General features: G+C 36.4%; 5 protein-coding genes across 7 annotated transcripts; 3 read left to right on the top strand and 2 right to left on the bottom strand.

The window, feature by feature from the left end:
- Nucleotides 1–5,390: 5,390 nt before the first annotated feature.
- LOC117330553 (RNA polymerase II-associated protein 3-like) lies at nucleotides 5,391–16,895 on the bottom strand. The gene is made up of 10 exons (XM_033888947.1): nucleotides 16,644–16,895; nucleotides 14,479–14,613; nucleotides 13,863–13,982; nucleotides 13,433–13,560; nucleotides 11,905–12,097; nucleotides 11,173–11,274; nucleotides 10,247–10,717; nucleotides 9,516–9,613; nucleotides 6,955–7,049; nucleotides 5,391–6,390 (listed from the first exon to the last, which is right to left on the bottom strand). Exons 1-10 carry the CDS (start codon nucleotides 16,803–16,805, stop codon nucleotides 6,299–6,301), a joined length of 1,596 nt encoding a protein of 531 aa, XP_033744838.1. The 5' UTR covers nucleotides 16,806–16,895; the 3' UTR covers nucleotides 5,391–6,298.
- Nucleotides 16,896–16,954: 59 nt separating this feature from the next.
- Nucleotides 16,955–23,974, top strand: LOC117330554 (transmembrane protein 229A-like). Its single transcript, XM_033888949.1, has 2 exons — nucleotides 16,955–17,064; nucleotides 22,734–23,974. The coding sequence occupies exon 2, from the start codon at nucleotides 22,737–22,739 to the stop codon at nucleotides 23,232–23,234; it is 498 nt and encodes a 165-aa protein (XP_033744840.1). The 5' UTR covers nucleotides 16,955–17,064; nucleotides 22,734–22,736; the 3' UTR covers nucleotides 23,235–23,974.
- Nucleotides 23,975–35,525: 11,551 nt separating this feature from the next.
- Nucleotides 35,526–50,157, bottom strand: LOC117330552 (adiponectin receptor protein-like). Of its 2 annotated transcripts, none has more exons than XM_033888945.1 (7): nucleotides 50,058–50,157; nucleotides 43,040–43,336; nucleotides 42,397–42,712; nucleotides 39,610–39,790; nucleotides 38,950–39,137; nucleotides 37,614–37,807; nucleotides 35,526–37,431 (listed from the first exon to the last, which is right to left on the bottom strand). In XM_033888945.1, exons 2-7 carry the CDS (start codon nucleotides 43,235–43,237, stop codon nucleotides 37,306–37,308), a joined length of 1,203 nt encoding a protein of 400 aa, XP_033744836.1. In that variant the 5' UTR covers nucleotides 43,238–43,336; nucleotides 50,058–50,157; the 3' UTR covers nucleotides 35,526–37,305. The 2 variants fall into 2 exon arrangements, with proteins under 2 accessions (XP_033744836.1, XP_033744837.1); XM_033888946.1 differs by lacking the exon at nucleotides 50,058–50,157 and adding an exon at nucleotides 44,956–44,986.
- A 66-nt stretch (nucleotides 50,158–50,223) lies between these two features.
- LOC117331166 (leucine-rich repeat-containing protein 74A-like) lies at nucleotides 50,224–85,658 on the top strand. The gene is made up of 10 exons (XM_033889764.1): nucleotides 50,224–50,362; nucleotides 72,400–72,459; nucleotides 72,685–73,114; nucleotides 73,709–73,888; nucleotides 79,776–79,838; nucleotides 80,418–80,527; nucleotides 82,407–82,514; nucleotides 84,337–84,430; nucleotides 84,656–84,786; nucleotides 85,638–85,658. The coding sequence occupies exons 3-10, from the start codon at nucleotides 72,904–72,906 to the stop codon at nucleotides 85,656–85,658; spliced, it is 918 nt and encodes a 305-aa protein (XP_033745655.1). The 5' UTR covers nucleotides 50,224–50,362; nucleotides 72,400–72,459; nucleotides 72,685–72,903.
- Nucleotides 85,659–87,443: 1,785 nt separating this feature from the next.
- On the top strand, nucleotides 87,444–106,283 carry LOC117330551 (leucine-rich repeat-containing protein 74A-like). Of its 2 annotated transcripts, XM_033888943.1 has the most exons (11): nucleotides 87,444–87,541; nucleotides 87,765–87,895; nucleotides 90,123–90,209; nucleotides 90,505–90,620; nucleotides 92,392–92,470; nucleotides 92,888–92,977; nucleotides 94,275–94,283; nucleotides 97,238–97,342; nucleotides 97,492–97,650; nucleotides 99,695–99,756; nucleotides 100,556–106,283. In XM_033888943.1, exons 1-11 carry the CDS (start codon nucleotides 87,499–87,501, stop codon nucleotides 100,689–100,691), a joined length of 1,017 nt encoding a protein of 338 aa, XP_033744834.1. In that variant the 5' UTR covers nucleotides 87,444–87,498; the 3' UTR covers nucleotides 100,692–106,283. The 2 variants fall into 2 exon arrangements, with proteins under 2 accessions (XP_033744834.1, XP_033744835.1); XM_033888944.1 differs by lacking the exon at nucleotides 94,275–94,283.
- The last annotated feature ends 3,056 nt before the right edge of the window (nucleotides 106,284–109,339 follow it).

Below are 109,339 nucleotides of genomic sequence, written 5' to 3'. Positions count from 1 at the left end.
CACAACACATCAACAATTTCACAACATCGTCAAATATGGGGAGATTAATAAAATCGTCATGTGGGGAGATAAACAACATCGTCATGGGGGGAGATAAACAACATCGCCATATGGGGATAAACAACATCGTCATGTGGGGAGATTAATAACATCGGCATGTTGGGAGATAAACAACAACGCCATATGGGGATAAACAACATCGTCATGTGGGGGATAAACAACATCGTCATGTGGGGAGATAAACAACATCGTCATGTGGGGATAAACAACATTGTCATGTGGGGATAAACAACATTGTCATGTGGGGGATAAACAACATCGTCATATGGGGATAAACAATTACAACATCGTCATGTGGGGATAAACAACATCGTCATATTGGGATAAACAATATCGTCATGTGGGGGATAAACAACATCGTCATATGGGGATAAACAACATCGTCATATGGGGATAAACAACATCGTCATGTGGGGATAAACAACATCGTCATGTGGGGATAAACAACATCGTCATGTGGGGATAAACAATATCGTCATGTGGGGGATAAACAACATCGTCATATGGGGATAAACAACATCGTCATGTGGGGATAAACAACATTGTCATGTGGGGATAAACAACATCGTCATGTGGGGACAAACAACATCGTCATATGGGGATAAACAACATCGTGATGTGGGATAAACAACATCGTCATGTGGGGGATAAACAACATCGTCATGTGGGGAGATAAACAACATCGTCATGTGGAGAGATAAACAACATCGTCATGTGAGGATAAACAACATCGTCATGTGGGGATAAACAACATTGTCATGTGGGGGATAAACAACATCGTCATGTGGGGGGATAAACAACATCGTCATGTGGGGGATAAACAACATCGTCATGTGAGGATAAACAACATCGTCGTGTGGGGAGATAAACAACATCGTCATATGGGGATAAACAACATCGTCATGTGTGGGATAAACAACATCGTCATATGAGGATAAACAACATCGTCATTTGGGGATAAACAACACCGTCACGTTGGGATAAACAACATCGTCATGTGGGGAGATAAACAACATCGCCATGTGGGGAGATAAACAACACCGTCACGTGGGGATAAACAACATCGTCATGTGGGGATAAACAACATCGTCATGTGGGGAGATAAACAACATCGTCATGTGGGGATAAACAACATCGTCATGTGGGGATAAACAACATCGTCATGTGGGGATAAACAACATCGTCATGTGGGGATAAACAACATCGCCATATGGGGAGATAAACAACATCGTCATGTGGGGATAAACAACATCGTCATGTGGGGATAAACAACATCGTCATGTGGGGATAAATAACATCGTCATGTAGGGAGATACACAATATCGGCATGTGGGACACGGTAAGTGAGATAAACAACATCGCAATGTGGGACACGGTAAGTGAGATAAACAACACCATCGTGTGAGATAAACAACACCATCATGTGGGGAGATAAACAACATCGTTATGTGGGGATAAACAACATCGTCATGTGGGGATAAACAACATCGTCATGTGGGGAGATAAACAACATCGCCATATGGGGATAAACAACATCGTCATGTGGGGATAAACAACATCGTCATGTGAGACACGGTAAGATAAGCAACATTGTTGTGTGGGACACGGTGCTGTTTTATAGAGCCCGATGTCACCCTGTTATACCCAACAAAGGGGGGGGGGGGGGGGGGGGGGGGGTGATGCTAAGTGGGGCTAGGAGTTTCAATTTTGAAGCGGGAAAGTTGTAACACGGTAAGTTAAACTCATCTCTCATCTGTCCGAAGGTTTTTCGAAACTATTTGGTCACTTCGTTACACCCTATGGAAATGTCCAACAGATTTTGAGGTTATCTCTGTAATGTTAAGATTTTTCTTGGTATTTTGTCGGCTTCGAGTGTTTATATCGCGTTTTCTCCAAAATTAGAAGCTACCTTCAACATCGATTACAAAAATTGAGTTATCAGAAATGTTGCAAATAGTTTTAAACGGCAAAAACCACGTTCGTAAAAACCACGTCCGTTCTATCAAAGAAGCCAATTTTACTGTCGTTGTCTCAATGCACGGGGTTTCAATTCAAATTTTCAGGGTCTAGGGGTTTACCCTTTGTTAAAAGGGATTAATCTTACAGCCAAATTAACGAAATGAATGTCCTGTAAGTGCTTTTATATACAAAACGTTCTTTAGGAAAAGTAAACAATCCAACAAAGATATATTCTTCCGCAAAGTTAATTCAATTCAAACACAAATATCCGATTTCGGGTCAAAGTTCATTCACGCTTATATTGTACATCGTTCATAATCTAATTTTGCTTTAAGAAAATATTTTTGTAGCGAGAAATAATATCTTCTGTCATTACGTACGTGGGCCTATAATTTTCTCCAATTTCTACAGTTCTATTTCACTGTGGGTGCAATCACATGCTACAGACTATACGGCGTACATTAGGCCTAGTGATGAGTTTTTTTTATTTCCTCTAGACGTATTGTTTGGTTTTAGTGTTTTTTGAGGCATTTAGATGTTTTACTGGTGTTGTGAATTTCGGAATATGAGCAGCTGAGCAAACTGGTTACGTTTTGGCTTTGGGATCCATTACTTTGTTTGTTTTTCTTCTTTTGCCCATGTAGCATCTGAAACTAAACCAATCAGTATTTTCCTTGATATCGCAGTAAAAATAAAATAATCTAGGAGCAGAAACCCCGTGCTTCACATTCACCGTATGGAGCCTCACGATTGGGGGGTGCGGTATTGTGGGATATGTGGATTCGGCACCGAAGCGGCAAGGTGACCAACAAGGCAGCAAAATTACTCTTTTTCTAAACGTATCTATTTTACTTAAAATGATGTGCACGGTTTGAGTTAATGTTTCGTTTAAAATATTTAGTACAATTCTCTGCTGAATGTGTAAACACTTGAGGACAGTGTCCATACCGATGCTGAATTCGCTATGCATAGATTGTTTTCTTCAAAATATCTGTATTACATGTTTGTAGAACAGGATGTATCGTATCTTTGGAAGTAATTAAGAGATATTGCAATCGACTATTAGTCCTCCACCACACTAAATTTGGCACTAGCTATTAATTACTTTTGAATTATTAATGTGATATTGCATTAGGAGCAATCTACAATTAGTTATAGACTGACAGGGCTGTTTAGATACCCAAAACATAACAATCAGCTGATTATTTAAACAATAAATACAAATGTTTCGCTCCTAAAAGTATCGCTATACTTTACACAAGGTGGCAAAGTTCTACAAGATAGGCACTGCACGTAAGGTACTCCACAACACCGGTCTACTGCAGCCATGTCTATCCTGAAACTGTCCAGTTGTCCGGGGACGAGTCATGATCCGAGCTCGAGCTGGCAATGAGGAATATAATCAAAAGTTCATCGAATCAAAAGTCAATGTTCAATGTTCACGATCAAACGAAGTTACTTTTATCTTATGCTTTAATATACACAGACTATGATCTGAATATAGAGGCAGATAGTATCTGCGTTACGAATAAAATAAATCTAACTACCTGGTAAGTTCAATTAAAACACACCTCCCGGTCCTGGTCAAAATATTAAAGAGGCTTACCCGCAGACGGACCGGTAAACGGCACATCTCCGATCACTAAATAAACTTCAGTACACGTTTCTATGTGACAAAATTAGAGGCTTTTCGACTTTATTTCTTGAAAACAATTACAGAATGTGTATTTAAAAGACGTTTTAAAACTCAACCTGAGAGGGAAATGTATGGAATATAACGGCAAATCTTCTTTGTAAATCGCCGCTGCCTTTGAGGTTATCACTGTGCACGTGCTTGTTTCGTTGATGTGTCAATCAAATTAGACTCCACTTTATAGCGGGGACTTATTGCGGGTTGCGGTTAAATAAATAATATTTAAAAAATGAGGTTTTCATATCACTTTTCAGCGTTTTATAAGGAAAATAAAATGAAAAACTCAACAATTCCAACAATCTGTCATGTGTAAAAAATCTTTTTCTATTAGCCAATTGTTCTGATCTCTCTGCGGGCAAGCTTCTTTAAGTTACTAACTCAAGTTGCTTATTTTTCTAGAGTATTCATCCGTTACCTTGGAGCTTTCTCGAAAAGAAAAAAAAAAAAACAAGTGAAAAACTGGCAGTAGCTTCAGTTCAACAGTCAAATAAAGCGAGAGACATTCTAATTCGGCTCCTCTCGCAACAAAGTCGGGTAAATTTAGTTACGTTGGTCATCATTCTAGCGACTTTATGTAGAAATGTTATCTCATGGAACTTCATATTGCTGTCAAGTATGTGAATACTTGGAACCAGTTCTTCTTTATGGTACTAATGTCAGTCAGTTATAGAAACCCATTTTCCCGGCTCTATAGCGACTTCATTTTAAACGGAATTGATCCAATTTTATATACTTGTCAAGTACATGTATATGAATACCTTTAATATTACAGTCACTCCGAGACTATTCATAGAAAATCTTTGTCGTCACTCTAACAACTTCATTACTAAATCAATTTTGAGCAAACTTCATACATTGTATATTGGTCAAATATGATACTACCTCGCACAACTTTATTTTAGGGTGCTAAGGTCAAGGTCACAGTTACTATTCATAGAAATCTATGTCTTGGTCCTAAGGACTACATTTTTAAAAGAATTTTGATCGAACTTCACTTATTTGTCAAGTATGAGAATACCTCGAACAACTTTGTTAGGGTACTAATGTCAAGGTCACAAAATACCTCAAACAACTTTGTTAGGTTACTTATATCAAGGTCACAGGATACCTCGAACAAAGTTTATTTTTTGGGTATCAAGGTCAAGGTCACAGCAGAAAATCTTCCTCATTGCTCTAGCGACTTCATATTTAAACTGATTTTGATTGAACTTCATATAATCGGACAATTATGTAAATAAGTTTTTCTGTAAACCAAATCAAGGCCAAGGTCACTGTTAATATTTCTTTATAGCAAATATTTGTCAGTACTCTGTACTTTACCAAAAAAAAAATGTGTTAGAGTATATAAGAATATTCCGAACAAGTTTGTGTTCCAGGGTACCTATGATGTCAAATTAAGGATTCAACCCTACCTCTAGTAATATAAAAGAGCTTCCAGCAAAAGATGCTTGTTCATTGTACCTTATCTAAATATGCAAAAGATTTTTATATCACTTTTTACTTCAATTTTGAATGCAACTGTCTTGAAAGAAATTGAAAGATATTGGCACAGTAGCTTAACAGAGACCTGAAACATGTCAATCACTTGATCCAACTTCAAATCTCGGACAACAAATAGTTATATTGTGTTTAATGTGCAGCAAACAAGTTTAGGGTAAACACAATGAGAAAGACAACATTCCAATAAATGTAAGTATCTTTTATTATGACAAAATACAAGTTGCATAATATCCTGTTGTCAATCAAAATGAACTTGAGAAAATCACACTGTCAAATGTAAATCTATAAATACTCACTCCGAACATATCGGAGCTGTATAATGCTTATTTAATGAGAAACTCCAGAGCTCAATTTTATGTCACCTTCCTTGTTTAAAACATAATAATTTCAATGTACCCCACCTACATGTTCAAATATCCATACATGCTTTATAAAAAGACTTTCAGTCACAAAACAAGGCAACTGCAAGTAAATCATAGTCCCAATCCATGAAAATCTATTATTTCAAAAGTGAATAAAGGGCTATAACTCTGTATGTAAATGAATTGGTGCACATGGAACTCGATGAGAATATCAGTACTGCTAGATAACTTTCCACCATCCCCAAAAATTGGCATTTGAAGGTAGTTACCTAAAATGTTATCAACATAATTAGTCTTTAGTGGTAATGATAGTGTTCTGGGGGTATCATTGAGCAAGGAAGAAGGGGCCGTAACTCTGTATATGGTGGGTCACAAGACTAGATTTCAGTACAGCAATTTACAGGTTTTCTCAAGATTTGGCAGTCTAGTTTACAGTATATATGACATATGTCCCACTAGTCCTGAAGAAAGTGGCAAAGTGACAAACAGACAAATTGACAAATGGACACAAGTGATGGAGTGCAAACCTATAGTCCCTCCTGACTGGTCGTACCAGTGAGACACTTACAACCACTGAACTGAATGTTTAAAGAACAAATTGAAACACACAATATAATGTAACACAATATAAACTGATCTGTTCTCTCTCTTGAAACATAAACAATTCCAGTTATCACAGAACGTTCCGCTGATGACGTAGATCACTATGTTGATAGCTAGCGGGTCAGCTCACTTGGTACTTCTTCCTCAGTTTTTCTATGTCAGCATCAGCAGCATGTCCTTCCTTCCTGATATTCTCCAGTAAGTCTTTTATAACTGTGGAAAAAACACAATTAAGTCTTAATAACAGTGGGAAAACATAATTAAGTCTTAATAACTGTGGAAAAAACACAATTAAGTCTTAATAACAGTGGGAAAACATAATTAAGTCTTAATAACTGTGGAGAATACACACAGTTTAACTTCATTATATGAGAACAGTGGTGGAAAAAAAACAAAAAACAAAAACAAAACAAAAAACTTGCAGAACCAATACATGTAGTATAAAGATAATAATTCAAGAAAGTAAAACAATTATGAATGTATTGAAGAGACATAACAAGAGATCATGTAATGATAGGATATGATGTAAAACAGACAAACTGAAGGTAAAAACAGATAGAATATGGGTGTATACAGCCTAGGTGTACAAAACTCACATAAACAAGCTCGTTATTAAAGTTTCTAGCATCAGTCACAGTACAATCCTAGTTATCTATTAAATGTACTCATCTAGTGGTCCAGCAAATTAAATCTGACTCAAAGATGGGCTTACTTAAAAAAATTATTATAATAAGAGCCCAGGGCTTATAACCAGGTTAATATGGACAGTTTACTGACCTTGTTGTTCCTTCCGAGAGAAGAACATGACTGTCATATCAAATCTCTTAACGCCCGACAGCTGACACAAGTGAGGATACACATTGAGACCATCTCTGCAAGTAAACAACAACAAAGATTGTAACATACAGGACTTTGTCAACAGTTTCAATCTATACTTTATTAATGGAGCTGTTATATAGACCATGGAAACAATAGTCAAGAGCTTGTCTTGAAAGGAGCAAATCAATTTTTTCAAGTAAATTTTCCTACAGAATTAAAGACATTTTACATAAACAATTTTCATACAGCCTGATGTTTCAAACATTTCATGATTCAGGTGTCAATTCAGCCAATGACACACAATGTGCCATTCACTTTTATGCACAGGGGCTTGTCATATTCCTATGACCCAAAATGAAAAATAACTCTAGGGTCCGACCCCTTGATCACTTATGCTCATAATAACATCCATTACAAATTAATGCCACAAAATATATAAACAATGAGTTTCTCTTTTAATTTTGATCCAAAGTACATTTCCCAATAGTGAATACTCGTATCTCTATTTAATACATCAAATGGAACACTTGTGTATTCAAGGACATTTCAAGACCACATGTACAGGTCAAGACTTATTCTAAGGCTTTTCAATTTCACAATTAAATTCAAAAGTATGCTAGAATAGTCTGTTCACAAGTCAGTATTATTTTCAAATGAAGGAGAAGTTTATAAATCCTATAAACAAGCTGTAGTTTAAGAGTCGGTATCTAATTTTTCTTACCGGAGAAAATACTGTTTGAATACCATCAACATCTTCAGCAAAATTTCAGCGTCTAGGGCTTCTCCAAACAATTTAATGTAACTGTTTGGATCAATTCCCTGAAAGAGAAAAACATGCGTAAACAAATGTGTAATGGGCAGTGTTGGATATGATGTTGTTTTTCATTTTTTCACTAAAGGTTCAATGTACAACTCCTAGAAATACAGATGAACTGTTATATCTTTGGAACAAAACGAAAATAGTCAGGTCATTGAAAATGTAAGAACTGTATAGTTGCTAAATATCACGGATCTGATATTCCACGATCGTCCCAGTCTGACCTCATTTGTGGGTATAAAATTTCCTGCAACCACACAATATTAATATTCTGCAGTAAATACTTTTGTTTATAGATGTAAGTATTAATCAAGTATTCATATACAGCAAAATTAAATATCCCACACATATTACCAACTAAACAGTGTTATTAAAACCCAAATTCTTTAGTCTATCTCAAACAGGGATGTCCCTGTATGCTGAGAGCATTAAAGGGGAGATAATACATTTTTTTCCCCATCAAAGAGTGTCACAGCATTTTCATTATATTATAACCTAGCTATAATTTAGGTTACAGAGTCTATATGCTCTATTTGAATAATAACCTCTACTGAGCCTCTATATAAACCTTTGTAAATTAATCCTGTATTCACGAAGTCGCTATGTACGAACTATCGCTTTGTGCGATATGGTCTGGGGGTCCCCACAGGATAATTTACCTGTATGTACGAACTGTGAAAACAACTCATTAACCCTACCCGATATAAATCGCTGTAAAAACAAGTCACTGTTCATTTGTTTGTCACTTTATACACGAAGGAAGGTGTCAAAATGGCTACTCCGAAAGTGTGACGATCAACAAGGATATTGTCACCACTGAACAAACAACACAGAGTGATGTTATTGAGGAAATAAAAAACAAAATGGATAACAAATCGGAAGACTCTGAGTCGGACAGCGATAGTGATACCGGGGTTGAATTGAAAATTCCTACTCTTTTAGAGTTCGTGGACAGTGTTGACAAAATAAAAATGTTCGTAGAGTCACGCGAGAATGTCGATGAAACAATGTTTGCGTGTATCACCAAACTTTCTGACTTTGCTGACAAGTGTCATTATTCTTCAAAACAGAAACAAATGACTGACTTTTTTACGAAAGTATGAAAAAAATGTTCGATGATCGCTCGCCGGTATATTTTCCTGTGTAACTGATACGTACACGTGTACTGTATATAGGCTAATGTACACATGATTCAATGTATGCGTTTAGCTTACGTTGTGCTAATAACAATTTGTAAATAATAATTAAAATGTAACACAAGTTTAACAAAATGTCCAGTGATTGTTGTTTTTAAATACTGATCATACAGTTAGTGTTTACACATTTACGCTAGGTCTAGCTAGCCAGCTGGTGAACGGTATATATATCGAGACTAATTTTAGACAGGGAGGACTAGTCGTGTTTCACGAAGTCCGGTTTCTACGAAGTTGTTTTCATGGTCCGACTGACTTCTTGAAAACCGGAGTTTACTGTAGTTGTATCTCTATTTAATACATCAAATGGAACACTTGCGTATTCAAGGACGTTTCAAGACCACATGTACAGGTCAAGACTTATTCCAAGGCTTTTCAATGTCACAATTAAATTCAAAAGTATGCTAGAATAGTCTGTTCACAAGTCAGTATTATTTTCAAATGAAGGAGAAGTTTATAAATCCTTTAAACAAGCTGTAGTTTAAGAGTCGGTATCTAATTTTTCTTACCGGAGAAAATACTGTTTGAATACCATCAACATCTTCAGCAAAATTTCAGCGTCTAGGGCTTCTCCAAACAATTTAATGTAACTGTTTGGATCAATTCCCTGAAAGAGAAAAACATGCTTAAACAAATTTGTAATGGGCAGGGTTGGATATGATGTTGTTTTTCATTTTTTTCACTAAAGGTTCAATGTACAACTCCTAGAAATACAGATGAACTGTTATATCTCTGGAACAAAGCGAAAATAGTCAGGTCATTGAAAATGTAAGAACTGTATAGTTGTTCAATATCACGGAACTGATATTCCACGATTGGCCCAGTCGGACCTCATTTGTGGGTATAAAATTTCCTGCAACCACACAATATTAATATTCTGCAGTAAATACTTTTGTTTATAGATGTAAGTATTAATCAAGTATTCATATACAGCGAAATTAAATATCCTACACATATTACCAACTATACAGTGTATTAAAACCCAAATTCTTTAGTCTATCTCAAACAGGGATGTCCCTGTATGCTGAGAGAATTAAAGGGGAGATAATACATTTTTTTCCCATCAAAGAGTGTCACAGCATTTTCATTATATTATAACCTAGCTATAATTTGGGTTACAGAGTCTATATGCTCTATTTGAATAATAACCTCTGTACAAAAACATTTGTTTATATAACTTAAAGTATTCTCACTTCTACATAAACTAAAATCTAACAATGAATGTTAACGGCTTACTGACCTTGATATACATGTAAAACTGTTCAAGGTCATTTTTCACCACTTTGTATCCGGACTGGAACTGGAATGAAGTTTGTGGAGTTTGTAAGCCTCTTGGTGACACAGACTCACTCCCACCATCAGATGGACTATCAACAGAGTTACTTTTCTGAGATGTACTACAAGTAATTTTCTCCTTTTGCACTTTTTCTGATAAGTCAATAGAAAGTTCACTAGTGGATTCTGCTAACTCTTCAATCATAACAGTTTTACTGACTTTGTCAGAACTGGTCGACACAGGTTTAGTGAAACTAGACTGTTCATTGTTAGAAGATGGGTCACTTGTGGTAAATTTTTCGAACATGACCTCATCCCTAGCTGTGATTGTTTTCTTGACTTCACTCTGCCCTTCTTTGACTTTGTGAATGGCAGACTGCCTCTCCAAATCCTCTTCGATTCCGACCTCCTCAATGTGGATTCTCCTCATCTGCTTCTGTTGATAAAAGGGTAAAAATGTGTTATAAATCTTCTAGATACTGATTTACATTACAGTTGTGGTAGTTATTTGTTGTTGTTGTTTTGAAGTGACATTAAAATAACTATCTAAACATAGAAAGGTCTCTTCTACATACAAATATAACAGCTAAGAATTTGCCAACATAATATCATACATGTACAAAAATACTTTTATAACTGCAGTAAACCATCTAAACATGGTCTTACTTTAAAGATGAACAGATAAAGATCTGGGTCTGAAGAACAAGATTCAAGAATTCATTCTATCATTTCTGGGTCTAAAGAAGAAGATTGTCAAAATTTAGCAAATCTGACCCCTTTTGGCCCTGTAGGACATGGCCCATCAAAATTATGGTTTATCTTTGGCCATAAATTGTTCCAAAAATATATCAAATTAGTTTTTTTGAGAAATCAGAACAAGACATTGCATACCATAGATCGTTCATGTGGTGCTTTGGAGATGGGCATGACCAGTCCTGCATCAGGAGTGGCTACTGGCTGGACCTGGCTAACCATCTTCTCCTTCAGTATCTCCTGTCAAACATTGGTGAAGTAGATATAGAGGACAGGGATATTCTTATCCGAATTTAATCATTATGCTAGGATTTTTCAAAATATCAATTTACTGGAAGAGGAAGGGACTGGAATACATATATCCCCAATTCATACATACAAAATGTATATGTTTTTCCCCAAAATCTTTCAGTTCAACTCTAGGATGTGATAGTCTAACCCCACAGGGACCCTTATGTCAAATATCAGTACCCTAGTACAATCATAAATTGATGTATTAATGCCTTTTAACACTTCTACCAAAATCTTTAAGTTTTTGTCCCCATAAAAAGTCCAAAATATATCAAAAAGCAGGTTTCCCCCCAAATGTTTTTTAGTTTGACTCCAGGAGAGGATAGCATAACCCTTCAGGGACCCTGATACCACATACCAATATGCCTTTCAACACTCGAACCAAAATGTTGATACTAGAAAACCAACCCCAACGCTGACGCTAGGGTGACAACATTCGCTCTCCTTCTTCTTCGAAAAGATGAGCTAAAAACTACATACCACACTTTTTTCAAACAAATAACAAAAATTACATTTTTATTATTTTTTAGCCAGACAAGTTCACCATACATTAATTTAACATGAACTCTACAAATGTACCTTATCTATCTTCTCAATTTCTAGCTTGGCCTTCTTGTTCTCTGGTTCCAACAGCAGAACCTTTTGAAATGTTTCCTTGGCTTCGTGATATTTTTTGAGGCCGACCCTAGCGGAGCCGAGTCTGAGGTGAGCCTTGGTATACAGCGGGTCTAGTGCTAGTGCCGTCAGACAATCAGTCTCTGCCGCAGCAAACCTGCAAATTATCCACAGTAGAATGTAAGGGTTGTTTGTCTGATGAAGGTGACAAGGATGTTGTCACAAAGCATTACAAAAGAAAAAATAATAATAAAATGGGTTGTGATAAACAACAGGTTACTCATATATTTTGTGAAAGTACCATATTCATCTTGCAAACAAGAGGCCCAGAGGGCCTGAATTGCTCACATGGCCAATTAAGAATTAAGGCAAAATTACTATTTCCAATTTTCATGTTGACTACAATATGTTTGTGATGTTTTAGGAAATGGCTTTCAATATTTCTAACAGAGTTAATATAATTCTCTGATGGTTTGGTGAATCATAATGTAGGGTTTGGCATGGATGTATTGTCCAATCATCTAATGGTAATGAAATACCAAAAATTACCTGTTGGTGTTTTTGTTAAATCAAACACAACTAATACGAAACCCATTACCTGTAGCAATGTGAATCGTGATGCTAAGCATTTTGTTCGTTATTACATATTTCATATTTCACAATAGTGACAGAACCTTGAAAATAGAACAAGGTCACTTGCATGCATCTTTAAAGAATTATATCCTTGTTAATTGCTAGCAAAATATTACACATATGGGTCTTCTGGAACTTGAAAAGATGATCATGGATGTTTTGAAAATATCTTAATCCTGTAACTTTGAAAACAGGTCAAGGTCATTGATGTGAGGAAATTCCATATCAGCCAATAGCAGGAACCTATTGGCCAAAGATTAGTACATTGTGCCATTAAGAACATAAGAAGTAGATTATTTAAGTTTTTAACATATTTGACTACAATGACCTTGAAAATAAGTCTAGGTCATTTTTATGAGTAAAGTTTAATGTATGCTTCTACATGTATCTCCTGGCCAAATATGAGTAGTTAGTTGCTTGTATTTTTCTAGAAGGATTTAAAAGTTGGACAGATGATGGACAACCAATAATGCACCATAGCCTTTAAGCTCACTGGTACTTTGTGCCATGTGAGCTAAAAACCCAACACATGATCTTTGACTCAAAATGTTTCTTTTTGCAGAATAAATATGGTAATTGTGTCAATTTGCATTCCTAATGCACTGCAATATGCAGTGGGTGGTCTTATTACCAGACATGGCATGGTCTTAATGCAGCATAGCATAAAACATGTATTAATCCCTTAAAATATTACCTCACCATTACGAAGATTAAACAATTGGCCAACACGCCATTCTTAACTAAACGATACAAATATACATCTGGCCTATTGATAGGTTGGACTTAAGTAGTCCTAACATTAGCAGGCAGATCCTGTATCAAACAGTACACACCTGGTAAATAAGAGACACTGACTTACTTGTCCTGTTTCAGAAGTGCCATGGCCCTGTTAGCTGGAAGGAGGGGGTTGCAGGCATCCAGGAGCATCCCTCGGCTGTAGGCCTCTATTGCATTTGTATATTCTTCCTTTTTGAAGAACTCATTACCCTAGAAATGCAATTATGCAGGTTCTTGTAAACATATTGTCAACTGAAAACATGAATACAGGTGTGGACTACTCAATCCTAAATCAGCTACCGTATATGACAAGTTACTATCAATCAATTATTTAATGTGATAACCAGTTTACACAAATATGAATATGTTTGCTTCCTTTTTCCCTACCACCCCAATTCTCTAATTATTCTACACAAATAACATTAAAGACCTATATATTTTGGTTGTTTTGCCTTTGTGGACCAATCCAACTGTTCCATCAATCATAATTAAAGATATCACACCAAGCATACCCTGTCCTTCTCAAGAAGAGCTTGTTGCTTTTTCCTTTCAACCTCCCATTCTTCGTCTGTCTCGTACTCAGAGGATTCTGCGGATTGTTTTTCGTCATCAGCTTCATCACAAAGTTTGTCCTGCAGGTAAAATTTAGGGACACTTTACAAATATTTGTATTTGATTCTTTCAGTAATTTTCCTAGTTTTACCTGTAACACAGCAATAGTTTGATGATAATCTAGTCAAATTCAAAAGTTGTTTCAGCATAAAAAATATCTCCTCGCACAGTAGTGATAAAATTGGTGAAAATGACATACTGTATTGAACCTAATAAGTGCACCCCACCTTTTGTCAGGACAATAGGATGGGTGTGCTATTATGGGGCTATATTTACCTAACTGATTTGATAATATAGTCTTCAGTCTTTTCACCAAAGACTTTGAATTATTTTTGCTACATATAGATATGAAAATGAAAAAGTTATTTCCCCCCCCCAGATTTCACATGGAAACTTTCCCCTGTGCATGGTTTTATTAATTGCAAAGTGCAGTATGCTTATAAGGTCGAATAATGTTGATACATGTCTAAATTTAGACATGATTTGACAATAAATTATCTGAGTTTGAAGTATTACATAGTCAAGCTTGTCCCAGGCCCTGAAGTCGTAACCACTGAGCTTTTTCTTCTCTTTCTTTTTCTTCTGGTCTTCAGGTTTTACTTTCTTTTTTCGTTTTTTCTTGTCCAGACTATTTCTCACAGGCGGGAGTCTCTGTAAAAAGAAAACAGTGATATGTAATATCGTAACCATGTACATGTATATCTAAGTTTGTGATTGTGACAAGACTGTTTTCAATTTGATATAACCTATGTTGCAGCATGTGCAATGACCAGCAGAGAAGGCTCATACCAGAAATATAATTTTTGTCTTTCAGAAGTTCAAATGTTTCTAAACCAGGAGTAGGGAACAAAGATAGACTGTCCTATTGTCCTATCACCAGCTGGTATATAGTAGCATATGATAGAGTTAATTTCTGCAAGGCTATAATTATCTTTTTTCTCTAGAATATTTCAGTATGGCATAAATACCATGTACTCTTGTATCTGATATCAATAATTTTCAATTTTCAATAATATTAATTAGAGTAATTAAGAAGACAGGATAAAAGTTCACAAAAAATAGTGACGATAAAGAGAAAGTAAGCATGATAGGCATGCTTTTTTCAAAGTGTCTTTGTGGAAGAGAAGGTAGGCTATGTATCTGAATTAGAGCAAAAGGAGGTGAAAATGGAGATGATCAAGTTAGAGATAAAAGAAGAACAAGTGACTAAATTACTGAACAAGAGGCCCATGGGCCTTAACGGTCACCTGAGATTTGAAATATTTCAGTTAATTTAATTGGCCCTTCTTGGCCCCGCCCATCAGTCCCTAGGGGTCAGTCAGGACCAACATGTGTATACCATTAAGCTGTCATCCCATGCTGATAATGTTAACAAAGTTAAAATGAATTCCAATAGAAATCAAACAAATCATAGTCAAAAATGTGATTTCCCTATATAAACTATAGTAAAATTTACCCCCCTCCCCAGGGGCAAACTTGTGACCCGAGGATCATGAAATTCACAAATTTAGTAAAGCACCATAAGACTCTTCCATCTATGAAAAGTATTTGATTCTACCTTATTTGGGTCTTGAGAAGAGGATTTTTGAAATATCAATCAATTTGACCCTTTTAAGTTCCGTCCATCAGCTCCTGGGGTCAGTCAGGACCAATATATATGTGCATACCATCAACTGCCATCCCAAGCTGATAATGTTAACCAAATTAGAATGAATTCCAATAGAAATCAAACAAATCATAGTCAAAAATGTGATTTCCCTATATAAACTATAGTAAAATTTACCCCCTTCCCAGGGGCAAAACGTGAGACCCCAGGGTCATGAAATTCACAATTTTGGTAAAGCACCTTAAGACCCTTCATTCTATGAAGAGTATTTAATTCAATCATATCTGAGAGTAGAGAAGAAGATTTTTGAAATTTCAGTCAATTTGACCCTTTTTAGCCCCGCCCATCAGCCCCTGGTGGTCAGTCAGGACCAATATGTGCATGCCATCAAACTGTCATCCCATGCTGATAATTCTAACCAAATTAGAATGAATTCAATTACAAATCCAACAAACTAAAGTCAAAAATGTGATTTCCCTATATAAACTATAGTAAAGTTTACCCCCTCCCCTGGGGCAAACGTGAGACCACTGGGTCATGAAATTCACAATTTTGGTAAAGTACCTTAAGACCCTTCCATCTATGAAGAGTGTTTGATTCCAACATATCTGAGGGTAGAGAAGAAGATTTTTGAAGTTTTAGTCAATTTGACCCTTTTTAGCTCCACCCCTCAGGCCCCTGGGGGGTGGGACCATATACTTCACAATTTTGTTTGACCTTTAGCAAAAGAAGCTTCCTGCCAAATTTCATTGAATTTGGTTAAAGGGTTTTGGAGAAGAAGTCAAAAATGTAAATTGTTTACGGACGCACGACGGACGACGCACGACGACGGACAAAAGGCGATTAGAATATGTCACTTGAATATCTGTGTTCGGTGTTTCTCCTCTCCTGTTACACTTTCATCATATAAAGACGATATAGAAAAAACCCGAAAAATGCTATTTTCTTTGACAGATAGGCCTACCCGGGAACTGTTGGGGTCATGACATTTAGATTAACTATTTTTAACAATATTTGTTTTTGTAAGTAACGTGATGTTTTAAAAATAAGTAAATCAATTGGAATAATAGCTTACAGGTTGTTCTTCAATCTTCCCTTTCTTTAGCATTTCATCCTTTTTCTTTACGTCACTTTCCCATTTGTCCAGATCATGAAGAAAATCACCTAGATCAGCCTGACTCTCCCTCATTTGTTTTTGGAGGGTTATCATTTTTTCCTCACCCGCAGAAATATTCATGTTGCTATTTAACGTGTCTAATCTGTCAGAAAATTAAGTTTTCGAAAACGCACATCTATCTAATGGGCGCAGACATGTTGGATTTGGAATCCGGAAGCGGTTATGCGCATGTCAGTTAACCCTTGACCGAATCCAATGTAAATATCAGAATATTTCCAAAACTAAATCAAGGTCTCGACCTGCACGATATCATACATATTGACAGCTTGATACGTCCAGGCCTTTGGGGATATCGAAGACATTGAACGTAAGGACTAAGGTATGTTGATATGTGTAGCTTTGGAAATGGATGCTGTTTAGTTTTTTTTATTTTAGAATAATCCTTTGTTTCAGAACGTAATTGCCTTGTGGTTTACGTGTGTCACACATGTGCATGGAGCCAAATTCTGTATACTGATGCCCCAGGCCCTATTTCACATAAGACACGTTGAGCTACCGGTCGCCTAGTAGATGGCGATGTCTTTGTCACTGCATGTCTGGCTCCAATGTTAGCGCTTACAAGTGCGCGCAGTGCAATATATACCTGTATAAAATGTGTAGTCATGCACAGGTACATTATATAATCATCGGTAATTAGCATATCTCGTCGATATGACCGACACCCAATAGGTCAATTATGAACAAATGTAATTTTGTAACATAACATAACAGCACATGGACTTTTGTTCAACTTCTGATCAACACAATGATCAAGCGTAATTTTTAAAACGATTACGAAGATAGAAATATTTTACTGTACAATTGTAATATACGTCCCTGTGGGATGTCTACACATGCGATTTAGGAAAAGAAAAGGACATCCTTATGGTATTGATATGGCAGAAAATATTTGAAAAAAGTTATACAAATTGTTTTAAGCTGGAAATGATGTTAATTGAATTTCAGTTGAACTAAAACCATGCGAAATGCTGTCATGACGACACATATTGGATAATATTTTTAATTACAAGAGATGTGTGGTCTCCAGAATCTATCATTCATCATGGCCACGCCCACGCCCCTGCTACAAATGATTATCGTACAGAAAACGGCCATTTCCTACATTGAAGTTGATTTGATGTATAACACTGTTGATTTTATAATTACAGGAACAAAAGTTACAAATTGAATCCTTTAATTTTAAGATTATTTGGTCTCATAATTTAGCAAAGCTACATTAAATCGTCTAATATTTTTAATTATGTCCTAGTTTCCAGACATTGTCCCAGTTTTCAGACATACATAGGCCTATCTATGTGGGAGTTATTAGCATATTTGGAGCATATTTTTAGCGCCTAACGTGTTTTGTTCATTCCACCTACCCCCTTCGAATTCAACATGTCATTCTCCTGAACCTAAAATTTATGATATGGTACTTTAGGCACAGAGCTTGGCACATTCGTGACATAGAATGAATTAAAAATATTTATGTGATCTAGGGGGTCGGACCTTGGTGTTAAGTATTTCATTCTGGGTCGTAGGAACGGGTCAAGTCCCTGTGACTTTAGACACAAATACCAAACAAGCGATCCATATAAACTTGAGCATTTTTACAGACGTGGATGGATTTTTGTCCCTGTGATGTACGCGTTGACCCAGAATGACCTTATCACTTGTCCACAGGACCTGATACGGCTGAAGCGGGGAAGGGGGCAGCAGATCTAGAGTTACATTTATCATATTAAATAGCACAGTCATCAACCATTGATTCCTTACAGAATGACAACATACATATTAAAGGCAGATAGCTCCATAGAACGCGCATCAAATTTTAATGAGATGGTCTAGAAACGAACTTTATGTGCACTATGCCAAATGTACGGTTTCATTTCTCATATTACCAGATCATATCGTATAACAGAGGAAGCTTACACGTGAACATTGGGATTTTTCCACGAGGGATTTTTAAACTTACATTTGAAATCGACCTAACCTTTTATGAAGAACTTGACGGATATGTGATATTTGATCAATGTCAAATTTCCCCGTGGAAGTTGACAAAGCTTTCAAAGTTACACACGAACTCTCTAATCATGTATACAAAGCATTGGCAGATAAGATCAGGTCAAACAGTTACGAACGGCATCTTTAACTGTGCCCGCTGTAGAGACCCAAACCTCCAAATCGGGGATTTTCTTCTTTCCCAGGAGAAGTTTGTGAACTCAATTATTCAGTTGCTTTAAAATCAATATTGACAATCAAATACCTATATATAGACACCATTTTCTTTGGGAAAGTTGTCAGTCAGTAACTAACGACATCGGCTTTCTGAATTCTCCACTGAAGTTAGAAACCGGTCAGTTTACAAACTTCACTTATAATAACGGCAGCATTTCATGAGAAGGTTTGTAACTGCAAATATAAATTTTCATAACAAAATGGGAAAAGTGTCGTTTACACGACTGTAAATGATATCAACTGCCGAAATAAATGATATATATTATTTTTCTTAATTGCGATATAAACACAAACCACCAAAAGGTATTAAATGATACGCATTGTACTGTCATGATGTTTTAGTCGTCATAAATGACGGAGCTTAGCGACTGTAAATACCATATCAAGGTCGTTCTTTGCTTAACTGACGTCATTAAAAGTCCGTCTATGTTCATATATTTTTGCCTTGCAGATGCGAGCACAATTCAAGTTGACAAAACATGAAAAACTATTGCACGAGATATAATTGATCTAAAATGTACGATAATGACATAAAGAAATTAACATACATGTATAAAACGATTCCTATATACGTGTACATGTGTAGCCATTCTCACTATTGGAAAATAAATGATGAAAAAAATAGCCAAATACTACACGGCCCGATTTATCCAGTTACGGGCCTAGTTATTTTCATGTAACGTAATTCTAGTTTGACCCTGAAAAAGCAGTATTATAATTTATTGTAAGCATGTATTTTAGCCCAATCGTGCATTATTAGACTTAACTTGAGGCAAATAATAATTATTCCGTGAGGTCGATAGTAATAAGCACTGCTGTAAAGATTCGTTCGCTAGAAAAACACAGGCGCTTGCATAGAAAATATGACTTTCAATTTTTTTTTGATATGACAGTGGTATGTGTAATCTGTTAAGCTAATAGCTTAACAGATTACACATACCACTGTCATATGACTTTCAATTTTTTTTTATATGACAGTGGTATGTGTAATCTGTTAAGCTAATAGCTTAACAGATTACACATACCACTGTCATATGACTTTCAATTTTTTTTATATGACAGTGGTATGTGTAATCTGTTAAGCTAATAGCTTAACAGATTACACATACCACTGTCATATAAAAAAAAACTGAAAGTCATATTTTCTATGCAAGCGCCTGTGCTAGAAAACAGGTGTGGTAAGCAGGCGTTATACTGATGTGTTGTAGTAAGGCCGTTTCCTGTGTATTGACGTAATAGTTGTGTAATATATCGATCACGGGACATAATTTTACATCATCACCGGAACCTTCGATTTATCCCGATATTTAGAAAGATTAACGATACGTTCTGTTTAAAAAAAAATCCATTGCTGTTATAACAATGTCATTTAAACAACGTCTACCTGAGTCCGACTTGATTTGGACAAGGGTTCGTCTGAATAATAAGCTTTTGTGCATGCTTTTTGTGGGAATTATCCTGCACGAATGTATCTGTGGTGTTGCACAATGGTTTATAGCCGGTACACGTGTCGATTGCTTTTGGAATCGATGTGTACATGTAGGGGTTATTGAATTTCTGACAATGATATCAAGACGAAATCTGGCCGTACAAGTTGATTATAATAGAGATTTAGGTCCCCACACTCAGAAAGAACGTATGTGCCTACCAAATAATGAACCCGTCAAACACTTGCAGGCGTAGGCTATTTTGAGACTAGAAAACCACGTACAAAGATATAAGATACTCATGTATGAAGTGAATACCAATCTTTATGAAGTGAATACCAATCTTTATGTAGTGAATACCAATCTTTATGAAGTGAATACCAATCTTTATGAAGTGAATACCAATCTTTATGAATTGAATACCAATCTTTATGAAGTGAATACCAATCTTTATGAAGTGAATACTAATCTTTATGAAGTGAATACCAATCTTTATGAAGTGAATACCAATCTTTATGAAGTGAATACCAATCTTTATGTAGTGAATACCAATCTTTATGAAGTGAATACCAATCTTTATGAAGTGAATACCAATCTTTATGAAGTGAATACAAATCTATATGAAGTGAATACCAATCTTTATGAAGAAAATATACCAATCTTTATAAAGAAAATATACCAATCTATATGAAGTGAATACCAATCTTTATGAAATGATTACCAATCTTTATGAAGTGATTACCAATCTTTATGAAGTGATTACCAATCTTTCAAACTTGACAGTCAGATCCAAACTCATCAACATTGTTTATGGTCAAAACGGATAGTTTGCTGTAAGAAGATTATCCAAATAAAAACCTAGACTCGATAAGTTTGTCTTCAAATTACGCTATATGTAGAACGGATGCCTTTAATTCAGAAGACATTGTTTGTGGTATTGCTAATATTGATTCTCTGCATGTGTCTTGTGTGAACCTCATACCTTCGGCCATATTGCCAAATGAGATTGGTTAAGTGTATTGGTAGCCAACGAATCGTTTCCATACGCCACACGCCGCTAGTAGCCGTTCTCCTTCGCATTCTTCTTATCAATTACAAAAAGCAGTTAAATGAGTAATTTACATCCCTGAATAAATAAATCTACCCTAAGGAATCGTAGATGTAGGCATTGGATATGCCGCACCTACTCTCTAGATCGTTTTTGTTTCCCACATTTTGTCACTTTAACCTTAGGCTTCAGATTACCCAGACTTACACATATGTATATCTCTTTTCGTGCTTTTACCATTGGCTCATTTTACAGTGACTTCCAGTTGATGTTTTTTTCTTTTGTGTTCTCGTATTAATAAAGAATATGCATGTCACCTTGGCGCGGGGTGAACGTATACGATTTTAAGAAACACACTTCCCTCGCAATACGACTTTTAAATCTTTATTTTCCAACAAGATAAACAAATATACTTTTTAATTTAATTTTTTTTTTACATTTCGAGTCGAGATGCATCCAAATTAGCAGTGGTAATATGAGTAATTAGGGCCATGCATCGTGAGATGGGTGTCGGACAGTCCTATAGTTATCCAGTAGTCCGTCCGTCCCTCCGTCCGTCCGTACTCATTCAGCATCCTTGTGGGTTGCGTTCACCGATAATTGCGTGGAAATCTCTTCGTCGCCAATAGCAGGCGAATTTTAAAGTAATTTTCTTCTTTATCAGTAATTCAACATTAAATATCATTGCCCATGTGCTTTTTTAGCGATGGATTGAACGGAAATAAAAACAGATTTTTACATTCTGATTGACTTGCGGCGTGCACCCCACAAGTCAACCTTGGCCGTTCGTCCGTCAGATTTTTGTTTGTGCACAATATCTTGACTACTGTATGGTCGATTGCACTTTGACCTTTTCCATTACGTCCCCTAAGAAAGTACTTGCTGGGAAGCTATTCAGACTCTGAGGTTAAAGGTCAAGGTCACTGTTAGTCTGTTACAATTAATAGAATATCAGTATATGCACACTATCCTATCTGGAGTTCTGTTGGGCCGATTACATTAAGACCTTACTCAGTGCTCTTTCTCGAAGAAAGTGCTTGCTTGGGATAGCTAGCTTTCCAGGTTCGAATATCAAATGTTAAACTTGTTACTATAAATAGAAAAAAATCAGTTTCTCCAATTGAACACCGAAAAGAAATGTCTCATGATACCTTTTACGAATCGAAGATCAAAGTTCAATTTATCACCTAGTTTAAACTTAAGTTTAGAGGCACATACAATTCAGGACCCTTTTAGTCTTGTCATTATTCTTGTAATTGATTACAGCTTCATAATTGCATTGTTCTATCCTTTCAGGAGATGACCACCGTCCAGAACCGACAGAAAGCTGTGCCCGCATGGGCCCGTTTCTATTTCTATGGGATGCATGGCCTTCTGGATGAAATCGTGTTCACAGCTCTCTTCGATATGGTGTTCGAACCCAGCGGGAACAGGTCATTAAAAGGTCATTCCAGCATATTCTCATTCTTCATCTACGGTAGCTGTTCATTCCTTGTTGAGCAGTTGTACGTGTTTTTGTACCTGAAGCATGGCGTGCCAAGGTACATCCGGTTGGTCCTTTACCTTTGTATACTTTACACCTGGGAGTTTTCTACGGGTCTCCTACTCCGACAGTTCGGAGCTTGTTCCTGGGACTACAGTCACTACACGTATAACCTTATGGGACTTATTACATTGGAGTATGCTCCAGGCTGGCTAATTCTATGCTTCTTGCAGGACGTGTTTGCCGACTTTTTGCTCTGTCTATCCATTAACATCAAGGCAGACGCCGACAATAAGGGAAAGAAGAGCAGTTGATGGTACCGACCGAGTTTGCTATCATTTTTGTGGTCGAAACGACGGAAACAGATTTGTATTTTACATTGTATCATTAATTTGTACGTTACGGGGAATAATAATTCTTTTTTTTATTGGCAATGATTTATGTTGAAGTGGATTTTTCGAAAATTATGCTTGTCTCTAAAAAACAATTATGTGGTTTGCACCTGTCAAAGGTACAGCTCAAAGTTTTTCTTTCGGATGGTTATTATAAAGCAACCATTTCATACGAAAATAAACTGTTGGTTTTTACACAGAAAGACCCAATATTTCAAACTGGTCCGATGCCTTTACATGTGTGTTGGTTGAACCGTTCCAATCACGAAAATGAAAGCATCACGTGAACCTTAGATTAGTGAACGTGTGCGACGGTTTGGTTGTGCAGTAGATATAATAGTTGTGTGAATTGTAAGCAATATATTCTTTTATAAGTGATATTTATAGTAAATGATTGATAAAAACTACGTCACTATACCCCGCAGATTGAGTGTATACTGCACGTGTAAAATATGCAAATCATTTTATGCAATAATTGTTTGTGATATATTTAGATTCGATACCGACGTCATGCTATATTTTTTTGTTTACTTATGTATGTCACATAGACGCGCTGTATATTGTTTTGTTTATGTATGTCACATAGACGCGCTGTATATTGTTTTGTTTATGTATGTCACATAGACGCGCTGTATATTGTTTTGTTTATGTATGTCACATAGACGCGCTGTATATTGTTTTGTTTATGTACGTCACATAGACGCGCTGTATATTGTTTTGTTTATGTACGTCACATAGACGCGCTGTATATTGTTTTGTTTATGTACGTCACATAGACGCGCTGTATATTGTTTTGTTTATGTATGTCACATAGACGCGCTGTATATTGTTTTGTTTATGTATGTCACTTAGACGCGCTGTATATTGTTTTGTTTATGTATGTCACATAGACGAACTGTATATTGTTTTGTTTATGTATGTCACATAGACGCGCTGTATATTGTTTTGTGTATGTATGTCACATAGACGCGCTGTATATTGTTTTGTTTATGTATGTCACATAGACACGTTGTATATTGTTGTTTATGTATGTCACATAGACGCGCTGTATATTGTTTTGTTTATTAATGTCACATAGACACGCTATATATTGCTTTGTTTATGTATGTCACATAGACGCGCTGTATATTGTTTTGTTTATGTATTTATATATGTCACAGAGATGCAATTACGGACAATCAGTTAACTGACATGAATTTGTTTTATATTTAATATAGCTACATTGTTTTTTGTGGAATTTTATACACTTTAACCATGAATAGATTATTTTCTATTTCAAATTGAAACAGCTCTTGTACCCTTGTCAAACTCGAGGCAGGTTTCAAAAACCTTTTATTAACTAGAGAACAATTAAAATCTTTGTGTACTATGTAACTAGTCTTTCAAGTCGATGACATAATCTCCGTTGTTGTGTTGCTGTTTGGTTGTGTGTTTTTTTCATTAAAGAATTTGTTATTGTTATAGAGAAAAAAATTAAAAATTAACATCACAGAAACTAAATGTTCAAGTTTTAACAAGTAATAAGTTAGGATAACAGTCGAGATATTTCGCGTTGTTCCGCATCTACACACGTGTATTGTGGGGAATTTAAATCAAGGTTGTTATACACATTCCCAACCAATTATCATTGTTTATGTGGAGTGCCCGGATTCTGTGAGTTGATGTTATTGGATATGTACATGTAACAATGTCGATGCAGTAATTAACAAATGAAATTTACGGCATCTTCATATTTGGTGAAATACTGAATCAGAATGGCTCCAGACAACTTCGCTAGCCAACGTTGTTCAATTAGATATTCTCGTTTTCGAGTATCGTATTGAACACTATTGCCTAGCGAAGTTTTGCTCAAGATTGTTTGTTTGTTGGGTTTATTGCCCCATGAACAGCCAGGGTTACTTTGAGGCAGGGTCTGCTTGTTGTTGTTCGATGACTACCTCTCTGAGCAACATACGATCCAGATCAGTTAGTGTAGAGTGTCTCGCCCAGGGACACTACCACGACAGCACAGACAGGCTCGTTTCTCAGCTTCCCAAGACACGGTTAAGGAGTGACGAACCATTCACCTCGGATCTTCTCGGCCTGAGGTTACATGGCCGACGCTCTAACCTACTGAGCTAACGTGGCCGACGCTCTGACTGACTGAGCTAACGTGGCCGACGCTCTGACTGAATGAGCTAACGTGGCCGACGCTCTGACTGACTGAGCTAACGTGGCCGACGCTCTGACTGACTGAGCTAACGTGGCCGACGCTCTGACTGAATGAGCTAACGTGGCCGACGCTCTGAATGAGCTAACGTGGCCGACGCTCTGACTGACTGAGCTAACGTGACTGACGCTTTGACTGACTGAGCTAACGTGGCCGACGCTCTGACTGACTAAGCTAACGTGGCCGACGATCTAACCTACTGAGCTAACGTGGCCGACGCTCTGACTGACTGAGCTAACGTGGCCGACGCTCTGACTGACTGAGCTAACGTGGCCGACGCTCTGACTGACTAAGCTAACGTGACCGACGCTCTGACCCACTGAGCTAACGTGGCCGACGCTCTGACTGACTGAGCTAACGTGGCCGACGCTCTGACTGACTGAGCTAACGTGGCCGACGCTCTGACTGACTGAGCTAACGTGGCCGACGCTCTGACTGACTGAGCTAACGTGGCCGACGCTCTGACTGACTGAGCTAACGTGGCCGACGCTCTAACCTACTGAGCTAACGTGGCCGACGCTCTTGACTGACTAAGCTAACGTGGCCGACGCTCTAACCTACTGAGCTAACGTGGCCGACGCTCTGACTGACTGAGCTAACGTGGCCGATGCTCTGACTGACTGAGCTAACGTGGCCGACGCTCTAACTGACTGAGCTAACGTGGCCGACGCTCTGACTGACTGAGCTAACGTGGCCGACGCTCTGACTGACTGAGCTAACGTGGCCGACGCTCTGACCTACTGAGCTAACGTGGCCGACGCTCTGACTGACTGAGCTAACGTGGCCGACGCTCTAACCTACTGAGCTAACGTGGCCGACGCTCTGACTGACTGAGCTAACGTGGCCGACGCTCTGACTGACTGAGCTAACGTGGCCGACGCTCTGACTGACTGAGCTAACGTGGCCGACGCTCTGACCTACTGAGCTTACGTGGCAGACGCTCTAACTGACTGAGCTAACGTGGCCGATGCTCTGACTGACCGAGCTAACGTGGCCGACGCTCTAAGCGACTAAGCTATGGCGGTACCTTTCAAATTGTACAGAGCAATTGGTCTTGTCATTGTGAATCGTATTACAGACGTAGCATTCGCACGTACACATATTTATTGAGTTGTTTGCTTGAACAAGTAATGTTCATGTAGATGTAATGTAATCACAGGTGTCGATGACGTCACTATATACGACAGATACAGCTTGTCTTTGGATTTACTGTGACATCGTCCTGTTGGTATATTGTGACGTCAATCTTCCATGTTTGGTACAAAAGCTTTATCACGTGACATCAAGGCATGCCGTTATTTGCAGTAGATAGAACACATGGTATGGAACTAACGGTTTTTACCTGTGTGTTTTGTAGAATTATGGTTTTGTTTCATTGTATTTTGAGTAGATTCTGGTACTATAGGAAATGATTTTTTTTTCAAATGCGACATTTATCACATTTTCATTGGTTTTTAAAAGTATTTTGTCAATTGTTGCATTCCATTTTATCAACGACTGACACGAGTTTTCTAGCTCTACGGAAGAGACCGCAATACACCCTAGGAGAGACTGACGCTCAATGCAATATTCTCTCCCAGAATGCATTGCGGCTGCTCGTGCAAGGAACTCTGGATCATGTGAAAACTGGTAGAGTGTTACAATACTCACATGTAACATGATGTTAACTCATTTTTCATTTTTGTTCTAAACATACTCTTTACTTGATATGATTTCTTTCCAGTCTGTGGATCTCGCGTTGCTTTTCGTTACCACAAAAAGTGCTTTATTAAATTTGTTTTGACCTCTATCTGGACAGCGTTGTTTCATTTTTTAACAAGAGTTCAGTAGTAGTTTTGGTACTCCGCTGTAGGTTAACTCCACCTTCTGGGGTTGTGTTTTTGGTACTCCGCTGTAGGTTAGCTCTATCGTCTGGGGTTGTGTTTTTGGTACTCCGCTGTAGGTTAGCTCTATCGTCTGGGGTTGTGTTTTTGGTACTCCGCTGTAGGTAAGCTGTATCGTCTGGGGTTGTGTTTTTGACATACAAGTTTGCATCATCAGCAAAGAGTTTTGCAGTACATGTTAACATGTCTGGTAGATCGTTTATATAGATCAGGAACAGTATGGGCCCGAGTACCTTTCCTTGGGGCACTCCACTGGTGACGGGTAGACTGTGAGATGCTGTTCCATTTATAACGACTTGTTGTGTTAGTCCCGGTAGATATTTGATCCATCCCAGTACATTGTCTTTCACGCCATAGCAATCAAGTTTATGGACAAAAAAGTGGCAAACTTTATCGAAAGCTTTGCTGAAGTCCATGTATATAACATCTAGGTTGTTTCCTTCATCCAGAAGTCTTGTCTATTCCTCAATTGTTTCCAGGAGTTGAGTAGTACGTTTTTTTGCCTAAATCCATATGGATCTTTTGAGAAGAAGTTGTTAGTTTCCATATGACCCAGCAGTTTATCTTTGATGGTCCTTTGCATGAGTTAACACGGCACTGAAGTTAGACTAATTGGCCTGTAGTTGCCAGGGTCATTGGGCTGTCCTTTTTTTGTAGATAGGAGTAACGTCACTAACGTGGGCATGTTTCCAATCTTCTGGTAGTTTGCACTGGTCGAAGCACTTGTTGACTATTATGGAAAATGGTTCCTTTAGTTCTTTTCCTGTTTTTATAATGAGTTTAGGATGTAGATTATCCGGACGTGCAGCTTTATGTGGTTTTGAACACTTGATTGCCTTTTCTACAACTTCAGCAGTTATTTCAACAGTTCCCAGAGGTTCGTTGTACATGCCTTTCGGGATGTGGTGGAGTAGCAACGTTGGGGTCCTTTATGAAACGCTTGAGACAAATAGTACCATGGCATCAGCTGTGTCTTTGTTATGGACTGCGAGTTGGTTTTAGTTTTTGATCGCACATGTTTCCAGAACAGTTTAGGGTCAGTTTTAATTTTGTCTGCAAGATCTTTTTCAAAATTGTATTCAGAAGGCAGTCGAGTGCTTATTGTTACGTGCTTTCAAACTGAATTCAATTTCGAATTTCTTTGGAACCAGAAAGCTAAATGTTATCTTAAGAGAAGTGTCCACTGCAATACCTGACTGTTACTGAGGGGAAGTCACAAATTGCGAGAAAAATATGATGAAACTTTAGAGTTTTTTGCTATACTCACTGAAATATCCAGGCGAACTATGTAGGCCCCATGAACCTCTTGTTCAGGAAGCTATAAATAGATAAAGTACCATCCTATGTTGGCATCTAACCAAAATGCTCTTGATAGCATAAAGCATCCAACACAGGTACAGAAACTGTTCCGGCTGCTACAGGAAGATTGCACCCCAAAACTTGCAACAAAAAATAACAACAACAAAATTGCACACGTGAAAGAGATATTGTACCGCTATGATGGATTTGGGGTTCTGTTCAATGGCCGAGACATATCAGAGTCTATAAAACTTGCCCTCAGAAATTTTAGGAGTTGGTCAACTTGGTCGCCTGTTGTCAGTATAACGTGGCCAGGTTGAGTGCCCTGATGAGTGTCTTCGGCAGTATTCTTCAGTGAGGTAGCACTGCAAAGTCGACGTCAGTTCCGCGCTATCACAAGTACACTAGTCCACAGGGGCTTGGCACGATTTTCCAAATGATGGTCCATCTATATATGTATTATAGTGTCCTTGACACTATAATACATATACTTGACACTATAATACATATATATATGGACCATCATTTGGAAAATCGTGCCAAGCCCCTGTGCACTAATAATTTCCACCATATGCAATTGCCAATGTGTGACCTTACCAAATATAGGTGGTTGTTACAAATTCATAACTGCCAACTGGGATACATGTAACAGTAACGCATCCGCAGCCTCGTCAAATTGAAAGAACGAAAAATAAACCTGCCGTATAAAATCAAATTTAACAAGTGTTATATGTATTATCCTCTTGTGTATATATATCAAATATGAGTACTACATTTATTATTACCTGATTTCTTTTGTCTTGCACACTATCTTTTTTACGCGGAACTACAGCCGCTAATGGCGGGTAAACTTGAATTCCGTAAATTATAGTGATTTTTTTAAATTGCAAGTGGTAAATATAATTATTGAACTTCAGTTGGCAGTTATAGGCTGATAATGACAACTGGAAAAGGCAAATTTAGGATGGATTGCCAGCACACTTCATTAAATTTGCCTTTTTGCAGTTGGTAATGGTGAACAATTTAAACTTTTTTGTAAATTACATTTCGGGGGTTGATAATACATGTAGTCACCATGAAGAAAAAACATTATTTATATATATATACATTAAGGCATCTTCGCTAGCCAAGGTTTCTGATTACGTTACACTCCACCAGAAACCTTGGCTAGCTAGCGAAGATGATATTCAGGTGGTCGACAAAAATTATGAAAATCAAATTTGTCCAGAAGTAAGACACTAATCTGTTGGGCCGTTTCATCATGTAAGTGACCAAATACTTTCAAAAATGTTCAACCGATGAGCAAAATAGTAATTAAAATAATTAGTGTTACCATGGCACCGGTTTTTCTCGTTATTTTTCGCTTTGGAATGGAAACCGCTGTTTCTACTCAACAGATACATTTAACAGGATAATCTTCCTATAGATCAAACATCATTAGCCTAGTCTGCTTATGATTCCCCAGAAAGTGTTTTAATGACAAACTTTCTCATCTGACCTTAAGAAGGTTCAAAGTCACTTATTTAAACATGATATTCCTCCTTCCCAGATCCCTACTTTGCAAGTATCATATTTCTACATATTTGACCCCTGTGAGGCTGTGACCTTTGAAATAGGTAAAGGTAATTTATACCAGGAAATTTTAGAACGTCCTAAGTATCTTCTGACAACATATTGTGCCTTGGTCATCTAGAACTTGCAGAAAGTAACTTTCTAGCCTATCAATTCTGCACCATTCCATAAGCTAACTGGAACTTTGTGCCATGTAAGCTAAAGATATATGACTTTTCCTGATGTCTGTTCCCAGGGACACAGCACACAGTATACATGTACTTGAAAAATTTGAAAGATATCAGGTTATAAATAATGCTGTGACATTATCCTCGACAACTTCACAAATTATGAAGTACCAGCACGAGATTGTTGCTAGCATGTAGCTGACAATCACAATGTATACAATGTACATGTATATTGCCTCCAGGGACCACGATTCCTGTAGGATACCTATCATTGTTATAGATGACATCTTAGTTAGAAGCCTTTCCCATTCGTTTGTTTACATATTTATAATCGCTATTGCCTTGCTATATCGGGGTTCATAACAAACCAAATTCAAGGCCTTTTCAAGGCTTTTTCAATGTCATAATTAAATATTCAAGGCCCATTTTACCTGTCATCTAAGTCAGCTTGAGAGGGAACAAGAGAACAAAAAAGCAACTTGTAACTATCCACTTGATCAAAATACAACTTGATATGGTGATTATTCTTATATTAAACATTTATTAAAACAGTAACGTTTTTAGGGAAGGTGTCATAGACAAAGTTAAATCCAAAGGATAAGTGGCCAGGGTTTCACTTATCCTAATGAAACCTTAATATTCAAGGATTTTTCAAGGCTGTAAACCTATTTTCAAGGCTTTTCAAGGCCCAGATTGAAATTCAAGGCTTTTCAAGGCCTAAAGTGAAATTTAAGGCTTTCTTAAGGCCCGTGCTAACCCTGTATATACTAGCTACTATCAATTAGAGTTGTTTATTTCACCCGTATATCAATAAAGGACAATGCTTAACAAGTATGACATGTCAGATTTTTTTTTTATTTGTAATAACATTATCGGAATGGGTACACATCAGATCATCTCCCACATTTCACATTTCCAGTATTTTTTCTTAGACTATAGAACTTTCAAACTCATGCATTTACCGCAAATATTGGCAACATGTATATAAACATAGAAAAAACAAACAAAAGTGATAAACTTCAACAAAGGAAAAACACTGAAATCAACTTGGTCAATCATACTGATACAAAAAATATAATTTTCTAAGGATTTTTTTTCTCTCCAAAATTGAACTCTCAGGAAATAAAAGTTTAACAAAACAGCACTATAATGCTGAGCTTTGATATTCAAGAAAAATATTTTGATATTTCATTGACTGAGTCGAGAGCACTCATGTCCACTTATTTTTCTGCATAGATTTTAAACCTAAAATCACAGGGGCTCGATACAAATATCTTAATCACATGGGGCCCAAATTTAATAAATGTACAAATACAAGTAGGTTTTATAGCTTTATCTTATCACACAGGGACATGTTGTTTATAAATACGCAAATTATGATAATTATTTTACCTAAGCATTAAGAAGCCTGACAGTTTACCCAAGCATCAAAGGGTCTGATGCCAAAAGAACAAGAAACATATAGGGGCCTGACACGTTAGTGATAAAAGCGCATACTCAAAAACAAAAAATTAATGATTTTCTATAAATATTACAAACTATATCATAATCAAGAATAAAATTCAAGGTTTGGATATAAATCATGTTAAATTCCAAAATTATACTTAATTTCCATTACCTTCCCAACCTAATAAGTGCACCTGTGCCTATAAGAACACCCTTACCTTTTTCAGTAAAAAAAAAGAATGGGCGTGTTAATTAAAACATAAAAAAAAGATAGTTTTTTGCTACATAAATATATGTAAATGCTATTTTGTACACCCAGATTTCACAAGCAAACTTCCCACTATATGAATTTATTTAACCCACCTGTTTTGTGGTTTTGTAATTGCACAGTGCACTTATTAGGTTGACTATGGTATTTGGATATAATAACCAGATGCTAAATTCCTAAATTATACCTAATTTCCACTATTTGGATATCCTGTTCCTCCCGTTAGACATTAAATTCAAGAAAATTGGAAAAACCAGGATTCCATTTTGAAAGAAACTATAAAAAAAAAAAATATATCAAAAAGAGCAAATTCAGATTTATCGAAAATTGAGTGTTTTTCCTGTTCTTTGAATTTTAGACGATTCAAACCATTTTAACATCCAATGAGATCGGCAAAACAATTCTGAAAAAGGTCTTAATCAAAACTTGATTCAGAAGTGTTTCGTCAAAACAGGCCAATAGTTTGTAAAACACTGTACTAAAACATACGGTGCATTTGATCTGTATCAACGTGAAATTTTACATACATTTCATAAAACTTAAATATCACAAGATAGACAGGACATAATTGTGAATGGAAATTAAATTAAAAAACCACCTACCAGAAATAATTATGAAAGCCATGACCGTTTCACATGTATGTGAGCAACTTTTACTTTTTTCAAAATAGTAATGTACATGATGATATACATAAAACAAATCAACAAGCATACAATACAATTCAACAAAACGTGCTTAAATCATCACCAACAATAGGAGTATAAAGCATGACAATCACCAATAGGTTTATACTGTATAGTGTTTTAAAATCAGGGTTTTATGTGGTTTTATTCTTGGAACATTTATGGAGTTTAAAATTCTGACCAATACTGTTAATGGACAGTATCACTGAAGAAGGGAAACAAATCTTGGCAGTGGGACGTAACAGTGTAGTGAGTCACCTACCCGGCCATGTGGGTTGTCTGTGGGGACACCTGTTTCCTCCAACAGTACATCACCTGGTGTGTTTCAATCCTTGCCAACTGAAGTGATTAATTTCAAAATTTGATAAACGAGAAAATTTTTTAAACAAGTTTCTCATTTTGTTTATTTCTTTTTCTTTGCAGAAATTTGATACAAATCCAAACATAAATTTGCTATACAAAATGAGTCCACATGTACATAATACCAGTGCTAGTTCATTTTACACCAGTCAGCGATCTATCTGGGATTTATCAGTCAAGTGGATGAAAATGGCCATGTAATATCAACAATATTCTTTTTATATGACCTAGATTAGAAGAAGTGATTTTAGATACAATGTAACTTCAACATCCTGCTTCACCACCTAAATCTGACTTCAGCATGCTAGCATATTGTATTATAAGAACAGATAATTCTACTTTTTTTAATGCAAAGGTCACATTTCATATCTGGAGTTCCTTGCCTAAAACAAATATTCATTCCCTTCCTAAACTACTCGACCATCTGTCATAAATCGACTGCCGGTCGTCGAGAGCTACATTATCACAGCTAATCAATGACATGACCAGGTACATGGTCCTGTTGTATTGGTATGTGTCTTATTGCAGTAGAAATGCTTCAGACATAAACATACTGTTATTTGTTTAGTTGCCATGGTTATTGAAAGATTATCAGTAAAAAAGAATTTCATGTTCCTAGAAATAAAAGAACTTAAAATGATACCAAACTTATCATACAGATGAAAATTAAATGTCATTTATGGTATATGTACATGTCGGCCTACTCCAAACAACACTATCATAGACTTTCACAACAAGATACGTTTGAAACAGAAGACAAAATGTCTGGTAATAAACTGACTGATCAGCAGACTTTAATGTTTAAGTATGATATTCCTATCATTATACTGTACATCTAAAGAGTCAGAGCCTCTGTGTAATAAGTTAAAAGGGACATTTACTTCAAACTTCAAAGTGTTCACAGGATGACTGAAAAATTAGAGGAAAATTTCCAAAACATGGAACTTTTTCCACTCTCTGGTGTTCATAGGGGCATGCAAAACTAAGGAAAAACTCTTCAGTGTGAATATTTTCAGGAAATGCATTCGATCATGAAAATATCGAATAACTAGCACTGGTATACAAAGTGTGTTATATTTATAGAGCATCAAAGTGGTAATTGGTGATTGGTTTACAGTAACACTGGGGCATGAAAGACACAAATCTGACCAATGTATGGTCACAAAAGACAATCATTTCTACAAGGTATGTATTGTGAAGTGCTTAAAATTCACAGTGTCAATTGCTCACATTTTTATCCAAACTATTTTTTTTTTCAGCTATCTGAACTCCTTCTGTCCTACACAGAAGAAGTTTACCTGTTCTTATGAAATCTCTTATCTCGCCAACAAATTACATTTCAGGTTGGTAACTTTTGACCATATTACAAAAAAGTCATGTAATGCCACTGCTACTGATGGAACATATCTCTGGTTTACTTGTGTGGCTCTCTGAAAGAAATTATCTCTAGCCGGGCTGGTGGAATATAATGTTACCAGATAGACACATGTGAATTTCAAGTATTGCACAAAACAATTCACCTAAAGTACATAATATACTGCACCAATGATCATCACTTAATTATCTATCGTCTCAAAAACAATATAAATAAATATTTCTGTACACATGGTACCAGTGTACCTGTAAATCATTCACTAAAACATGTTTTACAGCAGCATACAAACTCGGGACATTTACAAATTCATCAAAACTTTCTCTCGTATTACTGTACAGTTCATACATATCTGTCAATCAAATTAAAACCAGATTTTAATTAACAACTAGAACTGTCGCAAGGATGGCTCACTAATACCCCCGCAATCTGCACGGGTCAATGGTGAATTGGAACTGTTAATTAGAGGCTAACTAAGATAACCGAGTAATATAGTGACCAGTTGCCATAACAACCATAATTTTGAGAAAAAGAAAGTGGCATGCACATCTACACATGGTCCTCTATATTTGTGTGAAGTTTCATTGAAATTGGCCCTTCGGTTTAGGAGGAGTTGTCTGGACAAGCATAAAGTTATGGTTCTTATCGGAAAACCTGTTTATAGTGACCAGTTGCTTATAGTGACCAGTTGCCATAGCAACCATAATTTTGAAAAAAAAGAAAGTGGCATGCACATCTACACATGGTCCTCTATATTTGTGTGAAGTTTCATTGAAATCGGCCCTTTAGTTTAGGAGGAGTTGTCTGGACAATCTTAAAGTTATGGTTCTTATCGGAAAACCTGTTTATAGTGACCAATTGCCATAGCAACCATAATTTTGAGAAAAATAAAGTGGCATGCACATCTACACATGATCATTAATATTTGTGTTTAGTTTCATCGGAATTGGCCCATCGGTTTAGGAGGAGTTGTCCGGACAAAATGTGTCTACAGACAGACGGACGGACGGACGGACAGACAACCTGATTCCAGTATACCCCCCTAACTTCGTTGCAGAGGTATAGTAATACATAAAGCAGTATACCATATTTATCCTGTAATAAGCCAAAGGTGGCCACCACAGAAAAAATGTTAACTCATTAGTAGGGTGGACAAATGTATTTCTTACTGGACCACAACAGATGTGGCTGGACTACCATGGTCTTATTGCCTGATAAATATGGCAGCGGTAAATTCTGGTGTTAATCAGATTGACAACAAATTAATTAGACAAGGTTCAGTTTTGGCTACTTCTATCCCCACAAACATGTGTACTTTCCTCAGAACAATTTCCTTATAATGTATTGACTGGATCTATATGTACAATGTTTGTAGAAATAAACTCTTTTATATATATACTAATTTTATCAATATATATCACGTTTATTTGAATAATGTTTCGCAATATCACAGAAATTAATATGTTTTTGATGGTCATCACCAAATCCAATCATTTCCACATCACATTAAATGGTTAAAATCCACATTTGTCAGAATACACAGATGACATCAATGGTGTTTGACCATTCACACATTGTTTTTGATATGTTAAAATCATCTTCTCGCTTCACACTGATCATTTCTCTAAATCAATAGTCCAATCAGTGTATCTCTTACATTATCATACCAGCGACCAGCGGCTCTTCAGTCTGATAAGTTGATACAATATACATGACACAGAGTCTTGTAATCCAATTGTCTATACAATCTGGTAGCTACATTCTGTCCTATACACAAGTGTATGGTTACTTGCTACATATCCCTCATACACAGACTAAAAACCTAAACCTGTACATCAGTCATGGCTACAGTGTTCTCTGGTTTACATACTGATACATGTATTATATTAATATATTTACAGGTCCCTGTGCTTAATATACACACCAGTGATGTCTCAAAATAAAATCTTAATTAACCAGTCCACACAGGTAATAATAGCTTATATACAAATATTATTCCAAAATTCTTTTGTCTAATTTCATCAGTTTGCAATATTTTTCAATACTTGTCGCCCCATTCCCCCATTTTTCTTCAAAATACATACAAATCACATTTACATCCCGTTTCAAAATGGAGAAATTTATGGTAATACGTATTGGGGTAAATTTGAAAAATAATATCTCTTTGTAAAAGAAACACTGGTTTGAAGTTACAGGGAAAACATTCTTCAATTAAATATAAAACCCCTGTTGTTAAGCTGAGTATTAGGGATGACAAAGACAGTCTAGTGTAGGCACAAGACCTTGGTCCTAGGTCATCATTCAAATATCTTTATACAAATCCCCTAATAGTAACAAATATCGTGAAGTTTCACATTCCTTTAAGAAGTACATATAACAATATGAACGTTTATTTTAAGTGTATCTCTGACAAGATGACAAATAGGAACAAACTTAACAGTATAAACTCTCAAACATTTTGTGTACAACAAACTTCGGTGAACAGTCCGTTACCTTCCAACAGAGAAAATGACCAGCTTCCCGGAAGATGAAAAAAGCTCCTGACTTCTCCAGTCAACAACTAGTCTGAACAAATAACCTACTCCGAAGTGATTGGTGCAAATATTACAGTTGCTCCAAACCAACCAATCATAATGTTCGACTACCCAATGTGCTCCATGGTGCTGTAGACAGTGTACACTCCTAGAGATAGTATAGGATAGTGTGAGATGATCGAGAGCCGACAGGTGAGTCTTCACTGTAACTCTGTAGCCAGACAGTCACCAAGGGTCAGTCTATATGTGGCTATCTTAGATATTCCGTGGAAATGTACGAAGGCTGCTGCCAGGACGAAGACATGGAAGATTTGATGGCTCTGGAACTGCGGATAAAAGTATCGCATTAGTCTTATTCTGACTGCTAATTTATTACTAAGAACACATTTTCCCCCAGAAGTACATGGTACCATTATGTTTGTCTCAAAGTAAAACATGTTTTTTTTTTGGTCAAAATCCATAGAGCGGATCTGAGGAAGTAATTGTTTAAATGTTTCATGCTACTTACCCAAATATCAAATTTTCCCGGGAAAAGTCTTTCTGGGATTCTTACAGCATATATGACTGCACCCACAATGTACAACACAGCCATGAGCACTAGCCATCCAAGGGCCGCAAAGTTGATGGCATTGTAAAATCCTTCGTTGATGACATAGTGTAGGGCAGGGATGACACCACTTAAACCAAGGGCTATAAAAACACCTACAGAACAAAACATAGATATTCATCTACGGTCTTTCTTTCTTTCTTTCTAATTATAATTTGCCTTACCCTTATATACAAGTAAAGTATATAATGCTTAGAATATATAATAACAGATAATCTGTATATTAATAACCTTTAATTGTTTACATGTTTATTGACCAGATTTTTAATTCTTGTTCCATACTTGTAACAAAAGGGCTATGGTAATGGCTAAATAAAACACTCTGGGATCCCATCCTCAAATATGCTATAAACTTGTGAAGCTATTGGGCCGGTACATGAAGGAGTCAATAGAAGTTATCTCCCTTGGTACGTGAAGGAGTCAACCGAGCCCCACTCGATTTGCACATCGAGTAAACCGGGAGAATATAACCCAAAATAAACAAGTTTTTAAGTTTTCTCAAACACTATGGCACAAACACATGCATGTATGTGACTCGCACACTTAAAACATGGTCGCCGCCATCTTGGAAGATAAATCTTCCAGCTTCGAGACGGAAGAGGTAGAAGATCTTCCAGAAGCAGAAGAGCTACAAATCGAGTGACCAGAAGATATATTCTAGAAGAAAAAGAGTGCAAATCGAGTGGGGCTCAGAAGTTATCTTGGTACATGAAGGAGTCAACAGAAGTTATCTCCCTTGGTACATGAAGGAGTCAATAGAAGTTATCTCCCTCGGTACATGAAGGAGTCAACAGAAGTTATCTCCCTTGGTAAATGAAGGAGGCAACAGAAGCCATCTCCCTTAGGACAATTTGCGATAATTCTTGGTAAACCTATGTGGTTTAAATACTCTCTTCAATACAGGAATGACAAAAAGTGAAATTGATGCTTACACTTCAACTTTAGTCTACACACTTGTTCAAGGTAATAGTGGGATGGGGGAATATTCTTACACCTGATGTGAATGATATCACTATGGAACATGTATTAAATGTTAGGTAATGGAACCTTAATACTGATGTTATCTCACTGATTTAAGTGTTACACAAAGGTTATTACGTATTACATATATATTAATGGTGTTATTCCACAACCTGTCAGCTGCATCTTAAGCATATATTATTTCGATCATGTAACAGATAAATATTTTAAATAAATATTTTCTTATAAAGAACACTGTCAGATTCTTCAAACTCACCTGCTCGGACTGCCCGGTACTGAGGCTGGGCAAACTTGTCCCACAATGACACGACAATACAGGAAGTACCAAGTACAAATATAAGTACAAGGTAGGCGATCTTTGGTCCCAGGTCACAGTAGAAACTATAGTACAGCCAGGGTACAAATGATCCCATGGTCAGCAGGGCAATTCCACAGTAATCCAACCTGGATACAAATTATATATGAATGTTATAAAATCATATACAAATTGTATGTACAAGGCACATAGTACTAGGGTTCTCTTAACTCAATTTTGTAGTAAATTTGATTGGAGAAAAAGTTGCCAAACAAAATATATACATGTACATGTACAGTGATTTTTGGAGTTTCTACAAAAATATCGGCAAATACATTTAGCATTTATACTATAATCTATAGATAGCAGTTTCAATCTGTACAGAAATTGATCTTTCGATTGCTGATCTTGTGGAAAATAAATAACACAGAGAGTATGTTTGATAAAACATTTGTATCAATCTGAAAATAGTTTTGATTTGTAATCATGTTGAGAACATGAATTTTTGTTGCATTGTTGAATTCACAGTCCAATCCTACTACAAAAAGCATGAAATAAATAACCAGGAATATTGAAGTCCTGAATTAATTTACAGTTATTAGACATCTAAAATTGTCTTACTTGTTAAAGAGTCTGCCGACCCTCTCTGAGTGGCAGTACACAGTGTGAAACAGCCAGGAGAATCCCAGACATAAAATAGCACCCACAAAAAATGCAGAGAACACAGCCTTCTCCTGCCACTGGACCTCAAGGGACGGCCTCGACAGGAAGTAACCCGCCACACCCATAAACGCTATCATACCTGTGGAGTAGAGAGAAATTTAGCTTATATCACCGGGCTTCTTTATCACTGGTTTGTGATTGGGCTTGTTTGTCTCATTTTGGACAGAAACAGTGAATTGAAAAGGAGATTTTCAGTACAAGAGTACATTTAACTGCTAATTTTGAGAATTTGTCATTCATTGAAAATGGGGCCCATTCATGGCCCAGAAAAGCTCTTCGAAAAGGTCAAGGCTTCTATTTCTCTTTAAGGGTATATGTCACCTTGAATGATAAATCAGGATTTCTCGATCAAATGATCTGTTGTATATTCTATAGCTGCAAAATTAGTTTACTGAAGCCTTTCAATAGTTAATACTTGGGATACCGATACCCAGTGTACTCTCATACTGCTTGTTGCAAGCTAACGTTTATACATGATTTAAAAGTGACATTTGTTTCCAAAACAGGGAGTGGGTTGTGTTTGATTAGCTGTAATTCATTTATATTCTATTTCCAATCAGATATGCATGTCTTTTATCCTTTTTGTTAAAATAAATCTCAAAGTGAATGTTTTGATAACTACTTTCTCATTTTTTCGGCATTGTATATACAAATGGTTGATAACATAAACAGCTTCAGAATAAATCATGACAGAAAAAGTGGATCTTGATGGTTTTCTTTCTCAAATTACTAATGACATCAATGCTGAGACAAAAACCTTGATTTCGTCTCGCTAATTTATGACCAATTCCGTAGCGACAGAATATCCAGCTGTTTGGTCTATTAACATATACATGCTGGTAAGTGTAATAGCTTCTCGAATGTATCACTTTCACACATACACAAAGAAAGAAAATTCAAAGCTGAAGTGCTGAATCTGAAAAAAAACCAAGTGAATTTTGGTATTATTATATAATTTCTAGAACTTGGAGTACCAGCTGATGCCAAGATTTTTTGCTGTAAATACATGTTTGGAATGTACAATGTATTCTCACTGTGACGCTACAGTTAAAATAAAACATTACACAAAAGTCTAAAGAAGTTTAAATGCTCCCTCTGTAAAGCTGTGAATTTTTAATATTAATTATATTTAACAATATTTTGTAAGTATCAGCTGACAGAGATAACACGTTTTGGTGTAAATGGCTGTCTGGGACATACAATTTATATTCTAGACCTGCAAGGTGAAGCTACAGTTGAAATAAAACATTACACAAGCATCTAAAGAACTGCTAATTCCTAACAGATGTGCCTCGTCAGCAGATTGGGTTTTCCTTGAGTGCCTACAGACAGAAAGTGTACAACATTAGCACAGGGAAAGTTTCATGTTTATAGCAATTACAGGTCTGCAACCATGCATAGGAGTTAAACAATGATGCGTAGGTACAGTATTGATGGCTGGTGTGTATATAGGTAGGGTGTAGACAGCTGTAACAACAGGTTCAGAAACAGGCTGCACTTACCCCTTAATGTAGCTATTATCAGTGTCTGACATTTAACAGTCCAAATCCTTCTCCTCATACATAGTGCTGCAGGTCTGATTAAAGGGGTGGGGGATCTAGGGGAGCAGGGATGTAGATTTAGTGAACTAGAGGTGTGTCACATGGTCCTGTAAGAGTGGGGGGTAAAGATTTAGTGAACTAGAGGTGTGTCACATGGTCCTGTAAGGGTGGGGGGTAAAGATTTAGTGAACTAGAGGTGTGTCACAGGGTCCTGTTAGGGTGGGGGGTAAAGATTTAGTGAACTAGAGGTGTGTCACATGGTCCTGTAAGGGTGGGGGGTAAAGATTTAGTGAACTAGAGGTGTGTCACATGGTCCTGTAAGGGTGGGGGGTAAAGATTTAGTGAACTAGAGGTGTGTCACATGGTCCTGTAAGGGTGGGGGTAAAGATTTAGTGAACTAGAGGTGTGACACATGGTCCTGTAAGGGTGGGGGTAAAGATTTAGTGAACTAGAGGTGTGTCACATGGTCCTGTAAGGGTGGGGGTAAAGATTTAGTGAACTAGAGGTGTGTCACATGGTCCTGTAAGGGTGGGGGTAAAGATTTAGTGAACTAGAGGTGTGGCACATGGTCCTGTAAGGGTGGGGGTAAAGATTTAGTGAACTAGAGGTGTGACACAGGGTCCTGTAAGGGTGGGGGTAAAGATTTAGTGAACTAGAGGTGTGGCACATGGTCCTGTAAGGGTGGGGGTAAAGATTTCGTGAACTAGAGGTGTGTCACAGGGTCCTGTAAGGATGGGGGTAAAGATTTAGTGAACTAGAGGTGTGTCACATGGTCCTGTAAGGGTGGGGGTGGGGGGTGGGGGGGTAAAGATTTAGTGAACTAGAGGTGTGACACAGGGTCCTGTAAGGGTGGGAGGGTAAAGATTTAGTGAACTAGAGTAGTGTCACATGGTCCTGTTAGGGTGGAGGTAAAGATTTAGTGAACTAGAGGTGTGTCACAGGGTCCTGTAAGGGTGGAGGTAAAGATTTAGTGAACTAGAGGTGTGTCACAGGGTCCTGCAAGGGTGGGGGGTAAAGATTTAGTGAACTAGAGGTGTGTCACAGTGTCCTGTTAGGGTGGGGGTAAAGATTTAGTGAACTAGAGGTGTGACACATGGTCCTGTAAGGACATCAAAATTATTGTCACTTGTGACTCTATACATACCAAGTAGATGCGTCCATATATTGCCGGTTTCCGTGTGTATGCGGAATATTGACTTAAAACACTGTACGAATGAGTTGGTGGGGGGTCTGTGGCCAGTATGTAAGAAATCATTGTCTTTCAGCCAGTCTGGGAGGGAGTGGTGGTGTACAACCCGCCACGCCCCCGCCCACACCTTTTTCACAAACTCCTCGGCTTGTTCCGCAGCTTTACATGTGCCAGCCAGAAAGTCAATCTTGGGTGATGATTTTCCGCTCAGCACCTGGTCAACTTCATCCTCCTCTTCTCCTTCAATACTCGACTGTTTTGACAACTTTGACTGTAAAACAAAATAAAACATGAATCATATTTATTTATTTTACAATGTATATTACATTATCAGATCTTAAACACTAGAACACTGCACATCCAAACGTTACATATATCCAAACTTACCGAAACTCTATTTCATCAAGGCGAAATATATTTTGACAATGCACTGAAAAGGACATTTATGATAAATTCAAGCAGAAGTTAGTTAAAATTTTTGTTGAGAAACAGATCAGGTAACAATTGTATACAAATTAAACAAAATGACTTACGGAAAACTATAAACGAAAAATCGTACAACTACAGAATTCGCAGATAGAAAATGCAGTGAACTTACTCTTCTGAAAAATAGTGGTCGGCGTAATGTTGTTCTTCTCTCTGCTTGTTTGGCAGACATTGTCAGGTCTTCCTCAGCGTCTGAATAATCGCTGTCCAGTGACACATTGTTGAGGTCCTGATTGGCTATAGAGATGGGCTGTTGTATGACAGGACTAGCCTCCAATGTGATTGTTGGCGTTGTTAGGGAGGACGCCATGGTTACCAAGGTAGTTTATACTCTGTATCAGTCTCAGATTTATCACAGTTTCTTGCACTTATTGGTCAAATGTTCTTATTCGCAGATGATTCGTGTATTCTGAAAGAAGAAAACAGCCCTATTACAGTCAATTATAAAATATGTAAACATGAAAAGTAGTTATAAATGAGTCACATGTATATGTAATACCATTTAAATTTAATAAGTACAGTATGGTATTAATGTCTGTAGTCTTTTAAATGATGACATATTTCTCTATAAATACAGTCCCCTTAGCCAGCCGTGACATTTATACATGGTCAGAACATGCACAATATGATGTTTATACTGGTATAAATACATACTGATCACATGACCATATGTGGCTCTACTCATTGCTCAGCTCCCTACCCGTGTCAGTAGGTAGGAAGCTGACCATGGGCCAGTCTGTGGTGTCATGGTAATATCACTGGGCAAGACACTTCTCAATGACATGCAACAAGCCTCCAGTATATGGTGTTCTACAAGGAGACCCTGCCACAAAATGACCCATGCTGTTGAAGGGAAATAATCCCAGCAAACAAACAAAACCATTGATCACCAGAAATAATGCCCATTGTACATCGTAACATGTGAATTATCTCTACAGAAGTATTATATATACATTGTATAAATACATTTATGCATGTACAGAAGTCATACTTTTGTTTCTACAGACTTATAGTACTGCACATGTAATGTCTTACAATTTAGTATACCTAAATGCTATTGAACATTACATGCACTCATTATATATAATTACAGAATAGTCTTTTGATCAAACACACAGTTGTACATACTAGTAACAGATTTCCCTCATATTTCTAATTCTTTTAAAACCTACATGATACATTCATTTAAATTCATCTTCTTATATAGTTATAAATTAGTTCATAAAATTACCAAACCACTTCAGAAATAAGAAAAATTTCACACAGACAAACATGTATGTTTACAAACAGCTGGCCTGGATTTTGAGGGAATTTCCTGGATCTCAGCATCACATCATCACAAAAATATTATACACATATATATATATACATCTGTACATATTCCACTTAGTTCTAAAATAATTGTAAAATAAAATTTGTTTCCTTTTTAGCTACTGAAAATTTCCAGAAAGAAATAAAATTATCTGGTATTATCTATTTACCCGGTAGAGCGCTCTATATGTCTTTTTATTTTAATCATTGAATGAAATAAAAGACCAAAATGGACAGAAATCCACTTTTAACACATATCCATTTAACATACGTATACGTACCTGGTAATAAATAAAAAGAATATATCCATACTCGGTAAGAATATTCATGAAATAATGCACACCAAAATGTATTCATGTATATATATATATCTCCTGTATCTACGTTAATTATCAAAAACACTTCTGGTTACAAATTCAAAGCTTATGTATTTAGATATATGTAGTATAGATAATTTGTGTTCCCATGATCTCAGCCTTGCTACAACTCTATATTAACTTTATATAGCTACCTGGTATCCGTAACAGAATTGAAGACAAAAAATTATCTAAAATAATCATAAACATGTATCAAAATTTAACAAAGATCCTGAATATACATTTTGTATATATAAATGTGATATGCAGTCCTACAGATAATACATACAATATTATACTGTACATGTTACGATCATTTTTTAGATTTTAAAACCTATAGCTATATATATGTATACCTTACCTTGAATTTCCAATGGTTTATAGATCTGTTACAACTGTGTCTATATCACAACATAAATAGCACATGCACCATACTCTCTGACCAAGTTCATTGTCAATCTATAGTGCTTCATTGAATAGGTGTATTTATATAAATAATCAGGAAAAATTTTCCATACAATTATCATAATCTAAAGCTACATCTAGTTGTGATGACGAACTTCGGTTAAACCAGTGTTTGAAGTCACAACACATGTATGTGTCATTTTGAAGGATGATAAAATGTTTACTGTTGAATGTAATAATCAACCGAAAATAGATTAATACTATCAGTATGATAACCGCGGTTTTTGGCCTTTGGACCACTACACTGTCATGCGATCAGGTATATATATATATAGAGGCATTAAGGGGACATCCATATCTATACCACAGCAAGTACCTTATCTTCTTATATGCTTATTTTCTGAAGCATAATTATGTATAATTCAAGGTTTATCAATATTTACATGGTTTTGTTCAAACTGACTAAAGGTTCACCATATCCTAAGTATTTTTTCTCAACTTGCGTATTTTTTCCAAAAGCATGTGATGAACACTCACAAACTGGCAAGTTCATTCATACAATGTCAAGATACATATTTAACAGCTGAGATTCGGCCTCTGTGTTCCGTTCAAAAATACCAATCACTTCTAATGACTGCCATTAAGGACAGTATCAAACACAAATAAGCCACAGAAAGCAGAATGAGAATCAAGAGGTATTTTCACAAAACAATGAATATGTGTCATTTCCATTGTAATAAACAGACTACAGCAGAAAATCCATCTACTGTAGCTATAGCCTATTTCTTTGAAAATTAAATACATTCATTAATAGGCTACTATATGTCTGCATCCAAGTTATTGTGTTATTGTTTAAAATTTGTGGTACATGTATGTAAACAGGATAGCTATATATATATATATATATATAAATACCTGTAATTGTGTTAATACCAATGTCCAATGTAAATGATTGAAAGAATGAAAGTACATGTACAGTATATAAGTACAAAATGTACTGAAAAGTTGTATTTTACCTTACTGGGTACATAACTTAAGTTTAAATCGGTAACATTTTATATCTGTTGTTGATGCCGTTGTAGGTTGTTCCTTCTTTTCTGTACACATGTACATGTACTTGTATAGGAAAAAGGTCGAGAGATACTATAGTAAGGAGGTCAAAGTTGTGTTATGTTAAATAAGTCACAGATGATCATCAGAGATGTGCATGCGGTTCATAGTGTTGTCCGACTGTAGTGTGACATATGTCCCGGGCATGATATAGTTTGAGTGACATTGTATAATCAGAAATGAGTGTTAGGTATATACACTGGGTATTCCTTGATTCGTAGTTTTACATCTTGATATACAAACTACACACACTGACAAACCTCCTAAAGAGTTACATTTAAAGTTTTGTATGAAATACAGGTGTAACTTTGTCAAAATGATTCCAAACAAACTGTATATGTGAATTTAAACATTTTGTACATTTTACATGAAAAAGAAATTAAAGCCCACCATTTTATTAATAAAACATATTTTTTGTCTGTTTTATGTAACTGTTTCAATTAATAAATTTTTTTTAAGATATATCTATATATTTACATCTCTCCGTCTACAGCTTAGTAAACTCTGACTGCGTTAGAATAAGCGTAAAAGCAGCGAAAAAAAAAAGACTCAGTGGAGTAGTAATAAGCGTGTGAATCGGTAACATAATCAATGACGTTATCTCCTTGTGACGTTACCGGAACGTCCACTAGATGGCACCATTTTCAAAGGACTGATCAACGCAATTTTCCCATGTTACCAGATGATCTCTGTACAAAAAGCTAATGCCAAGTGAGTATTTTGTCAAAACCTATAAACTGAAGATTGCGGAAATGAGTGAATATTTAACTTCTCCACGAGGTAAGCTAACAACAAATGGCTGAAGCGTACAGTTTGTATAGAACATTTGACCATGTCACTACCAAATCTGTGTCAATACCTGCTGTGCTTGACAACCATATAGTCATAATCAGAGACGGAAAATGTGGATTGTAAATATATATCAATTAAGTGAAAACATAAAATGTGATAAACAAAAATGTTGAGTTGTTTAAAATTCTTTTAATTTTGATAACAATACTGGTGTCTTTACGTAGCTTCACTGAAACTATATGATCTGAACAACCACGGCTGCCGTAGTTACCAACGTCACAACACATCTCGACCATCATTTTCTTCATTTACAAGGTATTTCAACGATTTGTTTGATGTAAACATATGCATTGATGGTGTTTTTATTGCATTGACGGTGGTATGAAAGCAATGGGATACAGACATATTCAATATATAGCGCTAACATGCTAGAGAAAATATGTCTGTATCCCATTTTTATACCACCGTAAATGCAATAAAACACTGTTCAATCCCCATACAGTCTCAAAATTTATGGTACAAAACTAGAGACCAAGAAAAATAAACATGAAATTAAGGAATTAAAAAAAAATTCATCATATAGGTCCTGAGAAATGTTGATGACAATCATAAACTGTCAAAATCCAAAATGTTTCTCCTTCCTCTTGGTTGCAAGGGTTTACTGACTGACTTTGTCTTTAGAAAAACAATAAACATCAATATTGTACAATCCACAGTAGAAGAAATGCAACTCTACTAATAATGTGATGATCGTGATATACAGTGTCCGTAGCCATAGGTTTGTATTCTAAACTGACCTAGATAGTGTTTTCATCGTAGCAGGGGGGGATATTGCCGTTCGAGTTCGGTTTTGTTAATCTATATATGCTGCCCCTTTAATATAAATATGCATGTTATGTTAGACTTTTGTTTGAATTATAGGAATTCACATTTATGGAAATGCATTGGCGAAGTTGCGATGCAGTATGCACACTAATGTTATTGCACACCCCGCACAAATATTAACCGTCAGTAACAAATGTACAAAACATCACTTTGATTGTATGAGTGTATATTAGTCTACGGAGTTCGCTTTTAAATTTGCCATATTGACGCTACAATCCAGAGTTAAAGGGAAGCAACTAGTATTTGACATGTGATTGACATAAAATAGTTTTTGTAGCAGTCAGTTGAATATTTAAATACTGCTGGTATCATCTAAGCTGACCCAGACAGTGTGTTTTTTCATTGTAAAGAAATCAAAGGCATGATGATTTGTTTTGAGATCCAGATTTTCATGCCTGCACTTAAAGACATACCCATTGCTTGTCTTCCAAATGTCTAAATTCACTCGAGGTGTCGAAAAGCTTGTGTTTTCTAAACATGGAGCATGCAAAGATAACCACCCAAATTTAAACTGAATATTAGGTATTATACTGACATATCACTGCCATGGTTCACCCTCTGATCTAATCATATCTGCAACTAATTAATTAAAAGGATGAACTGGCCAGGTATTTAAGCTTTCAATCACTGCTGATCACCATGCAGGTCTAATATATAATATAAGTTATAACACCTTACTGCCGATCTGACTGATAGCCCGTTAATTAATATATATAATTGGGCATAAGCTTAAACAAACACAATACTCGAAGTTGAAAGGGTCCTTTCTTTATTAAAGTAACAAAATCAATATGTTTTGTTTTTGTATGTATTTTATCAACATTTGGATCAACTTTATACATCACAAGATTTTCGGGACAAGAACAAAATCTGGTACTTATTTATTTGGGGCTTATTACTCAATACTGAATGTAGGCTTAGTTCCAAAAGACATCAAATTCGTAGAACGGATATATGGCACTTATTCCCGAGCATGGGCTTATAGCTTATAATGTCGGTCGAGTACGACGGCATAATGCACTAGTGCATGCAGTAAAACATGCACATGGCAGTATACGTAGGTGTAGCAATTAATTCATGCCTAAATATTTACATTTGGCACCAGTCTCCCATTGCCTCAATGTTAATCTGAGCTTCATCTATGAACGTATAGATGCAGTCAAGGTCACATGACGTGATTGTTAAGTCATTTTGATCAACATCAAGGAAATACATTGGCAATTGCGCTACAAATTAATTAAACGCATGGGGGGGATAATGATTGTGAACAATTGTGTTACTATGACATCATTTTGGTACTATGTTGATCATTGTCATGGCAATTTAAGGCTTTGTAATATCTGTCAGATTGGTTGCAAATCAATTACAGAAAGGAATTTGATTTAAAGATGTATATTCTTCCAAATGAAGATACAAGGACATGGGTGAAAATATATTTATTTTAGAAAGGCAAATTTTAAGATGAATAAATGTAAATATAACAATTCAACGCCCGTAAGTTTTAATTCATTGTCACTATATAAATACAAAATTTGATAAAAGATATTCAATAATCTGAAACTTAAAATTGTTTGAGAATTGTATATATCGAAACATCTATTTCATCTGCAAGCATATTCGGTTCTCTTGCCCCCCAGTAGAGTTTAACATCATTTTATGAAAGCTACAGCATTTAAATAATCAGCTGACAATGTCAGGACTTGATTTATCATGTCAGATTTTTTCTGGGTCATGCATATTATGAAAGAATTTTGTGGATTAAAAATACGGTGTGAAATTCCTCAAATATCACAACAACGACGTTATCAATGACTGTATCCAGCAGAGGTCATTTTTAAGCAATGCCAGTGCTAGTGATCGACCTATGTGCATCAGTAATCAGTTTGTTAGCCGTTAAGTTCACAGTGGAGAAGGACGTCCTAATTACAGATCCCCAAATGACAGATAAATATTAGATCGAGTTATACAATCTGAAGCATTGTCATCCCGTTGTAGTAGATATATAAGCTAAAAACACTTATCAACAGTAGTAACGCAATCTGGCAAAGTAAAATAACTCCTGTTTGTAAACAAAGGCAATGGGGCTGTGACGTAGGAACACTAATGGGGAAAATAGCATGAATTTCCCCATATCCATGATCACCTGATTCAGCTTTGAGGTACAAGCTCGTCATAACGGAACGGACGTGTAAACACACATCGATCGTTGTCTTAAGTAAGACAACTAGTTTAGTAATTATGAATAAAGAAATATAAGAATCATAAACTTACCAAATCCAGCAAACGGTTTATGTTATTGTAAACATCTTGAAGAAATGTGATCACTGACAAAAAATGGAACTCTTATGTTTGGATGGTCGTGTTTGGATGACGTTTCTGTTATGTGCACATGTTCTAGTGACGTCAACACCGGAAGTGCCCGTGTATGTTAGTTTACATTGGTGATAGAGTTGAGAAGTTCACATGTACACACACGTATAGACTGTGGCAGGTGGATTGGAATATCGATCGGACTAATATGCAGCCGTTTATTGTTCAACACCTGATGCGCTAGGGATTTAGAAGCACGAGAGGGCGTACGTATCGATTGACTGTCATACATGTAAAGTGAAAGTAAGATATGCTACGGATACATAACTATTATCACGAGGGATGTAACTTAACTGAATTCCATTAAGTTTAATTTAATTGAATAAATGCAGCCAGCACCAAATGTTTTCCTATTAACAAATTATAAAAAACATTAATTTGAACAAATTTCATTGTTTAAAATATCATTTAAATAAACTATAACTTAATTTTAATACGCGTGCTGCTTGATTATCTGATATAATTGAAGGTTACATGCTACAAGTAGATCTATAATGTATCAATATTGATTTAAATGTCCTACTGTAAAATAGTTAACAATTACATTCCTACAATTTAATCCAATTAACACGCATTTGGGTGTCAAATTAAATAAGATGTTGACTTTGAAATCACCAAAATTATTTAAATGTTTGAGTTTGTAATCAAAACACCCAATTTTAACTCAAATATGTAACAATGTGTAATAGGTAATTCATTGTATCAAATAGTTTCAAATTTATAAGTCTTTTTACCAAACTCATTTGGCAGTTAAAGTCATCTATTACTTGGAAACTAATCTAAACTAATTCAGATGAACAGATAAAAACAAAAACAAAGAATGTTACGAATATATTTCTTTCTTCTTTTTTCAATTTCTTAAACCAAACAAGTAATCAAGTAACAATTAAAATTTAATTACTATACAAACGAATGGTTAAGATTTAAAACAATCAATATTTCTACTTAAACATGCATGATTTTGAATTTGATTTGATTAATGTTTAAATTGATTATCTGTAATAATGATGAGTTTTTCCTTGGTAAGTTTCCAATTGATTGTCACTCATTACAGAATGTACTGGATACCAGAGTATTCTATAGTTAAGAACTCATTATATGTATAATGAGACCCAAAAGTGAGAAAGGAAAACACCAGTCAGAAATAAATGATTTTTAAAGATGTTGAGAGATTATTGATCTCCAATGTAGTCTATACATGTGGGTTTAACTTATGGCTTTAGCTTTTCACTTCATGTTACAAATCACATTTTAATGTTTCTAAATTTCAAGTGTCAGGCACATACTGGCTGTGTGTACATATTATACCTGTGTACACTGTACATGCTCTACACCTTGTGTATGCAGAACCAGAAATATACATTCCAGTGTTCTATAGAATCCACAAATTTCCTGTCATTCATTTAAACAGCCGATGGTATATCTTTTATCTGTGATATTTTGTACAGGTATATATCATAAAAAGGACTGTACAGTAGCTTTAAAATAACGATTCACACCTAGAAATCATTTCTGGTTAGTTGGAGACACTAACAAATTTCAATATACATGTGTGATACTTTCCTTAAGAAAATGTTAACATCAAGTTACATTTCATGCATTTAATCAAACTCTTTTTACATTGAACAAGAATTTGAATCCAAAGGCAAGAACAAATTTTGGAACATTCCTTCTCAAAATGCTTTTTTATTATTTTTTTTAAGCTCTATCCATCCCAAGTTTCCAACACATGATCATTATACAGATTCCATCTGACTTGAATGCACAACACTGATATCATATAATTACTGATTTGATAGTGATCAATATACTGTATATATATTAAAGAAAGTTGAAGAAAGTAGATATGTCCAAGGTATGCTCATACCCAACCTTTGAATAGACTTTGATCCAAATCGTAAAATTTGAACTTACAAGAAAAATGGTATCATATTAGAATAGGACACAACTGGACAGGTTGGACAAGGATCTCCAAACTCCTCTGTCAAAATGCCAGTGACACTTAAACAGAGAAAGCTCCAACATAGTGATGTACAAGTAGACTGGCTTAAGCCATTATTAGGGTAGTTAACATTATAAAGGACACTTACATAGGTAAGTCAATAGGATTATAAGAAAGGTCAAAGTATTATCTTTATAGGGTCACCAATCTCTTATGTCCTGAAGGATATGTAAGTGGATCACTACGCCCTCGAGACATAGATATTACAAGGAAGGGATTTAAACTGACCATGTCAGTCCAGGTACTTACATGATCTTTTATATATATAATTAGTATAGGACCAGACCCATCTAGATCTGTGAACCATCAACTCAATGCTGTACTCTATCTCCAATTATCCACAATTTCTACAATTTTATTTTGAAATATTTGGTTGCATGGAAATGCATCGTCATCCTTTAACTTTGTATCCAAAACAAATTGAAAGCAGGTTTTGAGGTTAAGTATAATGTAGGAACACATGCTTATGGGTGAATGAATGGTATGTAAATGAGGGTCTTTATTTTACTGAAGTGGTTCCACAATGGGACACTGAAAAGGTATGCAGTCACTACAAGTAGGCTTTCTCCTGGTAATTCAGTTTTGTAAGTACTTGTAAGACCCTGCCCTCTCACAGTTAAATACCCCTTCTTTCCACATTAACACCGAGGTCCTTCCCACTGCAAAAACCCCCTTCTTCCCACAGTAAGATCCCCTCCTTCCCACAGTAAGACCCCTCCTTCCCACAATAAGACCCCTACTTCCAACAGTAAGGCCATCCTTCCCACAGTAAGACCCCCTCCATCCCACATTAAGACCCAGCCTTCCCACAGTAAGACCAATCCTTCCAACATTAAGATCCCTCCTTTCCACAGTAAGACCCCCTCCATCCCACATTAAGACCCTTCCTTCCCACATTAAGACCCTTTCCTTCCACAGTAAGACCCCCTCCTTCCCACAGTAAGACTCCCTCCATCCCACATTAAGACCCCCTCCTTCCCACAGTAAGACCCATCCTTCCCACAGTAAGACCCCTCCATCCCACATTAAGACCCACCCTTCCCACAGTAAGACCCCTCCTTCCCACAGTAAGATCCCCTCCATCCCACATTAAGACCCCCTCGTTCCAACAGTAAGCCCATCCTTCCCACAGTAAGATCCCCTCCATCCCACATTAAGACCCACCCTTCCCACAGTAAGACCCCTCCTTCCCACAGTAAGATCCCCTCCATCCCACATTAAGACCCCTCCTTCCCACAGTAAGACCCCTCCTTCCCACATTTAGACCTTTCCTTTCCACATTAGGACCCGTCCTTCCCACAGTAAGACCCCTCCCTCCCATAGTAAGACCCCTCCTTTCCACAGTAAGACCCCTCCTTCTCACAGTAAGACATTTCCTTCCCACAGTAAGACCCCTCCTTCCCACAGTAAGACCCCTCCTTCCCACATTTAGACCTTTCCTTTCCACATTAGGACCCGTCCTTCCCACAGTAAGACCCGTCCTTCCCACAGTAAGATCCCTCCTTCCCACATTTAGACCTTTCCTTTCCACATTAGGACCCGTCCTTCCCACAGTAAGACCCCTCCTTTCCACAGTAAGACCCCTCCTTCCCACATTAAGACATTTCCTTCCCACAGTAAGACCCCTCCTTCCTAAAGTAAGACCCACCCTCCCCACAGTAAGACCAATACCTCCCACAGTAAGATCCATCCTTCCCACAGTAAGATTCATCCTTCCCACAGATCCATCCTTCCCACAGTAAGATCCATCCTTCCCACAGTAAGATCCATCCTTCCCACAGTAAGATCCATCCTTCCCACAGTAAGATCCCTCCTTCCCACAGTAAGATCCCTCCTTCCCACAGTAAGATCCATCCTTCCCACAGTAAGATCCCTCCTTCCCACAGTAAGATCCATCCTTCCCACAGTAAGATCCCTCCTTCCCACAGTAAGACCCCTCCTTCCCACAGTAAGATTCATCCTTCCCACAGTAAGATCCATCCTTCCCACAGTAAGATCCCTCCTTCCCACAGTAAGACCCCTCCTTCCCACATTTAGACCTTTCCTTTCCACATTAGGACCCGTCCTTCCCACAGTAAGACCCCTCCCTCCCATAGTAAGACCCCTCCTTTCCACAGTAAGACCCCTCCTTCTCACAGTAAGACATTTCCTTCCCACAGTAAGACCCCTCCTTCCCACAGTAAGACCCCTCCTTCCCACATTTAGACCTTTCCTTTCCACATTAGGACCCGTCCTTCCCACAGTAAGACCCGTCCTTCCCACAGTAAGATCCCTCCTTCCCACATTTAGACCTTTCCTTTCCACATTAGGACCCGTCCTTCCCACAGTAAGACCCCTCCTTTCCACAGTAAGACCCCTCCTTCCCACATTAAGACATTTCCTTCCCACAGTAAGACCCCTCCTTCCTAAAGTAAGACCCACCCTCCCCACAGTAAGACCAATACCTCCCACAGTAAGATCCATCCTTCCCACAGTAAGATTCATCCTTCCCACAGATCCATCCTTCCCACAGTAAGATCCATCCTTCCCACAGTAAGATCCATCCTTCCCACAGTAAGATCCCTCCTTCCCACAGTAAGATCCCTCCTTCCCACAGTAAGATCCATCCTTCCCACAGTAAGATCCCTCCTTCCCACAGTAAGATCCATCCTTCCCACAGTAAGATCCCTCCTTCCCACAGTAAGACCCCTCCTTCCCACAGTAAGATTCATCCTTCCCACAGTAAGATTCATCCTTCTCACAGTAAGATCCATCCTTCCCACAGTAAGATCCATCCTTCCCACAGTAAGATCCATCCTTCCCACAGTAAGACCCCTCCTTCCCACAGTAAGATCCCTCCTTCCCACAGTAAGACCCCTCCTTCCCACAGTAAGATTCATCCTTCCCACAGTAAGATCCATCCTTCTCACAATTTTATGTTAGACCATGGCAACTATGGCTATTATCCCCTTGGAATCACATTTTATGATGGTTCAGACATAGCTATTGACCCTTTGGGGTTAGATTTCATGATGGACCAGACATAACTATTGACCCTTTGGAGTAAGATTTTATGATGGACCCGACATAGCTATTGACCCTTTGGAGTAAGATTTCATGATGGACCTGACATGGCTATTGACCCTTTGGGTTAGATTTCATGATGGACCTGACATGGCTATTGACCCTTTGGGGTTAGATTTCATGATGGACCTGACATGGCTATTGACCCTTTGGGGTAAGATTTTATGATGGACCCGACATGGCTATTGACCCTTTGGGGTAAGATTTTATGATGGACCTGACATGGCTATTGACCCTTTGGGGTTAGATTTTATGATGGACCCGACATGGCTATTGACCCTTTGGGGTTAGATTTCATGATGGACCTGAAATAGTTATTGACCCTTTGGGGTAAGATTTTATGATGGACCTGACATGGCTATTGACCCCCTAGGGATCTGATTCTGTTGGTGACCAGACATGGGTGTTGGCTCCTTGGGATATAATCTTATGGAAAGCCTATAAGTACATTTTTATAATTATGGTTGTGTCTCGTTTATCGATGTCAGTGGCTACTTACCGTATCAATGACTTTCCAATCCGATTATTTGTGACAGTGGATATGTACTTCCTTCGATACACTACATCTCTGGGAAATATTCTGGAGAATAGACTAAACATTTGTTTTCCTACTTTTCTGAAAACTGATGAAAACAAGACTGATACATCTGTATCTTAAATTGGCATTAATATCATATACTTACTTCATGAAACAAATTTGACAGGCACTTAAGATGTCCACTTAAGATGTCCAGTTCTTCCATCACATGTATTACATCAGATCAGGATTTCTTATATTCCCATTTTAATCATTCCTGTTTGAAGACAGCATCCTTTTGTCAATTAGTTCTCAAAATCACTCTGATTGGTCAAGGTTATATCACTCTGATTGGCCAAAGTTAAATCACTCTGATTGGTCAAGGTTAAATCACTCTGATTGGTTAGTTCCATTAACACATTGTACACATGTACCAATTTCAGTAGTAGCTAATTATAAGATATCAACAAAATTTATTGAAACAGCTTCCAATCATTTCATGGGGATCTGTACTAATTGCTCTTATCATTTTTCCAATATATGTATATGATTTTTTAATGTTTGATACAAATTGTTGATCAAAATATCACATCAGCATTGCAGTCCATCAATAAAAAAAAATGTAAAAATTTGTTACTTATTACTACAATTCCTTAAAATATTCTTATACATTAAGAAAATATTAACATCACGGAAATCTGTTTAATATCCAAGAAAATCTTCCAATCTTAATCTAAGTGTTCTGGAGAAACATTTCCGAAATACTGTATTTGCACGACACTGGTTAAATTAAGTGATCTGGGAATCGTATAAGACTTTAACACTTAATCAGCTTGGATCAAACATTGATGCAGTTGGTAAACAACCAAATTTGTGGTGTTTCAATTTCTGTCCAATGGCTCGATCTATACCTACTTGACTTGTGGCGGCAATTCATTGAGTGGAGGAACCATATAATGGCTGCCAATCCAATCAATACTAATCTGTGAGACCAAATTTGGTCACTGTTGTTTGTGTGCTAAACTCAAAAGGCTAAATCAATCCTGAGGTTCACCAGCGACGTATAGATGTAGGGAAGTGTTCAATAGCTGTCCCGCAGGCTTTCACTGATTGACAGCTGCAATAACAATGTCTGATCCTGTTCTCGCATCTTAATATCATTATAGTACAGCAGGCCAGGATCTCTTTGATTCTTTATACTGTAAACATTTATGATAAGTTAAAAGAACTGAAATATTTGTATTAATGATGTTTTCTTTATCAATTCAAAGATAAGTATATGTTTTAGTAATCAAATAGTTGTAATTTCAATAAAAAGGCATGCTTTGATATTCTTAAAGGTGTCTTAAGGTTTAATCGATTCCCAGATAGGATGTGAAAAGAACTGGGGGCTGTCTGACCACATCAGTTCTCTCCAAGTACTCCGGTTTCCTTCCATGGTATGACCCTTTGTGTGCTTGCATCCAGGCATTTAAGTTGATATACCTGCAAGTTCCTTGTTTTGTAATTGTTGTAAAAAAAGTAACAAAAGTTTATACCCCCACCTCCCTCTGTAGTTTTATACTTTGATAAACTGACATTTGATTTTAATCCTATCATCTTGCAACAAGGAAACTGACTGTTTTAAAAAAGAAACAGCATTTAGAAAATTATAAAGTATATCCTTGTCGAAATCTGTCTCACCTGGAAGCTTTGGTTTTAAGTAAAGTCTTTTTAGTGCTTTATTTTTCAAGGTTTTTGATACACCTGCAGAACAATGATCACATACATTAATAATCACAATCAGTCATGCGTTTGTATCAGGTGCAAAGTGCATATAAAATGTAAAGCTTTGATACCACTTCTCACACTGATGATATGCAATACCTGGGTATGTGGATTCATATACATGTATATTTTAACAGTTTGATATTGAACATCAGGTATGACAAAAAGGACATTTTTTTGCCAGGAATATATTTTTTTTTACTGGAACTCACATGCAGATGAATATTTACAACCATATTTTTTGATGATTATTCAATTATGAGATGAAATTTAGAGTTCTCCAGGGAATTAAAATTGGTGTTTACGAAACATAGACTGCTCTATTGTTAGTTGGCAGCGAGAGATAGACTTGAAAATGCTGTTGGTCAATATTTACATTATGGGTTAGGGTGTGTACCTAGTAGTTGACTTTTAAGATAGTGGTATTTACACGAACTTGTTAGAAGGTACGATAATGTTGTGGCATGGTGCTAAATTGTTGTATGTTTGCAGTTACGTAAAGTTTCAATTGTGAAGTCAATAGTCATTCCTCATGAAAAAAGATTTAATAACTTAAACTGAAGTTTTTGATGACTAGACGAATCAGTACTCAGAATCAGTTCATGAGACGTTTAAAGTAAATGAAGTATATGATACATGTACAGTATACATATATTTGCTGCATATAATTAGCCTAATTTCCTAGACTTAAATATATGGAAGCTATAACCTAATATCATATATGGTACCTTATCTATCTAATGCATATAAATTTGGTAAATGCATGTATCAGGTAAATACATTACATGGCACTCACATGTATGATATCTCTTTTTGCATATATCATTGAGTTTCTTGAAAAAGAATGGAGTCAGATAAATTTGTTTTTCTACACATGATATATTAGATAATAAAAGTGTAAGTGTTTAAATGTTGTTAGTATAATGTGACCAGGTGAAATGTCCTGCTGGGTGTCTTTTCCAGTAAAATGTGACCGGGTGGGGTGTCCTGCTGGATGTCTTCATTAGTATATTTCAGTGAGGTAGCACTATAAAGTAATTAAACATTACATTAGACAATACACAGGGAGGCCGTATTTGAATGACCATAGCTGTTGATTATAAGGACATTAAACAATACACAGGGGAGGCCGTCCTTAAATGACCATAGCTGTTGATTACCATACATTGTATAAGGACATAAAACAATACACAGGGGAGGCCTTCCTTAAATGACCATAGCTGTTGATTATAAGGACGTTAAACAATATACGGGGAGGCTGTCCTTAAATGTTAGACAATACACAGGGGGGGCCGTCCTTAAATGACCATAGCTGTTGATTATAAGGACGTTAAACAATACACAGGGGAGGCCGTCCTTAAATGACCAAAGCTGTTGATTATAAGGACGTTACACAATTCACAGGGGAGGCCGTCCTTAAATGACCATAGCTGTTGATTATAAGGACGTTAGACAATTCACAGGGGAGGCCGTCCTTAAATGACCAAAGCTGTTGATTATAAGGACGTTAAACAATACACAGGGGAGACCGTCCTTAAATGACCATAGCTGTTAATTATAAGGACTTTAAACAATTCACAGGGGAGGCCGTCCTTAAATGACCATAGCTGTTGATTATAAGGACGTTAAACAATTCACAGGGGAGGCCGTCCTTAAATGACCATAGCTGTTGATTATAAGGACGTTAAACAATACACAGGGGAGGCCGTCCTTAAATGACCATAGCTGTTAATTATAAGGACTTTAAACAATTCACAGGGGAGGCCGTCCTTAAATGACCATAGCTGTTGATTATAAGGACGTTAGACAATTCACAGGGGAGGCCGTCCTTAAATGACCAAAGCTGTTGATTATAAGGACGTTAAACAATACACAGGGGAGACCGTCCTTAAATGACCATAGCTGTTAATTATAAGGACTTTAAACAATTCACAGGGGAGGCCGTCCTTAAATGACCATAGCTGTTGATTATAAGGACGTTAAACAATACACAGGGGAGACCGTCCTTAAATGACCATAGCTGTTAATTATAAGGACTTTAAACAATTCACAGGGGAGGCCGTCCTTAAATGACCATAGCTGTTAATTATAAGGACTTTAAACAATACACAGGGGAGGCCGTCCTTAAATGACCATAGCTGTTAATTATAAGGACTTTAAACAATACACAGGGGAGGCCGTCCTTAAATGACCATAGCTGTTGATTATAAGGACGTTAGACAATACACAGGGGATGACGTCCTTAAATGACCATAGCTGTTGATTATAAGGACTTTAAACAATACAATACCAAACCAGTAGGAGTCTGAGATTAGTTTGTTAGAAGGAGGTCATATTGATGTACGTTTCTTTTGAGTCTTCGAAGTTTGAATGCACAAAATCGTTCCCATGAGAATTCCAAAAGGTAGCATATTTTACCATTTAGTAATGTAGTTTATTGAATTTCAATTTCATTCCAAGTGACATCAGGGCCCAAAGTGCAAATGTCAGGAAATTGTCTCTGAACAACTGAACAGTCACCTGACATTTGATTCCCATGGACAGAATTCAACATCAGTATGCTTATACATAGAAACTTGTATATAAATGGTATCACTCATGTATAGCAAGTACAGATCAGCTGAGATACATGTATAATTAAAAAAGGATTAATCGTAATATCTGAATCACGATTTCCTAGAAAATACCAGACCCACAGACAAAAACGTCAGAGTCATTGTCAAGGAGATATGTTATATGGAACAAGGAGGAATGTAACATGGAACAAGGAGATATGTTATATGGAACAAGGAGATATGTTATATGGAACAAGGAGATATATAACATGGAACAAGGAGATATGTTATATGGAACAAGGAGATATGTAATAAGGAACAAAGAGATATGTAATATGGAACAAGGAGAAATGCAATATGGAACAAGGAGATATGTAATGTGGGACAAGGATATATGTAACATGGAACAAGAAGATATATAATATGGAACAAGGAGATATGTAATATGGAACAAGGAGATATGTAATATGGAACAAGGAGATATGTAACATGGAACAAGGAGATATGTAATATCAGACAAGGAGATATGTAATATGGAACAAGGAGATATGTAATATGGAAAAAAGAGATATGTAATATGGGACAAGGATATATGTAATATGGAACAAGGAGATATATAATATGGAACAAGGAGATATGTAATATGGAACAAGGAGAAATGTAATATGGAACAAGGAGATATGTAATATGGAACAAAGAGATAGGTAATATGGAACAATGAGAGATATGTAATATGGAACAAGGAGATATGTACTATGGAACAATGAGAGATATGTAATATGGCACAAGGAGATTTGTAATATGGAACAAGGAGATTTGTAATATGGAACAATGAGAGATATGTAATATGGAACAAGGAGATTTGTAATCTGGAACAAAGAGATATGTAATATGGAACAAAGAGATATGTAATATGGAACAAGGATATATGTAATATGGAACAAAGAGATATGTGATATGGAACAAAGAGATATGTAATATGGAACAAGGAGAAATGTATTGTGGAACAAAGAGATATGCAATATGGAACAAGGAGAAATGTAATATGGAACAAAGAGATATGTAATATGGAACAAAGAAATATGTAATATGGAACAAGGAGATATGTAATATGGATCAAAGAGATATGTAATATGGAACAGAGAGATATGTAATATGGGACAAGGATATATGTAATATGGAACAAGGAGATATATAACATGGAACAAGGAGATATGTTATATGGAACAAGGAGATATGCAATATGGAACAAAGAGATATGTAATATGGAACAAGGAGATATGTAATATGGAACAAGGAGATATGTAATGTGGGATAAGGAGATATGTAATATGGAAAAAAGAGATATATAATATGGGACAAGGATATATGTAATATGGAACAAGGAGATATATAATATGGAACAAGGAGATTTGTAATATGGAACAATGAGAGATATGTAATATGGAACAAGGAGATTTGTAATCTGGAACAAAGAGATATGTAATATGGAACAAAGAGATATATAATATGGAACAAGGATATATGTAATATGGAACAAAGAGAGATGTAATATGGAACAAAAAGATATGTAATATAGGACAAGGATATATGTAATATGGAACAAGGAGATATGTAACATGGAACAAGGAGATATGTTATATGGAACAAGGAGATATGTAATATGGAACAAAGAGATATGTAATATGGAACAAGGAGAAATGTAATATGGAACAAGGAGATATGTAATATGGAACAAGGAGATATGTAATATGGGACAAGGAGATATGTAATATGGAAAAAAGAGATATATAATATGGGACAAGGATATATGTAATATGGAACAAGGAGATATATAATATGGAACAAGGAGATTTGTAATATGGAACAATGAGAGATATGTAATATGGAACAAGGAGATTTGTAATCTGGAACAAAGAGATATGTAATATGGAACAAAGAGATATATAATATGGAACAAGGATATATGTAATATGGAACAAAGAGATATGTAATATGGAACAAAAAGATATGTAATATAGGACAAGGATATATGTAATATGGAACAAGGAGATATGTAACATGGAACAAGGAGATATGTTATATGGAACAAGGAGATATGTAATATGGAACAAAGAGATATGTAATATGGAACAAGGAGAAATGTAATATGGAACAAGGAGATATGTAATATGGAACAAGGAGATATGTAATATGGAACAAAGAGATATGTAATATGGGACAAGGATATATGTAACATGGAGCAAAGAGATATGTAATATGGGACAAGGAGATATGTAATATGGAACAAGAAGATATATAATAGGGAACAAGGAGATATGTAATATGGAACAAGGAGATATGTAATATGGAACAAGGAGATTTGTAATATGGGACAAGGAGATATGTAATATGGAACAAGGAGATATGTAATATGGAACAAGGAGAAATGTAATATGGAACAAGGAGATATGTAATATGGAAAAAAGAGATATGTAATATGGGACAAGGATATATGTGATATGGAACAAGGAGATATATAATATGGAACATGGAGATATGTAATATGGAACAAGAAGATATGTTATATGGAACAAGGAGATATGTAATATGGAACAAAGAGATATGTAATATGGAACAACGAGAGATATGTAATATGGCACAAGGAGATTTGTAATATGGAACAAGGAGATTTGTAATATGGAACAATGAGAGATATGTAATATGGAACAAGGAGATTTGTAATCTGGAACAAAGAGATATCTAATATGGAACAAAGAGATATGTAATATGGAACAAGGAGATATGTAATATGGAACAAGGAGAAATGTAATATGGAACAAGGAGATATATAATATGGAACAAGGAGATATGTAATATGGAACAAGGAGATATGTAATATGGAACAAAGAGATATGTAATATGGAACAAGGAGAAATGTAATATGGAACAAAGAGATATATAATATGGAACAAGGATATATGTAATATGGAACCAGGAGATATGTAATATGGAACAAGGAGATATTTAATATGGAACAAAGAGATTTGTAATATGGAACAAGGAGATATGAAATATGGAACAAGGAGATATGTAATATGGAGGTCAAGTACAGATAATTGGGTGTCCTGTCTAAACATCTCTGTCCCTATTGATGGACATGTTAATGGGTTATCAAACTATTAAACCAGGCCAGACCAGGATGGATACATGGCGCCTGAGGGTTTTTAGACTGATGCTCTAGTAGTAGCCTCTACCCTCTGGAACAGATACTTAAAATCACCAGTAAATAGCTGGTCCAGTTCTGTTTAATAAATCCCTGCAATTGTTCTAAATCATTCCACAAATGACAACGTTTTTACAACCAAGGTTCTGGTAAAATATTTTGTATTGCACGCTTTACTTGATAAGGTCACAATCGCCATTGTACTTAAAACAAGGTCATAGACACATTTTTAATAGAAATTGAAGGTCATAGTAATTATTTTGTTTGAAGGAAGGTTATGGGCACTATTGTCATTGAAGCAATGTTATTGGCACTATTGTCCTTGAAGCAATGCTATTGGCACTGTTGTGCTTGAAGCAAGGTCACATTATTTTGAAGTAAGGTCAGTCATCACTGTATTTGAAGCAAATTCATAGTAATCACTCATTTTTATCACTATATTTGAAGCGAGGTCATAGGCACTGTTGTGTTTGTTGAAGAAATGTTATAGGCAAACGATTGTTTTTGAATCAAGGTCACAGCCATCACTGTACTATAGACTTAAACATAACTGTACTTTAACAAGGCCATATGTGTTGTAAAAGCTAAGGACAGGGGTGTTTTTATACCCCCGCAACGAAGTTAGGGGGGGTATACTGGAATCAGGTTGTTCGTCCGTCCGTCTGTTTTTAGACGCATTTTGTCCGGACAACTCCTCCTAAACCGATGGGCCAATTCCGATGAAACTTCACACAAATATTAATGATCATGTGTAGATGTGCATGCCATTTTATTTTTCTCAAAATTACGGTTGCTATGGCAACTGGTCACTATAAACAGGTTTTCCGAAAAGAACCATAACTTTAAGTTTGTCCGGACAACTCCTCCTAAACTAAATGGCCAATTTCAATGAAACTTCACACAAATATAGAGGACCATGTGTAGATGTGCATGCCACTTTCTTTTCTTTCAAAATTATGGTTGCTATGGCAACTGGTCACTATATTACTGGGTTATCTTAGTTAGCCTCTAATTAACAGTTCCAATTCACAATGGACTCGTGCAGATTGCGGGGGTATTAGTCAGCCATCCTGGCGACAGTTCTAGTTTAAAGTAGTAAACATGTAATGATAATAGTAATGCGACTTCCATATCATGCAACACCACCACATTTTATACTGCATCTATAGACATGACTTTGTATATAATTACAAAATATTTCAGTCAGAATAATGTAATGATGTAGTAAATATGATGGTTTGACAATGGAGGAGTAGTAATGATGTAGTAAATATGATGGTTTGACAATGGAGGAGAGATATTAAACCATTACAAAGACCTAAAGTAAATTGGATTAACAATAAGTAACATTACCTTTTCTTGGCAGTCACAATCTATGGTTTGTATGTAGGGTTTTGGGTTATAATTGATAAAAAAGAGGTATAGTTACAGTTTTAACTGATGTAGAAATTTGAAACCTAATCATTTGTTTTGGAAACAAAGCAGTAAGGACCGACAAAAGCTCTATAGAACTGTTTACTAGTTAATTACATTTCCTGATCATAGGAAGTGTTCATTGTCGGAGATATACACAAGTAATGCTCTACGTTGGTCTGTACGTAATTACCAAGTCTACAGCCAGTTTAGGTATACATTGTACACAATTCAATTATTTCTTAATTGAAAGTCAAAACTTAATAACAAGCAATATAACAAATATACCATATTTACTACATTATATACCTTTGTTACACAGGACATATGTGTGACACCAATGTTATTAGGGAGATACACAGGACATATGTGTGACACCAATGTTATGACATATGTGTGCCACCAACCTTATACTGATGTAGTAAAGGTACAGAAAATAAACATATATGGACTGTTATAGGTGAAACAACAGGAATTCAGATTTTTTGAAAGTTTTAGATTTTGTAAGACCACAGGAGGATAAACTGATACATGGGATATATACACAGAGTTATTTGTAACTAAAAAAACCACCAAAAAACACTACAGTGTACCTTTACTGTCAATAAGGATTTTTATTGTTCAGAATAGTGATCCCAGGTCCTTTAAATTACTTCATTGATACATTTACCTTATTAATCCAGCAATAATGGCATGCCTGGTAATAAGCCCACCCATGTCTATTGGAGTTTGGTAAAAATGCTTACATATGTAGACCTTCCCTCCATACAAAGTCACTCCCTCCATATGTAAACCTTCCCTCCATACAAAGTCACTCCCTCCATACAGAGACCTTCCCTCCATACATAGTCACTCCCTCCATATGTAAACCTTCCCTCCATACAAAGTCACTCCCTCCATACAGAGACCTTCCCTCCATACATAGTCACTCCCTCCATACATAGTCACTCTCTCCATATGTAGACCTTCCCTCCATACATAGTCACTCCCTCCATATGTAGACCTTCCCTCCATACATAGTCACTCTCTCCATACAGAGACCTTCCCTCCATACATAGTCACTCCCTCCATATGTAGACCTTCCCTCCATACATAGTCACTCCCTCCATATGTAGACCTTCCCTCCATACATAGTCACTCCCTCCATATGTAAACCTTCCCTCCATACATAGTCACTCTCTCCATACAGAGACCTTCCCTCCATACATAGTCACTCCCTCCATATGTAGACCTTCCCTCCATACATAGTCACTCTCTCCATACAGAGACCTTCCCTCCATACATAGTCACTCCCTCCATATGTAGACCTTCCCTCCATACAAAGTCACTCCTTCCATATGTAGACCTTCCCTCCATACATAGTTACTCCCTCCATACATAGTCACTCCCTCAATATATAGTCACTTCCTCCATACATAGTCACTCCCTCCATACATAGTCACTCCCTCCTTACATAGTCACTCCCTCCATACATAGTCACTCCCTCCATAGTCACTCCTTCCATACAGAGACATTCCTTCCATACATAGTCACTCCTTCCATACAGAGACATTCCTTCCATACATAGTCACTCCCTCCATACATAGTCACTCCCTCCATAGTCACTCCCTCCATACATAGGCACTCTCTCCATACATAGTCACTCCCTCCATATGTAAACCTTGCCTCCATACATAGTCATTCCCTCCATACATAGTCACTCCCTCCATACATAGTCACTCCCTCCATACATAGTCACTCCCTCCTTACAAAGTCACTCCTTCCATACATAGACATTCCCTCCATACATAGGCACTCCCTCCTTATGGAGACATTCCCTCCATACATAGTCACTCCCTCCATACATAGTCACTCCCTCCATACAGTCACTCCCTCCATACATAGTCACTCCCTCCATACGTAGTCACTCCCTCCATACATAGTCACTCCCTCCATACATAGTCACTCCCTCCTTACAAAGTCACTCCCTCCATACATAGTCACTCCCTCCATACATAGTCACTCCCTCCATACATAGTCACTCCCTCCATACATAATCACTCCCTCCATACATAGACATTCCCTCAATACATAGTCACTCCCTCCATACATAGTCACTCCCTCCATACATAGTCACTCCTTCCATACATAGTAACTCCCTCCACACATAGTCACTCCCTCCACACATAGTCACTCCCTCCATACATAGTCACTCCCTCCATACATAGTCACTCCCTCCATACATAGTCACTCCCTCCATACATAGTCACTCCCTCTATACATAGTCATTTCCTCCATACATAGTCACTCCCTCCATACAGAGACATTCCCTCCATACATAGTCACTCCCTCCATACATAGTCACTCCCTCCATACATAGTCACTCCCTCTATACATAGTCATTTCCTCCATACATAGTCACTCCCTCCATACAGAGACATTCCCTCCATACATAGTCACTCCCTCTATACATAGTCACTCCCTCCATACATAGTCACTCCCTCCACACATAGTCACTCCCTCCACACATAGTCACTCCCTCCACACATAGTCACTCCCTCCATACATAGTCACTCCCTCTATACATAGTCATTTCCTCCATACATAGTCACTCCCTCCATACAGAGACATTCCCTCCATACATAGTCACTCCCTCTATACATAGTCACTCCCTCCATACATAGTCACTCCCTCCATACAGAGACATTCCCTCCATACATAGTCACTCCCTCCACACATAGTCACTCCCTCCATACATAGTCACTCCCTCCACACAGTCACTCCCTCCATAAATAGTCACTCCCTCCATACATAGTCACTCCCTCCACACAGTCACTCTCTCCATACATAGTCACTCCCTCTATACATAGTCATTTCCTCCATACACAGTCACTCCCTCCATACATAGTCACTCCCTCCATAGTCACTCCCTCCATACATAATAACTCCCTCCATACATAGTCACTCCCTCCATACATAATAACTCCCTCCCTCCATAGTCACTCCCTCCATACATAGTCACTCCCTCCATACATAGTCACTCCCTCCTTACAAAGTCACTCCCTCCATAGTCACTCCCTCCATAGTCGCTCCCTCCATACATAGTCACTCCCTCCATACATAGTCACTCCCTCCATACATAGTCACTCCCTCCATACATAGTCACTCCCTCCATACAGTCACTCCCTCCATACATAGTCACTCCCTCCATAGTCACTCCCTCCATACATAGTCACTCCCTCCATACATAGTCACTCCCTCCTTACAAAGTCACTCCCTCCATACATAGTCACTCCCTCCATACATAGTCACTCCCTCCATACATAGTCACTCCCTCTATACATAGTCACTCCCTCCTTACAAAGTCACTCCCTCCATAGTCACTCCCTCCATACATAGTCACTCCCTCCATACATAGTCACTCCCTCCATACATAGTCACTCCCTCCATACATAGTCACTCCCTCCATAGTCACTCCCTCCATACAGAGACATTCCCTCCATACATAGTCACTCCCTCCATACATAGTCACTCCCTCCATAGTCACTCCCTCCATACATAGTCACTCCCTCCATACATAGTCACTCCCTCCTTACAAAGTCACTCCCTCCATACATAGTCACTCCCTCCATAGTCACTCCCTCCATACATAGTCACTCCCTCCATACATAGTCACTCCCTCCTTACAAAGTCACTCCCTCCATACATAGTCACTCCCTCCTTACAAAGTCACTCCCTCCATAGTCACTCCCTCCATACATAGTCACTCCCTCCATACATAGTCACTCCCTCCATACATAGTCACTCCCTCCATACATAGTCACTCCCTCCATAGTCACTCCCTCCATACAGAGACATTCCCTCCTTACAAAGTCACTCCCTCCATAGTCACTCCCTCCATACATAGTCACTCCCTCCATACATAGTCACTCCCTCCATACATAGTCACTCCCTCCACACATAGTCACTCCCTCCATACATAGTCACTCCCTCTATACATAGTCATTTCCTCCATACATAGTCACTCCCTCATCACGGAGACATTCCCTCCATACGGAGATCTCCTCTCGATAGATATATATCATTGTTTTATCTGCTTGTGTTAAGTATTGTAATAGCTTTGACATTTTGAAGGGTTAGTGAATATTAAACAAGATATCAAAAAGTATTGGGATTGAATTACAAACTACTCTACCTAATTTATATGTTAATTTTGAAGTGCATTGATAAGATTACTTTTTCATTTTATTCTGAAGCTGAACTCTATGTTTAACTGGCAATTTATGATCTCAATGCTAATGTAGTCAATGGTAAATGTGATGTTCTTGTTTATATTATATATAGTTAGAAAATAGGACTCCTCTTTTATGCAGTTTAATGTTGGCAAATATGACCTTCATATTTATAGAGTTGGCTAAATATGACCTTCATATTAGTAGAGTTGGCAAATATGACCTTCATATTAATAGAGTTGGCAAATATGACCTTCATATTGATACAGTTGGCAAATATGACGTTCATATTAATACAGTTGGCAAATATGACCTTCATATCTATACAGTTGGCAAATATGACCTTCATATCTATACAGTTGGCAAATATGACCTTCATATTTATACAGTTGGCAAATATGAACTTCATATAGATACAGTTGGCAAATGTGACCTTCATATTGATACAACTGGCAAAAATGACCTTCAAATAGATACAGTTGGCAAATATGACCTTCATATTTATGCAGTTGGCAAATGTGAACTTCATATTTATACATTTGGCAAATATGACCTGTACGCTAATAGATTGAAAGTGTACTCTAAAAAGATGATACAACTGACTTCTTGGACATCTGCACTGTAAAGGGCTAAATTTTTAGACAATATCTTATAGATAAATAATAGTTAAACAATTGTCCAGAAGTTCAAAATGACATTTGGGAAAACTTTTTAATATTTAGGCCAGATAAGATTCTTGGAGAATGCGACTATCAGAAGCAGGTCTGCAGGGCTCAGCTTTATAATTTTGCAGAGGCGGCTGGTTATTGACTCGCCAGCTCTGATCAATACAGTTATAGCTAATTGACCAAGGTGTAGAGTTATAAAGTTTGTTTGCTGGAGATAAATCTTTTGGGGTGAAATAGGTGTCAAGGTTCAGCTTGGTCAGTTATAATTAATTGATGGAGAAGTATAAGGATGAGTTTGATGACGGTTCGATTTCCCACCCCAGTATTGACTTTACAGACATCTACCAAGAGTCGCTTGATGGTACAGGCAAGAAAATTAATCAAAGCAGAACATAGGAATTCAATCAAGAGAAACTGACCATCCAGGAACGGTCATTTATCGGACCCTGAGGGTCAAACGAAAAACATATATTAATAAAATATTGGCTGGGTGTTTACCTTCATTGGTGGTCCATTTTTTATTTCATGTCTCTGGTATTTAAACAGAAGTGCATGATACTTAATCATACTGTACATGTGTCAGTGTAGGAATTCTTTATTGACGCCATTTATCAAAGGCAGCAGTGGATACCACCATAACATCAAATAGGAGGTAATATATTTATAACCATGCCTTTAAAAATGATAACGAAGTATAATTAACTATCAATTACCTGTTGCTTTATTATTATCAGATGTTCAAATCTATTTCATCTTTATTGGGTGTTATTGAGTTTTAGTAAAACAGGATTTGAACATAAGGTAGGATTTTAATTTAATTAATTGTTAATGAGATAATATTCATTGGCATGAGATATAGAGTTGATAACCCCATGCTTGACCTTTGTAATGAATAATGAAAACACTTCTACAAGTCTTTGCTCTATGGGAAATTTCAAAGTCATGTAAATGTTAGATTTTCCAAGATAATATATAACTGATATTTTATTGACAGTACTTGTCACAATTCATATGGTGGAATTAATGAAAGATCCAAAAATGTCTAAAAATTCCTACTAACAACCTTATCTTAATTGAAAAAAAACCCAGATAAATAAATATAAATAAATTAGAATTCATTGAAATGATTTTGTACATAATTCTGCCTGTAGTGATTTAAAAAGATAAATGATAACAATCTCGACAGTATCTCTCCAAAATAGAAAGCACTGAGATTGGTCTAAACCTTTAAATGTATCAATATATCACAGAAAGTGTAGTGAACGACAGCATTATAAAATCTCATCCTCTATGAGGAGTTATAATTTTTATCATAGATATAAGATATTTTACCATAATTATTCAACAATAAGCCCATGCCTGATAATAAGCCCAGCCTTGTCTATGGAAAGTACATGTTTAGGTATAGCACATACTAACGAAGCCATGCGGACAGATGATTCTTATCAGATTGATAAAAAAGGTTTTTTTGTTGACCTGCAATAAGCCCACCCCTTTTTATTGTATTGATGTCCTGGGCTTATTACAGGATAAATAAGATATTGTCAAGATTTCTTTGTATTGATATATTCGTCAGTCTCGCATAATGTTGAAAAGAGTTCAATTTCAAAGGCTACAAAAATATACTGTATATACATGTACATATGTACATGTCTCACAGTGACAAAAAAATGTTGATAATCCTTCGTTCTATAGGTATTATTGATGGGTGATATTGACTGGGTGTGGAGGCTATTATGTCATATTGAAATGACAACATCTGCATGTTTGAAAGGGAAGACACTGGACTGTAATATATATATATATATATATGTACATACATAAAAAAGAAATATTAACATGACAATTGAAATTCCATGTCATGTTAATATTTCTTTTTTATGATTATACACAGGATACACAACATGTTTCTCTTATTTGAACTATATACTATATACATATCTTCTGTATCTCATCAAAATATCAATATTGTACTGTTTGATGGATATGAATCATTTATGAGAGGTGTATTGTAAACTTTTTGGAGACAATGGTAATTGTTGGTATATTATTTTGTTGTTATGTGTAGGTGGAATTTTCTTTCTTTTCATCAGTTTTTTTTTTTTTTTTTTCGTTGTAAAATTTAAAAGCATTTAAAAAATGCCACACCCAAAATTTAGAGAATCTTGCCTTGTATACATTGTAACACATACCTGTGATCCAATCACTGATACGTATGACTCCAGCATCTATTCCCTTGGCAGTGAAAACACCAGGTATACTTCACAATCCATGACAGCCTATGGGACAGTAAAGCTGCCAAAGGGAATTGACTACAGTAACATGGTTTTGTGTCCTATACTATTGTCATTCCTTGGGTTTTGCCATAAACTTAAAATCAATATCAATAGTTCCACAGGGACCTGTGATGTTTGAAATGTTTTCTAAAAAATATTACACCTCCAGTGTTTAAAACAAATCCCTTTAATAAATAAAAAATAACACATATGTATACACAACAACAAGTATACAAATACTGGAAAATCTTTCAGATAAATTTGATATATTTATAAATATAACAGTAAATATAACAATTGATTGAAAATATTCCAGAATCCTGTGTATAGTTCCTGACTTGTATGTAAAAGAGACGTCACCAGGTGTGTCACCAGGTGTTGAGAGACAATTCATCATTGTTATGTAATTTCAGCAGGAGTATTGGGAAGACATCACCAGTAGACTTAGATTAAGGATGGAAATAGTTAACCATAATTCAAAATGTAATTTCATGTGTATTTTAGTATTATATGTGTCTTAAATTATTATCTCCTAAAATAATTAACGTTGTGTCTTCCTATTTCAGAGAAATGAAGAAACTTCTAAGCTGAAGATTTGAAGACATCAGGATTGGTACAAAATAGCAGTAAGTTTGATATTCTCTGATTTTAAAATGTCACATTCAGAAAAGAAAGGATTTTAAAAATGTCAAATTAAAAAAAAAACCAACACACAGTACTTCAAACAGTTATAATGTGGTCACTGTTATTTACACAGCCAAGTCCCGCAACATTTTATATGTGTTTCTGTAAACAAAGCCACTGGTAGTTAAACTCTTCTAATTTGATGGTGAATATCTACCCTTTTTCAGAAAAATTAAAGATGGAAAAAGGCAGTGATCCAGAAAGTGGAAGGACAGAAAGTCCAAAAGCCAGTCAATATAGAATAAACCCAGAGCGTCGCATCGCCATACGTCCCGTTATCTGCCAGGGCAAAGAAATCACCTAAAGATGGGGCATCTGATGTTCCGCAGCTCAACCTTGAGCGACCACGACGACCTTGGACAGCTCATCCAAAGACACGATCAGACATGTCTGCCAACAGGGTTGTAAGATCTACTCAACTCAGGAAGTCCCACATGCGGCCCCCAGCAAGAACAACATTGCCGAGTACTACAGAGGACGAGAAACTGACCGTGATGGGGCTAGACACACAGGCTATGCTAGGCTTCACCCCACAGACCTATCAACTCCCAGCCACACCCACTGACCTAGGTCAGGGAGTCAGAACCCTGGTCTCTGGTAAGAACAGGCATTATAGTCATAGTCTTTATTGTAGCTTCCCGTATTTATCCTAAAATAAGCCCTCCGCTATTGTAAAAGTTAACCTTAATTATCCTCAAAGAAGCCCCTTCCACTTAGGTAAAAGTTTGATACAATATTTATCCTCAAATAAGCCTCTTCCTCTAGTGTAAAAGTTGAGTACCATATTTATCCTCAAATAACCAAGGAGCATCGTCTAGTGTCAGTTCATGTAGAAATATTTCTCACTACTCGTCCTGATAGGATACATTGATCCGGAGAATAGACCATGCATAGTAACTAGTGAGTAGGGTTCATTCATTGTATTTGTCCTAAATGAAATTCAGATCCAGGTGAAATTCAAGATGGCTGCTATCTTGAAAATCTTGTTATCACTACTCCTGAATAGAAAGTCATATTAAGGCAGGACATTCATTCATAAAAGGTTTATGGCGCATATTTTTAATTTCATATTTTTTTTCTTTTATCTTTTGTATTTTCAAAGAATCAGAATAATATGTTAACAATAATGTTGAGGTTCTGAACCATGACAAAAGTTTTTTTTATTTGGAATGTTTTTGTTTCATTATATAGATGACCAGAGACCAAAAACGCCAAAAGAGGGATGGACTATTACCAAGGTAGCAGACTCCAACAAAGAATCGACCCCAGAGCGCTCTAAGAAACGTCACCCTTCGTTTGAGACGTGGGTAACAGGCTCCCCTCATGACTCTGACGAATACGACACAGACCTGGAAACAGATTTACTCAAAAGTAGGCATTTTGTTTATGCTTAGATTAAAATTATACATAATTCATCAGAATAAAATGACAAAGTATTAACATATATATGATGTCATATAATCTTCGTGTTGATGTTGTATTTCAAGGTCATCTGACTTAAAGGGTAGCCATTGTCATTTGGCCTCTTATGTCACTTAAATCCTTGTTATAGGGCAATATTCTGTTTTAGTGTAAGACTATTAATAAGTTATATTAAAAAAAAATGGCAGATAACATTTTGTAATAAAACTTACAAAATTAATGTGCCATGAAATATCTTGTAACGTGCATAATTTCTTCTTTTTTTTTCCCTCAGCCATATCTGTTTTTCGTGATTCACTGCTACTTTTGTAAATTCTTGTGACCTTGACCTCTATTTTACCAAACTATTATTCATTTGACCTTTACCTTTGTATATGTGAAGTTGAGCTCTGTTTGACTTATTCTGTTGTTCATTTGACCTTTGCTTAGACCTGGAAATTGTAGAAGGCCAAGACAAGAAGAAAAAAATGCGAATTAAGAGGCGACGGCCTCCAGGAAAGTACCTCCGTGTGTGGGGTTGTAATGATGTAGATTTCAAAATTGTGATTGTTTTGAATGTTGAGATTGATCTAACACAAACATATATTCATATATATTAATTTGTATATTCAGATTTATGCAGCAATGTTTAATTTTGTTTTTCAAAATGTATAATCCTTATCAATACAGTATTTGTAAAGTCTTTTTCAAAAGTTTAGAAAAGTGAAATGTTCTCAATATGTTCAAGAATACTGATGGTTATAGCTGTCATATTCCTAATTTGTGTGTTCTGGATTGATTTCAAATAGAAAGATATTATAAAAAGAAACAATGTTTATTTCATAAAGCAACAAAAAGGACACTGTTTGTTTTTTGTAATTGATATGTTAAAAATTGTTAAGATAATTGTTAAGGTGTCCATAATGTTATTTGAGTGGGCTGTTTTTTATCTCTTATGTAATCTGCATGGCGTGAAGTGTCCTTATAGAACACCCATTGTTTTACTTCCCCCCCCCCCCCCGCCCTTTTTTTTATTTTCTTAAAATTTTCGTTTTTTTGTGTCTTTTTTTGTCTTAAAATGATTTCATTTTGTCAGCTTGAACATCTTTATGATATATCAAAAAACCTCTGTTTGCTGTGATTTAAACCAGTTCTATATACATATACGTGTACATATATTTTTGCTTAACTTACTGGTAATTGATCATTTACTATGGTATATGTAACACTACATTTGTTGAAGCTTAAGATATGAATATGATTAAATTGTTACATTTCTTCCTCTGCAATACCCAATAAAACATTGTAATCTTAACAAAAATGCTATGAGCACAGATGAATGATTTGTTGAGGAACTGGACTGGGTTGATTGCTGGTCGCCTTGTAACTCTAATGGTTAAAGCATCTGCCTGGAGTTTTGAGGTCCTGGGTTCGAGTCCTGGTCAGATCGACACATTTTCCCTCTCGCCTACATATGGTGCCCAACTTACTACCATTAGAAGGTGGTCAAGGGTCCTTTGGGTCAAAGACTTTGTTGGAGGAGGTAGGAAGGTTAAGCAGACCTAAACTGGACATAACACTGATGTTGAGCTGAAATGGTTAAAGTAACCATCTAGGCTTTGGAGGTCCCTGTTCGAGTCCTTGTCTGGTTGTTGCATTTTCCTGCTTCTGATATGATTTGTCTTTTACACTGACTTCTGACCTCAATGTACATGTTCATTATGTACATTCATCAAATTGTAATAAAAATCAGTATTGTTTTGGCCAGTACTTATATGGCAGTAAAACCGAGCCTACTTAAATTAATGCCCGTAAGTATAGGTTCAGTAAAATTATTAACAAATTCTTCTGTAATAAGCCCACCCTGTAACTTCAAATCAGAGGCTATTTCTAGTCCTCTGGGCTTGAGTTGCAGGATACATATACATATTATACTTTCAGACAGAAAGTTTACATGTATCACACGAGTCATTTGAGCCAATTGAGGACTCCTGTTTGAATTATATATCATAGCAAACGACCAGACTATATATCTCTCAGCTCGGACATCAGAATGACTCAATGTGAATGGTTCTTCTGTATACACTTGTGAAATAGAAAACGAGTCACTTTTTTATCACATAAATCTGTCCATTCAGTATCTGACGGAGTTATTCATCCTTTTATCTTGTTTTGAAAATCAATAATGGGCGTACATGTTACAAAGTATTCAAAAACCTACAGACATTACTTAACCTTTCTGCACTTAACAGTGTGGAGATTCCCAGCTAGATTATTGGAAACAATCTCAGATATCGTAAAGCCTCATGCAGATGAAAATAAGGATAATTTAAAGCTACAGGGAGTAGTTTGCTTGGCATGCCAATGATTCACAATTATCAGCGATCCTATAGTCGTTACAGAAATATGGTTCTGCCTTTAATATCATTCCATGTATATAAGCTCGATCTGTCCATTGATAAAATGCTCAAGATATGAACAATTTACATCCAATATATTGAATGATTACTAAATTATTCAATTTAATCTATGAAATTGATCTTTTTCGTTCTGCATGTACTTTTAAAAGTTGATGGAAAAACCTATATACAAAGTAGATATACATTCCAAACATTTTTGGTTCTTAAAAAATCCTTGATTCAGATTTCAAATCCTTTTCTGCCTCTCAGTTGTGTAACATTAAGGAATTGCTTCAGTAAGCTGTTTTGGATTCAAGTCAAACTGCCGAACTTTAAAATCAATTGTTGAACTGGTATGCAGGTATGCATATATCGAATACAATATTTGATTTGAAGGTATCAAATTTAAAGGGCAGCTGTTACAATGACTAACAACATGTATGAAGATATGTGTATATATATGTAAGGCTCTGACTACTAACAACATGTATGAAGATATGTGTATATATATGTAAGGCTCTGACTGGTTGGGGAATTATTACAGTACCAAAGCAATAAGGCAATGTAATTGATTGGATTGGGGAACGAGGAAAGACATTGTAGGGAGGGGGTAGGAGGGGGTAGGAGGGGGTGGTGGGTGTTGTGGGGTGGGTAGGGGATTGGGGAACAAGGAAAGACATTGTAGGGAGGGGATAGGAGGGGTGGTGGGTGTTGTGGGGTGGGTAGGGAATTGGGGAAGGGGAGGACATTGTAGGGAGGGGGTAGGAGAGGGTGGTGGTGTTGTGGGGTGGGTAGGGAGTTGGGGGTAGGGGAAGATATTGTAGGGAGGGGATAGGAGAGGGTGGTGGGTGTTGTGGGGTGGGTAGGGGATTGGGGAAGGGGAAGACATTGTAGGGAGGCGGGAGGAGGGGGTGGTGGGTGTTGTGGGGTGGGTAGGGGATTAGGGGTAGGGGAAGATATTGTAGGGAGGGGTAGGAGGGGGTGGTGGGTGTTGTGGGGTGGGTAGGGGATTGGGGAAGGAGGGAAGACATTGTAGGGAGGGGATAGGAAGGGGTGGTGGTGTTGTGGGATGGGTAGAGGATTGGGGGTAGGGGAAGATATTGTAGGGAGGGGATAGGAGAGGGTGGTGGTGTTGTGGGATGGGTAGGGGATTTGGTGAGGTGGTATTGTGGGTTGGGTAGGGGATTGGGAGTGGGAATTGGGAATGAGAGAAGACTTTAAATGAATCTGAGATACATTTCGATATTCATCCCATTACTTTGAAAGAACAAAACAAAGATATTCTGGTTTAATCCTGATTAATAGGCTCCCTCCATTGTCAAATACTTTGCGGAATCAACTGCTGACTGTCAACAATTTTTTTACTGGACAGCACCATCTGTAATAATTTTACTATTTCAATATTATGTAATTTTTAATGGTTGGATTGAGAAAAATATCTAATTTTTGAAGGAAGTAATGGGGCTGTTATTCAGCTCCAAACCTGCAGAAATATAGATTTTTTTTTTACAAAAATTAAGTAAGATAACAATTATCTACTACCTGCCATATGACTTGTATATTGAGGTTAAGGCATCAGCTACAACTCTACTACAGTCATCCCATATAGCTTAAACAGTGAGGTAGCCATCAGCTACTACTCTACTACAATCCCCCCATATGACTTGTACAGTGAGGTAGCCATCAGCTACTACTCTACTACAGTCCTCCCATATGACTTGTATATTGAGGTAGCCATCAGCTACTACTCTACCATAGTCCTCCCATATGACTTGTATATTGAGGTAGCCATCAACTACGACTCTACTACAGTCCTCCCATATGACTTGTACAGTGAGGTAGCCATCAGCTACTACTCTACTACAGTCCTCCCATATGACTTGTACAGTGAGGTAGCCATCAGCTACTACTCTACTACAGTCCTCCCATATAACTTGTACAGTGAGGTAGCCATCAGCTACTACTCTACTACAGTCTTCCAATATTACTTCTACAGTGAGGTAGCCATCAGCTACGACTCTGCAACAGTCCTCCCATATGACTTGTATATTGAGGTAGCCATCAGCTACTACTCTACCACAGTCCTCCCAGCCACCTGCTACATCTGTACTACAAGGCTACTTCACCTCAAAATGATTGTTGACTAAGCAATAAACCCAGTAAACAAGCAAACAATACACATCTTTATGACCTTGGGGTCATTTCCACAAACATTTAGTTGAGAGACTAAAGGGACAAGTATCTGTTATCAAAAGTCTGGACAAGTTCCGATAACTATGATTGATGAGGAATTGAGCTGACAGAAGTCTGACATCAATATCATCAATTTTCCCTTTCCTCGTATCAGAATACCATTGTTGATAAATGCTACTACTTTTTGTGAGAACTGTTATCATTTCTCAACGATCAGATTTCATTGATTCTACTCAGCAAGGATATTGTTTGTCCAAACAAGCTATATGTATCACGCAGACCTTTGGAATTGTAAACCCCCATTCAGCGTATTTTTATTTTTGTTTTCAAATGATGCAGATTCTTGGGTATTCTGACATTATCACAAATGACCAGAGGAATATCTAATTTCGTCATCATCTGCCCTATCTGATCCCTCCACATCATCGTTGTATTTTGTAATTTTGTTTTTTTATTTATTCATATCCGCGGCTTTGACTGGTGTATGTTTGCAGTGTTGTCAATGCCCGTGACAGTAGTGTTACATGATTCTGTAAAATGTCATATAGATTACATATGTTTGTCAGAAACTGTTGATTTTTTGGAACTCTCCTGTTCTACTATACTTTTCCTCAAATAAGCAGGCTTATTTGCAGGCATCACTATAATCATTAGTTCCCACAGTTGTCTTTTGTTGACATTAGTTTAAAAATATCATTCAATGCTGATGGTTCTTATAATATTCTTAATACAGTTTGTGGTTTAAGGGTCAGACTCAATAGCTGTTACAGAAATCACACATTTGTTATGCATAATGAAGTACCTTACACTTAAATGTAAGCATTCATTGATATTTCACAATTAAATGACATTATATCTGAATTTTGACAATAAAATTTTTGAAATACTTAATAATCAAAATTAGAAAAAACATAATGAATATGAGTTACTATTGTATTAGGAATTGAGGGTGTCTGGTGGTCTTTGATTACCAGTAAGGAGTAAAGTGTTTCAAGAAACCTGAAACTTTGATCAGTGGAATCATCTATTGTAGAACATGAAATGTTCATTGTTTACGATTAACTTTCTTTGTTTCCGTGGTTGCTATGGAACTATGAGTATAAATGTGAATATTGTTGCAAGGGCTAACCACAAAAATTTGTACCCACAAAATAACTGGAAAGCTCCAAACCACCAAATGAAAGTACACACAAATATTTCATGTTATACATATATCTGCCAGTGACCTGAGGAAATGTACTTATGTAAATATATATTGTTTACAGAGGAGGAATACCCTACTGACCCCACAGGTAAATCTGTTTACCAGGACCAGTGTCGGCGACAAGGTACGTCAGCACCACCTGGTGGTAAAACAAATTTACAAAATGACTTCAAACTACACAAGAACAGAGGTTGAATACTTTTAGATTCCTGATTGAACATGTTTGAGGATCATTATTATGTAGTCTTAAGTTTTTGGTGTTATTGCCATATTTGGACATAAATGAAAAGTATCTGCATTTAGTACAAATGTATTGAGTAATCAAATGTACAAACTTCAAACTCTGTAACATATGAATTACGTCCAAAACAGTTATGACTTATAGTCAGACCCATCTTACTCAGGAGTTGTATATGGCAGGGTAATTCATGGGAACACTTATTGTTACCATCTTTATCTGGCAATAAGCCCATGTCTGGAACATATGTAATAAGCCAAACTGGTCACCCGTTGCTATTGCAGTTCAGTAAAAAGTACCGTATATGCTACATGTATTTCAATGTACAGCAGTATAAGTTCACCCTTCTTAACTTTGAATCAGAATTATGTGATGGTCTTTGGGTTTATTATAGGATAAATATGGTAAAATTTTAAATATTTCTATTTGAAGGATTTATTTCAAAGGATCTTATTGTTGTTTAAGGTGTGGTACCTGTATCGTTCCTGTTCCGTCACCTTGGTGACAGGAACCTGAGAATGAGACACCATTACCTTGGAGGAGAAGGAACCAAACCTGTGGCTGCAGCACTTCAGGTAAATTAATCTTTTATTATTTTACATTTTGGTCTGATTTTACATATTGCATTTGAATTTTTTTCTGTCATTTAAGAAAAATATATTAGACTAAATTTTTCCAAAATGTTTGTAAAATGTTCAGTGTTTAAATTCTAATGAGGAATTCACAACAGATGTATAGACAGTGAATACAATAGAAATATCATTCTTTATATTGTTTTTATCACAATATCTTTATTCTTTATAACCTAATTATGATGTAATTCATCAAAATAATGTCTAAATGACCAACAAACAAACTGTTAGACCAATGATAAACGGAATAACAAATTGAACAAACACAGTCATTAGTTTTAAGATGGTCGTTTTATTGATAGAAAAAAACGCAAACTATTGATATTTGTACAGTTATGTTTACCTATGATTCTAGGAAATACCACATAATGTACCAAATATCATTGATCAATATAGCAATTGACAATATTTTTTTTTAGTTTTCCTTCAGTTTGCAAATAAAATGCCACACAATCTTGTATTTTCTCAACTATAGTCATATGATACCATTAAGAAAAGCTTTCCTCTAGCTTGCTTTAAGATAATTGTTAAACAGTCATGTGATTTGGATCAGAAAGGCTTTGGGCGAGCTTGCATAGCTAACTTAGCTGTAAAACAGTCATGTGATTCGGATCAGAAAAGCTTTGCTTTAGGTTCCTTATCTGACTTAGTATCCAAAGCACAAGAAAACAAAGGAAATTAGCCAGAAGTCTCTACGGCAACGGAACATAGATTCTCAGGGAGAAAGTAAAATCGGACTCGAATATCTCCGGTAGGAATCTGTACCAGCCTAATGCCTTAAATGATTTGTGGTAAATTGGTGTGTTCCAATCTGTGGAATGAGCAGTATTTCCCAAGTTACATTGATTGTCCCTCTTAAATGTTTTTCTCCATTTTAGATTTAACTTTGATATCAACCGGTTTTTTTTCTCATTTATGTAACAGAAGGATCGATGGCATTCTAAAGCAATCAACAATAACACAAGAAATATGAAAAATATATATTGTGTCTTTTTCAAAATTGTTTTAATGAAAAGTGAAATGTTCATTAAAAAGTGTAGCAATTAGCAATGAAAAATGATTACAAATTTACATTGACATATCTAGTGCTTTATGTTTGTATTAATGTGAAACCTGTTTTGTCTGGTCCATGAGTATTCCGACATCCAATTGAGTTCAGTCCAACTCATCACATTTCTTATGAATACTCTCAATTAAATAACCTATTCCATGGTACATGTATATAATTCATGGAGTCCCAGAGTGTCTGATAAGACAGGTGTCACTGTGTATATAACTTGCTGGATCCCAGAGAGTTTCAGATTAGAGAGATTTCACTGTGTATATACTTGTTGGATCCTGCAGGTTGTCAGATAAGACAGATTTCATTGTGTATATAACGTGTAGGGTCCCATGGGTTGTCAGTTCAGACCTGTATTACTGTATATACTTGCTGGATCTCACAGGTTGTCAGATAAGACAGATTTCACTGTGTATATTATGTGTAGGGTCCCATAGACGTCAGATTAGACAGGGGTCAATGTGTATACAACGTTATGTTTGATTGATAATAAGGAACTTACGAAAAGCTGAACATTAAAGATATTAATAAATCTGAATAAATCGATATTACGACATTACAAAGGATGTTCATATCTGACAATTAGTCCTGGTGTGCAGTTTCGTGATAAACAAACTTATTTATTGAGAACAGGAAACAGTGTGGTAAATTAGCTGAAGTTGCCAAGCAACATTTTACAGATACATGTATCTTTATGTTGTGTTTGTAGTTAATTAGCCGTTCTATAATTAGACAGGATAATTAAAAGTATGTTTCTTACAGTTTAACACAGTGACAGAGGCGCTTGACCTTGGAGACAACTACCTCCAGGCCGAGGGGGCGATGTACCTTGCCAGGATGATGAGGGACAATACATTTATAGTTTACTTGGTAAGTTTTTACCTGTACACCTGGTATATTTTTACCTGTATACCTATCAGCATATTGTAGATCGATTTGAATTGCAGTTGTATCTCACGAAGTCTTTTAAATTGAGAAATGTACTTACTTAGTATAGGATACAAGCACACGATTTAAGTGTTGAAACTGGTAGATACCAAGGTATCCCCAGAGCCCAAAGACTGTGTGTATTATGTAATAGAAGGGAAGTTGAAGATGAAACTCATTTTATATTATTATGTCCAGTTTATTCAGAGTTGGGAAGTGTGTACATCAAGCCGTATTTTTATCGCCGCCCTTCTGTATTCAAGTTAACTGAATTATATGCAAGTAAAAATGTTAAAACTTTAAGAAATTTCAGTAAATATCTAATGCATGCTTCGTCCAAAAGAATATCTCTACTCAATAACTGAATTTTGCGTTAGATAGTATTTGTCAAGTTTCGTTAATTTGCTTGCTTTAGAGAGTGTGTTATATACATGTGTGTAATGGTATAAATTATAATTATATCGGTTGTGTTCTCCGCCATCTTGTTCAAATGAATTGTAATGTACGTTTATGTATTATGTAATTCCTATATGTTGTGCTACATTCAGAAATAAACTAAACTAAACTAAACTAAAAAAAAAAAAAAAAAAAAAAATACCTGGTATATTTTTACCTGTACACCTGGTATAATTTTACCTGTATACTTGGTATATTTTTACCTGTATACCTGGTAAGTTTTTACCTGTATACCTAGTATAATTTTTACCTGTATACCTGTAATATTGTTACCTGTATACCTAGTATAATTTAACCTGTATACTTGGTATATTTTTACTTATATACCTAGTATATTTTTACCTGATGCCTAGTATATTTTTAGCCCACCATCATCAGATGGTTTGCTATTCAAATCGCCCTGCGTCTGTGTTCCGTGGTCCGTCCGTAAACAATTCTCTATTTCTCAGAAAGCACTGAAAGGATCTTTCTCAAATTTTATATATAAGTTTCTCTTGGTCCCTAGTTTTGCATATTGCATTTTGGGACTGATCGGAAAACAACATGTTCGACAGGTGGCCATCTTGGATTTTGACAGTTGAAGTTTGTAATCGCTATTTCTCAAAAAAGTACCAAAAGGATCTTTCTCAGATTTCATTTGATATAATGTTCCCCTTGGTGCCTAGTTATGAATGATGCATTTTATAACTGATCGGAAAACAACATGGCCCACAGGTGGCCATTTTGGATTTTGACAATTGAAGTTTCTTATTGCTATTTCTCAGAAAGTAATGAAGGAATCTTTCTGAAATTTCATATGTAAGTTCCACTTGGTCTCTGGTTGTGCATATTACATTTTGGGACAGATCAGAATACGAAATGGCCAACAGGTGGCCATCTTGGATTTTGACAACTGAAGTTTTGTTACAGTTACTTCTCAAAAAGTACTAAAAGGATTTTTTTCTCAAATTTCAAATGTAGGTTTCCCTTGGTCCCTAGTTGTGAATATTATAGTTTGGGACCGATCATAAAACAACAAGGCAAACAGGTAGCCATCTTGGAATATGACAATTAAAGTTTTTTTACTGCTAGATCTCAAAAAGTACTGAAGGAATTTTTCTCAAATTTCATATGTAAGTTTCCCTTGGTCCCTTGTTATGCATATTGCATTTTGGGACCGATCAGAGAACAACATTGCCGACAGGTGGCCATCTTGTATTTTGACAATTTTTCCCTATTAGAATGATCAATGTATCAGATTTTGAATCGGTCTATTCTACCATATATATCCTTATATCCTTATAATGCATCAATATATTTCTGTTTCAAGGACATCTCAAACAATTTCATCAAATCGTCTGGTGCCGAGGCTATAGCTGAGATGTTGGAGGTGAATACAACACTGAAGACAATATCTCTGTCAGGTAAGTACATGGCCGTACTTTTCTGAGGTAGATTACCTTATCATTCTCAGGTAAACATATCAAGGTAATTACTAATTTTTCTGGTAAATATTAACCATCTCAGGTGTACATTACAATTACTTATTTTCTCTGTTAAAATGAAAATCATATTGATCAATGATATGACTTAGAGAAAAGTCTTAGAATGAATATTTCACATTTAAGTGTATATGTTGCTTATCTTAGGAAACCAGCTCAGTGACAAAGATGCCTTACTGTTCGTTGATGCCCTGAAGAGCAACATATCTCTGACCTCACTCGACTTCAGCAATAACAACTTTGGGGAGATGGCAGGTGTCTATATAGGGGGCGCTCTGGTAAGTTTCAGTACTATATAGGGGGCGCTCTGGTAAGTTTATAAGTACTGTATGGGGGTGCTCTGGTAAGTTTATAAGTACTGTATGGGGGTGCTCTGGTAAGTTTATAAGCACTGTATGGGGGTGCTCTGGTAAGTTTATAAGTACTGTATGGGGGTGCTCTGGTAAGTTTCAGTACTATATAGGGGGCGCTCTGGTAAGTTTATAAGTACTGTATGGGGGTGCTCTGGTAAGTTTATAAGTACTGTATGGGGGTGCTCTGGTAAGTTTATAAGCACTGTATGGGGGTGCTCTGGTAAGTTTATAAGTACTGTATGGGGGTGCTCTGGTAAGTTTATAAGTACTGTATGGGGGTGCTCTGGTAAGTTTCAGTACTATATAGGGGTGCTCTGGTAAGTTTATAAGCACTGTATGGGGGTGCTCTGGTAAGTTTATAAGTACTGTATGGGGGCGCTCTGGTAAGTTTATAAGTACTGTATGGGGGTGCTCTGGTAAGTTTATAAGTACTGTATGGGGGTGCTCTGGTAAGTTTATAAGTACTGTATGGGGGTGCCCTGGTAAGTTTATAAGTACTGTATGGGGGTGCTCTGGTAAGTTTATAAGTACTGTATGGGGGTGCTCTGGTAAGTTTATAAGTACTGTATGGGGGTGCTCTGGTAAGTTTATAAGTACTGTATGGGGTGCTCTGGTAATTCAGTTTAGGCATGGTAGTTAGTATATTAGGGGGCTGCTTGGTAAGTTAGTACGTAATAGAATTCCACTGTGTTGTGCATATAACATTTTGGGACAGATCGAATACAAAATGGCCAACAGGTGGCCATCTTGGATTTGACAACTGAATTTTGTTACAGTTACTTCTCAAAAAGTACTAAAGGATTTTTTTCTCAAATTTCAAATGTAGGTTTCCCTTGGTCCCTAGTTGTGAATATTATAGTTTGGGACCAATCATAGAACAACAAGGCAAACAGGTAGCCATCTTGGAATATGACAATCAAAGTTTTTAGCTCGTCTCTTCGAAGAAGAGTGAAAGCTTATGTTGTCACTCCGGCGTCGGCGTCGGCGTTGGTTTTCCAAATGTTAAATTTTTGGTGCAAGTGTTGAAAGGCATAGTAATTTATGGTAATATGGTCCCTGTGGGGGTCAAACTATCCCCTGCCGGAGTTAAACTAAAAGAATTTTTGGAAAAAAAACAGATTTTTGAAAATTTTGGGACTTCGAAAATTTTTGCGTTAAGTTTTTGGTGCAAGTGTTGAAAGATATTAATACAGCACTTCATAATTGTACTAGGGTGCTGATAATTGGTAATAGACTCCCTTTTGAGTTGAACTATCCCCTGCCAGAGTTAAACTAAAAGATTTTTTTGGGAAAAAACCAGAATTTTCAAATTTTTGGACTTAGAATATTTCTGCGTTAAGTTTTTGGTGCAAGTGTTGAAAGGTATTAATACATCACTTTATAATTGTACTAGGGTGCTGATAGTTGGTAATAAACTCCCTCTTGGGTTAAACTATCCCCTGCCGTAGTTAAACTAAAAGATTTTTTTTTGGGAAATAACCAGAATTTTCAAATTTTTGGACTTAGAATATTTCTGCGTTAAGTTTTTGGTGCAAGTGTTAAGAGGTTTTAATACATCACTATATAATTGTACAAGGGTGATGATATTTGGCAATAGAGTCCCTATGGAGTAAGACAATCCCTTCCTGGAGTAAAACTTAAAAAAAAAAATGGATTTTTTCTTTTAAAATCTGTGTTTTTTTGTTTTTGTTTTTCAAATCTTTGGACTTTGTGTTAAGTTTATATTGTGAGTGTTGAAAGGCATAGTAATATATGCTATTAGGTTCCCTGTGGGGGTTAAACTATCCCTTTCCTGAGTTAAACTGAAATATTTTTTTGAGGAAAAAACACATTTAAAAAATTTTTTTGTGCAAATGTTGAAAGCTTTTAACACATCACTTTATGATTGTACTAGGGTGCTGATATTTGGTAAAAGAGTCCCTATGGAGGCACACTATCCTTTCTTGGGGTGAAACTGAATATAAAACAATATGAAAACGTCACAATAGACAATTTATACCGGTCCACATTTTTCAAGGGAGACAACTCTCATTAGGATATGTTGTCAAACAATTGAAGAAATATGTCCAAAAGCAATTACATTTGTGTTTAATATCTTCATTTAATCTACAACAGCATAGCTTGTCTCCCAAATGTTTGTCAATATATAATTTATATATATATAAATTGGTATGGTTTTGAAAATTGCATGAATTCACAAAACATAATCTTATCTGATCAAGTAAACAATATAAATGTTATTAATGCAATTTGCGAAACCATTCCAATTAATATATTTTAATTATTTATTGACAAACATTTGCGAGACGAGCTATGCTGTTCTCCAACAGCTCTTGTTTTACTGCTAGATCTCAAAAAGTACTGAAGGAATTTTTCTCAAATTTTATATATAAGTTTCTCTTGGTCCCTTGTTATGCATATTGCATTTTGGGACCGATCAGAGAACAACATGGCCGACAGGTGGCCATCTTGTATTTTGACAATTTTTCCCTATTAGAATGATCAATGTATCAGATTTTGAAGCGGTCTATTCTACCATATATATCCTTATATCCTTATAATGCATCAATATATTTCTGTTTCAAGGACATCTCAAACAATTTCATCAAATCGTCTGGTGCCGAGGCTATAGCTGAGATGTTGGAGGTGAATACAACACTGAAGACAATATCTCTGTCAGGTAAGTACATGGCCGTACTTTTCTGAGGTAGATTACCTTATCTTTCTCAGGTAAATATATCAAGGTAATTACTAATTTTTCTGGTAAATATTAACCATCTCAGGTGTACATTACAATTACCAATTTTCTCTGGTAAAATGAAAATCATATTGATCAATGGTGACTTAGAGAAAAGCCTTAGAATGAATATTTCACATTTAAGTGTATATATTGCTTATCTTAGGAAACCAGCTCAGTGACAAAGATGCCTTACTGTTCGTTGATGCCCTGAAGAGCAACATATCTCTGACCTCACTCGACTTCAGCAATAACAACTTTGGGGAGATGGCAGGTGTCTATATAGGGGGCGCTCTGGTAAGTTTCAGTACTATATAGGGGGCGCTCTGGTAAGTTTATTAGTACTGTATGGGGGTGCTCTGGTAAGTTTCAGTACTATATAGGGGGTGCTCTGGTAAGTTTCAGTACTATATAGGGGGCGCTCTGGTAAGTTTATAAGTACTGTATGGGGGTGCTCTGGTAAGTTTCAGTACTGTATGGGGGTGCTCTGGTAAGTTTCAGTACTATATAGGGGGCGCTCTGGTAAGTTTATAAGTACTGTATGGGGTGCTCTGGTAAATTTTAGTACTACAAACATGTAGATAGAGGGCGTTGTGGTAAATCTGAGTACTGTATAGATATGTAGAGCTGTGGTAACTAAAGTCTTAGTACTATATACATGTAGATAGAGGGAGCTCTAGTTCTTTACAGATAGAGGGAGCTTCGAGATAGAGGGAGCTCCGATAAGTCTTAGTTCTTTACAGATAGAGTGAGCTCCGATAAATCTTAGTTCTTTACAGATAGACTGAGCTGCAATAAATCTTAGTTCTTTACAGATAGACTGAGCTCCTATAAGTCTTAGTTCTTTACAGATAGAGGGAGCTCCAATAGGAGATAGAGGGAGCTCTTATAAGTCTTAGTTCTCTACAGATAGAGGGAGCTCCAATAGGAGATAGAGGGAGCTCTTATAAGTCTTAGTTCTCTACAGATAGAGGGAGCTCCAATAGGAGATAGAGGGAGCTCTGATAAGTCTTAGTTCTTTACAGATAGAGGGAGCTCTGATAAGTCTTAGTTCTTTACAGATAGAGGGAGCTCTGGTAAATCTTAGTTCTTTACAGATAGAGGGAGCTCTGGTAAATCTTAGTTCTTTACAGATAGAGGGAGCTCCGATAAGTCTTAGATCTTTACAGATAGAAGGAGCTCCAATAGCAGATAGAGGGAGCTCCGATGTGAGATAGGAGGAGCTCCGATAAGTCTTAGTTCTTTACAGATAGAGGGAGCTCTGATAAATCTTAGTACTACATGTCTAGGGGGTACTGTTGTAAATCTTAGTACTACATGTCTAGGGGGTACTGTTGTAAATCTTAGTACTACATGTATAGGGGGCGCTCTGGTAAATCTTAGTACTACATGTATAGGGGGCGCTCTGGTACATCTTAGTACTACATGTATAGGGGGTACTGTTGTAAATCTTAGTACTACATGTATAGGGGGCACTCTGGTAAATCTTAGTACTACATGTATAGGGGGCGCTCTGGTAAATCTTAGTACTACATGTATAGGGGGCGCTCTGGTAAATCTTAGTACTACATGTCTAGGGGGTACTGTTGTAAATCTTAGTACTACATGTCTAGGGGGTACTGTTGTAAATCTTAGTACTACATGTATAGGGGGCGCTCTGGTTGATCTTAGTACTACATGTATAGGGGGCGCTCTGGTTGATCTTAGTACTACATGTATAGGGGGCTCTCTGGTTAATCTTAGTACTACATGTATAGGGGGCGCTCTGGTAAATCTTAGTACTACATGTATAGGGGGCGCTCTGGTTGATCTTAGTACTACATGTATAGGGGGCGCTCTGGTTAATCTTAGTACTACATGTATAGGGGGCGCTCTGGTAAATCTTAGTTCTACATGTATAGGGGGCGCTCTGGTAAATCTTAGTACTACATGTATAGGGGGCGCTCTGGTAAATCTTAGTTCTACATGTATAGGGGGCGCTCTTGTAAATCTTAGTACTACATGTATAGGGAGCGCTCTGGTTGATCTTAGTACTACATGTATAGGGGGCGCTCTGGTTGATCTTAGTACTACATGTATAGGGGGCGCTCTGGTTGATCTTAGTACAACATATATTGGGGCGATCTGGTAAATCTTATTGCAATATTTTGGATGCTCCAGTACATGTATATCTTAATAATAAACAGACGGTCTCCGTCACACTGACAGAACACTGGCTATAGTCTGAAATGGAACCCTGATATTATACATAGCAATACATGTATCTGATGAAGTCAAGTAGACAGTGGCCAATAACTAATTAACAAACTAAATATCTTAATGATCTGTTAAATCTGAGGCCTTTTGTGTTAGTGTGACTATGTATAGTCTTGATGTTTTAATTCTTATTTAATTTAATTAGGGAACACTCTGGTATACAAAATTCATTATTTCAAGAACACCATTGTTTTATTATGTACCAGTATTTTTTTGTACCTTTGTATCCCCTGACCATTAATATGTTTTTTTTTTTTTTTATTTTCAGGCAGTAAATGATAGCTTGCATGACCTTGACCTCAGTTGGAATTCTATAAGAGGAAAAGGAGCCATAGCTGTAGCAGACGCATTAAATGTATGTATTACATATCTCATATGAACCTTTAAGGTGTTCAGTACAAATGTACCAGCCAATTCAATCTCCCTATTGTTATTGGTTTGAAACTGAAACTCTTTGTTTTCAACCTTAATTTTTTATGCAATCTTTAACTTAAATTTTTAGAATCCATAGTTTCAAAATTACAGTTAGCCTACCAGAGAGAGAGGTTAAAGGTATCAGCTAGTCAAAAAATGTCTTTAAGTACTTTTGTAGGACTTGGAAGTTTGAAAAAAAACAGTATTTTAAATATATAATTGGTTCATTACTTCAGAAAAACAACACTTTGGAGGTATTAGATCTGGCCTGGAATGGTTTTGGGGTGGCTGGGGCCTCTGCCCTACAACAAGCCATCAGGGTGAACACCAAGCTTAAGGTGCTGGATCTCAGGTAAGCTTGAGCTCTTTATTGAGTCACAAACTTAAGGTGCTGGATCTCAGGTAAGCTTGAGCTCTTTATTGAGACACAAACTTAAGGTGCTGGATCTCAGGTAAGCTTGAGCTCTTTATTGAGTCACAAACTTAAGGTGCTGGATCTCAGGTAAGCTTGAGCTCTTTATTGAGTCACAAACTTAAGGTGCTGGATCTCAGGTAAGCTTGAGCTCTTTATTGAGACACAAACTTAAGGTGCTGGATCTCAGGTAAGCTTGAGCTCTTTATTGAGTCACAAACTTAAGCTGCTAGATCTCAGGTAAGCTTGAACTCTTTATTGAGTCACAAACTTAAGGTGCTGGATCTCAGATAAGCTTGAGCTCTTTATTGAGTCACAAACTTAAGGTGCTGGATCTCAGGTAAGCTTGAGCTCTTTATTGAGTCACAAACTTAAGCTGCTAGATCTCAGGTAAGCTTGAACTCTTTATTGAGTCACAAACTTAAGGTGCTGGATCTCAGATAAGCTTGAGCTCTTTATTAAGTCACAAACTTAAGGTGCTGGATCTCAGGTAAGCTTGAGCTCTTTATTGAGACACAAACTTAAGGTGCTGGATCTCAGGTAAGCTTGAGCTCTTTATTGAAACACAAACTTACGGTGCTGGATCTCAGGTAAGCTTGAGCTCTTTATTGAGTCACAAACTTAAGGTGCTGGATCTCAGGTAAGCTTGAGCTCTTTATTGAGTCACAAACTTAAGCTGCTAGATCTCAGGTAAGCTTGAGCTCTTTATTGAGTCACAAACTTAAGGTGCTGGATCTCAGATAAGCTTGAGCTCTTTATTGAGTCACAAACTTAAGGTGCTGGATCTCAGGTAAGCTTGAGCTCTTTATTGAGACACAAACTTAAGGTGCTGGATCTCAGATAAGCTTGAGCTCTTTATTGAGTCACAAGATTAAGGTGCTGGATCTCAGGTAAGCTTGAGCTCTTTATTGAGACACAAACTTAAGGTGCTGGATCTCAGGTAAGCTTGAGCTCTTTATTGAGTCACAAACTTAAGGTGCTGGATCTCAGGTAAGCTTGAGCTCTTTATTGAGTCACAAACTCAAGACGCTGGACCTCAGATATCCTTTCTATAATTTTAAATTTTTAATCTTAAAAGATGCTTGACTCATGATATTAAACTGTTTAAAAGTTTCTGTATTTATCCTGGAATAAGCCAAGGGAGACAATTACACATAACCTCTGACTTAAGTCAGGGGTGGGCTTATTACAGGACAATAAAATATCATTTGCATGGACTTATTGCCTGGCCAATAAGGCATACCAAAGGGAAACATAGCCGAGAATTAAATGTGTGATTTACAGCTGGAGGATCTGAACCTTTTAGTTATTGTATACCACAATGGTGGATGGTGCTTCATCAAATTTTCGTGGTGGGATTAAATCACACAGTGTCGGTTAGGAGGATATATTGTCAGAGCTCCAGGAATGAAAGAATAAAGAAAACCAAAAAGATAGATAGAGATTGAATAATGAATTTAAAGAAAAGCCATCATGTGATTCCGTCAACACTCTTTAGGAACTTTCTTACATAATAACAAATCTGACCAAGAAGGAAAAATTCCTTAGCTTCAAATATTCCATAGGGAAAGATAACATATTTTAAATAAATTTCCTTGTTTTTTTACTTTGTAATTTGTAGTGAAGGAATATGGCCAGAATCATTTCTTTAGATTGAAAACAATCCTTTTATAGAATGTATCATTTTAAGAAATATCTTTGAACTTTGCAGCAACAATCGACTGAACAAAGAGGCAGCCAAACATCTCTGTACGGGGATCAGTCAAAACTTCGGCCTCGAGACATTGCTGGTATGTTCAAACATACTAGTAGGGTAGCTTTAGATATTTTAATGAAGAAAAATGAAAAGATATGAAAAGATATTGAATTTTTTTTTTTTCTGAAATTAATTCTTTTTTTTTCTTCAAAACTTTCAATACAGCACATGAGCATTACAATACATAGATAGCATTTCATATGAATACCTGCATATATTGCGAACATCATGAAAATAAAAGTAATTATCTTTCAGTAATTTTAGTGTTTTTAGACTTACTTATGACAGAAAATTAATTTAAGAAAAAATATCTTTCTTTTTTATGTGACACATTATCAAAGTGTTCCAGGCATAAAAATAAAAACCTAAACATTTACTACAATTATTTGTTGCCTCAGATTTTCACCTAGTCTGTAACATGCTATAGGATAAAGCTGTCTTTCCTTTCCAGTTGAACCTCAATCCTCTGGCAGACGACGGTATAGAACTCATTCTACAGGGCTTAGCACAACAGCAAAGTTTACGCTACATTTCACTTGAGGTAAGATACATCACTACTAGTGATTCAAACACGAAAACAAAAAACTAATAAAAAACAGACATGATTAACATGTATCCTCTCAGTGTTTGCACTGTGTTTAATGTATGTTACCAATTATTAAAAAAATGTTTGAATAAAGTTAAAAAATGAAAGCAAACACAATCTTGCCATACAGATCAAAAATAGAAACTAATAAACAAAATTATGTCGTGTGGTTGAGACCAGCTGGTTTAATTGGATACAAGTAAAGAAGAGTTATCCCCCTTGACTGATAAAAACGACACATAAAGAGGGTTTATTGTTTTGTCTTGTTACCTATTCAACCTGCTACATCAAAGAAATCTTCGCTGTATTAGGAGGATCAGGAAATTTACATTGTCCTCAAACCTGAATGACTTATATTGATATAACCGACAAGGAGAACAGCATCGAGATGTGTGGTACAGGGATGTGTGGTATTAATATTGAGAATGATGTGATGATATAATACTTTGTTTTTACTTCTTCTCCCTAAGTAAGAGGCCTAAGCTCATGATATTGGGCTAGTAGCATGCTTGGATTGGAGGAAAGGCTACAAAGTTTGTTCAAATCAATGACCTTGTCCTACCTTCAAGGTCACAGGGTTCAAATGTATTAAAATCTTTAAATGATTTCTTTTCAGTAACCAAAGGGCCCATAGCAATGATATTGGGCCAGTACCATCCTGGGAGAAAGGGCTATCATATTTGTTCAAATGAATGACCTTGACCTACTGTTGAAGGTCACAGGGGTCAATTATGTCAAAATCTTTAAACCCTTTAAACTTTATTCTTATAAAGTAAGAGGCCCAGAGTCATGATATTGGGCCAGTAAGCATGTGGTATGAAGGGCTACCATATCTGTTCATATGAATGACCATGACCATGACCATGCCACAAAGGTCAAATGTGTTGAATTGTTTTAATTACTTCTCAATAACCAAAAGGCTCCAGGGTCATGATACTGGAACAACTGCATACTTTGATAACCGACTGAAAAATTTGTTCAATGTAGTGACCTTGACCTGCCTTCAAGGTCACACTAGTCAAATGTGTTAAATTCTTAATTTAAAAACAAAATCTATTGGTATGTATTTCAGAACTCAGGTGACTGTTTAGGCCCATGGGTCTCTTGTTTTTTTAAGACTTTTTTCCTATTTCCAATATTCTTTTGGAATTTCTACCTGTTAAATGTTTAATCACACAATACCATATGTGACGTTCTTTTATCAGAGAGAGATAATGACATTTTTATTTTACTGTTGTCATCAATGTTGCAGAACTGTGGGGTAAGTTTCCTGTGTGATGGTCACAATGGCTTCACAGAGTGTAGTGTTTGGGGATGTTGCATGGACATTTTAATTGATATGTACTCGTGTTTTGATTGTTATTAGTACAGTGTATGATAACATCTAATCTTTGGGTCTTTTTGTCAATCTTTCTGATAGATTATAATAGTTAAAATATTAACTTGAATCTTGTGACAAAAAAAGTTATGATAAGGATACCAGGTACCTAGCAGTATTTTGAAGGTTGGAAATAAATGATAAAGATAGAAATGATTTGATATATATTAACATTGATAAGATATTTTTGCAAGAAAAATCGTCAAAATGGTATAATAAAAAAAAAATCAACTGGAAACTTAATATAAAAACTAGATTTTTTTTATACATGCATGACATAGAAGAAAGAGTGAAAATTTGAAATTAATGAATTAATCTTGGTTTGATTTTTCAAAGTTGTTTTTTTTTGTGTATTTTATTTGTTTTTTTTTTGCATGATTTGTGTGCATGTGCATGATGTTAATCATAAGCTAAAGGTAATACATGATACATTGTCCACCTAAATAAGTAACATACCTGGATCCTTGTATTAAAGGTAATACATGATACTTAGTCCACCTTAATTAGTAACACACCTGGATCCTTGCATTAAAGGTAATACATGGTATATAGTACACCTTAATTAGTAACACACCTGGATCCTTGTATTAAAGGTAATACATGGTACATATTCCACCTTAATTAGTAAAACACCTGGATCCTTGTATTAAAGGTAATACATGATACATAGTCCACCTTAATTAGTAACACACCTGGATCCTTGTATTAAAGGTAATACATGATACACCTTAATTAGTAACACACCTGGATCCTTGTATTAAAGGTATTACATGGTACACCTTAATTAGTAACACACCTGGATCCTTGTATTAAAGGTAATACATGATACACCTTAATTAGTAACACACCTGGATCCTTGTATTAAAGGTATTACATGGTACACCTTAATTAGTAACACACCTGGATCCTTGTATTAAAGGTAATACATGGTACACCTTAATTAGTAACACACCTGGATCCTTGTATTAAAGGTATTACATGGTACACCTTAATTAGTAACACACCTGGATCCTTGTATTAAAGGTAATACATAGAACATAGTCCACCTTAATTAGTAACACACCTGGATCATTGTATTAAAGGTATTACATGGTACACCTTAATTAGTAACACACCTGGATCCTTGTATTAAAGGTAATACATAGAACATAGTCCACCTTAATTAGTAACACACCTGGATCATTGTATTAAAGGTATTACATGGTACACCTTAATTAGTAACACACCTGGATCCTTGTATTAAAGGTAATACATGATACATAGTCCACCTTAATTAGTAACACACCTGGATCCTTTTATTAAAGGTAATACATGGTACACCTTAATTAGTAACACACCTGTATCCTTGTATTAAAGGTAATACATGGTACATAGTCCACCTTAATTAGTAACACACCTGGATCCTTGTATTAAAGGTATTACATGGTACACCTTAATTAGTAACACACCTGGATCCTTGTATTAAAGGTAATACATGGTACACCTTAATTAGTAACACACCTGGATCCTTGTATTAAAGGTAATACATAGTCCACCTTAATTAGTAACACACCTGGATTGTTGTTTTAAGTTAATAACATATGTCTACCATTAAGCGCCCTGGCAGCTTTGTAATCTAAGGAAATCAAAATAGTTGAGAATCTTGAGAAAAATTGCCATCATATATTTTTCACGGCTAAGTATATAAAGTAGGGGGAAATGATAGGTCCATTGAACCAGAAAAGGGATAGGGGCGTTCATATTAGGAATATGTTGGTAAACATAGCATAAAACTTAGAAAGTACCACACCAGCCCTTAAATTCTATATCAATGGGTCGCTAATGAGATGTATACGATATATAATATTAACTGTACATGTTTTGTTAAATAGCTTGATGCTGGTTACAATTGACATGAAAGCATAAAATAATATTTAAAACTGAATGTTGCTTGACCTTTTTGTTTGGAATCTAACAGATTGATGAGGTTTGTGTGAGTGTTGTTTTAACAGATCCTAATATTACTGTTGACATTACAGAATAAGTTAAAGTGGAATACTATTATCTCCAGGACACAATGGAATACTGTACATTAAAATGGAGTCCGGCCTTGCATTGTAGATCATATTGGGTTGTCTGAAGCACTTTAGTAATTAGTTTAGTGAAAGGGTAAATCAATTTTTAGTCTAATGGCTGGTAGTCTTGTTATAACCAAACATAGTCAAATGCATGATTCATTGAATCTAGTTGCTCAATACTCAATAAAAAATTGACATTTATTTGGTATTTTCTACTCATTTGCAATAGTTTTCATCAGTTATTTGAGAAATTCAATTACTCTGTTTGTTCACATTCAAAAGTTTCATATTTTGAGTATGTGTTAAAGTACAAGACTTTTGCTTTTTTTTTTATCTAAGTAAGTTTTTATCAATAATTTTGATCTACAGTGAAACCTGACTTTACTGACATGCTGTGGGACTGAGTCAGTGTGCTGATAAAGTCGGAAATAACAGTGGAGCATGTCACCATTCAGATGGATATGGTCAGATTGTACAGGATGTCATTATAATCAGTGGTCGGTAAAGGCAGGTTTCACTGTATAATATATTCTCCCCTAAATGACATGAAAGTATTTGCTCAGACTTAATTGAATACTACTGCTCAGAGTTTGGGCCTGGGCATCAATCTATATAGACTCTTTATTATGATATTGATATAAAGAGATTTTTTTTTTTTTATGTTTTTAGGATATAAGGTAAAACGTTTCAGTAGATGAAGAAATACATGATTCAGGTTTATCTAAGTGTTTTATTGTAATCTAGTAAAACATGACTGATATAAGTTGTTTTAAATTTCAGGAGATGAATGTGAACCCTGCCAACTACAAGAAGATCAAGGAGATAGAAGAATCCAGGGATATCAGCATCCTCCATGGTGGAATGGGAGGATATCAGAGATACTCCGTAAGTTGTATCTGATACTTTCTTGAGATATGTTCCATCATATGATTGTCATCATATCTATATTTTTTAGACACATTCTTACAAAAATAAATCCATATTACTGTCATTGTATTGAAATGTTTCATATGCTTTAAATTGTGTTTTTGAAGTCCCAGGAAAGTGTCCTGCGTGTCCTGTCACGGTTTCTTCGGGAGCACCGGTCACAGCTCACCGAAGCATGCAATCTACAGGACAAGGACAAGAGTGGAATTCTATCTACAGACGAACTCAAGGTCGCCTTCAGGGAGGCAGGACTCCGACTCACTAATGTAAGTTAGAGTGAACTTCAGGGAGGCAGGACTCCAACTCACTAATGTAAGTTAGAGTGAACTTCAGGGAGGCAGGACTCTGACTCACTAATGTAAGTTAGAGTGAACCTCAGGGAGTCAGGACTCAAAGTCACTAATGTAAGTTAGAGTGAACTTCAGGGAGGCAGGACTCTGTTTCACTAATGTAAGTTAGAGTGAACTTCAGGGAGACAGGACTCCAACTCACTAATGTAAGTTAGTGGGAACTTCAGGGAGGCAGGACACCGCCTCACTAATGTAAGTTAGAGTGAACTTCAGGGAGTCAGGACTCCGACTCACTAATGTAAGTTAGTGGGAACTTCAGGGAGGCAGGACACCGCCTCACTAATGTAAGTTAGAGTGAACTTCAGGGAGTCAGGACTCCGACTCACTAATGTAAGTTAGAGTGAACTTCAGGGAGGCAGGACTCCGACTCACTAATGTAAGTTAGAGTGAACTTCAGGGAGTCAGGACTCTGTCTCACTAATGTAAGTTAGAGTGAACTTCAGGGAGTCGGGACTCTGTCTCACTAATGTAAGCTAGTGTGAACTTCAGGGAGTCGGGACTCCAACTCACTAATGTAAGTTAGAGTGAACTTCAGGGAGGCAGGACACCGCCTCACTAATGTAAGTTAGAGTGAACTTCAGGGAGGCAGTACTCCGACTCACTAATGTAAGTTAGAGTGAACTTCAGGGAGGCAGGACTCCAACTCACTAATGTAAGTTAGAGTGAACTTCAGGGAGGCAGGACTCTGACTCACTAATGTAAGTTAGAGTGAACCTCAGGGAGTCAGGACTCAAAGTCACTAATGTAAGTTAGAGTGAACTTCAGGGAGGCAGGACTCCAACTCACTAATGTAAGTTAGTGGGAACTTCAGGGAGGCAGGACACCGACTCACTAATGTAAGTTAGAGTGAACTTCAGGGAGACAGGACTCCAACTCACTAATGTAAGTTAGTGGGAACTTCAGGGAGGCAGGACACCGCCTCACTAATGTAAGTTAGAGTGAACTTCAGGGAGTCAGGACTCTGTTTCACTAATGTAAGTTAGAGTGAACTTCAGGGAGGCAGGACTCTGACTCACTAATGTAAGTTAGAGTGAACTTCAGGGAGGCAGGACTCTGTTTCACTAATGTAAGTTAGAGTGAACTTCAGGGAGGCAGGACTCCGACTCACTAATGTAAGTTAGAGTGAACTTCAGGGAGTCAGGACTCTGTCTCACTAATGTAAGTTAGAGTGAACTTCAGGGAGTCGGGACTCTGTCTCACTTATGTAAGCTAGTGTGAACTTCAGGGAGGCAGGACTCCAACTCACTAATGTAAGTTATAGTGAACTTCAGGGAGGCAGGACTCCGACTCACTAATGTAAGTTAGAGTGAACTTCAGGGAGACAGGACTCCGACTCACTAATGTAAGTTAGAGTGAACCTCAGGGAGTCGTGACTCTGACTCACTAATGTAAGTTAGAGTGAACTTCAGGGAGGCAGGACTCCGACTCACTAATGTAAGTTATAGTGAACTTCAGGGAGGCAGGACTCCGACTCACTAATGTAAGTTAGAGTGAACTTCAGGGAGGCAGGACTCTGACTCACTAATGTAAGTTTGAGTGAACTTCAGGGAGGCAGGACTCCAACTCACTAGTGTAAGTTAGTGAACTTCAGAGAGGCAGGACTCCGACTCACTAATGTAAGTTAGAGTGAACTTCAGGGAGGCAGGACTCTGACTCACTAATGTAAGTTAGAGTGAACTTCAGGGAGGCATGACTCCAACTCACTAATGTAAGTTAGAGTGAACTTCAAGGAGGCAGGACTCCGACTCACTAATGTAAGTTAGAGTGAACTTCAGGGAGGAAGGACTCTGACTCACTAATGTAAGTTAGAGTGAACTTCAGGGAGGCATGACTCCGACTCACTAATGTAAGTTTGAGTGAACTTCAGGGAGACAGGACTCTGATTTACAAATGTAATCAATATTTTTATACTACATAAGAAATGAAATATGTTTATGTTAATTTTCATTTCTGTTTACAGAAGCAGTTGAGCTTGCTGATAGATGACATTGACTCACGACATACAGGAAGTGTACAATACGGGTGAGTTAACAATGATAGTTAGATGATCGGGAAAAACACCACCTAAACTTAACCCTGATTTATTGTTGTCCTGTTAACATCACTCTGTGATAGAAAGTGCTGATAATTAAGTTTTTAAGACCTTACTAGGCCTCTGTTACTGTTTTATGAAACTTGACATATACATTTGGTCTCTGCTTTTGTCATGATGGTATAGATATTGCTAGATTTTGTACTGTAGTATCAAGGTCATGTGTCACGAATGTAGGTCAACATCACTATTTTTAGTCCCCTACCAGTGAAACCATGGAGGCCAACATGTTTCCTGTCTGTCTGTCTGTCTTGTACGTATACATAATGCCAAACTTCATTCCTCAAGGGATTTTGATGAAACTTCATACAATGATAAAGGACCATGATATTTCAGACAAGTTTGAGTTTCAAGGTTTTAGGGTCAAGGTCACTGTTACTATTTTTAACAGGGGTCATAGGGGGCATGTATTGCTATAGCAATAGCCAGAATGTCTTTTTAGAAACTAACTTGATTGTCATCGATGTCCAGTGCAAAAAGAAGTAGTTTTAAATCTCTTATTGTTATCTGCATCAAATTCTGATTTCAAGGTCGTAAAGGTTACTGTTACTATTTTTAGAAACTTGCAATTCATGTCATCAAGATCCTGTAAACTACTATGAATACCTTGTTTTGTGCATGGTTTGAAGCATTGTTTATTTCTAGTGAGTAATGTAATGCTGCTTGTTTACAATCTTTGTTTTTGTTTACTTACACTTTGTAATTCCTGGTTTTTTTTCTCTTGTATAGTGACATTCTCAGTGGGAAAGCATTAGGTGAATTCTATAACAGGAAGCCCTCCGTGAATGCCACAGTAGCCACAACCTACAGTTCTAGACCACGCAGTGGCCACAGCAGCTATGGACAACATGTCACAGTGGCCTAACTTGATCACCCGATAACATAACATGTCACAGTGGCCTAACCTAGTCAGCTGGCAAAAAAATGTCACATTGCCTAAATAAGTCACTGGACAACATGTCACTGCAGCCTCAATTAGTCACCTGACCACATGTCTTGGTGGCTTAACTCAGTCACCTGACAACATGTGTTGATGGCATATCTAAGTCACCTGACAACATGTCTTGGTGGCATAACTAAGTCACCTGACAACATGTCTTGGTGGCATAACTAAGTCACCTAACAACATGACATGGTGGCCTAACTAAGTCACCTGACAACATGACATGGTGGCCTAACTAAGTCACCTGACAACATGTCTTGGTGGCCTAACTAAGTCACCTAACAACATGACATGGTGGCCTAACTAAGTCACCTGACAACATGTCTTGGTGGCATAACTAAGTCACCTGACAACATGTCTTGGTGGCCTAACTAAGTCACCTGACAACATGTCTTGGTGGCCTATCTTAGTCACCTGACAACATGTCTTGGTGGCCTAACTAAGTCACCTGACAACATGTCTTGGTGGCCTATCTTAGTCACCTGACAACATGTCTTGGTGGCCTATCTTAGTCACCTGACAACATGTCTTGGTGGCATAACTAAGTCACCTGACAACATGTCTTGGTGGCATAACTAAGTCACCTGACAACATGTCTTGGTGGCATAACTAAGTCACCTGACAACATGTCTTGGTGGCATAACTAAGTCACCTGACAACATGTCTTGGTGGCATAACTAAGTCACCTGACAACATGTCTTGGTGGCATAACTAAGTCACCTGACAACATGTCATGGTGGCCTAACTTAGTCACCTGACAACATGTCTTGGTGGCATAACTAAGTCACCTAACAACATGTCTTGGTGGCATAACTAAGTCACCTGACAACATGTCTTGGTGGCCTATCTAAGTCACCTGACAACATGTCTTGGTGGCATAACTAAGTCACCTGACAACATGTCTTGGTGGCCTATCTTAGTCACCTGACAACATGTCTTGGTGGCCTATCTTAGTCACCTGACAACATGTCTTGGTGGCCTATCTTAGTCACCTGACAACATGTCTTGGTGGCATAACTAAGTCACCTGACAACATGTCTTGGTGGTAAAACTTAGTCAGCAGACAACATGTTACTAACTAAGTCATGGTGTTATATTAATTCAGATCTTTATTGTGATAAAGACAATCTGTTTACTGATTGCCGACCTTAACTGTGATAATAGAATCTAAAAAATGGGCATGTTTAAATAGAAATGCTTGACAAATTTCATTGTTGTTATTTATAATCTTCAGCCTTAACCAGGCTTAGTATCAAATTGTGAAAGAAATTATATTTATAATATAGATATCAGCAGCTATTGTAACATCTCATTGCAGTTTTATCATTTATTGAAGTTATATCATTTGAAATTTATCTTAGAATTGATTCTTGTTCCAGTTATGTTGATAATGTATTAGTACAGAACCATTATACTAAACTGTTTAAAACATATGATAACTACTTCTACTCAATGCTGTTCATGTTTATTGCAAGAGTAATGTCCCTTCCCAAAGTTGTTTATGTATTTGGTTGGTTTTGTGGATGTCTTCCATTTGTTTGATAATCAGTGTTAAAAATGATTTGCCTCAATTCAATGATTCTTTGTTGATATTTTAGTTTTGTTTTGTTTATTTACCGTGAAGAATAGTTATGGTTTCATTAACACCAGTTGGAGAGTTATGCCTTAATTTCTGATTTCGAAAGTTGTTTGTGCAGAAAATATTTTGTTGATGTTTTTGAGATGCTTGTTTATCTATTTTTATTTTATTTTTTTCTCAAGGCATCCTACAATGTATCAGAAATCTCCCTGATGGCTGTACTCCTGTAGCCAAATATGGTTAAGGCTGAATTGCATTTCAATCTTGGAGTTTCGTCCCCTTCCAATTTTTCAAACGTCTTTTTTTTTTGTTAATATTTCCTTCATTTTCCTTCAGTTGTTTGATAATCAATGTCAATTTACTAAAATTGTGTTTTTGCGTTGTATTTGATTAAATGACTCCTGACAATTAACTCAAAAACATTGAGATATGTAGTGTAATTAATGACAACAGTAGCAGTGTTATGACCACTCTCATCAAAGTTAATGATGTCAAATGTAACTTATTCAAAATCTATATATTGATGAGCTGTGAATGTAAATCTTGGCTTAATTAACCAACACCCATTAAAATTATACAGCATCATTTAATCTCAAAGTATATATACTCACTGAGATAATGAGAGTTATATCAAAATTGATGAAATACATAGAACAAGAGACCTATTCACTAGGTAAATGAGAACTTTTGTGGTGTCGCCCACTTGGTATATCATATACCGCTAGCATATAGCAAAGTGAAATGATTCTAATAATAATAATGTATGGGAAAGTTATATCTTCAAACGTATGGAGTTGTTTCCCTTCGTACCTGTTTACTTTTCTGAAAACTACAAGATATTGTTAGGAAGGGAGATAACTCTTTCAGTGAGGTGATTTACAAATAGTACATACTGTAAGGAAAGGATGATGTTTGTTGGGTTTTTTTTTCTCGAAAACGTCTGGTAGAAAGTTGGAAAAAATATATAATGGATTTTTATTTATGCCAGAAAATAAATCTTACCAAAATGTCACATGGAATCTCATCACTTAATTATAAATATTACTCATTTACCTTTAATGATTGTTTCCAATTTTAGACTCTGTCATAAATGAGTTATACCTATATCTTTTATTATAGTGCCTCTGTGTGTATTGATACTCATTTCCTGTTCTGTTTTTTTTTCTTTTTCTTTTCTATCAATGAAATTCATTGAGGAAAGACTTTCAGCTTTAAGCTAGCTACAATTACAAATAATACGCATTTTTAGTGTCCGATCATTTTTTTTTTATATTTACATTTTGTGCACATGTATTTACCTTTTGTTGATATTGTTATGTATAAATCCCCATACAATCATACATGGATACATGTATTTTTAAGTATACAAGTTGTATATCACAATAGCTGCTATGTCCCATATATTCTATTATTTTCATTGGGAGTGTTAACCTTGTTGAAACTTAATTTTACATTGAAAATAAAGATGATGAGCACTCTGCTTCCCTGATGAGTGCTGTTCAATACCATTAAGGTATCCATCCTATGGTTCCCTACCGACACTACGGAACTGAATTCCTTACAGGGACGCTGAGCCTCCAACCGCCTGTTTTCTATTTTACATTGTGTGCATTTTATTGTACACCATTTTTGAATATTTATTTTTGAACTTCATTTACATGTTTAAGGGATTTCTTGCAAAAGCATATTACAGATATTGTTTTTTAATGAATAATTATTCATATATCTTTTTAATTATGTGACTATTTAATTATTTACTTTATATGCTTAGATAAACATGTGATTGTTTAATTGCTTATCCATTATATCAGATAAACAATATAATTATCCAATTATTAATTTTTATAGAAGAAATATAAGTATTTAATTAATATATATTTAATTATTTATTTTATTTACTGGTACAATGGTAAGCTAAATTCAAATACATGTAGTTTCATTTCTCCATTCTTTCCATGAATTCCAAAAACATGTGTATTTTCCCATTTAAATTGAGTGCTTTGCTTTAAACCAATGTTTCCATCACATGTTATACTATTTTGTTTGGTAGATCCCTTTGTCATAATGATATGATCATAATTTCATTGTTAGTTACATATTTTTGTTGCATTATTCACCATTTGTCAAAATAATCAGAATTTTTCTCTAATTTACTTACCAATATCAGTCAGTAGACAAATACAAACATTTTACGTATGGTACTTTTATTTTTTTTAAGCACAGAAAAAAAAACTTTTTTTTAGACTTTTCAGAACCTTGACAGCATTTCGTAGTACATATATGTAATAAAAGGAAGTGTCTTTACTAATTCTTTCTGATATAAAAGGCATTTTACCAACATATCACATTTGTAAAACAAATTTAAATATTCTCTATCCCCACAGTATACTGTAAAATTAAACCTATCAGCATAATACAATGTAGGTGTTTCAAACATTTTTACTTTACTGACAGTGTTTGTTATATTTATCGTTTGAAATGTTGTGGTTACTGGAAAGTTGTTTGGCTGTTATCAAAGAAGACACTATATACCTCATAATAATCGATGTGTTTTAGCAAAGTTTGTATGGCATTGAGTGGCTAGTCAGTGAAATAGTTTCACAGAAATGGAGTTTGTTTTTTAACACAGTGTGTGTTCTAGATTAAGAGGTATAATTACATTATAAGTCCCCTACCGGTGAGACCAAGGGGACTATAGGTTTCCTCCCCTTCCGTCTGTCCATGTGTCCGGCTGTGTCTGTCCGTCAGCCTGTCCACTCAGTTTTCTGCACTTTTCTCAGCCATGCTTCAAGGTTTGTTAGTGAAAGTTGGTAACTAACTTCAGTATGAGTAGCTTCCGATCAAAATCGAGTTTCAGTGTTTTTAGGTCAAGGTCAAGGTCACTGTTTATAGCGGAGTCAGGTAGGGGACTTGTATTGCTTTAGCTATACCCAGCATGCTTGTTTTTACTTATTCTGTTTTTTTAAGACTTAATTTGACCACATGGAGGTGATTTTGCCTTTCAACAATAGTACCTGGTGTAATGTTTTAAAAAAGTGTCAAAAGAAGAGAAACACAGTCACTCAATGTCTAACCATATTGTATGTATAACATCCTTGAAGGCTAGAGAAAATCAAAATTATTTGGTGATTCAAATATGATTTTTTTTCTGCCATTATGATCAAATTTGGATATTTTTGAAAACATGTTTGTTGGAAAATATTGCCCATTCTTTTTTACATTCCATATCTAAGAAATGATTGGTTAAAAGGGTATTATACAGTGACTTGTCATAGATAGTACTAGACTTAATTCCCTTGCTTCCTATATTGGAGAATATTTTGAATAATTTTCACAATATTTTATTCAAAAGTGTAAACAACATTTTGCTATTTCCTTTAAAAGTATTACAAACACAAAATGATCAAAGCATTATACATGTAAGTAATTATCAAGTATTTATTAGAATGATTTCAAGCACTGATTTGGGATAAAGTAAAGCTGTCTGACAGTTTCATTTTCATGCATCAATTTAGGGACCTCCTGGACATCGTTTTAGGACAAAATTTTTGTTACCTAAAATATACATATACAAGTTGTTTTCATCAGTTCGACCTCCAAAAAGAACCTGTACAAAAAACATGTTATTTAACGTTTTTGTGTGGAACTCTTTTGAGATAGTCACTTTTGGTGGGATACCTCCTTAAGTATTGTTGGAAAAGTGAGTAAGTAAACAATGGAATGGAGAACTGTTCCTTACTATAAAATCTGTTATTACAGGGATGTATGGTATGAGACTCATTATGAGACTCATTATGAGACTCATCAATATCCCCTGTTTGTATGTCAACTTTCAAGGTATAGGGTCATGTTGACTATAATATTAAATGGTTGTAGACTTTGGACCTAACATAAATATTGCAGATATGTTGAGCGAATTAAAATATTTTAAAGAATTCCATAAAGTGTTTTTATGACTCTACAATAGACACACCTAGAACCCAGGGCATCAGTCTTCACGGATTTGGTAGATTAACAACCCTGATGAGGACAGGAATCTGTAAAAATAAAGGTGTCATTGTAAAACTATTTGCTTTATCATTGTAATAAAACTACACTTTTTCGTTGTGACAATTAAAAAAAAGTTTAACAAAAAGGTTTGATGAGCATCTAGCTAATTGAATAATAAATTGATTAATTTTTAACTTTGCTGCAAGGCCCTACAAGTAACTGTCCTCTGATGCAGTCATGATGAATTACTATAATTTATCACTTTCCACCTCAGCTATGCGTATTGGTGAAACTGCTATGACGAAGATTTTGATATACCTGCTGCTTTCATAGGATTTTAAAAGATTTGAGTGCAAGATTTAAAAATGGGATTGTGAAAGACTACATTGCATGATTAAAAAGGTAGCTCCGCTATTATTTGAGCGAATGTTTCAATTTACGAATTGGGATCAAGTATTGCGGTCTGTTCTATAGATTTAACAGTTCAGTTTCTAGGCTACACATTTTTGTAACCTTCTCAATTTCGTAAACATCTTAGATTCGGAGAAAAAAAATGATAACGAGGAAATGGGTTATCATAACAGGTTTTGTTTCACACGGAAACAATAAGGTGCGTGATCGCCCGAGACTGATTGATTCTTATGTTGGTGTCACCAGAAGCCCCCAAGGATTCGATTTCGGTGTAAAATAGAAAATTGAAACGGGGTGGGCGGGTACATGTCAACTAATTAATGAGAAGCTTAACAGGACCGAAGGCTATAGACCGGTACAGGTAGGAGATTAAATCAATATAACTGTAGCTATATGAGATTACAGTCTATTTAGGTACGTAGCCTAACAAACATATAATGAGCCAATTACCTATAATATCCCATCCTGGTTTTTTTTTTTCAAATGAAAATACCACAAAGAATAAAGTATGCATAATATAGTATGCAGTTGAACGCATAGCTATAGGTAAACGCGTCCTCGTCGCCAACTTCAAAGCTAAACGTTGTCTAAGTGCAACTGGTACAGAATTTATAGACATTAGTTTGTTTGGGCTCATAACTTTCTCACGGGGATTTACTCTCAACTAAAGGCCAAAACCGAGGTCGTGTCTAGAGAGATAAGATTCAAAATCACCTCATACGAATCATGCAAATCCATGTAAATTAATTCATAGTAGGAATCACTTATTAAATAATATTATAAGGTTTGTGATGAGACGCGAACTGTGACGGGAAAATCCGTGTCGCACAAGCTGTCATTCTTTTCCACGGAGATTAAAAAGCTAGCTAAATATTTTAAAGAACTGCAGAATGTTCAGTTTCAGATAAATTAGTATATCGTCAATAGAGAAAAAGCAAAAATTGCCGAAAGTGTCCCTCTCCATTCTAGCGCGCCTTACGCACTCGAACTAAAACCTCCGACTCAAAATAATGCTTCCTCTCTCGTCTCACACTCCAAATATGTTTCCTCTCTCCTCTCAGAGTCGGACGATGTATCAAGAAACCTCTATCTGGTCTCAAACTCAAAATAATTAACGTTTCATCTCTCGTCTCACACTCAAAATGTTTCCTCTCAAGATAATCTCTATCTCCTCTCAGACTCAAAATAATGGTATCTTATAACAGTCTTACCTTGTTTTTATTACTATTCCCTCGTCTCAAAACTCAAAAATGGTAATTTTGAACATAGGTTAACTGTATAATGATGACAAAGAAATGTTGATTATCATCAAAGACTCACGTTGCATCATCTCGGATTCAAAATAACCAACAAAGTCTGATTTTGTGTCATCTCCCACACAAAATAATCAATATTCAAAAAAGGCCTTATATTCTAGAACCTCTATATCAAAATAACATAGTTGAACACATTGTAATTTTGTAATGTATAATTCGTGTCTTTGAAGCCTGTAATTTCTTTATCGTCCCAAACTTATGCGGACGATATCAACATTGTTTAACTTTCTTTAACTTTGTATATAACCGATATACCATCCCGAGATCACACCGTCATCGTTTTTGTATAAAATTGTATAATTTTGTATAACTTTGTATAACCGATATACCATCCCGAGTTCACACAGTCATCGTTTTTGTATAAATTGTATAATTTTGTATAACTTTGTATAACTTTGTATAACCGATATACCGTCTCGAGTTAACACTGTCATTGTTTTTGTATAAAATTGTATAACTTTGTATAATTTTGTATAACCGATATACCATCTCGAGTTAACACTGTCATTGTTTTTGTATAAAATTGTATAACTTTGTATAACTTTGTATAACCGATATACCATCTCGAGTTAACACTGTCATTGTTTTTGTATAAATTGTATAACTTTGTATAACTTTGTATAACTTTACTTTGTATAACTTTGTATAACCGATATACCATCCCGAGATCACACTGTCATTGTTTTATATAATTCTGTATAACGACTATCCTGTATAATACTAGCAGTACTTGTGTCAGACAAACATGTACATATGTACAGTATAGAAGACAGAGTACTGTCCGTTCCTACTGGCCGCCATGGCTCATTGGACGATGATGACGATACATCACCTGTCAGTGTTGGTACTTTACGCCACAGAGATCGAACTTGGGGGAGGATTAGGGTGACATATACTCAAATAATAAATATACCGGATCAAATTCAAACAAAATATTATCATTCTGAAGCTTCGATTCACAAACCACACACGTTATTTCAGAAACTTTGTCCTGGTATTAATAAAAAGACAAACGAACTTTCAAAGGATGATCAATATTGATATACTTAGGAATCATAGTAGTTGTAAAAGATATTTATTTAAGCTATTGTTATAGATTTAGGATGTGTTTATGATGTTTCACTATAACACCAAAAAATTATCTGTTTTAAGATCATTTGAAAAAGATATATATAATTTGATTAAATAAATATCAAATTCAAATAAAAATGAAATAAAGAGTTGATTTTATTTGTCATCGTTTCTGAGTAGATTGTGGTGATAGAAACTATTGA

This window comes from Pecten maximus, chromosome 7, assembly GCF_902652985.1.
Source record: "Pecten maximus chromosome 7, xPecMax1.1, whole genome shotgun sequence".
Lineage (NCBI taxonomy): Eukaryota > Metazoa > Mollusca > Bivalvia > Pectinida > Pectinidae > Pecten > Pecten maximus.
Note: the sequence above shows the minus strand (reverse complement) of the source record. Positions and strands in the feature narration are given on the sequence as shown.

Coding starts and splice junctions, on each gene's coding strand:
- LOC117330553 (XM_033888947.1), bottom strand. CDS start 16,805: ATGAATATTTCTGCGGGTGAGGAAAAAATGATAACCCTCCAAAAACAA. Junction 14,614..16,643: donor GGAAGATTGAAGAACAACCT/GTAAGCTATTAT, acceptor TTCTTTTTACAG/AGACTCCCGCCTGTGAGAAA. Junction 10,718..11,172: donor CACCACATGAACGATCTATG/GTATGCAATGTC, acceptor TTTTATCAACAG/AAGCAGATGAGGAGAATCCA.
- LOC117330554 (XM_033888949.1), top strand. CDS start 22,737: ATGACCACCGTCCAGAACCGACAGAAAGCTGTGCCCGCATGGGCCCGT.
- LOC117330552 (XM_033888945.1), bottom strand. CDS start 43,237: ATGGCGTCCTCCCTAACAACGCCAACAATCACATTGGAGGCTAGTCCT. Junction 37,808..38,949: donor GTACCGGGCAGTCCGAGCAG/GTGAGTTTGAAG, acceptor TTTGTTCTGTAG/GTGTTTTTATAGCCCTTGGT. Junction 37,432..37,613: donor CGGGAAAATTTGATATTTGG/GTAAGTAGCATG, acceptor TTTTATCCGCAG/TTCCAGAGCCATCAAATCTT.
- LOC117331166 (XM_033889764.1), top strand. CDS start 72,904: ATGTCTGCCAACAGGGTTGTAAGATCTACTCAACTCAGGAAGTCCCAC. Junction 73,115..73,708: donor AGTCAGAACCCTGGTCTCTG/GTAAGAACAGGC, acceptor TTCATTATATAG/ATGACCAGAGACCAAAAACG. Junction 84,431..84,655: donor GAAGACAATATCTCTGTCAG/GTAAGTACATGG, acceptor TGCTTATCTTAG/GAAACCAGCTCAGTGACAAA.
- LOC117330551 (XM_033888943.1), top strand. CDS start 87,499: ATGTTGGAGGTGAATACAACACTGAAGACAATATCTCTGTCAG. Junction 87,542..87,764: donor GAAGACAATATCTCTGTCAG/GTAAGTACATGG, acceptor TGCTTATCTTAG/GAAACCAGCTCAGTGACAAA. Junction 92,471..92,887: donor TCGGCCTCGAGACATTGCTG/GTATGTTCAAAC, acceptor TTTCCTTTCCAG/TTGAACCTCAATCCTCTGGC.